Here is a 144,179-nt window from a genome sequence, read left to right on the forward strand (position 1 = left end):
ACACAAGCGCCGCAATAAGCTCCGGCATGCAAATTAGTACCATGTCTTCCCCCGTCCATTCTGCAGCCACGGTGTGCACCGTTATCATAAGCACGACAGTGAAGGTCCTGTGAAGCGCTTGTTGTGCCTGCGCTACACCTGGGCTGGTTCCGATCGGGAGTGTGGCCATCATCGATGCCAGAGCGCCAAGCGCAGAACTGAAGAAGAGGAGAAAGTGAGAGATAACAAAATTGTCGTTTTGTTGTCCCTTGGTCAGCTCAGCACGATGTGCCAAGACGAGCTGCATTAGCTGCAGACAGTACGATAGTAGTACCATTAGTAGCAGACCCTGATGTTTCTCGCTGCCACTGCCCAAGTTAGCCATTTCATTGGTGCTATGCCGCAACCTTCCTTTGACACAGAATTTGCCCCACAAGGCACCAATGAAAACAAGTATGATAGCCGGGATCACAACTATTTTGATATACCTTGTACTGATCATAAGCAACAGCACATAAGCTGCCATTACTACAAAACTAGTTCCAATGTAGATCTCAAGACCTTGTTTGGGGGGCAACAGCTGTAAACCAAACAAATTTAGAGTGAAATGAAAATGTGGGTCATAGTAATAGTGGTGACTACTAGGACTCTAGCTGGTTTGGTACTTTATTAACTGTGAAATTGCTTGGGGAATTTCAACTAGGTTGCTATATTTGGAGATAAACGCAACTCTAATTCAGTATCTAATTATCTACAAAGTAAAACTCATAATTACCATATATGCACAATTGGTTCCAGCGATGTATGCCAGTTGCCATTTTGGATTCTGCATCAATCATTTTTATTCATATGATTCATTTGTATTAGGTTTTGGCAGATATTGTTAACTTGACTTCATGGCTGTGCTCTATCCTGTGTTGCGCCTGTGCTCGTTGCTACTGATGCACTTCATGGCTGCTACTGTGTACAGTAGGAAGTGGAGTTAAGAACAATATTGGTCAGCTGTCCTAGTAAGTAAGATAAATTTTGCAGACTGGATCTGCCAAACACTCCATCCTTAATTCAGATCGGCAACAACCCCAGCCAAAGAAAACCTTATTGTGTTTTCTTAGGATTTCAGACGAATCTTGATGCATAATAGCTACCTAACGGATCAAATAGTAAAACACACCGAACCTGGTTAGGAAGCTCTCTGCAGGCAAACTATTAGTGCATGAACTTAGAACTACACATATGCTAGTGGAATTAAGAACACTGTCGATTAGCTGTCTAGTACAATCTTTTGCTTATTTGCCTCGGATGAAAAAGAACGCATTTACTGATGCAGATCGGCAAACCAACATCTGTGAGAGAATAAGCAATTTTCTCTTTTATTTTTACCTTGATAAGAGTTGTAGCTTCAGTGCATGTGCAAGCATGTGCTGGTTTCGTCTGTGGCTCTTGGTTGGCTCAGTCATTAGTTGCTCTTTTGTTTATGGCTGTTGGTATGTACACTAGGTAATGGAATTAAGAACATTGTTGATCCAGTAAGTAGGACAAAGTTTGCAGACTGGATCTGCCAAACACTGCATCTTTAATTCAGGTCGACAACAACCCCAGTCAAAGAAAAACCGTCCCTGACAACCTTGTGTTTTCTTAGGACTAAAAACGAATCTTGATGCACAATAGCTACGCTAACTACGGATCGCCTATAAGAATAACTGCAAACTGGATAGACATGTTATAATAATTCAGCTGAGCATATAGGAGCATGTAAGTTAACTTTGTTTCAGCTTCACACAAGTTACAATTCGCTAAAAAAAGCCAGCTAGAATAGCCAAATTACAATTTGGTCCCAAACACAGCAAGGTCCTATTTTACTTTCAACATGACCTGACAACATGACCTGACAATAGTTCAGTTTACAGCTGAGGACATTGATTTATTATGAAGTTGCTTGGGTTTATTATGAAGTACTTTGATCATGTCTCTTTATTTGTACTGCTGCTAATATACTTTATATGATGATGAAGTGCTACTGAGTTGTGTGCAAATTTCGTTAAATCAGTGATGTGTATGTGTGCTGTCAGTTATGTGTATGTGCTTATTTTAATCCAGTGAAATATGGCACTGAACTGTAGCTAGCTAAACGGTAGTTTTGCTTAAATTGGTGAAATTTGGCACTGAAATGTAGCTAGCAATGCAAATATCTCAATGAATTCAGCTCTGTTTTCTGTGTGAAACTGTTGTTGTTAAATGAAGCCACATTCCAGTCCACATGCCAATGTATTTTCCATGTTGTGATGGAGGCCTTTTTTGCCTTGTCCACCCGAGAGGCCCTTGAGTTTGCTGGAATGTCGATTAACTTCCGTTCCAGCAAATTCGGGTACTCCATATGTCCTATTTTCAGCAAAGGTCATGCTGAAATTTTCTGTGAATTTTAGCATGACTTTGCTAAAAATAGGACATATGGGGTACTTGTGACTAATGCATGGGCCGGGGTATCTTAGTAGTTAATTAAGTAGGATCAAGTGCCCCGGCGTACTTGTGACTAATGCATGGCTTTTAGGGTGCCTCGGTGTCGATAAAAACCGAAATGATGAAAAGTTAGGCTTTTAGGGTGCCTTGGCGTCGAAAAACCCTCAATGATAAAAGCTTAGATTTTAGGATGCCTCGGTGTCAACAAACCCTAAATGATGAGACCATGATTTTGTTCCTTGACAATAACCAACTTTTTGACCAAACTTTGTTTCTATTTAGAGAGAAACATGGCCCACAACGATGAGGCCAGGGGTTCGGGCGGCAAGGCATTCTGGGAGCTGTCCCAGGAGATGGAGGAACAACCTCACTTGTATGAGGCCGCCGCCTTCCCCACCGATCCTGAGACCACGGATGGTGCCGCCGAGGATGACCACACTGATGCCACCACTGATGGTGCCGCCGAGGATGCCACCACTGATGATGGCGGCGCACGCACAGATAGCAGCCAGCCGAAGAGGCAACGGAAGGACCGGCGCCCGATCATGCTCCGCACCCTCAAGGAGGAAGTTACTGAAGTGGACTCCAACGGGAATCCAACGGCGCCCGAACGAATAGTCAAGGGGTACTCGCTTCAGCTCGGGTGCATTGTCCGGAGCACCGTCTCGATCAACACCGAGAACCTGAGGCATCCTGACCGGGGGAATTTGTGCCACCTCCTCTTCACGAAGCTGCACGAACGATACAAGTTCCCCGCTGAATTCGAAAACACAAGCCTCAAAGGGAATAAAGTGAACAATGCTGCCCTCACGAAGATGAGCAAGGCCCTGTCTACTTGGAAAAGCAATGTGAAGAGAATGATCGAGAAAGGTGAGAGTTATGAGAAGATCAAGGAGAAAAATCCTTCGATCACCGAAGATGACTACAACGACTTCAAGATCAATTGCTCGAGCACCGCAAGCTCCCAATCAAGTGAGTGGGGGAAACAAATGCGGGAGCTGAACATAGGGGAACACACACTCGGTCCCGGCGGTTACAGAGTGGCGGAGCCTATATGGGACAAGGAGGAGGCGGACCGTGCCGAGCAAGGCCTACCGCCCCTCTTCGATAAATACGGTGACAAGTAGACCAGGAACTTTGTCAGGGCCCGGTACAAGAAGGACCCAAAAACAAAGGAGCTTACCACGGATCCGAAGACCAGGCAGCTTGAGCTTGTTCTGGTAAGGAATACACCCCCGCGTAATTAGCTCCATATGGTTGCATTCTAATTAATGAAGCCGAATTTCTAAATGGTTCACATTCCTTCCGCAGGCGACTGAAAGCAGTAGCGCGGGGTCGACTCAGAGCAACCCTTGGGACACCACTCTAAATAGGGGGTTGAATATAATGAAGAACAAGGATAAGCTCAGTAAGCCGACGTCAGCTGGTCGTGTGGCCGGCAAAGGCTTGTCGACAAAATGGGGGTCATACTATACCGCTGGTGTGCGGAAGGAGAAAAAGACCAGCTCAGAAAGCCAGGCGCGAGAGGTTCAAGAACTCAAGGCACAGGTGGCGCGGATTCCGGAGATTGTCCAAGAGCAAGTGGAACAACGACTCGGAGCGACGATCACCGCCCTTGTGCCTACCTTGATCTCGGGGTTGAGTGCGTGGATTGCGGGCGGCCAACAGGGGCCGCCCCCGATTCCTAGCTTCACGGCCAGCAACTCGCATAATGCGATGGCGGGGCCATTGGTGCCTCCGGCGAAGGCGGCATTGGTGTCTCCGACGCCGGCACGGGAGCTTAATGCACCCGGGTGTACGCCGGCCGGCACCTCTTCAGCAAGCGGCCGCTCCGTCAACTGCACGCCCGCCGTTGGCGGTGCCTCGACATTAGCCGAGCTCGACGCCATCATCACGGTAACTAATTAAGCCTCTCTCGGCCGAGGACTTCATCTCCTTGCCTTTGACTGGGCATCCCTGACGCCCTACATGTTTTCGCAGGGCGCCGCCGACGTTCCGTGCACTCTCCTCCACTTCGTGAACAACGAGTTGGTCGATGTCGCCAAGGGCAAAATCGTTCAACCGGGCAACCCCTTGTTCCACGGTACCCAGATGCCACCCAACTTGTTTAGGGTTCAACTGGTTCGGGTGCTGCCAGGCTGCGACGACTTGTTACCTCCGATTCGACACGTCGGGGCCGACGATGATGACGTGATGACCCTCAGCGCCTGCCTGAGCTGGCCCCTGCTTTGGCCGAAGAGCCAGATTCGTTTGGGGGCGGGGGACACCACCCCAAAGACAACACCGCCAGTCGTGCCGGCGCCAAGTCGGCCCCATGGCAAGACCGCCGTAACGGTGCCGGACATCCCTATGCCACTGGATCCAAACATGCATATGGCACAGGATCAGAACGACGACGACGACGACGATGATACATTTGGCAACGTCGATCAGTACTTTGCCGAGCATGGGTACGATGGCGACTTCATGGGGCCTCCTTCTCAAGAACCAAACCCAACAAAAGACGTGTGCGATCTAGCTCGTACCGCGGAGAAGCCAAGTTGCAACAGGCGCCGTCTGGCGTTTAGCTCTCAGGAGACGCCTCCAGCTGCCGACTTCACCGAGCCTCAGATAGGCGAGGTGCGAAATATTATCAGCCCCAACACACTCAAGAAGGCGGTCTGTGAGCAGAACTCGGTCCCATTACAGGAGAAGAAGAAGGCACGCAAAATAAAGACTAAGAAGGGTGCGAGCCAGCCGGCACCGAGTACGATCCGTGCTCAGGACGGGCCACCTTCACCGCAGGATATCTCGAGGAGGGTGCATGTGGCGGGTAGGGCGATGCTACCACCAAATATGCTCAATGCTGCAACTGGTGCTATGCGGAGTCTGCACGACAGTGTTCTTTCTTTGGAGAAGCGACGTCTCAGAGAGAAGGATGTGGCATGCCCGGTTTTCGTGGCCAAGGTGCCAGAGGGCAAGGGCTTTGTGGATGGCGACATCGGGGGTACGATCGTCCTGCGGTTTGATGACATCTTTGCTATGTTTAACCTTCATCCGCTGCACTACACCTTCGTTCGGCTATTTTCGCTGAGTATGGAGATGCGGATCATTCGCGACAAGACCCCGGACATCGTGATAGTCGACCCCTTCTACATGCGTGCCAAGATCTTGGGCAGCGCTGGGGACCGGCAAGTCGCGAGTTCTTACCTCGAAGGCATCATTCTGGCAAACCAAGATAAGGATAACTTCCTCGTGCCTTACTTTCCCGAGTAAGTCCTCCCCTCAACTGGCCCGTAACATATGAATTCTTACTTTTCGATCGTTTTTCTTTTAACATTCCGTGTTTTCTGCAGTGACACACGTTGCACGCTCATCCTCCTAAGCCCCAAATATTCCATGGCCACGTATTTCGACCCGGACCGTCAGTCGAACGTAGACTACACAAATGTCAAGAAGGTTCTTGATGATGTTCTCCCCGGCTATGCCCAATCTGGAGGCACCTTCACCAGGCCTATTCGTAAGTACGGCAAGCACGTGTTCTCCCACAATACGACGTTCTGCTGCGTCAAGCAGCCGCCTGGCGGTCAGAAGGGTGCCTACTACGCCATCCATCACATGCGGGCGATCGTACGGGACCATCATCAACTTCTGCTACCGAGTAAACTCCAAGATTGGGCCGCGAGCGTGTCGGCAATCCAGGACGCGGACCTCCGACAAGAATTCTTTCGCATCCAGTCGGAGTTTGCGGAAATCATCCATCAAGATGTCCTTCGTACCTCGGGGCAGTTCTACCTCAGAAATCAACCGTCCAACAGTGACATCGACACAATGCTACAAATGCAGGATGACAACGCCCGTTCTTTCATGACTCCCACGATAGACGGCGGCTTCATCCACGCTCTGGTCCCTTGAGTCGAGTTGTCTAGTTCTGAAACATCGATTGGCTCATGTTGTAATTAAACTTTAATGAACTTGTAGTATGTCTCTTTGGTTTTGAGAGTCGTTCAACTTAGATGTAATCGATGCTATTAATGTCTTGCTTTTCTCTTCCGATCGTTCTGTTGCATAATTATATATTGCTTATGTATTGTCTGTGAATTGGTACTAACGTTTCGTTTGGCTAGTGCATAGTGATGCCGACGTATGTCGTGTACAAGGGTAAGGTTCCCGAAGTCTACGATGACTGGGAGGAGTGTCGGAGACAGGTTCACCGATTCAGCGGTAACAGTTACAAAGGGTACACCACTAGGGCCGAGGCCGAATCTAGATACGCCCGCTATCTAGCGGGAGAGGGGAGGGAGCGTTGGAGGAACCGGATGAATACGAGTTTCATCGTGATGATGCTCATCGTGATGACCGCATCTCTCTTCTATGTGATGGTAGTTTAGATGATCGATATCGACTTGTAATGCGAAGACAAACTCGCTACTCGCGGTCTCGAGACTTGTAATATAATGTTCTATCTTTGTTCGGTCTTTTTAATTCGGAGACTAATATGATGAATTGTATTCGGAGACTAATATGATGAATTGTATTCAAAGACTAATCTTCTATTGTATTTGATGAATCTATTGTTGATGTGTGCTGTCTATATTTTGTCAAATTATACATTTTGTAACCTGTGCAAAAAACAGAAAATAAAAAAATAAAAAAAACCTAATATTCATACTAATGGCGCATCACACGACAGTGCGCCATTAGTATGACAGTGCATACTAATGGCGCATCACCGGGTAGTGCGCCATTAGTATGCTGCGGTTACTAATGGCGCATCCAGAGGTGGTGCGCCATTAGTATGCCAAAGCACCTGGGTGTACATGCCAACTGGGAGGCATACTAATGGTGCACCCTCGCATATACTAATGGCGCACCAGGTGGTGCGCCATTAGTATACAAGATACTAATGGCGCACCAGCTGGTGCGCCATTAGTAAAAATTACTAATGGCGTGCTGTCAGTGGCGCACCAGTGATGCGCCATTAATGGCCATATTAGGTGCGCCATTAGTAGTGGTATTTCTAGTAGTGATGGCTGGATTTTATCATGGTTATTAATAACCGGTATTAGTGAGGTTTATAAAGTCGCTTTAGCACAATGGCTATCATATTATCAATAGATATGATTTTTTATACAATTGAAGGAATAGTCCCGACTTGCTGCAGGCTTACGACCCGGCACTTGGGGGCTACATTATTTAAAGTTGCAATTACATCAAATATGCAAGTCTCATGTCGCTGCAAGCAGGCACCATGACACTTGGGGGCTCATGCAAAGTAATTTTTTGCTCATATTATTGAAGACCCGACTCATCACATTATAATGAGTCGACCCTTGGGGGCTACCAATTGCTCCTGTCAACAATTGAAGTATTTATATTGAAACAAGTCTTAAGCCATCACTTTGTTCTACTCAAGACTTGGGGGCTACGGGTATTATATTATTATGGAAGAACTATTTTCAAATTCTCTGTTTTGAGCAAACCGGATTGACCCGGCGTCACCAACCATTACAACCTTGTGTCTGCAACCCGGCGTCATCAATAAACATGAACTGGCGTTGGCAACAATCATGACACGGAATTATCAGTTTTTATAACCCGGCAATTTTGGTAATATTAAACCGGCAAGTTTTACATCTTCAGACCGGCTGAACATCAGTTGAATATTTGAAGACCAATATTTTTGTCAAGTCAGAGCATTCAAGGCCGATTCAAGAGGATTCTTTATTTACAAAATATTTTCTACAAGCAAATTGGTTATGAAACTGGTCTATTGACTCGGATTTTTTAGAAGGAAGAAATGACAAGGATTTAAGGATGATCAGGTGCCGGTTTACAAGAATTTTTAACCCAGAGTACAACCTGTCAAAGTTGTTCTGGTGTTTATTTTGCAGGATCAGTTTAACATGGATAAATCCAAATTAAACTGGGGGCTAATGTCGGGGATATACCCCGTGGTATGACCCGGCCGGAGTTATGACCCGGCCGGACTTGGCGATTCACCAGAAGACCCGGCTGGAGCATGGTGACTCACTGGTGATCCGCCTGGAGCTTGGCGATTCACAGATAACCCGCCCAATATTGCCGACTCATTAGTAACCCGGCGGGCGGGTCAGATGGACAACAAGACCCAAAGCCCAGAAGGTCGGCTCACGTTATGATGGGCCGGCTTAAGAGGAAAGGGATGACAAATATTTCCTTTATGAGGAAGCAAGACCCGGACTTGTATTTAACTTGTAAGAGAAGATAGACTAGTCCTAGTCCTACTAGGACTCCACATGTAACCCGCCCCTCTAACTTATATAAGGAGGGGCAGGGCTCCCCAAGGAGGGAACAATAAACAATACCTAGAGCTAGACACAAAGGGGGAGCCGGCTTATGCAGCGACTCTCGATGAGCATAATGAGACCTAGCCTCAAACAACATGTAGGGCTATTCCGGATGATGTTTCCCGGGGCCCGAAGTGTGGGGGAACGTTGCAGAAAATTAAAAATTTTCGTACGGTTTCACCAAGATCCATCTATGAGTTCATCTAAGGAACGAGTCAAGGGAGTGAGTTTGCATCTACATACCACTTGTAGATCGCGTGCGGAAGCGTTCGAGGGAACGGCGATGATGGAGTCGTACTCGACGTGATTCAGATTACCGATGACCAAGTGCCGAACGGACAGCACCTCCGCGTTCAACACACGTACGGAACGGACGACGTCTCCTCCATCTTGATCCAGCAAGGAGGAAAGAGAGGTTGAGGAAGACAGCTCCAACGGCAGCACGACGGCGTGGTGTTGGTGGAGAAGCAGTACTCCGGCAGGGCTTCGCCAAGCTCGTGACGGAGGAGAGGTGTTGGGGAGGGGAGGGGCTGCACCTTGGTTGTGTGTTGCAGCCCTCCCCTCACCCCTCTATATATAGGGGAAGGGGCAAGGGGGGCCGGCCCCTCTAGATGGGATCTAGAGGGGGGGCGGCGGCCAGGGAGGGGGACTTGCCCCCCAAGCAAAGGGGGTGCGCCCCCCTTAGGGTTCCCCCCAAACCCTAGGTGCATGGGCCCAAAGGGGGGGGGGGCGCCCAGCCCTCCAGGGGCTGGTGCCCTGCCCCACGCGGCCCATGCAGCCCACCAAGAGTGGTGGCCCCTCCCGGTGAACCCCCGGAACCCCTCCGGTGGCCCCGGTACAATACCGATATGCCCCCGACACTTTCCGGTGTCCGCATGACAACTTCCCATATATAAATCTTTACCTCCGGACCCTTCCGGAACTCCTCGTGACGTCCGGGATCTCATCCCGGATTCCGAACAACATTCGGTAATCACATACAAGTCTTCCTAATAACCCTAGCGTCACCGAACCTTAAGTGTGTAGACCCTATGGGTTCGGGAGACACGCAGACATGACCGAGACGGCTCTCAGGTCAATAACCAACAGCGGGATCTGGATACCCATGTTGGCTCCCACATGCTCCTCGATGATGTCATCGTATGAACCACGAGGTCGAGGATTCAAGCAACCCCGTATACTATTCCCTTTGTCAATCGGTACGTTACAAGCCCGAGACTCGATCGTCGGTATCCCAATACCTCGTTCAGTCTCGTTACCGGCAAGTCACTTTACTCATACCGTAATGCATGATCCCGTGACCAAACACTAAGTCACTTTGAGCTCATTATGATGATGCATTACTGAGTGGGCCCAGAGATACCTCTCCGTCATACGGAGTGACAAATCCCAGTCTCGATCCGTGTCAACCCAACAGACACTTTCGGAGATACCTGTAGTGCACCTTTATAGTCACCCAGTTACGTTGTGACGTTTGGTACACCCAAAGCACTCCTACGGTATCCGGGAGTTACACGATCTCATGGTCCAAGGAAGAGATACTTGACATTGAAAAAGCTCTAGCAAAACGAACTACACGATCTTGTGCTATGCTTAGGATTGGGTCTTGTCCATCACATCATTCTCCTAATGATGTGATCCCGTTGTCAACGACATCTAATGTCCATAGTCAGGAAACCATGACTATCTATTGACCAACGAGCTAGTCAACTAGAGGCTTACTAGGGACGTATTGTGGTCTATGTATTCACACGTGTATTACGATTTCCGGATAATACAATTATAGCATGAATAAAAGACAATTATCATGAACAAGGAAATATAATAATAATGCTTTTATTATTGCCTCTAGGGCATATTTCCAACAGTCTCCCACTTGCACTAGAGTCAATAATCTAGTTACATTGTGATGAATCGAACACCCATAGAGTTCTGGTGTTGATCATGTTTTGCTCATGAGAGAGGTTTAGTCAACGGATCTGCGACATTCAGATCCGTATGTACTTTGCAAATATCTATGTCTCCATCTTGAACATTTTCATGGATGGAGTTGAAATGACGCTTGATGTGCCTGGTCTTCTTGTGAAACCTGGGCTCCTTGGCAAGGGCAATAGCTCCAGTGTTGTCACAGAAGAGTTTGATCAGCCCCGACGCATTGGGTATGACTCCTAGGTCGGTGATGAACTCCTTCACCCAAATTGCTTCATGCGCTGCCTCCGAGGCTGCCATGTACTCCGCTTCACATGTAGATCCCACCACGACGCTCTGCTTGCAGCAGCACCAGCTTACTGCTCCACCATTCAACATATACACGTATCCGGTTTGTGACTTAGAGTCATCCAGATCTGTGTCGAAGCTAGCGTCGATGTAACCCTTTACGATGAGCTCTTCGTCACCTCCATAAACGAGAAACATGTCCTTCGTTCTTTTCAGGTACTTTAGGATATTCTTGACCGCTGTCCAGTGTTCCTTGCCGGGATTACTTTGGTACCTTCCTACCAAACTTACGGCAAGGTTTACATCAGGTCTGGTACACATCATGGCATACATAATAGATCCTATGGCTGAAGCATAGGGGATGACACTCATCTCTTCTTTATCTTTTGCCGTGGTCGGGCATTGAGCCGAGCTCAATCTCACACCTTGCAATACAGGCAAGAACCCCTTCTTGGACTGATCCATTTTGAACTTCTTCAAAATCTTATCAAGGTATGTGCTTTGTGAAAGACCTATGAGGCGTCTCGATCTATCTCTATAGATCTTGATGCCTAGTATATAAGCAGCTTCTCCAAGGTCCTTCATTGAAAAACACTTATTCAAGTAGGCCTTAATGCTGTCCAAAAGTTCTATATCATTTCCCATCAAAAGTATGTCATCTACATATAATATGAGAAATGCTACAGAGCTCCCACTCACGTTCTTGTAAATGCATGCTTCTCCATAAGTCTGCATAAACCCAAACGCTTTGATCATCTCATCAAAGCGAATGTTCCAACTCCGAGATGCTTGCACCAGCCCATAAATGGATCGCTGGAGCTTGCATACTTTGTTAGCATTCTTAGGATCGACAAAACCCTCCGGCTGCATCATATACAGTTCTTCCTGAAGATGCCCGTTAAGGAATGCCGTTTTGACGTCCATCTGCCATATCTCATAATCATAGTATGCGGCAATTGCTAACATGATTCGGACGGACTTAAGCTTTGCTACGGGAGAGAAAGTCTCATCGTAGTCAATCCCTTGAACTTGCCGATAACCCTTAGCGACAAGTCGAGCTTTATAGATGGTGACATTTCCATCCGCGTCCGTCTTCTTCTTAAAGATCCATTTGTTTTCTATCGCTCGCCGATCATCGGGCAAGTCAGTCAAAGTCCATACTTTGTTTTTATACATGGATTCTATCTCCGATTTCATGGCTTCTAGCCATTTGTTGGAATCTGGGCCCACCATTGCTTCTTCATAGTTCGAAGGTTCACTGTTTTCCAACAACATGATTTCCAGGACAGGGTTGTCGTACCACTCTGGTGCGGAACGTGTCCTTGTGGACCTACGAAGTTCAGTAGCAACTTGATACGAAGTACCTTGATCATCATCATTATTTTCCTCTTCAGTTGGTGTAGGCATCACAGGAACATTTTCCTGAGGTGCACTACTATCCCGTTCAAGAGGTAGTACTTCATCGAGTTCTACTTTCCTCCCACTTACTTCTTTCGAGAAAAACTCTTTTTCCAGAAAGGATCCGTTCTTGGCAACAAAGATCTTGCCCTCGGATCTTAAGTAGAAGGTATACCCAATGGTTTCTTTAGGGTATCCTATGAAGACGCATTTTTCCGACTTGGGTTCGAGCTTTTCAGGTTGAAGTTTCTTGACATAAGCATCGCATCCCCAAACTTTTAGAAACGACAGGTTAGGTTTCTTCCCAAACCATAATTCATACGGTGTCGTCTCAACGGATTTAGACGGTGGCCTATTTAAATTGAATGTAGCTGTCTATAGAGCGTATCCCCAAAATGATAGCGGTAATCGGTAAGAGACAACATAGATCGCACCATATCCAATAGAGTACGATTACGACGTACGGACACACCGTTACGCTGAGGTGTTCCAGGCGGCGTGAGTTGTGAAACGATTCCACATTTTCTTAAGTGTGTACCAAATTCGTGAGTTAAATATTCTCCTCCATGATCCGATCGTAAGAATTTTATCTTTCGGTTACGTTGATTCTCTACTTCATTATGAAATTCCTTGAACTTTTCAAAGGTCTCAGACTTGTGTTTCATCAAGTAGACATACCCGTATCTACTCAAGTCATCAGTGAGAGTGAGAACATAACGATATCCTCCGCGAGCCTCAATGCTCATTGGACCGCACACATCAGTATGTATGATTTCCAACAAGTTGGTTGCTCGCTCCATTGTTCCGGAGAACGGGGTCTTGGTCATTTTGCCCATGAGGCATAGTTCGCATGTGTCAAATGATTCATAATCGAGAGACTCTAAAAGTCCATCAGCATGGAGCTTCTTCATGCGCTTGACACCAATGTGACCAAGGCGGCAATGCCACAAGTATGTGGGACTATCGTTATCAACTTTACATCTTTTGGTATTCACACTATGAATATGCGTAACATTACGTTCGAGATTCATTAAGAATAAACCATTGACCATCGGGGCATGACCATAAAACATATCTCTCATATAAATAGAACAACCATTATTCTCGGTTTTAAATGAGTAGCCATCTCGTATTAAACGAGATCCAGATACAATGTTCATGCTCAAACTTGGCACTAAATAACAATTATTGAGGTTTAAAACTAATCCCGTAGGTAAATGTAGAGGTAGCGTGCCGACGGCGATCACATCGACCTTGGAACCATTCCCGACGCGCATCGTGACCTCGTCCTTCGCCAGTCTCCGCTTATTCCACAGCTCCTGCTGTGAGTTACAAATGTGAGCAACGGCACCGGTATCAAATACCCAGGAGTTACTACGAGTACTGGTAAGGTACACATCAATTACATGTATATCAAATATACCTTTAGTGTTGCCGGCCTTCTTGTCTGCTAAGTATTTGGGGCAGTTCCGCTTCCAGTGACCCTTCCCCTTGCAATAAAAGCACTCAGTTTCAGGCTTGGGTCCATTCTTTGACTTCTTCCCGGCAACTGGCTTACCGGGCGCGGCAACATCTTTGTCGTCCTTCTTGAAGTTCTTCTTACCCTTGCCCTTCTTGAACTTAGTGGTCTTATTGACCATCAACACTTGATGTTCTTTCTTGATTTCAACCTCTGCTGACTTCAGCATTGAAAATACTTCAGGAATGGTCTTCACCATCCCCTGCATATTGTAGTTCATCACAAAGCTCTTGTAGCTTGGTGGGAGCGACTGAAGGATTCTGTCAATGACCGCCTCATCCGGGAGGTTAATGTCCAGCTGGGACAGGCGGTTGTGCAACCCAGACATTTTGAGTATATGCTCACTGACAGAACTATTTTCCTCCATCTTACAGCTATAGAACTTGTCGGAGACTTCATATCTCTCGACCCGGGCATGAGCTTGGAAAACTAGTTTCAGCTCCTCGAACATCTCATATGCTCCGTGTTGCTCAAAACAGTTTTGGAGCCCCGGTTCTAAGCTGTAAAGCATGCCGCACTGAGCGAGGGAGTAATCATCAGCACGAGATTGCCAAGCATTCATAATGTCTTGGTTCTCTGGGACGGGAGCGTCACCTAGCGGTCCTTCTAGGACATATTGTTTCCTGGCAGCTATGAGGATGATCCTCAGGTTCCGGACCCAGTCCGTATAGTTGTTGCCATCATCTTTCAGCTTGGTTTTCTCTAGGAACGCGTTGAAGTTCATGTTGACATGAGCATTGGCCATTTGATCTACAAGACATATTATGCAAAAAGTTTTAGACTAAGTTCATCTAATCAAATTATTTTAATGAACTCCCACTCAGATTAGACATCCCTCTAGTCATCTAAGTGTTACACGATCCGAGTCGATTAGGCCGTGTCCGATCATCACGTGAGACGGACTAGTCATTGTCGGTGAACATATCCATGTTGATCGTATCTTCCATACGACTCATGTTCGACCTTTCGGTCTCTTGTGTTCCGAGGCCATGTCTGTACATGCTAGGCTCGTCAAGTTAACCCTAAGTCTTCTGCATGTGTAAATCTGTCTTACACCCGTTGTATGTGAACGTAAGGATCTATCACACCCGATCATCACGTGGTGCTTCGAAACGACGAACTTTAGCAACAGTGCACAGTTAGGGGGAACACTTTCTTGAAATTATTATAAGGGATCATCTTATTTACTACCGTCATTCTAAGTAAACAAGATGCATAAACATAATAAACATCACATGCAATTATATAATAGTGACATGATATGGCCAATATCATATAGCTCCTTCGATCTCCATCTTCGGGGCTCCATGATCATCTTCGTCACCGGCATGACACCATGATCTCCATCATCATGATCTCCATCATCGTGTCTTCATGAACTTGTCACGCCAACGACTACTTCTACTTCTATGGCTAATGCATTTAGCAATAAAGTAAAGTAATTTACATGGCGTTCTTCAATGACACGCAGGTCATACAAAAAATAAAGACAACTCCTATGGCTCTTGCCGGTTGTCATACTCATCGACATGCAAGTCGTGATTCCTATTACAAGAACATGATCTCATACATCACAATATATCATTCATCATTCATCACAACTTCTGGCCATATCACATCACATGACAATTGCTGCAAAAACAAGTTAGACGTCCTCTAATTGTTGTTGCATCTTTTACGTGGCTGCAATTGGGTTCTAGCAAGAACGTTTTCTTACCTACGAATAACCACAACGTGATCTTGTCAACTTCTATTTACCCTTCATAAGGACCCTTTTCATCGAATCCGCTTCAACTAAAGTGGGAGAGACAGACACCCGCCAGCCACCTTATGCATCTAGTGCATGTCAGTTGGTGGAACCGGTCTCACGTAAGCGTACGTGTAAGGTTGGTCCGGGCCGCTTCATCCCACAATACCGCTGAAGCAAGATAAGACTAGTAGCGGCAAGCAAGTTGACAAGATCTACGCCCACAACAAAATTGTGTTCTACTCGTGCAATAGAGAACTACGCATAGACCTGGCTCATGATGCCACTGTTGGGGAACGTTGCAGAAAATTAAAAAATTTCCTATGGTTTCACCAAGATCCATCTATGAGTTCATCTAAGCAACGAGTCAAGGGAGTGAGTTTGCATCTACATACCACTTGTAGATCGCGTGCGGAAGCGTTCGAGGGAACGGTGATGATGGAGTCGTACTCGACATGATTCAGATCACCGATGACCAAGTGCCGAACGGACAGCACCTCCGCGTTCAACACACGTACGGAACGGACGACGTCTCCTCCGTCTTGATCCAGCAAGGAGGAAGGAGAGGTTGAGGAAGACAGCTCCAACGGCAGCACGACGGCGTGGTGTTGGTGGAGAAGCAGTACTCCGGCAGGGCTTCGCCAAGCTCGTGACGGAGGAGGAGAGGTGTTGGGGAGGGGAGGGGCTGCGCCTTGGTTGTGTGTTGCAGCCCTCCCCTCACCCCTCTATATATAGGGGAAGGGGCAAGGGGGGCCGGCCCCTCTAGATGGGATCTAGAGGGGGGGCGGCGGCTAGGGAGGGGGACTTGCCCCCCAAGCAAAGGGGGTGCGCCCCCCTTAGGGTTCCCCCCAAACCCTAGGCGCATGGGCCCAAAGGGGGGGGCGCCCAGCCCTCCAGGGGCTGGTGCCCTGCCCCACCCGGCCCATGTGGCCCACCAAGAGGGGTGGCCCCTCCCGGTGAACCCCCGGAACCCCTCCGGTGGCCCCGGTACAATACCGATATGCCCCCGACACTTTCCGGTGTCCGCATGACAACTTCCCATATATAAATCTTTACCTCCGGACCCTTCCGGAACTCCTTGTGATGTCCGGGATCTCATCCGGGACTCTGAACAACATTCGGTAATCACATACAAGTCTTCCTAATAACCCTAGCGTCACCGAACCTTAAGTGTGTAGACCCTATGGGTTCGGGAGACACGCAGACATGACCGAGACGGCTCTCAGGTCAATAACCAACAGCGGGATCTGGATACCCATGTTGGCTCCCACATGCTCCTCGATGATGTCATCGGATGAACCACGATGTCGAGGATTCAAGCAACCCCGTATACTATTCCCTTTGTCAATCGGTACGTTACAAGCCCGAGACTCGATCGTCGGTATCCCAATACCTCGTTCAGTCTCGTTACCGGCAAGTCACTTTACTCATACCGTAATGCATGATCCTGTGACCAAACACTTGGTCACTTTGAGCTCATTATGATGATGCATCACTGAGTGGGCCCAGAGATACCTCTCCGTCATACGGAGTGACAAATCCCAGTCTCGATCCGTGTCAACCCAACAGACACTTTCGGAGATACCTGTAGTGCACCTTTATAGTCACCCAGTTACGTTGTGACATTTGGTACACCCAAAGCACTCCTACGGTATCCGGGAGTTACACGATCTCATGGTCCAAGGAAGAGATACTTGACATTGAAAAAGCTCTAGCAAAACAAACTACACGATCTTGTGCTATGCTTAGGATTGGGTCTTGTCCATCACATCATTCTCCTAATGATGTGATCCCGTTGTCAACGACATCTAATGTCCATAGTCAGGAAACCATGACTATCAATTGACCAACGAGCTAGTCAACTAGAGGCTTACTAGGGACGTATTGTGGTCTATGTATTCACACGTGTATTACGATTTCCGGATAATACAATTATAGCATGAATAAAAGACAATTATCATGAACAAGGAAATATAATAATAATGCTTTTATTATTGCCTCTAGGGCATATTTCCAACAGTCTCCCACTTGCACTAGAGTCAATAATCTAGTTACATTGTGATGAATCGAACACCCATAGAGTTCTGGTGTTGATCATGTTTTGCTCATGAGAGAGGTTTAGTCAACGGATCTGCGACATTCAGATCCGTATGTACTTTGCAAATATCTATGTCTCCATCTTGAACATTTTCACGGATGGAGTTGAAACGACGCTTGATGTGCCTGGTCTTCTTGTGAAACCTGGGCTCCTTGGCAAGGGAAATAGCTCCAGTGTTGTCACAGAAGAGTTTGATCGGCCCCGACGCATTGGGTATGACTCCTAGGTCGGTGATGAACTCCTTCACCCAAATTGCTTCATGCGCTGCCTCCGAGGCTGCCATTTTCTCCGCTTCACATGTAGATCCCGCCATGATGCTCTGCTTGCAGCTGCACCAGCTTACTGCTCCACCATTCAACATATACACGTATCCGGTTTGTGACTTAGAGTCATCCAGATCTGTGTCGAAGCTAGCGTCGATGTAACCCTTTACGATGAGCTCTTCGTCACCTCCATAAACGAGAAACATGTCCTTCGTCCTTTTCAGGTACTTTAGGATATTCTTGACCGCTGTCCAGTGTTCCTTGCCGGGATTACTTTGGTACCTTCCTACCAAACTTACGGCAAGGTTTACATCAGGTCTGGTACACAGCATGGCATACATAATAGATCCTATGGCTGAAGCATAGGGGATGACACTCATCTCTTCTTTATCTTTTGCCATTGTCGGGCATTGAGCCGAGCTCAATCTCACACCTTGCAATACAGGCAAGAACCCCTTCTTGGATTGATCCATTTTGAACTTCTTCAAAATCTTTCACAAAGCACCAGAACTCTATAGATCTTGATGCCTAATATATAAGAAGCTTCTCCAAGGTCCTTCATTGAAAAACACTTATTCAAGTAGGCCTTAATGTTGTCCAAAAGTTCTATATCATTTCCCATCAAAAGTATGTCATCTACATATAATATCAGAAATGCTACAGAGCTCCCACTCACTTTCTTGTAAACGCAGGCTTCTCCATAAGTCTGCATAAACCCAAACGCTTTGATCATCTCATCAAAGCGAATGTTCCAACTCCGAGATGCTTGCACCAGCCCATAAATGGATCGCTAGAGCTTGCATACTTTGTTAGCATTCTTAGGATCGACAAAACCCTCTGGCTGCATCATATACAGTTCTTCCTTAAGATGCCCATTAAGGAATGCTGTTTTGACGTCCATCTGCCATATCTCATAATCATAGTATGCGGCAATTGCTAACATGATTCGGACGGACTTAAGCTTCGCTACGGGAGAGAAATTCTCATCATAGTCAATCCCTTGAACTTGCCGATAACCCTTAGCGACAAGTCGAGCTTTATAGATGGTGACATTTCCATCCGCGTCCGTCTTCTTCTTAAAGATCCATTTGTTTTCTATCGCTCCCCGATCATCGGGCAAGTCAGTCAAAGTCCATACTTTGTTTTCATACATGGATTCTATCTCCGATTTCATGGCTTCTAGCCATTTGTTGGAATCTGGGCCCGCCATTGCTTCTTCATAGTTTGAAGGTTCACCGTTGTCCAACAACATGATTTCCAGGACAGGGTTGCCATACCACTCTGGTGCGGAACGTGTCCTTGTGGACCTACGAAGTTCAGTAGCAACTTGATCCGAAGTACCTTGATCATCATCATTATTTTCCTCTTCAGTTGGTGTAGGCATCACAGGAACATTTTCCTGAGGTGCACTACTATCCCGTTCAAGAGGTTGTACTTCATCGAGTTCTACTTTCCTCCCACTTACTTCTTTCGAGAGAAACTCTTTTCCCCGAAAGGATCCGTTCTTGGCAACAAAGATCTTGCCCTCGGATCTTAAGTAGAAGGTATACCCAATGGTTTCTTTAGGGTATCCTATGAAGACGCATTTTTCCGACTTGGGTTCGAGTTTTTCAGGTTGAAGTTTCTTGACATAAGCATCGCATCCCCAAACTTTTAGAAACGACAGCTTAGGTTTCTTCCCAAACCATAATTCATACGGTGTCGTCTCAACGGATTTAGACGGTGCCCTATTTAAAGTGAATGTAGCTGTCTCTAGAGCGTATCCCCAAAATGATAGCGGTAAATCGGTAAGAGACATCATAGATCGCACCATATCCAATAGAGTGCGATTACAACGTATGTACACACCATTACGCTGAGGTGTTCCAGGCGGCGTGAGTTGTGAAACGATTCCACATTTTCTTAAGTGTGTACCAAATTCATTACTTAAATATTCTCCTCCACGATTCGATCGTAAGAATTTTATCTTTCGGTTACGTTGATTCTCTACTTCATTCTGAAATTCCTTGAACTTTTCAAAGGTCTCAGACTTGTGTTTCATCAAGTAGACATACCCATATCTACTCAAGTCATCAGTGAGAGTGAGAACATAACGATATCCTCCGCGAGCCTCAATGCTCATTGGACCGCACACATCAATATGTATGATTTCCAACAAGTTGGTTGCTCGCTCCATTGTTCCGGAGAACGGGGTCTTGGTCATTTTGCCCATGAGGTATGGTTCGCATGTGTCAAATGATTCATAATCGAGAGACTCTAAAAGTCCATCACCATGGAGCTTCTTCATGCGCTTGACACCAATGTGACCAAGGAGGCAATGCCACAAGTATGTGGGACTATCGTTATCAACTTTACATCTTTTGGTATTCACGCTATGAATATGTGTAACATTACGTTCGAGATTCATTAAGAATAAACCATTGACCATCGGGGCATGACCATAAAACATATCTCTCATATAAATAGAACAACCATTATTCTCGGATTTAAATGAGTAGCCATCTCATATTAAACGAGATCCAGATACAATGTTCATGCTCAAACTTGGAACTAAATAACAATTATTGAGGTTTAAAACTAATCCCGTAGGTAAATGTAGAGGTAGCGTGCCGACGGCGATCACATCGACCTTGGAACCATTCCCGACGCGCATCGTCACCTCGTCCTTCGCCAGTCTCCGCTTATTCCGCAGCTCCTGCTGTGAGTTACAAATGTGAGCAACGGCACTGGTATCAAATACCCAGGAGTTACTACGAGTACTGGTAAGGTACACATCAATTACATGTATATCAAATATACCTTTAGTGTTGCCGGCCTTCTTGTCTGCTAAGTATTTGGGGCAGTTCCGCTTCCAGTGACCCTTCCCCTTGCAATAAAAGCACTCAGTTTCAGGCTTGGGTCCATTCTTTGACTTCTTCCCGGCAACTGGCTTACCGGGCGCGGCAACATCTTTGCCGTCCTTCTTGAAGTTCTTCTTACCCTTGCCCTTCTTGAACTTAGTGGTCTTATTGACCATCAACACTTGATGTTCTTTCTTGATTTCAACCTCTGCTGACTTCAGCATTGAAAATACTTCAGGAATGGTCTTCACCATCCCCTGCATATTGTAGTTCATCACAAAGCTCTTGTATCTTGGTGGGAGCGACTGAAGGATTCTGTCAATGACCGCCTCATCCGGGAGGTTAATGTCCAGCTGGGACAGGCGGTTGTGCAACCCAGACATTTTGAGTATATGCTCACTGACAGAACTATTTTCCTCCATCTTACAACTATAGAACTTGTCGGAGACTTCATATCTCTCGACCCGGGCATGAGCTTGGAAAACTAGTTTCAGCTCCTCGAACATCTCATATGCTCCGTGTTGCTCAAAACGGTTTTGGAGCCCCGGTTCTAAGCTGTAAAGCATGCCGCACTAAACGAGGGAGTAATCATCAGCACGAGACTGCCAAGCATTCATAATGTCTTGGTTCTCTGGGACGGGAGCGTCACCTAGCGGTCCTTCTAGGACATATTGTTTCCTGGCAGCTATGAGGATGATCCTCAGGTTCCGGACCCAGTCCGTATAGTTGCTGCCATCATCTTTCAGCTTGGTTTTCTCTAGGAACGCGTTGAAGTTCATGTTGACATGAGCGTTGGCCATTTGATCTACAAGACATATTATGCAAAAAGTTTTAGACTAAGTTCATCTAATCAAATTATTTTAATGAACTCCCACTCAGATTAGACATCCCTCTAGTCATCTAAGTGTTACACGATCCGAGTCGATTAGGCCGTGTCCGATCATCACGTGAGACGGACTAGTCATCGTCGGTGAACATCTCCATGTTGATCGTATCTTCCATACGACTCATGTTCGACCTTTCGGTCTCTTGTGTTCCGAGGCCATGTCTGTACATGCTAGGCTCGTCAAGTTAACCCTAAGTGTTCTGCATGTGTAAATCTGTCTTACACCCGTTGTATGTGAACGTAAGTATCTATCACACCCGATCATCACGTGGTGCTTCGAAACGACGAACTTTAGCAACGGTGCACAGTTAGAGGGAACACTTTCTTGAAATTATTATAAGGGATCATCTTATTTACTACCGTCGTTCTAAGTAAACAAGATGCATAAACATAATAAACATCACATGCAATTATATAATAGTGACATGATATGGCCAATATCATATAGCTCCTTCGATCTCCATATTCGGGGCTCCATGATCATCTTCATCACCGGCATGACACCATGATCTCCATCATCATGATCTCCATCATCGTGTCTTCATGAAGTTGTCACGCCAACGACTACTTCTACTTCTATGGCTAACGCATTTAGCAATAAAGTAAAGTAATTTACATGGCGTTCTTCAATGACACGCAGGTCATACAAAAAATAAAGACAACTCCTATGGCTCCTGCCGGTTGTCATACTCATCGACATGCAAGTCGTGATTCCTATCACAAGAACATGATCTCATACATCACAATATATCATTCATCATCCATCACAACTTCTGGCCATATCACATCACATGACAATTGCTGCAAAAACAAGTTAGACGTCCTCTAATTGTTGTTGCATCTTTTACGTGGCTGCAATTGGGTTCTAGCAAGAACGTTTTCTTACCTACGAATAACCACAACGTGATCTTGTCAACTTCTATTTACCCTTCATAAGGACCCTTTTCATCGAATCCGCTTCAACTAAAGTGGGAGAGACAGACACCCGCCAGCCACCTTATGCATCTAGTGCATGTCAGTTGGTGGAACCGGTCTCACGTAAGCATACGTGTAAGGTTGGTCCGGGCCGCTTCATCCCACAATACCGCTGAAGCAAGATAAGACTAGTAGCGGCAAGCAAGTTGACAAGATCTACGCCCACAACAAAATTGTGTTCTACTCGTGCAATAGAGAACTACGCATAGACCTGGCTCATGATGCCACTGTTGGGGAACGTTGCAGAAAATTAAAAAATTTCCTACGGTTTCACCAAGATCCATCTATGAGTTCATCTAAGCAACGAGTCAAGGGAGTGAGTTTGCATCTACATACCACTTGTAGATCACGTGCGGAAGCGTTCGAGGGAACGGTGATGATGGAGTCGTACTCGACGTGATTCAGATCACCGATGACCAAGTGCCGAACGGACAGCACCTCCGCGTTCAACACACGGACGGAACGGACGACGTCTCCTCTGTCTTGATCCAGCAAGGAGGAAGGAGAGGTTGAGGAAGACAGCTCCGACGGCAGCACGACGGTGTGGTGTTGGTGGAGAAGCAGTACTTCGGCAGGGCTTCGCCAAGCTCGTGACAGATAAGGAGAGGTGTTGGGGAGGGGAGGGGCTGCACCTTGGTTGTGTGTTGCAGCCCTCCCCTCACCCCTCTATATATAGGGGAAGGGGCAAGGGGGGCCGGCCCCTCTAGATGGGATCTAGAGAGGGGGCGGCGGCCAGGGAGGGGGACTTGCCCCCCAAGCAAAGGGGGTGCGCCCCCCTTAGGGTTCCCCCCAAACCCTAGGCGCATGGGCCCAAAGGGGGGGGGGCGCCCAGCCCTCCAGGGGCTGGTGCCCTGCCCCACGCGGCCCATGTGGCTCACCAAGAGGGGTGGCCCCTCCCGGTGGACCCCTGGAACCCCTCCGGTGGCCCCGGTACAATACCGATATGCCCCCGAAACTTTCCGGTGTCCGCATGACAACTTCCCATATATAAATCTTTACCTCCAGACCCTTCCCGAACTCCTCGTGACGTCTGGGATCTCATCCGGGACTCCGAACAACATTCGGTAATCACATACAAGTCTTCCTGATAACCCTAGCGTCACCGAACCTTAAGTGTGTAGACCCTACGGGTTCGGGAGACACGCAGACATGACCGAGACAGCTCTCAGGTCAATAACCAACAGCGGGATCTGGATACCCATGTTGGCTCCCACATGCTCCTCGATGATGTCATCGGATGAACCACGATGTCGAGGATTCAAGCAACCCCGTATACTATTCCCTTTGTCAATCGGTAAGTTACAAGCCCGAGACTCAATCGTCGGTATCCCAATACCTCGTTCAGTCTCGTTACCGGCAAGTCACTTTACTCGTACCGTAATGCATGATCCCGTGACCAAACACTTGGTCACTTTGAGCTCATTATGATGATGCATTACTGAGTGGGCCCAGAGATACCTCTCCGTCATACGGAGTGACAAATCCCAGTCTCGATCCGTGTCAACCCAACAGACACTTTCGGACATACCTGTAGTGCACCTTTATAGTCACCCAGTTACGTTGTGACGTTTGATACACCCAAAGCACTCCTACGGTATCCGGGAGTTAGACGATCTCATGGTCCAAGGAAGAGATACTTGACATTGAAAAAGCTCTAGCAAAACAAACTACACGATCTTGTGCTATGCTTAGGATTGGGTCTTGTCCATCACATCATTCTCCTAATGATGTGATCTCGTTGTCAACAACATCTAATGTCCATAGACAGGAAACCATGACTATCTATTGACCAACGAGCTAGTCAGCTAGAGGCTTACTAGGGACGTATTGTGGTCTATGTATTCACACGTGTATTACGATTTCCGGATAATACAATTATAGCATGAATAAAAGACAATTATCATGAACAAGGAAATATAATAATAATGCTTTTATTATTGCCTCTAGGGCATATTTCCAACACAAAGCTGTCTAAATCCTTGTCTTGTCTGTTGCGTCTCTCGTCCCGATCAACCCCTCTCAAGCTACCGCATAGATGCATTGGCCTCGCGACTAAGTCCTGACACTAAGGACATCTGCCGTGACAATTCTACGACAGTACATCTTCCCTGGCTACAGTTACATGAGCAGCATGGTGAGCAGTGATTGCCAATCTGCAAGAAGCAGACCTTGCACATATCGTATATGATGCATGCCTTCCCAAGCTGTAAGACTGGAGCGTCACTGGCCCATGGCATCTAGCAAAGACGAACTGGCATATACCTCTGGTAAGTCCTCATTGCATGTTTGAATTTTCGATTACTAGTACGTGGCTTGAACACCATGTACGTTGGACGGGCGAGGAGAGGCATTTACCGTTCACCATCCAAATAACTGCTAAAAGGATTGTAAAAGGTCTACCAGAGGTAGCAAAAGCTCTATCATCGACTCCATATATACCATAGGATTATGAATGATGTAAACATCTGGGAAGCATGAGCATCCCATCTGCATGCATCCATGTTAGGAAATTTATTATGGAGATGCAAGTCTGATCTCTGCACAATGTACAGTCATATACTCCCTCCGTTCGAAAATACTTGTGATCAAAATGGATAAAAAAGGATGTATCTGAAACTAATATACGTCTAAATATATCCCCTTTTGTTCATTTTGATGACAAGTATTTTCGGACGGAGGGAGTACGACATATATATATCTCCTTTGACAAACAAGCGTAACAAGACAATAAAAAATAGCAGAATACTTCCTATCAACAAATTTACTAATTCTGAGTCACCTGAGAGTCCCTTATTTCTCAGTCGGTGAGAGTTCTCAATCCAAGATTTACATTCATGTGAGATTCGACACTTTTGTAACTATGAGAAATTTATCTACAAACTATTTTTTCACTAAATGACTAATTTTTTTCGGGGAATTAAATGAATGGACGCATGCAAACATACTTTTAGATATGTATGAACAAATTTGTAAAGTCAACAAAGAATAATATTTTCTCAGCCAACCAACAATAGTCAGATCTTTCTACTTTGTCTGCAATATATATGAATATTCTTTTGATCGGGATGAACAAACTTAAAAGTCAAATTGAAAATAAAGATTTTTCCATCTACCGAGCCCAGACGGACCCTTATGTTATAATCATTAAATGTTACTAGGATATATTTATAGAGTATATAATTATAATACGAATAACTTTGACAAAGAGATGTTTATTTTGCAAAGGATATACCATCGTATCAAGTTTTACTTATGTAACATCCAACTTTATTAAGAAATTATATGTAAAGTTAAAATTGAAAATTATATGCCAATGTGTATCAGTCATAATTTCGGTTCCAAGCTTTAATTCCACGTAATCTTTGATTTTAAGTGATCTATGTTACTCAAATACATCTTCCGTCAGTTGAGTCACATCTTATTTATCCTGCCAAAACCAAATTAAACATTCAGAAAAAGAAAAGGTAAATCTGAAGACAACAAATACACAATTCAGATCTCCATTGAATATTATAGGTTCGATATTATTAATAGTCTGTCTTTTTTGCTTTTTGTTTCTGGAGTAGTCAACCGAGTTTTAGAATAAATTGTGTGTATTGACGTCGGCAGCGCAGCAAGTAGTCGCTTAATTGCCCTGCATAGAAACTGTATTGCTATTCTCATGTAGGTTCCCGCAATGGTAAAGGCTTGGAGATCACCGTTTCCATAGTCATTGGTGCATGCCTAGAAGGAGGAGTAGTATTCTTGCAAGATCAAGAATAGGAGGAGAATATGATGGTTGGTGAATTCTATACCAAAGTATTCCGTCTTCTGGTCTCTATATAGTTTCCAAATAAAAATTTGGGACATGGTAAACGTATCTTGTATCAATGTTGTTGAAAAAAAATAATTTTCTAATGATTTTCAGTTGACGACGCTCAATTTGAAAGCATTAGTTCTATGAGTCTTTGGGAAAATATCCATGGTCGACAAATTCTTTTCACCTATGATGACAATCACACTTTTGTACCATTTATAGGAAAGTTTATTTTTAACATGGAATTGCAGACACATAGTAAAATCAATGTGATTAATATGCCAAAATTATGCATCCTATGTTTTCACAACGACTACATTGAAGAGGGGGCTTGGGGTATTAAGTATTAAATGAAATAAAACATATAGATATAATACTTCTTTCATTTTCAAAATAGATGATGTTCTAGAAACTTATGTTCAAGTGGATCATACAGAGAAGCTAGAGAACTATCAGCTCACTTATGTTCTAAATTTGATTTCTATCCAGCGATCCAATATCAGACATAGATACATATGGTCAATAAAATAGTAATTATATGACATAATTGATAAGTTCATCTTGAAAATTATAATATTATTATTTGTGGTTGTACAATTGTATTATTTCCTACCCATATATAATAAGAACATTTACAAAATCACAATTCGTTTTCCAATAAATTCGTAGTTCAAACAAATAAAGGACGCCGCCCTTTCATTTGCGACGGTCAAGTGACACGTCAGGATGTGAGATGTTTGATACTTGGTAAAGAATAAAGTTTATATATGATTCATCTCATGGAGTTCTAAGTTAATGCTCAACACACACTAACAGATTGCATGTTATTCAGTGCCTCCTTAATTACTCCACCATTATATTTCATTTATTGTGGCGTCGGAGATAGACTAAATTATAAGTTCACTGACAATACATATGTACAATGCCATCTCTTACATGGAAATTATTCGGACGTGAAGTTATGGACCGCATTATGGAAGAGGTTTATGGTGATGTTACATTATTTAAGCATATCAAGAGATGTATCGTTCGACAGAACATGGAAAAAGAATGGTTGCAAACTAGAAAAATTGAGATAGAAGTGACACAAGAGAGGAGGCGTGCACACTAAACTTGAGGAACCGAGAGAAAACAGAGAAAACAACAATATGAAGACATGAATTTTTTGGATTCTACATTTCGAGGTAGCCATGGAATCTGCAATAGTTGTCATACAACAGGAACTTGTTATATAAAAATGTGTTTATATGTTTATATTTCATATCTATGTTTTTTGGTATGACTTATGTTTTCGGTAAAATGAATACATGCGAAGAAGGAATTAGTGTATTTTAAATCTCGAAAAAAGGATATCATATTATATATCATGTAAAGCACAATAGCTTTTCACAACGTCTATTCATTACATCGTATAATATGAAATATCTAATTGGGATTATACTATTAGATTTTTTCGAGAATAGATAAAGATGATTCCAAAACTATGTTTGTAAAAGGCTCATATTTGTCAATGTCCTCACATTTGTTTGCAATTTTTCTATAGATAAATCAAATAATGTCTACTAATGGAAATATTTATAAAATTCTAGCCCGCACATCGGGCAGGCCACTCTGCTAGTTACTCTAAAGGCATTATTTATACAATAAAACAACATAAATAACAGTAGGAAAACATGATGCAAAATGGGCATATCAACGGCCACCCGGAGCTGTTGCAGCCCTCGACATGGGCCTCAACAGGGCCGCTTCGCGGGACTTCTTCTAGTCGTGCCGTGTCGGCCGGAGTGGGGGATATCCCTACAACTACGTCTGCATGCCGTTTGGCATGCTAAACATGGGCGCCTCGTACCAACGCTTCACGCAGCGTGCTATGGCGTCTCACAAGGTCAGATGTCGGGCAGTCATGTCTGAGGAGGCCTCAGATCCATGCGAGCTCCCCAAACCTCAGGAGCCATCTAGCTCGTGAGGAGCAACTTCCGCACCATGCATCTCCAGCTACCCCGATGCTTCTACAACAATGGTGCCAGGTGACTTTTTGGTTTGTTCAATTGAGGGCGCACCCCGGGTTGCATTATCATCAAGCCGTCAGGGTCCGCCCCTGCGGTTCCACTGTTTCGATTCATGTAATTTGGACCAGTTATGCTTTCATAAACCATTGCGGCTGTTAACCTCATGACTGACGGTTTATTGCCTCTAGAGTTGCCTCTGTGGTCTCTGCACGTTGCTCACTCTCCCCTTGAACGTCCCATGAGAGGGGGCTACTGGCATGGTGCTTCTGCTCTGGTCCGCCCCTGCAGCGCCGATAAATATAAGAGACTCAGCTCTGGCTCACGGGCCGGCCCTGTGCACGTCACCTCACCAAGCCCTTAGTGCCTTCATCTTCTCACGGAACGGTTACGGGTAGATCAGCAAGCGCGGCCACCCCCTTGTATTTCGCAACTAACTAATATGCAGGAACCTCCGTAGACAGGACCACGAGCGGCCTTGCCAACACCTCAACGCACCCTTTCCCACGAGCAACCGGTGGATATCGCTACCTCTACGTCGCCATTGACAAGTTCACCAAGAGGGTGGAGGTGGAGCCCATACGCACCATCCCCCTGGCTCAGTCGTCAAGTTCATCAAAGGCCTCCTGAGCCGTTTCAGTGTCCCCAACCATATCATTACTAACAATGGCTCCTAGTTCACAAGCAACCTCTTCAGGATGTATTGTGATAACCTTGGAACCCAGATATGCTACGCTTTGGTGGTGCATCCACGGAGCAACGGCCAGGCCGAGCGCGCCAACGCGGAGGTCCTGAGGGGCCTCAAGGCGAGGAGCTTCAAGAAGAAGCTTGAGGCATGTGGCGGGTGTTGGATCGGTGAGCTTCAGTCCGTGTTGTGGTCCATACGCACCACTGCGACTAAGCCCACCAGTGAGACCCCGTTCTTCCTCATCTACGGGGCCGAGGTGGTCCTCCCGCACGAGGTCAGGCATTGCTCCACGCGGGTCCTGGCATTCGACGAGGCGCGTCAAGATGCCTCACGTGGAATAGATCTCGTGCTCGGGGAGGGAGCCCATCACCAAGACTCGCTCCGCACAGCGAGGTACTAGCAGGCGCTGCGGCGTTACCACTGCCGCACCGTCCACTCCCGAATCCTCGAGGTGGGAGACCTCATCCTGAGGCGGGTCATTTCCAAGGAGGGCCTTCACAAGCTCTGGCCCATGTGGGAGGGCCCGTTCAGGATCGCCTACATTTCTAGGCCTGGCACCGTATGCCTGGAGACGCAGGACGGGGTCCCCATCCAGAATGCTTGGAACATCCAGCACCTCCGGAAGTTCTACCCGTGACACTCTCACCTAATAATGAGTGGGGCTGTACACTCCCAGAGTCTCCTGAGCACCGTCCCTAGGCTTCATGGGGACTCCCACCCATGCCCAAGTGGAAGCCTGATGTCTATTACGCAACCTTCTTGTAGACTCGTGTTGGGCCTCCAAGTGCAGAGTTCTGTAGGGTAGTAGAAAATTTCGCTCAAGTGGATGACCTAAGGTTTATCAATTCATGGGAGGCGTAGGATGAATATGGTTTTTCTCAAACAACCCTGCAACCAAATAACAAAGAGTCTCTTGTGTCCCCAACATACCCAATACAATGGTAAATTGTATAGGTGCACTAGTTTGGCGAAGAGATGGTGATACAAGTGTAATATGGATGGTAGATATAGGTTTTTGTAGTCTAAAAATATAAAAAATAGAAAGGTACCAAGCGATAAAAGTGAGCACAAACGGTATTGCAATGCTTGAAAACAAGGCCTAGGGTTCATACTTTCACTAGTGCAAGTTCTCTCAACAGTGATAACATAAATAAAGCATATTGCAATCCCTCAGCATGCGACACAAGTCAATCCAAAGTTCCTATCGCGGAGAACATAAGATGAAATTGCTTGTAGGGTACGAAACCACCTCAAGTTATTCTTTCCGATCAATCCATTGGGCTATTCCTATAAGTGTCACAAGCAGCCCTAGAGTTCGTAGTAAAATGACACCATATGATACACATCAATCAACCCTGATGTCACCTAGATACTCCAATGTCACCACAAGTATCCGTGGGTCAATTATACGATATGCATCAAACAACTTCAGATTCATAATATTCAGTCGAACACAAAGAACCTCAAAGAGTGCCTCAAGATTCCTACTGGAGAAACAAGGACGAAAATGCACATCAACTCCTATGCATAGATTACCCCAATGTCACCTTGGGAATCCGCGAGTTGAGTTCCAAAACATACATCAAGTGAATCAATACAACACCCCATTGTCACCACGGGTATCCCACGCAAGACATCCATCAAGTGTTCTCAAATCCATAATAGTATTCAATCTGATAATAATGAAACCTCAAAGTTAAAACTAAATTCATCACAAGAAGGTAGAGGGGGGAGGGACATCATATGATCCAACTATAGTAACAAAGCTCACGGTACATCAAGATCGTGTCATACCAAGAACATGAGAGAGAGAGAGAGAGAGATCAAACACATAGCTACTGATACATACCCTCAGCCCCGAGGGTGAACCAGTCCCTCCTTGTCATGGAGATCGTCGAGATGATGAAGATAGCCTCCGGTGATGGTTTCTCCCTCCGGTAGGGTGCCGGAATGGGCTCCCGATTAGCTTTTTTGAGGCTACAGAGACTTGCGGCAGCTGAACTTCCGATCTAGGTTTCTTTCTGGGGTTTCAGGATTTATAGGAATTTTTGGCGTCGGTCTAACATCAGGGGGATGCTCGAGGGGCCAACAAGGGGCGCGCCCTAGGGGGTGCGCCCTAGGCTAGTGGACTCCTCGTCCACCTCTTGGCCTGGCTCCGATGCTCCGGGGTTCTCTTTTGGTCCATAAAAATCACTGTAAATTTTCAACCCATTTCCAGAACTTTTATTTTTGCACAAAAAATGACACCACGGTAGTTCTGTTGAAAACATCATCAGTCCGGGTTAGTTTTCTAATAAAATTATACCAAAACCATATAATTTTTTTGCAAACATGGCATGAATACTTCATAAATTATATATACGTTGGAGACGTATCAAAGCCCCATGCTCCGCGCCAGCGGACGACACAGTCAATCAACGACTATGCCCACGCCTAGTGGAGGCCTCATGCTCCACGCTGGCAGGAAGACTAGAAGACTAGCGTAGGTGCCGGACGTGGCTGTTCTTTGCTTTCTCTTGTAGCCAAAATTTGCTATTTCTTGAAAAAGAACTTGAAATTCCTGCATCTTTATTCGAATGGGGGGTCAAAATTTGGTGCTTCTTGTGGTGTTTTCCCTTTTCAAATCTTGTTTCGGAGGTAAAAGTTTCTTGTTGCTCACTCCCTCGCACCTTGCAAGCGGGGGCTAGGCACGGTGCTGCACTTGGGGCAAACCCGGCAACGCCACAACGGCTGCGGGCCCGCCCACACTCGCGCCTCGCCAAGACTTTGGTGTCGCGTCCTCGCTCGATGCTCCGGAGCGAGCCAACAGGCAAATATGGTCCTTGGCCCCAGGCCTCGGGAAGTTTCATCTCATGGCTACATCGGGCACCATGACCCGGCACACCAGCAACGATCGAATCTCGCTCGGGAGCTCGGACGCAGGATGGGCATCAGGACGGGTGTCTCCGGAGGCCTCAGAACAACATAAGCTCCCCCCCCCTTGAGACCACTCGAGGATTCCCGAGGTCAAGATCCTGGAGGAGCATGCCCTCGCGATGCAGGGAGCCATCAAGGGTCGCAAGTACACTGAGCTAAGTTATCCTAATCACACCAGGCGGGAACCTTTTAATTAACAGTTTTGCTATTTTTCACATCTAGATGTGAAATAGCTATCTCACATCTAAGTGCTTGACCGTTGGATCTCCGTTGTCTTTAGAAATCGTGCAAGTTGATCGTGACGCTCGCGCGCTCGTTCGCTTCGCGTTTGTCGCACGCTTCGGCCCGTGTCGGACGGTCATGTGAGATGTTTTGCGGCTGTTGTTGGCTTTTTGTTCGCGAGGTCAGGCTGGTGGCCCGTTTTGTTTGTCTCGGTAGTGGGCTTTGCTCAGTTGCCTCGCCTCCTCATCATAGCGCCATTACATTTTTCTCTCGTGAAGGAGGGGGCCGCTCATGTTCATTTCCACCAGTCCAGTCGTTTTCCTCTCTACCAGGCAGTGCTCCAGCCTCCAGGCGGCGGCGAGTTTGAGAGTGAGAAGGGAGGAGAGAGGCCCCAACGAAGTGAGTTTTCTTTCCTGCTGCTTTTTTCCCTTCTTGTTTGATTCTTTCTAGCGTGTCCTTTGTTTGTATCAATCCATCTAGGGTTTGCCCCCAATCTACAGATCTTGTGTAATTGTGAGGGGATTTCTTAGGGTTTAAAACAGAGATGGGGCGGGTAGACTTTGTGTCTAGAGTTTCAGTGGGATGGCAGGATTCTGTAGTTGTTTTTTGATCAATTGTGCTGTTAAATGATAGTAGTTGCCCCCGTCTTCCTGTGCTTTTTGTGCAGACTTAATCCTTGTGGAGTTCATGTTTGTTTTGCGATTGCCATCAGTTTCTAGGGCAGGGGGGTTGATTTTTTTGCAGGTCTTCAATTTTTGTTATGGATGTGCATTGCATAGCACATCCTATACAGGGGGTCACCAAATAGAGATACATAATCTGGTTTTCCTAAACAATAAAGTTCAGTTAGTCCGGGCTGATCTCCACAATACATATGTATTTTGCTTTTCTTTGGATGAAGATGGTGTGTAGAATAGGATCCCAATAGGTTTTTTTGTTTGAACATATGTATTCAAGCATCTCAAAGGTAGAAGTAGTAATCAGTGCTATCTCACCCCTGTGTCTGAATTTTCTTTGTCCTGTGTGTTGAACATGAATTGAATGGATTCTGTAGTTCAGATCTGGTGAGATTGTATTTCTGAACTAGTATTTTTTTTCTTTTTCCTTTTTTTCTTTAAGTACTTTTTGACTGATAGAATGTAGTTCTGTACTGTAGTGAACACTTCTTTTTGTTTTTCTGAGCTGGCTAGGAAATGGTGTGTTTTTTTAGTACAAATGGTGCACTTTCTGAACATTAATCAGTTTGTGTCAGCATGTTTTTAGAAGTAATGTGGGCCATACATTGTTGTTCTCTTTTTTTTTGGCAGGGATGGTGTTCATTATATTCCCTTTGCTTCACAAATATATCGAAATATGTGGTATCATGTTATGAATTTTGCTGGGGTAGTTTTGTGAGTCTATGATTTTGTCGTTTTTACGGTACTGCTATAATTCAAATTTTTCGTGGGTTTCTGCGTGCAAACTGAATGTGGGAAAATGTCCCAAGGTCATTTTTTTTCTTTTTACCATGCAGGATGGTGTGCCCACTCTACCATTCATATTGCGAGAATAACGACCAGCAGAGCTTTGGCATATTCATCCACGGCAGCTCTGAAGATTTAGCGGTATTTTTGTTTTTTTCCTGTAACTTTTTTGTCGCAATGTTTTTCTTCCCTTTTTTCAATATAAAGCATTCTTACTAATTGTTTGACGTTTTTCTTTTTGTTTTGGTGTCAGCAGAACATCCCATGCAACTCGAGGGGTTTGACTTGGTGTTAGTAGACCATCCCATGCAACGACCCCGGGCTCAACTCGAGGACGGGGGGTAGTTGCAAGTTAACCCTCGACTTGCAACTGCTGCCTTTTTTTCCTTTTAATACGAGTCTAAATCGTTGTGAAGATAGTGGTAAGCTGTTTTTGAATGTTTTTTTGTGGATGCATGCCTAGGTAGGCTGACAACGGTAGTAGGCACATGTTGGTGATTTCTCATATAATCCACAAAAAGTATCAGTTTGTTAGATTTGAATCTTCCCTATTTTCTAATGGTGCATTTTCTGATGTACTAGAGTGATGTGTTTTGTGCAACTTTGCGTGCCTAGAATACAAAACTGCCTGCTATTCAAGTGTCTCTAGATCTGGTACAGCCAAAACAAGCAAGTGCTGAACTTTCTGTGCCTAGAATATAAACGTGTCCGGACTATTTTTTCTAGTTACTAGTTATATTGTATCTACTAATGGCCTCAAGTACAGTAGAGGGGTTAGTATTCCTGGTGGTAGTCAGAGTCAGCCAGGGGGAAACAGGATAAGCAGAGTACAGTAAGTCAGGCAAGGGAGGCCACTTAGGTTTAGTGTAGTGTTGAAGTAGGCGAGTATATGTATGCGTTGCCGTAGGTTGAGTGTACTGTGTTGTCTGTAGTTCATGAAGTTTTCAGTGTTGTTGTTTGATGTAGTTCTAGAAGGCTTTTCAGTGGCGTGGTTTTTTTGTACAAAAATATGCTTGTAGTTCATGCCATGAGACTAGCCAGTATTTTTGCATCTGTCTTTTGTGTGTGAGCTGCTTGCTTGCTGTAATATTTCTTCCATACTAGAGGTCTACAATTTTGATTATCTGAGAGGATCAACTTCAGTTTTGAAATTAAGCAATTCGTTTTGCCGACAGTTCTGCCATAGTCTTTTTTTAGTGTTCAACCAGCAGATTTACATGTTGTTTTGATGTATGTTCTTGATTTTTCTGCCGCTCATGCTTCATTTATAAATGGTTCTATTTTTTCATTTTTTGGGTCTTTTTTCTGACTGTTTTGAAATAGGATAAGTGGAGTTGTTTATATAGTTCTAGCAGATTTTTTGCTGATACTATAGTTTTTTATTAAAAAAAATCAGTGTAGTAATCTGCACACAAGCATGTTGTATTTCTTTTATAGTTGTTGGTCGAATTCACTTTTTAATTGTAGTGTTTTGATGGTAAGGGATGGTAGCATCCCCCCAGGAGTATAATTTTATTTTTTATGTTTAATTGGGACAATTGTATTATGACACCATAGTTTTTTTCTTTTTTTGCTTGACCAGGAACCTTAGCCCGGTTTGCTTTTCGCATTGTCAGAGTGACAATGGTCGGAGCTTCGACATGTATGTTCGCGATGCTGACGAAACCTTCATAGTAAAGTTTCTGCCATGTTTTTTGTCCTTTTGCCCCTAGTGTTATAATCATTTTTTGGTTTGTTTTTTAATTTTCTTTTACATGTCTTCGCTATTGCTTTTTTTTTCTAGATGTTAAAGATGGTATGCACAATTGAATACTAGTTGTGTAATACACTCCTAGCTTCTGCTTATATTTTTTGTACCCTGTTTGTTTGTTACTAATCTCTAGTTTCTAGTTTCTAGTTGCTAGTTTTCGACAGTTTTGCCATAAGTACTTTTGACAGTTTTCCATAGTTACTAGTTACTGGTTTCAACAGTATCATTAGTGTAAGCATCCGTATGAGCACCATCAGTTACAGTCTTGCTCTATGTTGATCTTTTTTTTGCTATGATTCACGATGGTGTGCCCAGTTAGTTTTGCTCATTGCCAGGTGGACAATGGTGAGAGGTTTGGCATGTTTTTTCGTGATGCTGACGAAACCTTTGCGGTAAACTTTTTGTTTGATGCCACTTGCAAATTGACCCTCGATGCAACTGGGTCTTTTTGTTTGATGCCACTTGCAAGTCGACCTCGACTTTGCAACTGGGTCTTTTTGTCTTATGCCACTTGCAAGTCGACCCTCAACTTGCAACTGGGTTTCTTTGTTTTTCATGCGACTTGCAAGTGGACCCTCGACTTGCAACTAGGTCCTTTTTGTTTGATGTCCCATGCAAGTTGACCCTCGACTTGCATCTGGGCCTTCTGTTTTCGTGCCACATGCAAGTCAGCCTCGACTTGCAACTGGATCTTTTTGTTTGATGCCACTTGCAAGTCGAGCCTCGACTTGCAACTGGGGTCTTTTGTTTGATGCCACTTGCAAGTCGACCCTCGACTTGCAACTGGGTCTTTTTGTTTGATGCCAGTTGCAAGTCGACCCCTCGACTTGTAACCGAGTCTTCTATTCTTTTATGCTAGTTTGCAAGTCGACCCTCGACTTGTAACAGGTTCCTTGTTTCATTCCACTTGCAAGTGGACCCTCGACGTGCAACTGGGTCTTTTGTTTGATGCCTCTTACAAGTCGCCCCTCGACATACAGGTAGGACTTCTCCTTTCATACCACTTGCAAGTGGACCCTTGACTTGCAACTAGGTCTTCTGTTTTCATACCACATGCAAATGGACCCTTGACTTCCAACTGTGCCTTCTTTTTTTGATGCCACTTGCAAGTGGACCCTCGACTTGCAACTAGGTCTTTTTGTTCAATGCCACTTGCAAGTGGACCCTCGACTTGCAACTGCATCTTTTTTTATGCCTGCTTGCAAGTTGAGCCTCGACTTGAAACTGGGTCTTTTGTTTTTCGTGCCACTTGCAAGTGGACACTCGACTTGCATCTGGGTCTTTTTTGTTTGATGCCGCTTGCAAGTCGACCCTCAACTTGCAACTGGGTCTTCTTGTTTGATGCCACTTGCAAGTCGACCACTCAAATTTGCAACTGGGTCTTTTATGTTTGATGCCACTTGCAAGTCGACCACTCGACTTTGCAACCGGGTTCCTTGTTTCATGCCAATTGCAAGTGGACCCTCGAATTGCAACTGGGTCTTCTGTTTTCATACCACTTGCAAGTGGAGACTTGACTTGCAACTGTGTCTTTTTGTTTGATGCCACTTGCAAGTGGATCCTCGACTTGCAACTCTGTCTTCTATTTTTTTTGACGACACTTGTAAGTGGACTCTCGACTTGCAACCGGGTTCCTTTGTTTTTCATGCCACTTGCAAGTGGACCCTCGACTTGCAACTGTGTCTTCTATTTTTTTATGCCACTTGCAAGTGGACCCTCGACTTGCAACCGGGTTCCTTTGTTTTTCATGCCACTTGCATGTGGACCCTCGACTTGCAATGAGGTCTTATTCTTTTGATGACACTTGCAAGTGGCCCCTCGACTTGCAACCGGGTTCCTTTGTTTTTCATGCCACTTGCAAGTGGACCCTCGACTTGCAATTGAGTCTTCTGTTTTCGTACCACTTGCAAGTGGACCCTCGACTTGCAACTGGGTCTTTTTGTTTGATGCCACTTGCAAGTGGACCCTCGACTTGCAATCGGGTTCCTTTGTTTTTGTCATCATGCATTTCGCCCATTCTGATAAATTCCCCTCTCAACAATGCAAAAGACAGTCATTTTTCAGACTTTATTGCCTGACCAGTTTATGAAACTAAATCAAATTTCCCTACACTATAATACACTGACTTGTACTTATTAATTGGCATAGCACCGAAATTGTGTTTGTCTGCTCTTACACATATACTCTGTCTTTAGCCTTGTTTTTTTGATTGAGAAAACAAGACAATAGATCCTGGATTGATGCCAGCCAACTGATGTGCGTTTTTCCTACACACCAGTCTCTGTTTGTTTCTCCAATAAAGAGATGGAAAAAGAGAGAGAGGTCAAAAGTATCTATAAGGTTGTACAAGACCAGCTTCTGTTTGTTTCTCGTTTGGAGCAGAATTTAAGATTGTACACTGTGATTCTTTGTCAATACACTGTGATTCCCTCTGTTTGTAAAGTACGAACAAAACCTGCATAAACCCTGTCTAGTTTTTATTTTCCCTGCCACCAAAACTCATTCTACACGCAAGTAAGTGTTTTCTGCGGACAAGCAAAGCTAGTCCTTTACATCTGTCAAACAAAAAAAAAGGAAAAAAAAGTCCAACAAACGAAGCCCAGGAGGCGGGGTAATTGGGCTGGGTGGGAGGGACAAAACTATACAAGCCAAAACATACAAACAAGTCCACGTGGAGGGAGGGAGGGTGGGATGGGAGGGATCGGGAGCAAACAGTTTGTTTTGTTTGTCAACGAGGGCAGTTTCTAGAGGTGACGTCACATTTAGATATGAGATATTATCTCACATCTAGATGTGACATAGACAGGCCCATTAATTAATGACCAGGAAGACACTAGAATATGAACGAGAAACAATGATAAAAAGGCGCAGCGCGCCATAGTTCTCTACACGCCCGGAGAGGTCCTTCACGATTTTGGATGTAGGAAGCAGGAAACAAACAAAAGGAGCGACCTCCAGAGGGCCGCTGTTCTCAAGGTTCGGCTCAGGCGCTACCTGCGATCAGTCGGAATCCTCCTCCTCCTTGTCGGGGGTGTGGCGGCATGGCACCTCATCCTCCTCCTTGGTCCCGGCATGGCGGCGTGGTGGCTCATCGTAATTGTCATCGCCCACGCTCTCCCCGGGGGAGGCGCCATCGCTGCCGGAGGTGTCGGGGCCGTCGCGAAGGGCAATTTCACCGCTGAGGGAGCCGCCGTCGTGATTGTCGTCGCCATAGGAAAGGCAGTCACAGTCGTTGCCATCGTCCTCTGGGTAGCACCCCAAGAGTCGGTCGTCCTCCCTAAAGACCTTGACAAAGAGTGTTGCCGCTCTGTTGTACTTGAAGTGGAGAGTGCGCCTCCCCTGCAGGCCGTGGGCGTGGGCGAATGTCTGCCAACCGCAGTTCAGGTACACGTTGCCCTCAGGGCTGACCTCGACCTACACCCATCAGGCCCTGCTGTAGCAGCAGTCAGCTTGCAGCCATAGACCGTCAAGCCCTTCGGCCGGTAGCTCCTCCACGAAGAAGTGTGGGAGGTGGATCCAGAAGCCCTCCGACCTCTCCACCCACACCATGAACTCTCGGGCCGCATCGATGGGGTGGCCGTCGCCTGTCTTCCTCCACGACCACGGTTGTTCTGACTTCCACTACCACCCCTGCGGGAGGGACACTAGCCGCGGCCATCGGAGGCGATCCGGACCCCTGCAGGGGTTTGCTCACGCCCCTCGGGAACCACCGCCGGCGTCACGGTGATCTTGCGGGGACGGCCTCGCCCTCTCTTCGGCGAAGGTGATGCTGCCCTCTTCATTGGAGCTTTCCCCTTCTCGGCTGCGAAAAACCTCCTCACCGGGGCCATGGATGTTGCTATGAGAGTGAGGAGCAAGAAGTGAAGATGGGCTAGGGGGCTCCGCCCTCCTCCCCCCTTTTTGTATAGGCGGAAGAAGACTAACCAGCGCCCCTCCATGTTCTGAGTGATGTGGACCTATTGCATGCACCAGGCTACTGTCAACTCGGAGCGGTTGCCGTGGCGATGTTGGGAAGCAGAGGCGCCTGCATCCTGTCAACCGCCATGCGTCAAGCCTGGCCCGCAGGCGATTGGGGCCCGCGGTGCTTCTTCCTTCCCTCTTTGGCTTCGTCTCGAAGCCAGCCTGAGCACGCCTTGGGCCCGGGGGCTACTGTCGGTGTCGGTGTCAAAACCGATAGACCTCGGGGTAGGGGGTTCCCAAAAGGTCACCCATCCTCACACTACTCCAGCCCAAGCACACTTAACTTCAGAGTTCTATCCAACCCCAACACCAACTCACTTCACAGGCACTTGTTGATATATCTAGCATATCAATCCTATTAAACCTTGTTGATGTTTAGGACTTTGTTCATGTTCATGAGTGTGATGAAATTTTGAAAAATTATTTCAAACTTCCGTTCATATTACGTATCATATTTTGAAAAAAAAATCCCGAAAAAAATTTCGAAACTAATTTTTTTTCTGTTACTAGTGGCGCACCTAGCAAACGGTGCGCCACTAGTAAGTTTGATTTTTTTTGATTTTTTTCCTCCAGATCTTAAAAGCCCTGTCCCTTTTTTTCGGTAAGTTTTTAATGATTTTGAAAATGTTTAACAGGGTTCCCCCGGTTAAATTTGGTTGTAACTTTTCGAGTAGATGATTTTTCATATAAAAAACTTTTTCATCCGAGTTAGTATGCAAAAGTTATGCCCATTTTACAAATTCTCGAGAGATTTTGCAAATAAAGTAAAAATTCATATTTGCAAATTTTCCCAACAACTAGACCACATATCACATGGGAAACTTATTTTCTTTTATTTTTTTGACATTTCCATCATTTTCTTTTATTTTATTTTAAACTGAAAAGGCGGTCCACAGGGGGGTGCATTCGGGGGAATTTTGGGTCAAAACTAGTAATGGCGCACCGTGGGTGTGGTTTGCCATTACTAGTTTAACAAGTAATGGCGCACCACACCACTGTGCATCATTACTAACTTTGGAAAAAATTAAAGAAAATAAAAAAAATCAAAAAAAAAGTTTGTTAGTAATGGCGCACCGTGGGTGTGGTGCGCCATTACTAACTTTGAAAAAAAAGTTTGAAATTTTTTTTTGAATTTTTTTTACTAGTGGCGCACGGTGGATGTGGTGCGCCATTACTAGTTTAACTAGTAATGGCGCACTATCCCCTGGTGCGCCATTACTAGTTTTGAAAAAAAAATAAAAAAAATATTTGTTACTAATGGCGCACCGTGGATATGGTGCGCCATTAGTATTTGGATACTAATGGTGCACCAACACATGGTGCGCCATTAGTATATACTAATGGCGCATCACATGTCTGGTGCGCCATTAGTGTCCATATCATCTATAGCCCTTTTCCTGGTAGTGACACCACGGCTTCATAGATATCCCAGCGTTATGCGGCTTCACCAGTCCGGTCCATATTCAATGGGCCGATGCCCTGAGAACCCCTTAGTCCATGACTCCGCCAGTAGCCCCCGAACTTGCCTCCAACGCCAAAGCTTTTGTCCAGCATCTGCTAACCTAACAGTATTCGTCTTGCGAGGCAAGTTCTTTGATTCACTTTGTTACGTTCGGAGCCAAGGGATGTCCGGAATCTAAAAGGACAGTTTTCCTTACAAATGAAGGCAAAAATAAAAAACAATTCAAGTGTAAACAATGCCTTTGCATAACAACTTTTCCTCTTTCAACAAAGAGTCGCATCTGGTCACAACACCGAGTGGTTAGTGTTTCTCGAAGCATAACTCAAGGCCAACGCCACGCCCAGAATGTCTCATCAAGGCGGAGATCGTGCCACGCCTTTTGAGGGAGATGATCAATGATTTCGATTCCTCTCCCTGCACATAATGTTGCGAGCGTATCGGGAAGTGGATAAGCCAATGGCATGGAAAAAGGAACCCCTGGCTTGTAAACAACTTATAAAGGGGGAGCTACAATAGTTAGCATCCACGCCTTCTTCCACCTTTCGCTCACGCAGGAGAGAGCTCCAACGCCCCTTCTCTCTAACTCCATAGCAAATCCCACCCCGTCTCCTTCAGCCATGGCTGGATCCGACGCCAATGGGAAGTGGTAGGCCTCCATAGTCATCGATGGCGACATCTTGAGGTTGAAGCAGGCCGGCTACTTGTCGGCCGACATTGCCCATCAGGCCCCCGAAGAGGGCCAGATCATCCCTACGCCCGAGCCGAGCGAAAGGGTCTTATTCCTCCCTCATTTCCTTAGGGGGCTTGGATTTCCCCTGCACCCCTTTGTGCGGGGGTTAATGTTCTTCTACGGGCTATATTTTCACAATCTAGACCCCAACTCCCTTCTCCACATCTCGTCCTTTATCATTTTCTGTGAGGCCTTCCTCCGAGTCCATCCACACTTCGGCTTCTGGCTAAAGGTGTTCAACGTCAAGCCCAAGGTAGTTGGCGGAGAACATGCGCACTATGGCGGGGCCATGATTAGCAAACTAACGCGGTTCCAGTGGCCGAAGGGCCACTTTGTCGACACCATCAAAATGTGGCAAAAGGAATGGTTCTATATCACCGAGCCATGGTGTTGGGGATATAACTATTGGGTATGACCCGCGTAGGAGGGGCTGGGTCATACCACTGGCGGTTCATAACAAGAAGGCCCATGAAGATGTTGAAGATGGCGGTTCACGAAGCAAGCTTACTGAAGGTCCAAGACCCGGAGGAGACTTGAGGCCCATGGTCGTAAACCGCCATATGTTAACTTGTATGTTAAGGAAAGTGTAGTTCTGTCACCGAGAGGACACGTTGTGTATCAGCCGGTCGGGACTCTGTAAGCCACCGGGCATCAGCTTGTGTATATAAAGGGGTCACCCGGCGTAAGGAACAAATAGTTGAGAACTAGGTCAAGTGTATTTTCTTCCTGGTAATCGAAGCCCAAGCAATACAAGCCTAAACTGGAGTAGGCCTTTACCTCCACCGCGAGGGGCCGAACCAGTATAAACTCTTTGTGTCCCTGGTCCCATTTAACCCCTTCAAGCTAACTACGTTGCGATGGCTCCACACCTAAGTCCTCATGCTAGGGCATCTTCCATGAAAATTCCATGATAGTTGGCGCCCACCGTGGGGCCAGCGCACGGTGGTTTTGAGTTCTTGAAGGGCAGCTTCGCAGGGCTAAAGGGGTACGCTATGGGCCGGATGACTAAGAGTCAGCGCGGCAAGCTCTACATCGATGACGAAGGCTGGGACCCCGACGCCGGCTCAATCGAGTACGGGTACCGGGTCCCCTTCGCCAGAATCCATGTCTTCATTGGCAAGATTGGTGAGTCAGAAGCTGAGCCGGACATCTGCACCGACATCATCGAAATGGCTCGGCGCATGCGACCCACCAAGGTTCAAGCCGCCCCGAAGCATGTCTTTGTTGGTTTCGTTCATGGAGCGGAGCTGGAAGGAGAATCTGAATTTGATGGTGAGACGGTTGTCTACTCAGGCGACGAGTCCTCAACTCGTGAGACCAACTCCATCTATCAGGTTTAGGATGGTGGGCTTGGGGGCTGTTCCGACGGTGACAGTATTTCGGACCCCTACGAGCCACCACACCGGGTTGCAATCTTCATGGCCGGTACACAGCCAGGGCATGATTCTTCCACTGTGGCAGCAATGATCTCCGGGTCAGCAACGGTGATGGCTGCCGGGGCAGGAGGCCCTGTGCACCCGCCGGCTCAAGTTTTGTCTGATCTATTGGATGCCCTGGCAACGTTGTTGACGGCGGAGGTTAACGCGACGAATCAAACTCAGCATAACGCGGATGTTCCAAAATTACGAGATGAGATAACCCAAGCCAAGGAGGAGCTAAACACAGAGAACACCTAGATGGAAACGGAGCGAGCCGGCTTGTAGAGGGAGACGGAACGGCTTCAGGCACAGAGATTCCGCTTAAGCCTGGACCGGGATGCATCAAACGTTGTCTTTAACAGAAGGCATGTGAGTCGATTACCCCCAGCTTACGATGCGAGGAATCTTTTTCACATGCCTGGGGCAGGAACCAGTAACCCGCCTGGTGTGGATCGGGCCGTTGAGGCACCGGCGGCTGGAGAACCGGTTCAACCACATGCTACAGACCCCTCGCGTTTGAACTTGACCCCTCAGCACGTTCCGACGCCCCCGGGGCATTTTTCTAACCCGGAGTTGGCTGGATGACGGCTCCCATATCCAGATCTGGACCCCCTACCAGGCTGGCCTCATGGATCAACAAGAGCCCGGACTGGGGGTCCACTTACGATTGAAGGCGTGATACGTCTCCAATGTATCTACTTTTCCTAACGCTTTCCCTCTTGTTTTGGACTCTAATTTACGTGATTTGAATGGAACTAACCCCGGATTGATGCTATTTTCAGTAGAACTACCATGGTGTTGTTTTTGTGCAGAAATAAAAGATCTCAGAATGGAACAACACTTTCCGAGGGTTTTTTATATAAAATAAGATAATTTCTGGAGCCAGGAGGTACCTAAGGGGGGCACCTAGGTGGTAACAACCCACTAGGGTGCGCCAGCCCCCCAGGCACGCCCTGGTGGGTGCTGGCCACCTGGTGGCCGCGCTAACCCTCAAACCAACGATATAAAATCCCATATTTCTAGAAAAAATCAAGGAGAAAGAATTATCGCTTTTCACGAGACAGAGCCACCGCCGTCTCCTGTTCTTCATCGGGAGGCCAGATCTGGAGTCCATTTGCGGCTCCGTAGAGGGGGATCTTTGATCTTCGTCATCACCAACATATCTCCATTGCCAATTCCATGATTCTCCCCACCGGGAGTGAGTAATTCCTTCGTCGGCTCGCTGGTTGGTGAGGATTTGGATGAGATTCATCATGTAATCGAGTTAGTTTTATTAGGGCTTGATCCCTAGTATCCACTATGTTCTGAGATTGACGTTGCTACGACTTTACCATGCTTTTGCTTGTCACTTTGGGCCTGGGTGCCATGATTTTAGATCTGAACTGTTTATGTCATCACCATTATATCCATGTTCTAGATCCGATCTTGCAAGTTATATTCACCTACTACATATTATGATCCGGCAACCCCGGAGTGCCAATAGCGGGACCACTCCCGGTGATGATCGTAGTTTGAGGAGTTCATGTATTCACTGTGTGTTAATGCTTTGTTCCGGTTCTCTATTAAAAGGAGGCCTTAATATCCCTTAGTTTCCAATAGGACCACGCTGCTACGGGAGGGTAGGACAAAAGATGTCATGCAAGTTCTTTCCATAAGCACGTATGACTATTTATGGAATACATGCGTACATTATATTTATGAACTAGAGCTAGTGCCGTATCGCCCTAGGTTATAACTGTCTCATGCTGAATATCATCCAACGAGTCACTGACCCAATGCCTACGAATTTATCATATATTGTTCTTGCTAAGTTACTACTATTTCTACTGCTATTGTTGCTGTTACAATATCACTGCTATCACTGTTACTGTTACCATTACTACTGCTGCTATCATCAAAACTATCATACTATTGTGCTACTAATCACTTTGCTACAGATAATTAATCTCCAGGTGTGGTTGAATTGACAACTCAGTTGCTAATACCTTCAAATATTCTTTGGCTCCCCTTGTGTCGAATCTATAAATTTGGGTGAATACTCTACCCTCGAAAATTGTTGCGATCCCCTATACTTGTGGGTTATCAAGACCTTTTTCTGGCGCCGTTGTCGGGGAGCATAGCTATATTTGTTGAGTCACTTGGGATTATTATCATATTATCACTATGAAGAATCTGAAGGATGCTAAGACTAAGATTTTTCCCTCAAGGACGAGGGGAGGTAAGGAACTGCCATCCAGTTCGTCTTTAGATTCACCTTCTTTTATAAGCAAACTTGCAACTCCACAACATGCTATTAATTCTGATATGTCACAAGTTATTGATAACGCTACTTCTTCTATGAATACTACTCATGATGATGCTAGTACCTTGCTTGATGATGATGTGCCACTAGGTGAATTTCTTGATGAACAAATTGCTAGAGTAAGACAACATGATATTGTTGAATCTGACAATGAACTGGAAATCTTGAAACACCTACTAGAACTACTCCTCCTAGATATGAATTGCCAAAGGTACCAGAAGGTTACACTATGAGTGAGGAGGCTACTAGAGATATTCTTGCTTGTAAGGATAGAGATGATCTAGAGAAATTATTATGCAAGTATAAAGACAGATCCCAGAATGCTAAAATGAAATGTGATCCTGAGTTTGCTACTTCACCTATTGTTATTGCTGATAAGGATTACGAATTCTCTGTCGACCCAGAGTTAATCACTTTGGTTGAATCTGATCCTTTCCATGGTTATGAAACTAAAACTGTTGTGGCACATCGTACTAAGTTGAATCATATAGCTACCCTTTTTGCTCATGATGAGAAGATTCGCTATTACTATATTCTCAAGTTATTTCCATTCTCATTAAAGGGTTATGCTAAATCTTGGTACAATACTCTTGCTCCTGGTTCTGTGTGTAGTCCCCGGGATATGATCTATTACTTCTTTGAAAAATATTTACCTGCTCATAAGAAACAAGTTGCCTTGCAGGAAATATTTAACTTTGTGCAAATTGAAGAAGAGAGTCTCCCACAAGCTTGGGGGAGGCTTCTCCAATTGCTTAATGCTTTGAATGATCATCCTCTTAAGAAAAATAAAATGATTGATATCTTCTATAATTGACTATCCGGTGATTATAGGGACTTCCTAGATAGTTGTGTTGGTTGTGTTTTCAGGGACCGAACTATTGGGCAAGCTGAGCAATTATTGAATAACATATTTGTCGTGGAATTGTCACGTCAGATGTCCTAGTGGAAGGACTTAGTCGTGGAGCCATCGCAACTAGGAAGCCTGAAGGGGTTAATCGGGACAAGAGACACGAGAAGGTTTATACTAGTTCGGCCCCTTAAGATGAAGGTAAAAGCCTACGTCTAGTTGTGATTGGGATTATGTATGTCTCAATAACCAGGAAGCTGAATCGCTTGACCTAGCTCTCGAGAAGTTATTTCGTACCCTGAACCGCCGCCGGGTCGTCCCCTTATATACTGAGGTCGACGCCCAGCAGCTCTACAGAGTCCCGGCCGGCTTATAGATTGTATCCGGCTCAATCTCTTTAATCTTTCTTTCCTTACAATACAAGTTACATGGTCAAGGCGGTTTAACACAATGGGCCTTAAGTCACCTCTGGGCCGTTGGGCCTTTACTAAGCCGCCATCTTCAAGCTTGAGCTTCTGCCTTCAGGAATACTTGTAAGTATAACCCGGATCCTCTTGACCGGTCATATCAGCAGTTATATCCCCAAAATTAGGCCCCAGGCTGATTTGAACTAGTTCATGTTAGTCTTCAATATTTAAGAAAATTCTCCACCTCATATTTAAGAAGATTCATGTAACCCTCCATGATGTCATCCTTCGGATTTGCGGTAACCCGCCATGACGTCACCTATCATAAATGTATGTTTTGTCCAACACATCTCAACGGATCTTTGTTTTAATGACCATCCGAAAATTGAGGCGCCTTTGCAGTTGGATAATTATATTTTTCAGTCGCCTCATTTTTCGCGCCCACTTCACAGGTTTCCCCTTATAAATAGGCCCGACCAGGTCTCCTCCCATTCTCTGTTTTCACATCTTCTTCCTCTCGCCCCCATCTGCCACCGGAGCTCCGCCGCCATCGCCACTGCACCCCTCGTCTTCGTCGAGCTTGGCCGCTGCATCAACCTGATCTCAACCAGAAAACGGCAGCGCTCCTCTTCCACAGATCCCTCGCAGTAAGTTCTTCTCCTTTCTGCGCCGTAGATCTGCGTTAGGGATAGTGCGTTCTTCCACACAGTTCACAGTTCATCTTAGTTCTTCATGTCTCTTTGGTTGTGGCCTCTTCTGATCCAACGGTAGCATAGATCTCATGCGGTAACTGTTGCGCATCCATTTTAGGTGCTAGCAGATCCTCTTTTCTTGCAAAGAATCCTCATTAGAACGCATGAACTCCTCTGCACCATGTTTCTAGGTCTAGAATTTTTTCTTTTCTCAACCTTTGCTTGATCCAAAATAATTACTGCAAACTGTGAAACTTGTTTGTCCGACACTTAGGAAAAATCGATACGTTGTTAAACTTGCTAGTCATGGCGGCTCTGACTACCGGCTTATGAAAATGCTAATCTGAACTTCTATTTAATTGAAATAGCACTGATGGCTCTAAAACACTTATGGAGGCTTACGTAACCCGGACAGTAATATCCTTATACCATTAGGCCCCTTCATAAGTCGCCATAGTTCATTTCAGCAATGTTTTGCCTGCCCGACTTAAATTTGAACCGGCCTTATTTACCTTGCATTTAGGCTTGAAAACATAATGGCACCCAAGGCACCTACCACATGCAATTGGGTGAAATCCATTGTCACTGATAGCACCTTAGCTGATTTCGTCAAGACCGGCTATCTGCCCAAGAAAGAAGTCATGCCTTACCGTGCTCCTCACCCGGACGAAGAAGTCCCTTAGCCCAAAGACGGAGAGGTGGTTGTCTTTACTGATTATATGAACCGGGGTTTTACTCCTCCTGGTTCAAAAATTTTCAGGGACGTGTTGAAGTTCTTTGACCTTCGCACACAAGATATTGGACCCAATTCCGTGTCAAACATCTGCAACTTCCAAGTGTTCAGCGAAGTTTATCTTGGTGAGGAACCGAGCTTGCTGCTTTTCAGAGAGCTGTTCTATTTGAACCGCCAGACAGAATGTGCCAGTGGTCAGAGCTTGGAACTTGGCGGGATTTCAATTCAGCGCTGCAGAGATGCACTTTTCCCCTATGCCAACCCACCAAGCCATCCAAAAGATTGGAACATGACGTGGTTCTATTGAAAGGACACCTCCCCGGCTGACGAGAGTCCTCTGCCCGGCTTACGTGCCCTACGGCTTGATACCAATCATCCTCTGCCTGACAAGATCACCACCGCAGAACGCAGATCCCTCTCTCCTACCATAGCCAAGATTAAATCTCTATTGGGGAATGAGTTGATGGGTATTGACCTAGTTCGAGTCTGGCTCGCCTGGCGGGTTATCCCATTAAGCCGTCGCACAGTCTTAATGTGTGAATACACTGGCGCCAAGAATGACCCCCTGCGCCATAGTCATGTCGACTTACCGGCTCACATTGTTGATGACATGACCAAATCTCTTCTCAACGAGAGTTTGGCAGATTGTGGCAGAGTGGGTCTAGCCCCGTTCTGCAAAGATAACCCGGCTCCAAAGGTACCCATATAAAAATGCTTACCTTATTTTCTTAATGCTTCATCCATATTCACAATATGCTTAATTCTTGCAGGCTAGTGGCAAATTTTGGAAAGTTAAGTACGATCATGAAGCGGCTAAGAAAGCCAGGAAGGAAAAGAGAGCCGCCGGGAAAGAAGCTTCCCAAAGGAAGGGCAAGAAAGCTACTGCTTCCGATTTGCTTCGGCTGTCAGACTCTTCCGAGTCAGAGGTAGCCCTTGACTCCCTTGGCTTATTCTTTAATCATCTTATTGACACTGATCATCAGCAGGAGGACACTGGGACGAGCCGGAGCAAGGCTGACGAGGTAACTATTATTTCATCTGACTCCGAGCTTTTGCCAAGATAGAGAATCCGCAGAGTAACCCAGAAAGTAAGATTTTCTCATCCTCTAGCTCATCACGATCCTCAATTTCTTTTGAAGCGGCAAATTTATGAGAGTCGGAGGCAGACACGGACCAGCAAGGACGCATAGCTCTCCTCCGGCTTACCAAATACTCCGAAGAAATGCCGAAATGAGGTTACCTTTGTTTTAACTAAGTTTTATCACTTAGCGGGTCTCTTTCGGCTTACCAAATATTATCAGGATGCCTCCCCTCCTTCTGGCGAGTCATTGCAGTCCAATCTGCCGACTTTCAAGAATGTACTAGGGTATGACAAAACCACTTGTCTTTGCAATTATTGCCATCTTCTTACTTCTGTATTAATCTTTTGATTTGAATGCAGTGGTCAAGCTAAACCCAGAAAGAGAGTTAAGAAGAATAAGCGGCTGATGAGAGAGGCGCCACTGATGAGCCGGCTCTAGAAACTACTGTACCGGAGCCACACACTCATGAACTGCCATCTGAACCAGCACAAGATGTACCACCTCCTGCTGACCTGCCTACTGACCAAGGTGCTTCCGGTTCAGAAAATCCTCAACCTCCAAGCACAATCCGGACGGCTGATCCTTCCAATGTAGACGTTGAAATTACGGGAACTGGCCATGTTGACCCGGGAAGGCCAACCGTACTGGCCAAATGCTCCGCCAAGGAAGAACTTCTGGACCAGCATCGAGTCAAGATGGACGTCACCAATTGCACTCATATGAGTGTTGGAGATATCTTCTCTGGTTATATGAGCCAAGTACACAACAGCCGGACCCTCGAGATTGACATGGTGAAGCAAATGCATCATAAATTCGAGGTATAACTTGTTTTGCCTTGTTCCTTATCCTTCAGTGTATTAGTCCCCAAGTCTGCTACTTAAGATACTTATGTTGTAGATTTAGAAATAAATTGGTCAATATAAACAAGGATAAACTTCCGGCTTATCATGTAGTCCCCAAGAGACGGCTTAACCAATATGGTTGAGTGGGCTCTTTATAGAGAAATTCTTATGGGTATTTTAAACAGCAATATGCATTAGCCCCCAAGTGCCAAGTGTTATTGTTTACAAACTGCTTGGGACTTACTCATATGAATCACCATATAATGAACCGTCAGAAAAAACTCTGCAAGACATTAGCCCCCAAGTGCCAAGTATGTTGCTAGCAAAATGCTTGGGACTTTAAATAACTTACTTGATTTCATACTTGCACAGGCTACCACGAGTCAACTTGAATCAGAGGTGACCAATTTAAAGAGCCGCCTTGAATTCCAAGAATCAGAACTTGAGAAGGCCAACAAAAAGTTTGAATTCAGTGTGTCTAAACAAGATAAATAAAGAAAAACTTTGATGCTGAAAAGAAAAACTGGGCGGATGAGAAGACCGCTTTGATAAGTCGGGCTGAGAAAGCAGAAACGGCTCTCGAAGAAGTCACCAGAGAATTATCCGGGTTAAAGCGCCATATTTCACAAATGGTCGCTGCTATCTTTGGTAAGTCGCCTTGCTATTGTATTCATATTGTAAACCATGTAATAGAATGTACCGACATTTTTAACCTTTCTGAGTATGTTTTGTACAGGCCCCAGAAGCACAAATTTGAACCACAACATGCTGACGAAGTTAAAGGTTGTGTATACCTTGGTGGAACAATTGTACACCGGGTCACAACGCACCCTTGCTTTGGTGGCCTTATCCAATGAAGTGCCAACCCTCCTACCACGGGTCTTAAGTAAGCTGTCAGTTCTTCCGCAATGGATCAATGAGTTAAGAAGGTCAGCTGCAAGAGCCAGAGCAGTAAATGCTCTAAGCCGGGCTAAGGCCTGGCTACCTGAACTAGACCCGGAAGATATCGCCATTGGTTATCCAAGTCTCAAGGAAGATGTCACGTCATTTGAAGAGGCGGATTTCCTTGCCTGTGTCAAAGAGGTACGCCCCGTGGCAAATCTGATAGCCTTTGAAGTGGATTATACCGAGTACCAGGCGGGTTATGATGAACAAAATCGAAGGATTCCAACACCTGAATATGACGTGACCAGTCTGATTCCTCCAATTCGTAAGCATACCTTTGCTCCTGAAGTTGACCCGGCTGGTCTTATTGATGATGAAGCAGAATTTGAAGCTTTAAAGAACATTGACTGGTCATCATCAACCTTCCAGGAAAGAGAGGACACAAGCACGGAGAGGGCTAACCCGGACGCTTCCGGCCAATCTTGAATGTGAAGCTGTCATGGCGACTTAGCACCTGGTTTAAAAAACAATACAAACCGTTTGGACTTGATAAGTCCTGTAATAGGATAGAGATAACTCTGTTGTGGCCATGCCATCGTGCATGTTTTTGATGCGTAATACCTTTAAGCCGCCTTGTGATATTCATGTACACAGTTGATCATTTCTCTGTCCCCATCGGTTCATATGACCCGGCTGGGAAAGATGAAGACCGATATTTTGGATACCCGAAAAATATTGCAATGCTTATGGGCTGGCGGCTCAGTAGTTGATATTGAACCGAGTTACAAACATTATATTTGTAACTGTAAGCCTCAGAAAAAGCCTTAGGTCAAAAGATGGGGCTTCCAAAGCTAACTTTAATCAAGAAAAAAGGAATAACAATGGAAAGGCTACTGATTCGAATACGATCAGTGAACCGTTCCAGAGGGGTTTAAGCTAGGATTCGAATACGATCATGTAGCCCCCAATGGCTTTGGCATTGCGCCGATCAAGAGGGTACCGACAACTGTGTTCTCTTTGGTTCGAATACGACCTATGTTTGAACAGGAAGCCCCCTATTGACCTTGAGAGTTTTTTTAACGACTCTGATTCGAATACGATCAAAGTCGGTTCCCAAATGGGGTTAAGCTATGATTTGAATAAGATCAAGAAGCCCCCAAGTGAGCTCGGCAGTGTGCCAATCAAAAGGGTATCGACAGCTATGTTCCCTTTGGTTCGAATACGACCTATGTTTGAATAGGAAGCCCCCTAGTGACCATAATTTTGAACAGCTAGATTCGAATAGAATCGTAAGCTGGATTATAACAGGCTTAGCCGGATCAAATATGACCCGCCCCCGAACAATCATGTAATAAAAAGATGACAATAATAAATGACAAATTTACCTTGTGAAAAGGGAAAAAAGGACAGAGGTCCTGCTTTATTATTTATCATAATATATACATCGGAAAAGTATGTACATCAGCGGAGCCTATGGCTCAAGTGTAGTAGGGCCGGAGATGAGCAATATTCCACGGCCGCCGGGTCTCTTCCCCCGACCTACGTGAGTCTTTGTGCTCTCGAACGTCAATAAGGTAATATGACCCATTGTGCAAGTTCTTGCTGACCACAAATGGCCCTTCCCAAGGTGGAGATAACTTGTGAGCATTAGTTTGATCCTGGATGAGCCGGAGCACTAAATCACCTTCCTGAAAAGATCTGGTCTTAACTCGGCGGCTGTGGTAATGGCACAAGTCCTGTTGATAAATCGCCGAGCGAGCTGCTGCCAAGTCCCAATGTTCATCTAACAGATCAAGAGCATCCTGGCGTGCTTGTTCGTTGTCTTTCTCCACATAAGCCGCCACACGAGGTGAATCATGACGAATGTCACTAGGGAGAACCGCCCCAACTCCGTAGACCATGAAGAAAGGCGTATAACCCGTAGATCAGTTAGGAGTAGTATTGATGCTCCATAACACGGAAGGTAACTCCTCAACCCAACAACCCGGCGTCTGTTGCAAAGGGAGAAAGAGCCGGGGTTTAATGCCTTTCAGGATCTCTTGATTGGCTCTCTCGGCTTGACCATTGGACTGAGGGTGAGCCACTGATGAAACATCAAGCCGGATATGCTCACATTGACAGAACTCCTCCATGGAGCCTTTAGACAGATTAGTGCCATTGTCAGTTATAATGTTGTGTGGAAAACCAAAGCGAAATATCACCTTCTTCATGAATTGAACTGCCGTAGCTGCATCACACTTAAGAGGTGAGTCTTTTTATCTTTGGATCGCTTGAAAGGTCCCACCATGTCAAGCCCCCAGACTGCAAATGGCCAAGTTATTGGAATCATCCTCAACTATTGATCCGGCACATGAGCCCGTCATGAGAACTTCTGACAACCATCACATTTACTGACCAGGTCCTCCGCGTCTGCATGAGCCGTCAGCCAATAAAAACCATGACGAAAGGCCTTAGCCACAAGAGATTTTGACCCGGCGTGATGACCGCAATCCCCTTCATGAATCTCACGTATAATTTCTTGTCCTTCTTCAGGAGAGATGCAACGCTGAAAAGCCTCTGTAACACTGCAATGGTGTAACTCGCCATTGATAATCGTCATGGACTTAGACCGCCGGGTTATCTGCCTGGCCAAGGTTTCATCTTCAGGCAACTCGCCCCGTGTCATATAAGCCAGATACAGCACCGTCCAATCTGGGATGATATGAAGAGCCGCCACCAACTGTGCCTCAGGGTCAGGAATAGCCAAATCTTCCTCTGTAGGTAACTTGACAGAAGGGTTATACAAAACATCCAAGAAATTATTTGGCGGCACCGGCTTACACTGAGATCCCAGCCGGCTTAAGGCGTCAGCCGCCTCGTTATTTCTACGGTCAATGTGCTCCAACTGATAACCCTTGAAGTGCCCCGCAATTGCATCAACCTCCCGGCGATAAGCCGCCATGAGAGGGTCCTTTGAGTCCCACTTGCCTGACACTTGCTGAGCCACGAGATCTGAGTCGCCGAAGCACCTGACCCGGCTTAAATTCATATCTTTAGCTATCCGGAGACCATGCAGTAGGGCTTCATACTCAGCTGCGTTGTTAGTACAAGGAAACATCAACCAGAGTACATAATATAACTTATCACCTTGAGGGGAAGCCAGGATAACTCCAGCCCACGAGCCTTCCAATTGCCTAGACCCATCAAAATGAATTGTCCAATAGGTATTGTCCGGCTTTTCCTCAGGCATCTGCAATTCTTTCCAGTCATTGATGAAATCCACCAATGCTTGAGATTTAATAGCTATGCATGGCACATATTTTAAACCATGAGGCCCAAGCTCAGTGGCCCATTTGGCAGCTCTCCCTGTGGCCTCTCTGTTTTGAATAATATCCCCCAAAGGGGCAGAACTAACCACAGTGATGGGATGGCCCAAGAAATATTGCTTAAGCTTCCGGCTTGCCATAAACACCCCATAGACAAGTTTCTGCCAATGCGGATATCGCTGCTTGGACTCAATCAACACCTCACTGATGTAGTAAACCGGTCGCTGAACCGGGTACTCCTTGCCAGCCTCCTTGCGTTCCACCACAATAGCCACACTAACAGCACATGTATTATCAGCTACATACAGGAGCAAGGGCTCCTTATCAATGGGAGCAGCAAGAACCGGTGGCTCAGCCAACTGCCTCTTCAAATCTTCAAAGGCAGTATTGGCAGCGTCATTCCAAGTAAAGTTATCCGTCTTTTTCATCATCTGATATAGTGACATAGCTTTCTCCCCTAACCGGCTTATGAACCGGCTTAAGGCAGCGATACAACCCGCCAAACGCTGGACATCATAGATGCACACCGTCTTAGCCAGGGAGGTGATGGCTTTGATCTTCTCCGGGTTAGCTTCGATACCTCTATTAGAAACCAGAAAACCCAAAAGCTTGCCTGCAGGCACACTAAAGACACACTTGGTCGGGTTAAGCATCATCTTGTAGACCCGAAGATTATCAAATGTTTCCTTGAGATCATCGATCAGGGTCTCTTTCTCTCTTGACTTAACCACTATGTCGTCCACGTAGGCATGAACATTGCGTCCAATCTGATCATGGAGACAATTCTGTACACATCGTTGGTAAGTCGCCTGGGCACTCTTAAGCCCAAAAGGCATTGAAACATAGCAGAAGGCTCCAAACAAAGTGATGAACGCTGTCGTCTCCTGGTCCTTAACAGCCATCTTGATCTGATGATAACCAGAGTAAGCATCCAGAAAGCTCAAATGCTCACAACCCGCCATAGCATCGATGATCAATACGAGGGAGAGCAAAAGGATCAGCAGGACAGGCCTTGTTTAAATCCGTGTAATCCACACACATACGCCAAGTGTCATTTTTCTTAAGAACAAGCACTGGGTTAGCTAGCCACTCTGGATGAAACACCTCAATGATAAACCCAGCCGCCAAGAGCCGGGCCACTTCCTCATCGATAGCCTTCCTTCGCTCCTCATTAAACCGCCGAAGAAATTGCTTGACTAGTTTAAACTTCGGATCAATATTAAGAGGGTGCTCAGCGAGTTCTCTCGGTACACCCAGCATGTCAGATGGCTTCCATGCAAAAATGTCCCGATTCTCACGGATGAACTCGATGAGCGTGCCTTCCTATTTGGGATCCAGATTGGCACTGATACTGAATTGCTTAGACGAGTCGCCTGGGACAAAATCGACAAGCTTGGTTTCCTCCGCCGACTGGAATTTCATGACCGGCTCATGCTCTGTAGTTGGCTTCTTCAAAGATGTCATATCTGCCGGGTCAACGTTGTCCCTGTAAAACTTTAATTCTTCCGTCGCGCAGGCCGACTCAGCATAAGCCACGTCACCTTCTTCGCATTCCAGAGCTACCTTGCGGCTCCCGTGCACTGTAATGGTTCCCTTATAACCTGGCATCTTGAGTTGTAAGTACACATAACACGGCCGTGCCATGAACTTGGCATAAGTCGGCCGCCCAAACAGAGCATGATACGGGATCTTGATCTGAACTACTTCAAATGTTAATTTCTCAGCTCTGGAATCGTATTCATCCCCAAATGCCACCTCCAGTTCTATCTTGCCGACCGGATACGTCGACTTACCAGGTACAACTCCATGGAAAACAGTGTTGGACTTCTTAAGGCTCTTGTCCGTCTGCCCCATGTGACAGAAGGTCTCATAATAAAGTATATTGATGCTGCTGCCTCCATCCATCAGCACCTTAGTGAACTTGTATCCACCCACTTGAGGGGCTACGACCAAGGCTATGTGACCCGGATGGTCAACCTAGGGAGGGTGATCCTCTCTACTCCATACGATAGGCTGCTCAGACCATCTCAAGTAACGAGGTGTTGCCGGCTCAACCGTGTTCACGGCCCTCTTATGAAGCTTCTGGTCCCGTTTACACAAGCTGGTGGTAAACACATGATATTGCCCATCGTTCAGCTGCTTTGGATTGCTCTGATATCCACCTTGCTGCTGACTGCCCTGGCCAGCCTATTGGTTATATCCACCCTGGTTCCCCTGGTAATTCTAAAAATTGGGATTTGACCTGCCACCCGGGCCATGAAAACCGCCACCACCTGAGCTGCTCGAGCCATTGTTACCATCAAACATGTTGGAATTCTTGAACGCCTTCATAATCGTGCAGTCCTTCCACAAATGTGTAGCCGGCTTCTCCTTAGAACCGTGTCTCAGACAAGGCTCATTTAGTAACTTCTCAAGTGTGGGTCCTGACCCGTCGGATCGAGGAGGTGGCCTTCCCTTGCGCCGTTGGTTATGACCCGGCGCATTGGTATTAGCCACAAAATCCAGACTACCATCGACCTTACATTTGTTACCTCCTTGATTTGTCGGGTTGTGCTGAGAGCCTTTGCCGTTGCCGTTCTTCTTTCCCTTCCCTGCCTTCTCATCATCAGACTCGGGATCCTTGGTACTATCAGAATCAGCATACTTGACTAGAGCCGCCCTGAGCGTGCCCATATCATTGCAATCACGTTTGAGGCGCCCCAGCTTTTATTTCAAAGGTAAGAAACGACAATTCTTCTCCAACATTAAGACTGCGGAGCCGGCATCCATCTTATTATATGAATGTATTATGGCTTTAACCCGGCGTACCCAATGGGTTGTAGACTCACCCTCTTCTTGCTTACAATTCGTCAGGTCCACAATTGACATGGGGTGTGGGTGAGTAGAGGGATGGCCTGGACAGCGGTGGGAGTAGTAGGGGGCGGTGAGGCCTCTGCGGCATCACAGCCGGCCACGGAAGGCAGGAGCACGTGGCACGACTGGCGCTGGTTTGGGCGGCTGGAGCAAGAAGACCAGAGGTTGAAGAAGCACTACGGTCGTTGGATGAACATCGTACGGTAACAGGAGCTAGAATCATTCATATTGACTAAGTTGACAAAGCCCTCCGTCCCCGTCAACTTGGTAGGCCCACAAGTCAGCCTCCCACTATGTTGGGTTCTAGCTGGCAGGGGGAGTATTCATCTTTTTGCGTAATAAGGAGGCACTTCCTTGCGTGCGAAGATAGATGGTGGGTCTGACATGTCAGCTGGGGGCACGTTTTTTTGCAAAATACAGAGGCCCTTCCGGTGGGTCCCAGATGTCAGGTGGAGGAATAATTATTGTGCGCATAATAATGAGGCACTTCCTTGCTGCGGCCGTGGACCCAGCTGTCAGCCTCTCCATGTATAGTCCACGTCCGATGGAAGCCATTCCTTGACCATGTTGACCACGCCGCGCCGAGAGCACTAGGGCGGTGGATGACGGCGAGGCTTAGGAAGGGAACGACATGGAGGCAGGGAAGACTCGGCAGTTCTTTCCCACGCAGAGGGGAGTACGACTGTACGAGGGTTTACTGGTTCGTCTACCCTCGCTGGAGAATAACAGCAGGTGTGGCCATGTGGGTGAGTAGAGGGATGGCTAGGCCAGCGATGGGAGTACAGTGGGGCGGTGAGACCTGCGCGGTAGCACAGCCGGCCGCGGGGAGGAGGCAGCAGGCAGTCTCGCCGGCGCTTGTTTGAGCGGCTGGAGCAGGAAGAGCAGAGATTGAAGAAGCACGACGGCCGTTGGATGGACATCGTACGGTCAATGGAGCTACAATCGTTCATATTGACTAAGTTGACAAAGCCCTCTGTCCCCATCAACTTAGTAGGCCCACAAGTCAGCCTCCCACCATGGTGGGTCCCAGCTAGCAGGGGGTATTCATTTTTATGTGCGTAATAAGGAGGCACTTCCGGTGGGTCCGAGCTGACAGAGGGGGAACTTTTTTTCGCGAAATACGGTGGTCTGTCCGGTGGGTCCCAGCAGTCAGGGGCAAACGTTTTTTCACAAAATATGGTGGCCCGTCCGGTGGGTCACAGTAGTCACGGGGGAAACATTTTTTCTGTGAAATACTGGTGGCCCGTCCGGTGGGTCCCTGCTATCAGGTGGAGGAATGATTATTTTGCACGTAATAAGGAGGCACTTCCTTGCGGCTGTCGTGGACCCAGTTGTCAGCCTCTCCACGTACAGTCTTCCCATGGAAGTCGGTCGTTGACCACATTGACCACGCTGTGCCGAGAGCACCAGGGCGGTCGACGACGGCGAGGCCTACGAAGGGAATGACAGGGAGTCGGCGAAGACACGACAGTGGCTGCCCACGCGGTGGAGAGTATGAGGGTTGACTGGTTCGGCTGCCGTCGCCGGAAAATAACAGGAGGTGTGGGTGAGTAGAGGGATAGATAGGCCAGGGATGCGAGTATGATGGGGCCGTGAGGCCTGCCCGGCAGCACTGCCGGCCACGGGAGGCGGGAGCAGGCGGTTCCGACGGCGCTAGTTTGGGTGGCTGGGGCAGGAAGATCAGAGACTGAAGAAGCACGATTGCTGTTAGATTGACATCTAACGGTCTGACGCTGGTAGAGTCGATTGTTGACTAAGTTTCTTTTTTAAGAAACCTTGTGTACGCATGAACTTAGTAGGCCCACAAGTCAGCCTCCAAATCTGTGGCAGACAACATAAAGCCCATTTGCTATTTTTTACAATTTGCAGCCCATTTGCTATTTTTTTATAATTTGCAGCCCATTTGCTAATTCTTAAGTAATTTATTACAGCCCATTTTCTGCCGAGGACCACGGTCAAAAAGTTCAACCTTATTTTGCATATTTCTGTGGAGTCCAAACTGTTGTAATCCCGAAATGATAAACATTTTTTAAGAACTTATTGATTTGCCAAAAAATCGTTTTGTTTTTGTAAGCAAATAAGACGTGGGACAATTGAGTTGGTTTAAGGGAAAACCAGTGGTAAAAAAATCAGCGCTGGGTGGGAAAAAACAACAAAAATAAGGATGTAAATATGAAAAGGGAATTTTATGTGTTTTCAATATAATGATACATCTATATGAACTAGTAAAACTATAGGTAGAGATTAGAAAACGGATGTAGGACATGCGTTTCAAGAGGAAAATAGAACTGGGTTGTGTGTTTGATTCAGTAGCAAAACTGCCTGTGGATGTTGTAAGATAAAATATAACTAATGCTAGCGGGCTAGAGGCCAGTAGATACCTGATGGATCTTTGTGCCCCGTTGTCGTCATGGGCTGGGCCTGTTAAAAACAAAACCAATCCTGGTCAGTCTATAGCCCAGTTGAAACTTTCTCGACCTAAAAAAACAATATACGTGCTCAATAAACGAGAGAGTTTTGCAGCACAGACTGATAACTGGGACGCAGCATGGATATTGTTTTTTTTATCGTGATAATAAGTGCATGCACTTATTTCAAAAAAAACTGCAGAACTGGGAATTCAAACGGCGGGTGCTTATGCTACCCATCAAATAAAAATCAGGTGCCTGAGAATTCGTTTCGAAAAAATGATTCAGCTTTATATCCACATTGACCCTCGGCATGATGGTTGGAAGCAAATGCAAGTTCATACCAAAAGATCATTAACAACAATACCAACTTGCGGACGACAAGGTAGTACAACTACCAATACCAAACTACTCCTGGCCCTAGTGTTCGTCTGGTAGAAATCTTGTAGAGGACCAGCTCCTGCTCCTTCTCTTGCTCCAGGTCCCCGATGTGGTACTGGTGCATCACCCAGTTGGTCCTCTGCTGGTCGAAGTTCTTGTTGGTGTGCATCACCAGAACCTTTTTTGCTGCCCGTCTGCCGGCCGTTGACCATCACAGGAAAGGTATTGCCGGTCTTGTGCCACATCGCGTGCGTGCCGCACTCCGACTGTATCTTGCGACGCTTCCACGTGCCCCTTCTGAACGCCCTGGAATTGCGCTGGAAGAAATGCTTCCTTAGGCCACTCCGTGTGATACCTGCAGTATTGTGGAATACAGGTTTTAGTGTACCTAGTTGGCATTTTCATAACATCTTTGGCATGTTGCAGTCAGTTGTTTCACTTTTTATTAACTGTCAAATTGTAATTGTTTCACCAGGTCTGCGTCTAAAAATAAAAATAGAGCTATAAACAAAGGAATATGTTTGTGCAAGTAGACGGCCGATCGGTGTCTTAACTGGAAGTTTCTCAGGTTGGGTGTAGCATATGTCGTGCTCGCTGTCGATGGTTGGTATGAACAAATCGATGAGAGACTGAAATCTCGCGCTGTCAACACTCACTTTGGCCTCAAGGTGCTCGATCAGCTCCTGATCCGTGGGATCGAACTTGACGCCAGCTGGTAGCATCGGCTAATCCTTCTTCGACTTGCATCGGTAATTCCAGTTATATGGTACTCAATGTATGACCAATCGACTGTTTTAAGTGAATGATGAAAGATTTCGACAGAGTAAAAACTCATGTTTCTTCGACAGTTGTACGAGAGTAATTGCCATGCCGTTTTGCAAGGGAGCTTGCAAAAACTCTAAACTCTATTCTCCTCTTATTTACTGGATGAGGCAAATCTTTTGCCTCCGTTTTGAAAAAAAAAGATTTCGACAGATAAGTGGTACTCCAAATCTGAAGTCCGGAATACCCGAACACGCTGCCGGGATTCTTGTGTCACCTCACGTGCAGCGTGTTGTCACGTCAATTCAATGTGTGGACATGATGAATAATTTGACTGACGTATACTAGGACTGCTACTGTACTACTTACTAGTCGTATTTAGTGTCACAATTTATACATAGGTTTAACTAACAAGTACGCACTTGAAGCCTAACTGATATATATGTATATATATGGCTTCTGCACAGCATCTCCATCATCATTATCAGTACATCCTACGCAGGTGAGTTAGGATGCACTTGATCCCAGGAAGGTATCTATCCTTCAAACCAGAGGAGTGCTTCAAACTAACAACAGTACATAATATCCAACAAAAGAGGGTCGTGCTACAACAGCAGAATGCATGGCTCGGTCTAGATATCAGCATGAATCAAGTTGTGCATATTTGCTGTTGGCATGAACCACATCGCCGCATGTCGGGTTTGCAAAAGCCATCCATCGCATGGAAGCTTGATGCCTTTCACACACTGAAGATTACCTGGCAACAAGCTGTGTCGACGAATCTCTGGATATGGTGACATGAAACCCATGGTATGATGTGTAAACACAGCCCCCCCTCACGAATGGAAGTTGCATAACACAATAATCATCACCGGTGATATGATCGATGATTGGTTGGATGATCGGATAATTGAGCCCGAGGAACAAGGTGTGGTGGCCGAGGTTGTAAACCCGCCTCCAATTGAATACGCCTGCCCCAACGGAGCTGGGATCTTTCTCGAACACGAAGCAGGCTACCAACATCACGAATGCCCCACGCATTATACTGCATGTGGTTTGATGTAATGGTTTGGTCAATTTGGTATGTGTAAATGAGCATCAAATGACCGCCGTCAGCTGAACGAGCGATAAACCAGCACCCATCGGCTGGTATGATTCCAGGTCCTGGAATCATGAAGGTCAGTGCATTTGCGTCTGCTGCAACAATTCAAATTGGAGACCAAAAGGACAAAAATAAACAATCATGTTTAGAGTATGTGTGGAATTAAGATTATTATAACAGTGACACATATCATAGATAGAGAATTGCAATGTCGTGGTCATAATCATTCCCCAAGTTAAAAAAATAAGCCAATGGCTTTCATATTCTAGCAACATGTCATGGTTCAAACATCATGTAACAATGAGAGGAAAATAGCTATGACAGCGCCTACTCATATTCTACCATAGCACTTACTACTACTATTCTCATATCAACTCTAAGCAATAACATGCGTTGTTATAAAAATCTAGTAAACGAGAGTAACAAATAGCAATCATGATGTTATGCTCATAATATGTATTCTGACAATCATTAGATGCCAATTGTTCTCATATCAACTCTAACAATAACATGTGTGGTCATAAAAATCTAGGAAATGAGAGGAACATATAGCAATGATGTTGTTATAGACATGCTATGCATTCTAAATTTGTAACAAATGAACAGGCAGTCGTATTCATAAGGTAAAGATGAGATGAGATAGAACAATTACACGACGATAGATTCAACCAGTATAGGCAGCCAATATGTGCGTCGACCGCGTAAACGATGCCATCATGCACTATAGCATCAGACAGAAATGTTGCCTCAACAGGATTGATGATGAGCCATAACCATGTATGGCGAACGGATTCGAGATAGACTAATCCCATGTTGAACAAGGCAATGAGCTTGTAATCCATGTAGTCTTCTGATGGTGTGGGCACTTCACAGATTACAACTTTCTGCAAACAGAGGTCAAGCCAAAAGCTTGACGCGTCTCATGCGTAGTAGGCAGGAGTGTCCGGCGGGCCGCGAGGCTCGATGTCAGCAGTATCCAATGATAGAAGGGTGATCTCTCGCTGGGTGTAGATATCCACGAAACGCCACGGACTACCGGTGTGGTGGATGAGGATGATCCAGTTGGCCTTCATGCCCGCCCAGTAGTGGCCGCGCATGAAGGACAGGTGGACGGGTAGTGGTAGCATGTCGAGGGGCACCACGGCAACCTCCGTAGGATCGTCAAGTCGGTGTCTGGGCCACCTACGAGGATCGGGCATCAGCAAGCAGGGTGTCTTGAAAAGAGCCGGCCGGTTGCAGACGAGTAGACCGTACAAAGACACCGAGCATGCGGCGAGACGGATGGTGCTGAGTAGGTCCATACGACTACAGATCTGCTCCAAGAGAACATCAGGGACAGAATTCCAATCACGGCTCTGCGTGTCAGTCGGTTCTGCCATTGGGGTTTTCGGTGCCTGCGAGCCAGCGGGGAAGTGGATTCGGGCGGGCGAGCAAAGAAGCTTCTCCTCGTGTGGCCGAGCAGTGAGCGGGGGGATATGGTACATGCGAGCTACCAAGGAAGATGGCGCGGGCGAGCGAGCAGTGAGCGGGGGTAAATGGTGTGCGGCTGACGATGGGGAAGAGAGGAGGAAGAAGAAGAGAGGAGGAAGAAGAGTGGAAGATGGGGAAGAAAGTGCATTAAATCTCAATTCTACTAGTACTACTACCAGGATATAGGCACCGTCCTCCGGAGTGTAAATAGTTACACCGATGACATGTGGGTCTACCACAAGAAGGCCCATATGTCAATTAATGGAGGACACATATGCATAGGCGTATTTGCGGAAGCGTGCTCTACTGGCAAACATGATGGCAGTACTGGGTAAGGCTGATTTAGTAACACCAACATGCTGGTTCAGCTTATTAATTACGTGTCCCATCTGTTGCAGCGTGTATTGTCGCTTCACTGCAAAGACTAGTTGAATAGTTCTCTCTGACCGAGATGGGGAATGATGGATCGCGAGGATTACCTTTCTACAGTATCCCTATGCCTCTACGCTCACTTCACTCATTTTGCTCCGTACCTAGTCACTTGTTGAAATCTTTAGAAAGACAAATACTCCATATTTGGGAACAGAGGGAGGCTTTTACTCTGTACTGGAGTATTTGGGAACAGAGGGAGTATCACCATATGGAGGGAACAGAGGAAGTTTGAAATATGAACATGTCAATGGGAGGGAGTAAGCCCCATGCATGCATGCATGCATGCATGCATGCAACATGCAACACTCACACGCACTCCACATGGACGCACGTAACACTCACGCACCCATGCGGCACACAGCACACGACGCAGCACACAAGCTCACGCTCAAGTGCTCAACCTACTCCCTACATCCATGAAAGACTGTACATTTAGAGATTTACACATTGACCAGGGTATAATTAACGCCCAAAAGTAGCGGACTTATGTGCATGCGACCATTGAGATAAGAAGATTAAATGAAGGTCGTTGCATGCTATAATTAAGGATAGATATGTAGCCTATACCTACAGCACAAGTTGGTGCATTAGTCAATCAATATCGATTTAGATTAAAGCCTAAATGCATTGGAAGTGTAGATGTACATCTTGTACTACTACACTCTTTGTTTTATAGCCGATGTACACTCTTTGTTGGAAGGCCGAGGGAGGACACGTGCATGCACTCACACACACAGCCAGGGCGGTTCGGGCGCAAGGGTTGGATTCGTGTTGCGCCTGTGTAAAGTTTTGTTTAACTGATTTCTTTGCTCCGCCAACTGATAGGTGGGACCCAGAAACCAGGTGACAATTTAACCAGTCAACAAAGTGCCACGTCGACTATGCGGCCGGTCAATAGGGTGCAATACGGTGCTCTACGATGAGCTAGTGATCGTATAATCGACGCAAAACTATATGTAGTGACCGTAAAGAGCATATTGTTACATACGTTGACCGCCAGTGTATTTTTCTCATTTCAAATTAAGCCATATTAATCAGAAAGGACGCAGTATGGACTACTACTAGTACTAGTACTGCTTTGATGTGTCCCGTCAACTCGCCAAACGAGGAGAAGCTTTCTTACTACGCCTCTCCCTCGCCCACGCGCGCGGTGGTTCGCAGGACGAGGAGAGGGTTTTGACTACAACGCCCTCTCCCTCTTCCTCTCCCTCGTCCTCGCCCTCGCGGTGGGCGTGCAGTAGTTCAATCGGTGTCAGATTTCCAGACGCATATTGTACTGTAGTATCATCATTGTTGGACCTTCCGAAGAGGCGAAGAGGCAAGTGCAAGGTTCACACGGGTACGAACTGTTGAACCTCCCGAAGAGGCAAAGAGCCAAGCGCAAGGTTTTATAGGAGTTGTCGTCCTAGTAGGAGTGTACTACAACTATAGCGAACGATGCTACTGTATGATGCCGCCACATCACGTATATCCAAAGTTGTGCCACCTTTTTTTCTCAAAGTGCGTGTTGGAGCCCGTGCAACAACCACACAAGTTGCACGTACACATAACACATTTACTAGTAATAAATTCTAAAGTACAAATGCCAGTATGCCACACAAGTTCATCTCCAATTCATGTGATAAATTTGTGCATAACTAGTCTACATATATTCACAGCGCTACCGTTCACAATTACCGTACTCCACTTACACGTTATAGATGGGCTACATGCACGTCCTCCTCCAGGTTCCAGTCCCAGGTGTTCTTCATGGATGGCACAATCCATAGCGGTGGGTAATGGGAATCATTGTCGCAGCTTTCTAGTCCGGTTCCACACGATGGAGACTCATCCAAGCTGAAGCGGCATAAATCAGGGATAGCGTGTGTCAACATGTCGTTCATCTGGCGGTGCGCAATGAAGACACAACCATGCTTCATGAACGGCAGGCCTTCCGTGTCATGCACAGAAGGTGGCATCCGCTTCACAATGGGGTAGCTTTCCCCGATGAAAAGCGAGTACTCTCCAGGAGTGTTCCTCGGCACCCACGTAGCATCACGGGGGTCGAACTCGGCACCGTTCATCTGGTACACGCGGCATCCCAGATCTGGACACATGGTGACGTACATAGTCAAGGTCCATGCATAATAATGTTGTGCTCAAATATGGCGGTCTGTAATGCTGTGCAGCAAATAGTACTACTCCGGTATAGAGGAAGTAAAATAATCGGCTTATTATATATAGCCACTCTTGGCTACATGGATGAGATAGTAAGACATGGATAAACAAAAATGGTGGCAGCTAGTGGGTTCAAGTCTTCAAGGGCCCAGCTAGCTATATGCGTCCTCCAAGGTAAAAAGTACTCCTACTAGTAGTACTAAGTATACTACTAGTACAACAATGAAAGAGAAGGCGAGAGGGTTAAAAAATGGAATACCTGGGTAGATGGTGATGGTCCGATCGTGGTAGATTGTGTGACCATGTTGCACATCAGTGGTACCATGGGTAACGACTGCTAAGATAGTTGATCCCAATATGCCAAAGTCAGCTACAAGGTTCCAGGTTAGACCGAATCACGGATGCAAATGCACATCCAGGATCGGCGATCTTATTTTGATCGGGGGATGACTGGTCCCTGCAAAATAATGGAGTACCGTTGGGGATGCAAATGATGGTTTATGCATTCCATTTGTAATCTCCCGTACCATAGGATGGCAACCAGATGAAACAAGTCCCCTGGCTTGTCACCACGAAGATGCAGCCTAGATGGCGCACGGCGTCTTCGAACGTGTAGGGGTACAAATCTGCCGCCGCCAACATGCGCCAGCCTCTGCTGTTACTGCGTCTTGCATTGATGGCAATCCTTATGTCGAACACCGCGATGAGATAGTAATCGTGGTAGCTGCGTCGCTTCGTCAGTGGGTCCGCAATTGCTATCTTCTTCAATCTCATGTAGGCATCATCATACGTATTCAAGCCCAGCTAGTCCGGAAGGCCGATCCCAATGGTGGAGAAGGGGTTTACCGGAATGGCCGAACTGCTGTGGATGTTGTGCAAAATGATGGTGGTATCCGGCCGGAGGTATGCAAGCCAATCTTTGTTGGCACCGACCCAGACCTATATATAAGACAGTGGGCAGCGGAGAAATTATGGGATGGAAATGGAATAACTAAGTACTACATGATCAAACTCCATTACTGACATGCTCATCGGACAAAATCCGACTACCTCTCAACGTCGGCAACTCTATCGGAGTCAACGTGCAACCATGTCCAGGGAGCAGTGGACTGTTCGAAGGATTGTCCCATAGAAGAAACTTCTCCTCGAGGACGCATGGAAGACCAACAAGCATGGCCTTTTCCCAAACCTGTTTAAGTAGCGTCTTGAAAAAGTTGGTGCAGGAAGCACCGAGTCTTGCGGCGGTGAGGACATCGGAGCGGCGTGCGATTTCTCCCAGAGGATCGTCATCCAAGGTCTCCCAGCCCCGACGCGGAGGAGAACCGCCTGGCGAATCCATGGGAGCAGCGACGAACTGCCTTCTCTTCGGGGGGAGGGGAACTGGCGAGGAAGAGATAAGAGCATAGTAACCACAGGGCCTCGTCCCTTCCAACTGTAGATCATTCCTCAGCGAAGGGGTGAGGCTATTATTTACTACTAGTACTAGCATTATGGAACGTTATGGGATTGCATTATACTGTAAATAATAGCACTAGTAAGAAATTTTTGGCACTAGGTAGTAGTTTTTGGCGTGGATTAACAAATTTTGGGTATGTTTTTGCCATTTTTTATACACACCAACTAGTGTCAAAAAACGTCTTACATTATGTGACGGAGGAGTACGTACTCGTACTATAGCAGTACCAGTACTACTTTTCTCAACTACGAGTATTATTGTGTTGTACTGTACTTCTAGTCTAGTCTAGTCTAGTATAGTGCACCAGTTTTGAACTCTTGAATCTCAGGGCCAAGGAGCTACAGTTGGAAGTGGAGGGTACTACTGTTCTGTAGAACCATCGTTGTACTATCAATGCAGGGGAAGTACACCTGCGTAGTGGCCTAGTGGGTACTCTCGGTGCTATATTTAGCCGCTCCTCTCACGTAGGAGTAGCTGGCCTACTCAGCCGCTCCTCTCACGCACACACTAGCAGCCTGTTTATCAGCGACGGTTACTGCGGTCTGCGGGGGCAGAACATTTGAGTTATTTGATAAGCGAGACTAGGCTTTTCACTTCCATTTGTGGAGGTGTAATGGATCTTGTCGAACTTTGTTAGTAGTTCCTTCTTTATGAATGAGATGAAGCAAAGCTTTTGCCTCCGTTTAAAAAAAACACGTCAAGAGGAATTTCTTTTATAGTAGAGCCGATAATGGAGTGAAGTCCATGCGTGCAACACCACAAGCTACAGAGTACTAGTAGTACATCACTTTACATAGAGTACAGAGCCATATTGGATAGTTCCCAATGCTCCGCCAGGCTTTTCCGGCTCCTCGGGCTTAATTGGGAGGCGCTAGTTTAAATATGCTACTACTAGCTGATGAGGAAGCTGCGAGCGAGGTGCGGCTAGGGCGAGCACGCGAGCCACGGGATGCTGGGAAGGAAAACCCGTTCACGTGGCTAGGCTGTCCAGTGAACCCAGATTGTGGGGCCGCACGTCTGTTTGACTTCAAAACTCAAACTACCCTTGTAAAATATTGGCTCGCAGCAAAGTGTAGTACTAGTACTATTTTTTTAAAGGCCGTCGTGCGTTCGACCGGGATCGAACCCAAAAAACGAGGTATACACTCCCGCGACCACTAGTAGTACTCGTTGGAGTACAACGCAACCTAGAATGGCCTTTTGTCGCTAGTAGTACGTACATTGTTCCTTACAAGAAACCCCTAATAATGCAAGAAACCACTAAAATGCCAAGAAACTACTACCACTTGCATACGTGGCAGACTTAAGATAAGACTACCTTATCAACCATTGTACATGCTCTTACCAACCAAAATCCTCGAGTGACCTCCTACCTCCGGCCCGTCCACCTAGTCATCCTCGGCCATGGGACGCAGCTACCGCCGCCGGCAGAAGGCGAGGTCAAAACCGTCGGTGGTGTGCAGCCCATGTTGTGGCAGCCCGGATGCCAGCTCCATCTGGCGCTCGCGGCCGCTAGCTAGCCAAGATAGCTCCGTCCAGCTGCTTGTCTGCAAGGTTTGCTAGCTAGATTGGCACGGCAGTGCGGCGGCTTGCTCGAGCGCGCCGCGCTCAGGCCAGCCATCTGGCTCGAGCGAAGGCCAGCGCGGCGGCTTGCTTGCTCGTGAGTCACGCTCAGGCCAGCCTACCAACCCGTGCGGAGGCCAGCGCGGCGTCCGGCCCGTCCGGCGGAGCTGCGGCCAACTCGCTCATCACCAGCGCCACCGATGAACACGCATCAGTACTGTTTGAAGTAATGTTCAGGAAAAATAATGATTTGAGGGGGAGTAACAGGATAGAAGGTCAGATGTTGGTCCCTCGTGTCAACGGTCAAACAAAATGTGTTGGTTTAAGCTGCCTCGTCAGCACGGACGTGTGGGCCAACCCAGTCATAAATGGGTTTAAACGAACCTAATCGGTAGGAGTACTAGGTAGTACTAGAAGTTTTTGGCGTGGATTAAGAAATTTTGGGTATGTTTTTGCTATATTTTGTACAATAGATTCTTCCTAGGTCTGGTTGAAAGTGGTAGTTTTTTGTTAAATACTCTACATATTGTAAGTAGGAGTGAAAGTTAAGCTTTGGAAGCCAATAATCAAGGCTAGTTACATAGTGCATATGTGTACATGATTGAAAGTAAATATCAACCATGAGTGACTAATATCTTGATGGAAAACTCGAAACTATGGAATACTAGAAAAAAATACATGGTTGGAAATACTAGCAATGTTCATGTCCGTTGCAATGAATCATAATTAGAATAATACTTATTCACAAACTTGGTACAAAACACCCTAATTTTGATATACATATGTATATTATGTTTCAGTTATAATATATTTCTTGGGCTGTTTTGGTAAGGTCAGGGAGGGATGTGGTTGGTTTTAAGATACTAATTATGGGTTTTTCTGCAAATTGGTAGACAAGTGGGATGTTGGTGAGCAAAGGCAACAACTTACCTCACAATCTTTAGATGTAGATCTAATGATCAGAAACGACGGATGGCAGACACACCAGCATCACCAACTTAGTCTTGTGTAGGAGTACTAGCAAGATCCGTGCATTAACGGAACATCAAGATGCATTTTTTTATAAAAACACTTGTTGTGATTGACCCTTGCGGGAGTAATCCCATGTGTAAAAACTAATGATTTCTCGAGAAATATGAGATAAGGTGAAGAGGAGTTGGGTGTGGTGGTGGTTGGTGGTCGGACTGAGCGGAGGCATGGGGATTGATGACACCGACAGCGGCCACTAGGGCAGTTTGTTCCAGAGGCTTCCTTTCTTAGTTGCTCAACAATGAGGTTTGTTGGAGATAAGGATGAACGAGGGAAGGCCTTGTCTGCAAATGTGGAGAGGGGTGCGGGTATCTTTTAGTTTAATTTCCATCCGTCAGATATAGATCAGACGGTCTATATTGCAAGATGGCACACGTACCATCATCACCAACTCGGTTTTTTATAAAAGAAGAAATATAAGTATGGAGATACAAACGTATTATCGATACTTGCTTCCGTAAACTAGCATCTACATTCTATTCAACGCCTCGGCATGTGGGGCCTTAGCACAATGACTTCTCGACTGTGTAAAACAAAGATTTTCCCATCACCGACAAGGAGGGGGTGACGGCGGCGCGCTTTTTGGCTTGCTCTAGTCCTACTAGGTGGTCTAAGCACGTGTAGATTTATTCTTTTTCAAGTCTCGTGTTCGCCATACTGCCACGACTGTTGATGAGATGGTAAGTTATTCACGGGGAAATCCTTGTTGAGCGTGTTTGCGAGAGAGAGAGAGAGAGAGAGAGAGAGAGACAGATAGTGTGCGTGTGCGATATGTTAGAGACTGAGGCAATGATAACAGATTCTTTGTGTCTATGTGTGTAGAGGATAGAGAGAGACATGTACATGGGGCTTTGTGTTGTGTAACATGGAGACACATATACATAATTAGAGAGTGAGTGTGTGAGATACCCATGCGGACATGGGGAGAGATGAGGATCCAGATAAATGGGTGTTTGTGCGTGTCTGTGTGTGTTTGTGCACGCGTTTGTGTGTGACAGGGAGAGAGTGTATGTGGAGTAGAGAGACCACTGATGATGTAAACCTAGTATAAGGCAAGGGGGAATGGTGTGACATGTGTAGTAGCGAGATAGCACGGGTGCGGGTGGGGGGAGCAGACTATTTGGAAGATACATCGAGTGTGTGTGTGGGAGAGGGGTGTGAGAGCGAGAGAAAGAGAGAGCTAGCAACGACAGAGAGAGAGAGATAGAGAGACGGAGAGACAGAGAGATAGAGGAAGAGAGGGGGCGAGAGGGGTCATTTGTGTCCATAAATGGCGTATAGATAGGGAGACAATGTTGATGTTGTCCGAAATTGGCCTATGAACGGTGATGCAAGGGAAGCGAGTCATCGTGTGTGTGATAGGGACTTCATGAGAGATATAGAATAGATGGTGTAGAGAACAATGTGCGAAATTGAGAACAATTATACATTAGGGAGCTATGCAAAGAGTCACGACATATATGTATACAGGGAAGGAGCTGGGGCGGGTCCGCATGTGGGAGAGATAGAAAGAGGAGAGTGGTGCACAAGGAGACAAAGTGTGCTTGTTTGAAGTGGGGGTGGTGTGTGAGGTCAGTGCGCGAGAACCACATAACTAGGGAGATAGACGTTTGGGCGGCGTTTTGTGTGTATGGTAAATATACACTCTACATAGTGCGTGTGCTTGGGTAAGAGAGATAGCGGGAGACCTAGAGAGTGAGGGAAGAGATGTGTGCATGCTCGGGAGACAAAGTGATAGAGACCTTGGGGTCCGGACTTTACAAGAGAGAGAGGTGTTAGTGTGCTCGTGTGTTGGTGTCTGGGGGAGAGAACGACTTCTCTATGTGTGTGTGTGTGTGTGTGTGTGTGTGTGTGTGTGTGTGTGTGGTGGGGGGTGACTTCAGATAAAGAGTGAGGTGTCTATATTTGAGGGACTTTAGTGTAATTGAGATATTGTGCACTCATGGTTGATCAATTTGTTTCACAGTTTGTACTATGAGATAACGATACTTTTGAACATGCGTGATATACCTTGATGTACCAGAATTACAAACCTAAGATTGTAATTTTGGAATTCGACTCCATCATTAGCTTTTGTAATTCATTTAAACGCAGGCACATTTTTTAAGACGGAATTTTGTGATTTCAAATTCATATATCAAACCTAGAGATATACACATACAGGCATGTTAAAACTTTATAATCATTCACTTTATTCATACACATACACATTTTTGCTTTTGTCATCATATTTAGGATAAACACATTTGGAATTTCATTTGAATTGGACCGTATGATGGTATTTTCTTGTGGTAGCTCAATGATCCATATTTGAATTGAATGGACAATCTAAGTTTCGAGTTGGAGACATTGATTTTCAAAACATGCACTTTTTTTGCGTGCAAAACAAACAAATTGTTGGCCATGATATCATAGTCGGCCGTACGAGAGAAGAATACTTATAATTTTAGGCGCCAAAAGCTTTCAAACTTCCCGCTCACATCGAAATATCACGCGCCCGAAAGTTTAGCCCTGCGATATTCCTGTTTTACCCCTGCCACATGAACGAAAAAGGGCTGCTTTGGTAACTCCATTGTTTTCCCCTCTTTGCCCCCAACATTCTTACCCAGAGCCCCTCCCCTTCCCCTCCCCGACCCCCCAACCACGGCAAGCCGCCGAATCTAGTCCTCCGCCGCAGCGGTGGACCTCACACCCCGCTGGATCTACCTTCCACACCTTGGAACCCCCAACTGCCAACTCACCACTTCACCGGAGCCGCTTCAGCGACTGGCTTGTCCACCGCTCCAGATCTCCTTGACCGCCATCATGGTCCACCGCACCGGATCTTCTTAACCGGCGCCCTCGTCCACCACAGCGTAGGCCCTTCACTGACTCCCTCGTCCCCCCCTTCGCTGGCCCTTCATACAAGCCCTCGTCCTCGGCAATAGATCCGCCTCACCGAAAGCACTGTACAATGCACCCGCCGAAGCCTTCGTCCACTGCACTGGACCCGCTCCACGGACGCCATATTCAACTCCACCGGCCCTGCTTTACCGACGCCGCAGCCTCATCAGGTTATTTTGATTTGTACTCCTTCGGTTTTTCTCTTTATCGTGCAACTGTTCACTTACCACAGATGAGCTTTCTTGTAAGTCGACAGGCGCCGCAACCGTAGGACCGGAGCCGCTTCAGCGACGGCGACAGCCGGCCCAAACTCAACCGCAACACGAGCACCATCGATGATCCTTAGCTATCAAGTATGACAACGATACCCATACGCCGCTGAGAATCAGGTACTATCATCCAACGGCCGGCGCCTACGTTCACTTTCCTAGCATAAGCACCGCACCTTCGAATTTCTTCAGGGCATCATTCAGTTTTTCATGAGACGCGTTATTCTGCTTGCACCTGTAGGGCCATACTTCACGCAGTGAACATGTTACATGTGCTAAATTACATACTAGTGCACATCTATATCTATATCTGTACTACTATATAGTGTACCAGTTTTGAGATGGATCCAAAGCATCAATCATAACCGTTGGTATCCAAAATCCAAGGGCTAAGATCAGCCGGATTTTCCATGAACAGTAGACTATTGTTGCCTCTGCTGTGTTCTAGAATATTCACGTGGCCCTTGCAGGAAAAAAAAGGCCCATATGCAATGCCTCATGGGCTATATTACTGCTTGAGCGCATGACGACTTGAGCCCAGATAAGAAGGTTTGGGAGGAGAATGGGAAGAAAAAATAATAGAGTAACATACAGTTTTTTAAAGAACCTCTAGTATTTTAGATGTGAATGTACAATTTTTTGTGTGAATATTAAAAACAATTGTGGGTGGAATTCCATTTATCAAAATCACTCCATTATACTTTTTTCGAGTCACACTCCAAAATCACTCCATTCTTTTAAGACGTGCATTGCACATGCATACATACTAGTATAGTTAATATGCTTTAGTTTTGTTCTGATGCCACCTGTTGGTTCCCTCAGACTGGTTAATGTTCTCTATGCTTAATTACACATCAGCAAACTAGCATGTGGTTCTGCTGCTTTTTGTTCGTTTTACCCTACATTTTCTGATGCTAGCTATTACATCACTGCTCCGAGCCTCTGTTCATTACTTGATTGTGTGTTCTTGATCTTCCCAAGTTGCATGAGTAATTTGATGCTTCTATTAATTATGGAGCTGCCAACCCCATCAAGCAAAATATTTGTTCTTTTGGGGTCGGCACCTCGAACAAGCATAAAAATAGAGGAAAGCAGATATATTGTTGTGTATGCACACACCCTTCTTTCATTAGTTTAGATGAACCATTGATGATCAATTCGGACCAGTGCATGCGATTAAAATTAATTTTACCTAAATAGATGGTGCAGAATAAACTACAACAACTAGATTTGCAACCACGGGATGCTGACGATATTTTCAAAGAACATTGCAACAGCAGCTAGGCTTCACAGCAACATATGGTAAGCCAATGTGTTTTAGTACATGTGAAATGTAATGCGAGTGGACTGCTTTCTTGGCTTGTGCCCTCAACGTGTAATCCTACCGAATTACAAATAGTTCAGTTGTCTGCTTTGCTGTATTGCTTGATTCGAATGCTTGTTTGTTGTTATGCTATACCTGAGTTGGCCAATATGTAAGCAGTTCCTGCTGCACTATCGTAAAGAAATGCATGCCTATTTCATTTGAGTCCTTAACTTTTCCTCTCAACTTCATCACAAGACTGTCTTTGTAGTTTATATGAGGCCACACTGTTAAGTGCTTTCTCAGATTATTTCAACTGCTTAGATGCCTTGGCAACTTAAATATAGCGGTTGTGCACTCCCTTTCAACTAGGGATGTCAACTGGGTCCCGTTTAATCCCGATTAAAGTCCACTAGTGGTATGATAGTTCAGAAGAGTTTTTGTTTTTTGAGGAAAATGAACTAGGGAGGTAGCAAAAACTAACTAGATGGGACTGGCGGATGTCGTTTATTTGCCACTTACATCCCTAGTTTCATCTTACCATTTTAATTTCTTTTCGACTTATGCTGCTTCAAACCATTCAAATATAGTTTGCCATGCTCGGCAATAATTCGTCCGTCGTTTACCATGTAAGCTTACTGCCTAGATCATACGATAACTATCTCTTACTTATGTCCAGTGGAAACCTTTCAGGATGCCGTTCACTCTAGGACACAATGTACAACCCCAGAATCTATTTGTGGAAGCAGTGCGCCATCCATGTTACCAGATGGTAGCAGTTCAGAGGCAACACCGCCGGAGAACAGTCTGAGCACAGATATTATAGTGCTTGAAGCTCTACTAGAGGCAGAAAGAGATGGTGTGGCTGCCATGAATGAGGTAATCTTTATCTTGAGGCTGGAAATTACGGAATTAGCGGCACCCATTATGCAAGCAACCCAAGAATTGGAGGAAGTAAGAATGTTGCATTTGAAGACGGAGGAGGTCCTGCTGTTTCTGCTATCTGAAGCCCAAGGTAATCCCTGTTCTTCTTTAGATACTAGTTGAAATTGTCATTAGATTATTGTACTTGCATGTTGTGTCATGTCTCTGAATGGATTATGTTGCAAGACCCCCTATGTTGTCCGGAATTCCATGTTGTCCATGTGTTGTAATGATCCGAATTTTTTAGGCAAGGTAATCCTCAGTACTTGTATGATTGACATAAGTTGAACTGTTTTTCGTGTGAGCATATTGTATTGGATGAAATAACTGTTTGAATTAAAGTGTATCCAACCTACTGAATTCGAAGATCACGGCATTTCTAAATCATAATCATATATCAAGGTGGAATAAATCTTTGTTGTGGTGTTGAAGAAATAGATAACAAAACGTATAATTATCTGTGGATATTCGTAAACGAATACAAATTGGATTTGAATTTAGTTTGCAAGGTCCCAGGGCAAATGTGAATGCTAATTCTCCCAAGTTTTGAATGAAGCGGCTAAACACCCACTATAATTTGTGGGCTGCCCGAAGCAAGTGTTTGCGAGATGGAAATTACTGTCTACCCCTGACACTGAGTACATCCTTATCCACCGGATTTACACTTCTGTCGATAGGGGTAGACTAGTAACTTCAATCAGACGTGACACGACGGCCTCTGAGCCCATTCAGACACGGTGGGCACCAAACGTGGGCGGCAAAACACATTTGATTCAAGCTCGTCCGAAAGACATGTGTCTCTTCCTCCATTTCCCCATTCATACACGGTGGGCGGCAAAACAAACTCTCCTCGTCCAAAATTGATGTAGGCTAATATTTTAAATAGGGGCAGTTGTGTAACTTCCATCAGACGTGACACAACCGCCCTACCTGTCAGCCCCATTCATACACCATGGGCGCCAACCGTGGGCGGCAAAACACCCTCTCCTCGCCTGAAATAGTTACCGGCAAATATTTGGGAGATGCGAGATTATCGTCCTATCCCCAACCGACGCGATGTCCGAAATTTTAAACGGGGGATAAGTTCATAACTTTCCCCCATTTCAGAAAAGCGCGTCCCAAAGTTTGAGATCCCCCCCTCCCCTCCATTTCCCCATTCATACACCATCAACGGCATGACAACCTCCGCACTGCGGCCAGCCTCCTCCGTCCGCCACCCCATCCTCCACCTTGCCGGAGCCGCTACCCCTACCCCATCGTCCACTGCAAGAGATGGACGTCTCTCATCCACGGCGCTGGACCAGGATCCTTTCATCGCCTCCTCTCGCTTCATCGGCGCCGTCGTCCACCTTGCCTTTGCCGCTCCTACGACCGCCTCATCCACGGCAACAGGATATATCCCCCGACTCGGCCGTCTGCCATCTAAAGTCTTCTTCCCTGCCGCCGACAGCCATCACACCCGCAGCACCCTCAACGTATCAGCATAGGCCTACACGATGCCGCAAGAGAGGTGGTACTCTTCCATATGTGCTTAAGTTATTGATCTCACCCGGAAAATAGATCGTAATTTGTTTACTGTACTTTTCTTGTTAGTACCAGATCGTAGTGGCTAGTTGAAAGCAAACATTGGTTGTGAAGTAGCTTTGTCCGGTTTTCACCTTCAGATCCGCCATGGCACGGGCACTATACTCGTAAAGCTTATTGTTTCCTCCCCCTTTATATTCACTACCATCATCGTAGGTGCTTCGTGTCATGCTAGCACTGCTCCTCAAGACCTCAACCCAAAGCTTACGTGTTGAAATACGAATCTGATATGATGCTCATATCACTAAAACAGAGAACGTTTAATTGGTCACCTAATGTTCCTATATTCTTTTCCAAAAGCATGTGCGCCACCCACTGGTCCAGCTAGTTTCACTTTCCTGATTTTTCTCTTGATGCTTAGGGTTTTCCCCTTTTATCTACTCTACTATGATCTGCGTAGGTGCTTTCTGTCGTACTGGCATTACTCCACCCTTCAAGCTAAACAACACAACACTCAGCATTCGAAAGCTTAGTTGTTCAAATATGATTGTGATATGATCCTGATATTAGTTAACCGACACATTTAATTGGTTAGCTAAAGGTCCCACTTGAGTTTCCAAATGCATGTTGCGACATATAGAGAGACAGTATAATTGCATTTCTTTGTCACTTGTTGACCGTACTTTCTTGTCCATACCGAATCTTAATTGTTATTTAAAAGCAAACATCGGTTGCTAACTACCCTTTGCACGGTTCGCAGCTTCAGATCTGCCATCCCACTGCCACGGTCAACACTGTACTCATCATGCTTATGTTTTCCCCATTTTATGATGACCACAATAAGCCTACGTGGTTCGTGTCGTAATAGCATTGCTCCGCCCATCGAGCTAAACAAGCTTAGTTGTACAAATTCATATATGATATTATTGCTGATATTAGTAAAACTGAGAGATGTTTAATTGGTGAGCTAAATGTTCCTACTTTAGTTTTGAAATGCATGTGAGCCACATATGGAGAGACCGGAAAGAATAGTATTTCTATGTGCGCTCTGGTTCATCATGGGTGGCCAATTGACATTGTATTGAAAGACTTGTAATATCTTCAATCTGCTTGCTCTTCTACTCTTCTTTAAGATGATACTCTTCTCTTGCGGTCGACTGGTCAGGTCGACTTGTTCTCCCTTAGTATATTTTGAATCTGTCAAGTCAGGTCGACTTGTTCTTCTTTACTATATGTTGAAGCTATCATCTGTGAAGTGTCATCACTTCTGGAGCTCTCATATTTTGAGTAGTAGGCCACATTATATTAATGCACACAACAAATTACAGCATGCATGGCATCTTTTAAAAGAATTACAGAGATAGCACAAAGGGGTTTATAGGGAGGCAGAATTGGATTAGAATCACTTCTGCATTACAAGAAAATCTCACTTGTTTTTATGTTTTCATGCATGTCAGATATTGAACATTATCAAAATGAATATGAGAATGGGCGCACGAGAGTAATATTGCGGAACGATCCACTGGCTAACAAACTTGGCATGGTGGAGGATGGCATATCTTATTCACCCATCAAGGTGCTTGCTCTAGCTTTGCAAAGTTGTATTGGTCGCACATATTTTGCATCTGACCTCTTACATTACTTCTACTTTGTTACACCATCTGCTTAGTTTAAGCATCATATATGATTATATGCCATACCTATCCATTTTCTGTACCTATTCCATGTGTCGTCACACTATGTTTTTCCAGTCAAATGTTGTTCTTTCGTAATAGATGTCCAAAAGGAAGAGGGTGAGTGCAGATCCTCAAGGAGTGCAAACTATGTATTTGGAAAAGGTAGTGATACCTGTTAAATCAGATAGATCAGCAGCCACAGAAAACACAGGCCCAATTGTACCACACTTTACCCCTACTCCAGTGGCCAAACCCCTATTAGAACTGCTGGGAGCCCAGCGTCAGGTACTGTCTATGATATCAATTCAAATTTTTGAACTCCTAAATTTCTGCTTGTGCCTTACCTTCTCTCTTGTATGAAAAGTAATTTCAGATGAATCTCCTTGCTCAAAGGATCATACGATCTCAAAACAATAATGGGCTCTGCATTGCTCTCGTCAGTACCTCTCTCCCTTTTGCCTTGTAACGTTGTACTTAATTAATTGCTATTTGATTATGTATCATCAGTCTGCACCTGAGCTTCATTATCCTCTGTTTCTTCCAATATTATTTGATCTATATTTACTCTTTGCAAAATGTAGAATAATGGCAACGCTTATAATGAATTTTCTTTGGGGAATTTATTGAATTATCCTTCCATCAACATGGAGAAGGGCTTTGTCCAGCCCGTGTTAACATGTAATGTAAGTTCATCCTTCTCAAGCCTTCAAACTTTGTTCTAGTATAGATTTGGATAGGCATCATTTCCTCCACTGCTGTTTGCTTTGCTGTTTACATCTGATTGGATGTTTGCAACAACTACCAGTTTCAAATTGTAGTTGTAAAAACATGTTCCTTATGCAGAACAGATCCATTTATTTGCTTATATAATTGTGAAACCTGTTACGTGTCTCCTTGTTTCTCTTTTAGAGTCGTATCCCTCACGCCAGGCAGAACTTTAGGGAAGATAGTGAGCCAAACCATCTTGTGGACAACAAGATGACCCCAAGGTCCTGTCTTGATGAAGACAGTGAGTTGAAGCTACTCACCAGCAGGTGTGAGACAACCTCTGTGCAGTCGCTGCCTCAATCAGTTCAACTTCTTCAGTCTCAACTTAAAGTGAAAAGGCTTGCTTCAGCTCAGCTCCGACTTGAAGTCAAAGATGCAATGAAGATGTCAGAGGACTGCCGTGCGCACCATCAAGCCTTAAATCTAGTGTTGATGCATCTATCGTTGACACAACTGAGGTCTACTCAGCTTCTTCAGCTGTTTGGGGGGCCCTTCCTGGCCAGGCCTATTGCCTTCTGAAGTGCTCTCAGTTTTGTATATTCTTTTATCGGCGCGTTTATTTGCACTGGTGGAGAACTTTGATGCCCAGTGGATGTAATATGTGATAGCCGTGATAGCCTAGCGTAAGTTGCTTGCTTATTTATTTCCTTGTTTGTCTTGTTTATTTGTTTGCTTGTAGTCATTGCAGTTCTTTTTCCGCGGTTTGCTAGTGGCTGCAATAACCTATTTTTTAAAACTAGGCTACAATAACCATGGGCTAATATTTACTGTAGTGACACTGGGCCTCCTACGGGCCATAGAAACAGTGGGCCTTCTACGGGTTGTAGAAACAATGGGCCTTCTAAGGGCCGTAGAAACAATGGGCTTTCTACGGGCTATATCAACAATGGGCCTTATACGGGCAGTATGATAACATGGGCCAATAACAGGCCGCATTATGGCCGTAAACGGGCTAGAGTTGGAATCGTCCGTTCATGGGCCAACCATAACGGGCCATCAACAGGCCGTATTTCATGACGCTATGAAAACGGCCCAACGTATTAACGGACCACAAATGGGCCGACTGTAACCACGGACTGAATTTGGCCCACAAGCAGAAAATGACAGTAACGGGCCGTAAGTAAACGAATGCTGGAAATGAGCGCAAAAATAAATGGGCTCCGAGAAGGCCGAAAGATAACATGGGCTGGAAACGGCCCAACGGAATAACGGGTCGTTAATGGATATAAAGTGATACATGTTCATTACGGGCCAGTTTCACCACGGGCCGTTAATGGGTGTAAAGTGATACACTGTTCATTACGGGCCAGTTTCACCATGGGACGTTAATGGGTGTAAAGTGATACACTGTTCATTATGGGCCAGTTTCACCACGGGCCGTTAATAGGCCAAGAGTTACATAGGGCCTCATATGGGCCGAAAGACGTCATGGGCCATACATGGGCCAGAAGTGAAAACGGGCTGGAATCATATTGGGTGGCCCAGATGATGCTACTGGGCCTAATTCGGATAGGGCATAACGGGCCTTTGGTTAGCGGGCTGTAAATGGGCTATATGCGAACATGCCGTTAACAATCTTTCCATGGGCTGGCCCGCCACATTTTGACCAAGTCAAACGGGCTGGCCTTTTCATAGGAATGGGCCTTTGTTGGGTCGTGCCATGTGTCGACGTATCATAGGCGCCTTCTGTCCAATGAGTGGATGACATCTGTCCCAACAGTGAGCCGACACGTGTTTCCTCTAGCCAACGATGATTTTACACGTGGAAAATCCCCATTGGTCGGGGCTGTTAACGGGTTATCGGATCCAAAACCCGACCCGATAGCTTAACGGCATTCCGTTACGGTGGATGCCACGTGTCGGTCACCCTTGACGAAAGCACTTCTGTGACGCATGATTTATCGTCATGGAAGTGGACACCTCCGTCATGATAATTTTGGTAATGTCATCGAACACTTCTATGACAGCACAGGTATGACTATCTCGATTCTGTCATAAATTTGTCATGGATGTACATGCATGACAAAAAACGCGACTTACTGTGACAAACACGTATCATCACGGAAGTGTATTTTTTTGTAGTGTTCACCACCTCCGAGGACATAATACATGGGTATGGGCACTCCCCTTGGAAACTGCCAAGCTCGGGGGAGATGCCCCGGTATCGTATCACCATCACACTCCTATCTTTACCGCTTTATTTAGTTCGATCCTTTTAGTAGTGTCTTGATTTAGTAGTTAGTAGTTTTGATATCAAGTAGTTTTGAGTTTTGCATTGTGATCTCTTTATGTAATCGAGTCCGTGTGCTATCTATAAGAAAGTTTATTGTTGAGTCAAGGGCTTTGCTATGTGCTATGATCTTGAGAAAGTAGAAAGAATAAAAGAGTTCATATTGATCTTATGGATAGTGATAACTTCACACATAGAAAGTATGAGGCATAAAAATTGTTGAGAGTTGATGAACGTAGCCTTGGTCATCGTTGCAATTAATAGGAAGTGATAAGGAAAGAGGGGTTCACATATAAATATATTATCTTGGACACCTTTTATGATTGTGAAGCACTTATTATGTATGACATGCTAAAAGAGTTGATGTTGGATAAGGAAGACAACATAATGGTTTATGTTTTCTGACATCTCAGTTAAAGTATATTGTCATTGACCTTCCAAACATGTTGAGCTTGCCTTTCCCCCTCATGCTAGCCAAATACCCTGCACCAAGTAGAAATACCACTTGTGCTTCCAAATATCCTTAAACCCAGTTTTGCCATGAGAGTCCACCATACCTACCTATGGATTGAGTAAGATCCTTCAAGTAAGTTGTCATCGATGCAAGCAATAAAAATTGCTCTCTAAATATGTATGACTTATTAGTGCAGAGAAAATAAGCTTTGTACGAACTTGTTGTGGAAGTAATAAAAGCAATGGACTGCATAATAAAGTTCCACATACAAGGGGCAATATAAAGTGACGTTCTTTTGCATTAAGATTTTATGCATCAACCCTAAACGCGCATGACAACCTTTGCTTCCCTCTGCGAAGGGCCTACACTTTACTTTATGTTTTTACTTTATGCTTGAGTCAAGGTGATCCTCACCTTTCCCTTTTTACTTTATCCTTTGGCAAGCTCCTCGTGTTTGAAAGATCATGATATATATATCCAATTGGATGTAAGTTTTCAAGGGCTATTATTGTTGACATCACCTAAAGGTGAATACATTGGGAGGCAACACAATAAGCCCCTATCTTTCTCAGTGTCCAGCTGAAATTCTATAACCACAAGTACTACGTGAGTGTTAGCAATTGTAGGAGACTACGAGATAGTTGAGTATGTGAGCTTGCTGAAAAGCTCTATTATTGACTCTTTCTGACGTTACGATAAAATGGAATTGCTTCAGTGACTGAGATTATAGTTTGTTAGTTCCCAATGAAGTTTTTGAACCATACTTGACATTGTGAATTGCTTGTTACTTGAGCATAGGAAATCATATGACATAATCTATATATGTTGTTGTTATTAGAATGATAATGATGCCCTCATGTCCGTATTTTATTTTTATCGACACCTCTATCTCTAAACATGCGGACATATTTTTCGATTTCGGCTTCCTCTTGAGGACAAGCGAGGTCTAAGCTTGGGGGAGTTGATACGTCCATTTTGCATCATGCTTTTATATCAATATTTATTGCATTACGGGATATTATTACACATTATATCTCAATACTTATGGCTATTCTCTCTTATTTTACAAGGTTTACCATGAAGAGGGGGGATACCGGCAGCTGGAATTCTGGCTGGAAAAGGAGCAAACGTTGGAAACCTATTTTGCACAGCTCGAAAAGTCCTGAAACTCCACGAAAAAACTTTTTGGAATTAATAAGAATTTCTGAGCGAAAGAAATAAGCCAGGGGGGCCACACCCTGTCCAGGAGACAGGGGGGCGCCCCCCCCCTATAGGGCGCGCCCCCTATCTCCTGGGCCCCCTGGTGGGCCTCTGGCGTCCATCTTCTGCTATATCACCACTTTTACCCTAGAAAAATTGTGGGTGAGCTTATGGGACGAAGCTCCGTCAGCGGAACCTTGGCGGAATCAATCTAGGGCTCTGACGGAGCTGTTCTGCCAGGGACACTTCCCTCCGGGAGGGGGAAATCATCACCAACGTCATCACCAACAATCCTCTCATTGGGAGGGGGTCAATCTCCATCAACATCTTCACCAGCACCATCTCCTCTCAAAACCCTAGTTCATCTCTTGTATCCAATCTTGTATCAAAACCACAAATTGGTACCTGTGGGTTGCTAGTAGTGTTGATTACTCCTTGTAGTTGATACTAATTGGTTTACTTGGTGGAAGATCATATGTTCAGATCCTTTATGCATATTATTACTCCTCTGGTTATGAACATGAATATGCTTTGTGAGTAGTTATGTTTGTTCCTGAGGACATGGGAGAAGTCTTGCTATTAGTAGTCATGTGAATTTGGTATTCGTTCGATATTTTGATGAGATGTATGTTGTCTTTTCCTCTAGTGGTGTTATGTGAACGACGACTACATGACACTTCACCATTATTTGGGCCTAGAGGAAGGCATGGGGAAGTGATAAGTAGATGATGGGTTGCTAGAGTTACAGAAGCTTAAACCCTAGTTTATGTGTTGCTTCGTTAGGGGTTGATATGGATCCATATGTTTAATGTTGTGGTTAGGTTTACCTTAATACTTCTTTTGTAGTTGCGGATGCTTGCAATAGGGGTTAATCATAAGTGGGATGCTTGTCCAAGTTAGGGAAGTACCCAAGTACCGGTCCACCCACATATCAAATTATCAAAGTACTGAATGTGAATCATTTGAGCGTGATGAAAACTAGCTTGACGATAATTCCCAATGTGTCCTCGGGAGCTCCTTTCTCATTATTAGAAATTGTCTAGGCTTATCCTTTGCTACATAAAGGATTGGGCCACCTTGCTGCACTTTATTTACTTTATTTACTTGTTTCTCATTACTATTTATCTTATCACAAAACTATCTATTACCTACAATTTCAGTGCTTGTAGAGAAAACCTTACTAAAAACCACTTATTATTTCCTTCTTCTCCTCGTTGGGTTCGACACTCTTACTTATCGAAAGGACTATGATAGATCCCCTACACTTGTGGGTCATCACCTACCGGGGCATCCCCAAGCTTAGATGATTGAGACTTCTTGAAATATTATCTTTGGGTGCCTTGGGCATCCCCAATCTTGAGCTTTTATGTCTCCTTAATTCCTCTCATATCATGGTTTCTCTTCTTTTTATCAAAAGCTTCATCCACAACAAACTCAACAAGAACTCGTGAGATAGGTTAGTATAAACCAATGCAAAACCTTATCATTTTCTACTGTAACAAATTACTAAAATTATTATTCAACATTGCATACTAAATGCCTCTGCATATTTAATACTCCTATCCTCCAATAGAATCATTAAACAAGCAAACATATGCAAACAATGTAAACATAACAGCAATCTTCCAAAACAGTATAGTCTGTAAAGAATGCAAGATTCATCATACTTCCCTAACTCCAAAAATTATAAGAAAAATATTGTGCTGTAGAATATTTATCATAGCTCATTATGCAAAAATATTCAACATTATACCATTCTCTGACTTTTCTAGGGAATTTTTGCAACAGCGGTAAACTTTCTGTTTTCAAACAGCAATATGTATACTAGCAAAATAAGCATGGTAAAGGCTATACTTGACATTTTTATTGAAAATAAAGATGCAAAACATTATCCTAAATAACAGAAAGAAAATACTAACACAAGAGAATGATGCTCCAAGCAAAACACATATCATGTGGCGAATAAAAATATAGCTCCAAGTAAAGTTACCGATGAACAAAGACGAAAGAGGGGATGCCTTCCGGGGCATTCCCAAGCTTAGGCTCTTGGTTGTCCTTGATTATTACCTTGGGGTGCCTTGGGCATCCACAAGCTTAGGATCTTTCCACTCCTAATTCCCTAGTCCATCGAATCTTTACCCAAAACTTGAAAACTTCAACCACACAAAACTCAAAACAAAACTCGTAAGCTCCGTTAGTATAAGAAAATAAAACCACCACTTAGGTACTGTAATAAACTCATTCTAAATTCATATTGGTGTAATATATACTGTATTCCAACTTCTCTATGGTTCATACCTTCCGATACTACTCATAGATTCATAAAAATAAGCAAACAACATATAGAAAACAGAATCTGTCAAAAACAGAACAGTCTGTAGTAATCTATATCAAACGTATACTTTTGGAACTCAAAAAATTCTGAAATAAATTGTTGGACCTGAGGAATTTTTCTATTAATCATCTTCAAAAATAATCAACCTAAAAGCACTCTCCGGTAAATAATGGCAGCTATTCTCGTGAGCGCTAAAGTTTCTGTTTTTTACAGCAAGATCATAAAGACTTCGCCCAAGTATTCCCAAAGGTCCTACTTGGCACAAACACTAATTAAAACATGAAACCACATATAACCAGAGGCTAGATGAATTGTTTATTACTAAACAGGAACAAAAATCAAGGAATAAAAATAAATTGGGTTGCCTCCCAACAAGCGCTATCGTTTAAAGCCCCTAGCTAGGCATGATGATTTCAATGATGCTCACATAAACGATAAGAATTGAAACATAAATAGAGCATCATGAAGAATATGACTAGCAGATTTAAGCCTAACCCACTTCCTATGCATAGGGATTTTGTGAGCAAACAACTTATGGGAACAATAATCAACTAGCATAGGAAGGTAAAGCAAGCATAACTTCAAGATTTTCAACACATAGAGAGGAAACTTGATATTATTGCAAATCCTACAAGCATAAGTTCCTCCCTCATAATAATTTTCAGTAGCATAATGAATGAATTCAACAATATAACCAGCACCTAAAGCATTATTTTCATGATCTACAAGCATAGAAAATTTACTACTCTCCACATAAGTAAATTTCTTCTCATGAATAGTTGTGGGAGCAAACTCAACAAAATAATTATCATGTGAGGCATAATCCAATTGAAAACTAAAATCATGATGACAAGTTTCATGGTTATCATTATTCCTAATAGCATACAAGTCATCACAATAATCATCATAGATAGCAACTTTGTTCTCATAATGAATTGGAACCTCTTCTGAAATAGTGGAATCATCACTAAATAAAGTTGACACTATTCCAAATCCACTTTCATGTTCATCACAATAAGATTCAACATCCTCCAAAATAGTGGGATCACTACTTCCTAAAGTTGACACTCTTCCAAACCCACTTTCATCAATATAATCATCATAAATAGGAGGCATGCTTTCATCATAATAAATTTGCTCATCAAAAAATGGGGGACAAAAAAATATCATCTTCATCAAACATAGCCTCCCCAAGCTTGTGGCGTTGCATATCATTAGCATCATGGATATTCACGGAATTCATACTAACAACATTGCAATCATGCTCATCATTCAAACATTTAGTGTCAAACATTCTATAGATTTCTTCTTCTAGCACTTGAGCACAATTTTCCTTTTCATCATACTCACGAAAGATATTAAAAAGACGAAGCGTGTGAGACAAACTTAACTCCATTTTTTTTGTAGTTTTCTTTTATAAACTAAACTAGTGATAAAACAAGAAACAAAAAGATTCGATTGCAAGATCTAAAGATATACCTTCAAGCACTCACCTCCCCGGCAACGGCACCAGAAAAGAGCTTGATGTCTACTACATAACCTTCTTCTTGTAGACATTGTTGGGCCTCCAAGTGAAGAGGTTTGTAGGACAGTAGCAAATTTCCCTCCAGTGGATGACCTAAGGTTTATCAATCTGTAGGAGGCGTAGGATGAAGATGGTCTCTCTCAAACAACCCTGCAACCAAATAACAAAGAGTCTCTTGTGTCCCCAACACACCCGATAAAATGGTAAATTTTATAGGTGCGCTAGTTCGGCGAAGAGATGGTGATACAAGTGCAATATGGATGGTAGATATAGGTTTTTGTAATCTGAAAATATAAAAACAGCAAGGTAACTAATGATAAAAGTGAGCGTAAACGGTATTGCAATGGTAGCAAACAAGGCCTAGGGTTCATACTTTCACTAGTGCAAGTTCTCTCAACAATAATAATATAACTGGACTATCCCTCAACATGCAACAAAGAGTCACTCCAAAGCAACTAATACGAAGAACAAATGAAGAGATTATGGTAGGGTACGAAACCACCTCAAAGTTATCCTTTTTGATCTATCTATAAAAGAGTTCATAGTAAAATAACATGAAGCTATTCATCCCGCTCAATCTATCACAGAGTTCATACTAGAATAACACCTTAAGACACAAATCAACCAAAACCCTAATGTCACCTAGATACTCCATTGTCACCTCAAGTATCCGTGGGCACGATTATACGATATGCATCACACAATCTCAGATTCATCTATTCAACCCACACAAAGTACTTCAAAGAGTGCCCCAAAGTTTCTATCGGAGAGTCAAGAAGAAAACGTGTGCCAACCCCTATGCATAGGTTCATGGGCGAAACCCGCAAGTTGATCACCAAAACATACATCAAGTGGCACATGATATCCCATTGTCACCACTGATAAACACGGCAAGACATACATCAAGTGTTCTCAAATCATTAAAAACTCAATCTGATAAGATAACTTCAAGAGGAAAACGCAATTCATCACAAGAGAGTAGAGGGGGAGAAACATCATAAGATCCAACTATAATAGCAAAGCTCGCGATACATCAAGATCGTGCCATAGAGAGAACACGAGAGAGAGAGAGAGAGAGAGAGAGATCAAACACATAGCTACTGGTACATACCCTCAGCCCCGAGGGTGAACTACTCCCTCCTCGTCATGGATAGCGCTTGGGATGATGAAGATGGCCACCGGTGAGGGATCCCCCCTCTGGCAGGGTGCCGGAACGGGCTCCCGATAGGTTTTTGGTGGCTACAGAGGCTTGCGGTAGCGGAACTCCCGATCTATCTTCGTATTTGATGTTTTTAGGGTACATGGACTTATATAGGCGAAAGAAGTCGGTCGGGGGAGCCTCAAGGGTCCCAGGAGACAGGGGCGCAACCAGGGGGTGGGCGTGCCCTCCTATCTCCTGGCCTCCTCGAAGCTTCCCTGGCTTATACTCCAAGTCTCCCGGATCATGTTCGTTCCAAAAATCACGCCCCCGAAGGTTTCACTCCATTTGGACTCGGTTTAATATTCCTTTTCTTTGAAATACTGAAACAGGCAATATAACAACAATATGGGTTGGGCCTCCGGTTAGTAGGTTAGTCCCAAAAGTAATATATAAGTGTATAATAAAGCCCGTAATCATTCAAAAGAGATAATAAAATAGCATGAATGCTTCATAAATTATAGATACGTTGGAGACGTATCAACAGCCCGGACAATACAGCGGTAAACGCCGGATTCAGAGGCTCTAGAGCCGGTCAATGGAAAAAGCCATTTAAAGGCAACAGAGATGGTCCGCCAGCCTAAATAAAATTCTAGATAGGTCCTGTCAGATTCATGGCACCCCCGAGAAACCTGCAAATCACACCAACAGAGAATGTTGGGTCTTCAAGAAGGCCGGCAAGCTAAACGCCGAACACAAAGGGAAGGAGCCGCCAAGTGAAGATGAGGACGAATCTCGCTAGCCAAACACTGGGGGATAGAAAAAAATTCCACCGGAGGTCAAAACAGTGAACATGATTTATGTCACCCACATCCCAAAGAGGTAGCGCAAATGCGCACTCCGAGACATATACGCTGCAGAGCCCGTCGCCCCCAAATTCAACCCATGGTCAGCCTGCCTGATCACTTTCGATCGCAGGGATCATCCGACTAGTATCCGTCATGGGTGTTCGTCCGCCTTGGTGCTCGACCTAATAATCGATGGATACCATCTCACCCAAGTCCTCATGGACGGCGGCAGTAGTCTCAATCTGATATATCAGGACACTGTCCGCAAGATGGGGATAGACCCGTCGAGAATCAACCAAAGTAGTACTACCTTTAAATGAGTAATACCAGGGGTAGAGGCCCACTGCACGGGCTCTTTAATGTTGGAGGTTGTATTCGGTTCTCCTGATAACTTTCGAAGCGAAGAACTAATCTTCGACATTGCTCCATTCTGAAGCGGCTATCACGCACTACTCAGAAGAACGGCCTTCACTTGTTTCAATGCAGTCCTGCATTACGCTTATCTCAAACTCAAGATGCCTGGTCCATGTGGCGTTATCACAATCAGCGGAAACTCAGAGCATTCTCTTCGTATGGAAGAATATGTGGCGGCTCTAGCAGCCGAGTCACGGAATGGCCTTTCCAACCCGAGCAACTCATCGGTCTCCGAGACCACGGACATAGCTAGACTTGTTCGACGCACACCTAGTTGTAGCAACTCAGATAAATCTAAGCTTGATTAGCGGCTATGCCCCCATAACAACAGCCAATATGAAGAATATATGGGTATCCATATACATATATAAATATACAATCAACATCCCCTGTGTAGCGCGGGGGGCTGCCCGGATGCACAAAGGTCCATAGTTCGCCTTGACCCTATTTGCACTCAAGAGATTGCATTCTCACGGTTCATTAAGATAAACCAACTTTACGCACGAGCACACCCGATTCTTTCACCTAGGTTTTTCTTTTTTTTACAGATGACCATGTTATACCCTTCAAGGATATAGCACAACGGAGACAAAGGCGCAGACGTGTAGCAGGGCCTCGTTCCAAGGTTTCTTTTTAGATTAAGACCCTGTGTAAACCTTTTTATTGTCTCTTGTTGTCTCACACCCTCCTGGCACTTAAAATGACCAAGAGGGATACCGGCGTTATGGGCGAGCTTATGATTCGGCGTACTAACATAGACGTTATAGAGGCAGCAACCAATGTGTTTTGGAGATCTATGCTCTCACCACAGGCGCTCTTTCGTCACACCGGATTGACGCACGTACCTTGAAATTCAGGGCTCATTATCGAGGGTTGTATTCAGCCCATTATATGTTGTAAAGTCTGAACACCTTCGGGAGTGTTCGACGTCGCAAGTTTGGCCTTATATGCATCAACTCCGAATCATGTATTTGGTCAATAGTTGGGTTTGCCCGGCTCCCATGTTTTGCTACCTTACATTCCGCTCTATCGGCTAAGGTGGCACTGGGAGAACTACTGCAATTGTGCCCTGGTTCATCCAGATGAGCACCTCAGTAGAGAAAGCCAAAAACTGACTGTCATGATAAAGCGAGAGACTGGTCAACCACTCGATGACGCAGCGGAATCTTCGCGATTCCTCTGCATTAACGAAGGACCGGTTTTTCGGTCACGTAAGTAAACACACCGTATTAGGATAAACGCGGACATACCAGGGGCTATATAGTAGCCCCACTGTCAAACTCATATGGCTAAGTGAAAGTGTTAAAGCTATATAGTCCGATTGCCTTGTTCACCGTACTACCACCTCCTTAACAGACCAATACGTTGGATCAAGTGTGATTGCGTGCTTTACCGAACACCTCCGCATTATACGCGAGGGGGCTGAAGCCGACGACTGCAAACTTTCAGGTTATATACATATATACATAAACGTCCACACAGGAGGCACTACAATACTTCATAGGCAACGGTATAAATATAGCCTTTATTATCAAAAGCATTGTTTTTACAGAAAAGATACATGTCATTCAAACATGATATTCTTTGAGCACTGAGCCTCTATTAAATGGGCACCTTCTAAGACTTCTTCAAAATAGTGCTCTGGCGAGTCCTGGCCCTCGGCTGGACCCCTGGTTGCCATATCGGTGGCCTCCATCCTCGCCCAGTATGTCTTAACACGGGCAAGGGCCATCTGCGCACCCTCTATGCACATTGACCGCTTGACAACGTTGATATGCGGCACAGCACGAATAAATCGTTGCACCAAACCAAAATAACTACCCGGACTTGGTTCCTCCGGCCACAGACGATCCACGGCATCCTTCATGGCAAGCCCTGATAACCTATGGAGCTCGGCCCATTCGGCCATTTGCTCGTTCAACAGCAGAGGACGCCTTGGAGTACTGAACTTTGACCAGAACAGTCTTTCCATTGATGATCTTCTGGGTCTCTGAAATATTGTGTCGCATCGGCAGCACTCTTTGACAAGTCCAAGTATGCGTCTGGAGAACTCTACAGTTGATCAAGAGGGGCATACTTCGGATCGCCCAATTTAGTTTGTAACAAAAAAGGGCTTCCCAGCCACAATCTCACCGGCTTGTCGGAGCTCCTCCCGAGCCGCTCTAATCTCAGAGCGAGCTTCCTTTGCTGCCTGTAAGGTCTTTTCTAGGTCATTCATTTTCGCTTGGTTTTCCCTTTCGAGAAGCTCATATCGGCTAGTGGCATCCTATAGCTCAAGATCCATGTTGGCCATTCTATCCTCACTTTGGCGATGAGCAGCTTGTTCGGCTTTCAATTCACCAGCTGCCTTCTCGGCAGCCGCATTACTTATCCAGGCTTGCTCCTTGGCACGGGAAAGCTCACCCTGAAGGGTCTCCATGGCGGCAGCACCATCTGCAGTCATGGCATATTATAAATCCCGGCATCATGCTCTTATTAATATTCGCTGACCACCTAAATATACATACCTTATGCCTCGTCAAGCCGCTTGTTCATAAGTGTGATGTCTTCATCCGCCACATCAAGTTGCTGCTTCAGTTCGGCAAATTCGGCGGCCTGGGTAATTCCTGGGGCTGCAGCCGCCTGTGTACAAAATTGGCAAAATTATTACCTAAGATTATTCCTATTTTTGATCCTTCGGTTGCCCTGTTCGGAGGGTAATCAGAGTCTCAGCGGCTACATTACACAGTGCACCTTACTTTTACGATCAAAAATATCACATTGTGTACCTCAAAGCCTCTTAGCATGCTCATAAAAGCTTCATTCAACCCGCTTTTGGCGAACGAAATCTTCTCAACCACCATACCCATTAAGGTACGATGTGCCTCTGAGATAGGTGCTTGCCACAGAAGACCCATCAATGTATTCGGCTGTATATCGGACAGTCCGGGGCTTTTTTTGTCGGTCTCTCTAGGAGCCGAACACCCCGGACTTCGGGCGGCCGAAGAGTCACCTTCTGGATTTTGCGGATCAGGAGAGATCCTTCGGGATGACACCTTGTCAGGACCGGATTTTCGGGATGTTAATTTCCCAGAAAATGGCCCTTGTGCTCACCAGCCCCAGGATTACTGTTAGCTGATGAGGCACCAACTTGATACAGAAATTCCAGGCAAATACAAAATATGTAGTACAAGACCATTCTGGCCTATGCGCACAACAAATGGTTTCTAGTGGCTGATGGCAGAAGCGGTTTGTGGTCTTTCAGCGTCTATGGGACTCCATTTCCCACGGGAACAGCTGACCTGGATAACTCCTATCTTCGCGAGGCTGCTATCACCATTGCTTAGGTTCCGGGGCTGTCATCGCAATGCTCCTCTCCAAGCAAGAAATCTGGCCAAGACAATAGCCAGGGACAAGCCAGTGAGTACTTTGAATGTACTCGCAAACATTATGAACACGGGTATAATATAACAAATTATAATCATGCTCTGAATTATTCCGAGATCACAACGTCAGTCACAAAATAAAAATCTATGATGCACGCAAGCAGGTTGTTTATATAAAACATGAATATGCAATCAGAGAGTAGAAATAGAATGCACCGATCGGGTGTTTGAAGCGACGCCTCGAAAGGATAATGATATAAAGCATGCCTCAGTCGGGCGTCTGAGCGACACCACATAAAGGGCTTATAAGTGAAATAAGTAACAAACATGCCACAGTCGGGCGTCTATGCGACACCACATAAAGGGCTTATAAAGTAAATAAATAACAGACATGCCACAGTCGGGTGTCTGTGCGACACCACATAAAGGGCTTATAAATAATTTAAATGACAAGCATGCCGCAGTCAGGCGTCTGTGCGACGCCACATAAAGGGCTTATAAAAGACATAATCATAGTGAATATCCAGGAGGTATAACCGTCCCATGGATACTCAATAATTCAAATGATATAAAGGGTTAGTCCATAATAATAATAATCATGATCATCATAAGTCACAAGTCATGATCCATGTTCTGGTTTAGTAGTTTCTCCTCCGAAGACTGACACTAAGACCGACACTTGACCCATCCCAGACTGTAGTCCTTAACCATGGACACGGCTATTCGAATAGATATAATCTCTGCAGAGGGAGTACTCTTTACCCACGAGTAACGGATTCCTTTAGTCCATCGGTACAAATTCCATTTATGGTCTTTCAATTGAAAACACACCTGACCCGCACACACCAGCTTAACTTACCGGTGTCTCGAATCACCCACGACACATGTCAAGCAAAACTCTAAGTGGGGAGGCTACAACCTCGATTAGCATGGGATCAAATTTATACCGTGCGCTACTAATGGTTGCCCCTCTCTCGGTCCCAACCGGAAACACCCATGCCCCCGGACCAAGTGGCATGCCTACCAGATGCAGCCGGTATCTTCCCCCATGGCCTCTCTGTATGGTGTGTGCCAAGAAAGGGGTTGACAACTTACTGAACTGTACCCTACTTGCGGCAGGGACAAGTGGTAGTACGGAACAAGCATGGGGGTTACTGGAACAAGACTCGATCTATGGTCAACTCAGGAGGTTTAAGTATTCCCTGCATGATAAACATAACAAATATATTTCCAACCAACAGACAGAATCACCACTCATCATACCTCATCATGCCATACCAGATACAAAGTCTCGACGAGGAACTAGAGACAAGCTCGTGTCTACCCAAGACAGAGACTTTCCCGGCTTCCTCCCGGTAGGCATGAAAGGCATGCGAGGATGGTTACTATCACAAGCATATCCATTTCCAACAGCAAAGAATCTTCATTATGCACTCATGCGTATGATCGAATCATCACATAAGATAACGAATGCTCCATGTCAAGGAGGTGTTGTAATTGTATCAAACAACACACAAAAATATTATGCGAGGGTTCAGAATGCTTGCCTTCAAGAGCATGCAAGTGGGTGCATTTTTTGAAGTTGCCTTCTTCTTCAAAATCCTATTTTTTGAAAATATTCAAATTAAAACAAACTTTAAAAACAGTACAAAAAGTTTGCCTAATTATTTTTGAAATAAATCTTAAAATAAACTAGGTGAAATCTGAGAGAGGTAGGAAAAAGAATCAACTCATTTGGAGTTTTATTTTAAAAGATATGTTCAGTCAAAGTTCGGTTTTAAAAATAAAACAGAAAAAGAAAAAAAACGTTTTGAATATAAACACGTAGGAGACGTACTCTTGGTTTACGCCTCCACTTACGCCAGCATGGCTCGGCTCGGGGTCACTGACAGTGGGTCCCTTGGGCCCACTTGTCAGGTTTGACCAGTCGCCCGCCTCCTTCCTCCCCTGTCCGAGCAAAGGCGGGGGCTCCGGCGATCAACGCCGGTGAACGGCGGCTCCTCGCGGGGTTCTGAGGGCGGGTGTCTGTGTCAAAACCGGCGGATCTCGGGTAGGGGGTCCTGAACTGTGCGTCTAGGCGGATGGTAACAGGAGACAAGGGACACGATGTTTTTACCCAGGTTCGGGCCCTCTCGATGGAGGTAAAACCCTACTCCTGCTTGATTAATATTGATGATATGGGTAGTACAAGAGTTGATCTACCACGAGATCAGAGAGGCTAAACCCTAGAAGCTACCCTATGGTATGATTGTTGTTCGTCCTACGGACTAAAACTCTCCGGTTTATATAGACACCGGAGAGGGCTAGGGTTACACAGAGTCGGTTACAATGGGAGGAGATCTTCATATCATATCGCCAAGCTTGCCTTCCACGCCAAGGAAAGTCCTATCCGGACACGGGACAAAGTCTTCAATCTTGTATCTTCATAGTCCGGGAGTCCGGCCAAAGGTCATAGTCCGGCCATCCGGACACCCCCTAATCCTTGACTCCCTCAGTAGCCCCTGAACCAGGCTTCAATGACAACGAGTCCGGCGCGCAAATTGTCTTCGGCATTGCAAGGCGGGTTCCTCCTCCGAATACTTCATAGAAGATGTTGAACACAAGGATAGTGTCCGGCTCTGCAAAATAAGTTCCACATACCACCATAGAGAGAATAATATTTGCACAAATCTAATCTGCTGACGTATTCCGCAGCGTGACATCACGCCACGGCCAAGCCTTTATTCGAATCATTTTACTGTTCCACCTTAGCGTGTTTAGCAAGGCGGTTGCCTTGGCACGTCTTGTCAAAGCAGAGATCGTGTCCCCTTATTCCGGGATTCTCATCAATACGGGCGTGGGTAACCCAACCGCGCCATTAACCGCGACGCTTGGGAGATAGGCGCTTTATTAGGCTGGTGGGGCTTTGTAGCTTCGGCCGCCCATATAAGGGGATAAGGATCTACCCTTTCCATTTACGCCTTCTTCCTCCTTTGCTTATCCATCCCTGCGCACTCGAGCTCCAACACCCAAGTCCGCACTTCCTACCTCAACCTCCTCCAATCATGTCCGGAGCGGGAGGTAGATGGATGGCCTCCTCCGTAACGAAGGGACAAATAAAAAAGTTGAGGAAGGCCGGATACTTGTCTGACGACATCGCGCATCGGCTTCCAGATGAGGGGCAACTCATCCCCACCCCTAGGCCCCATGAGAGGGTTGTATTTCTCCTCCATTTCCTCCACGGACTGGGCTTTCCTCTTCACCCGTTCGTCCGGGGGCTCATATTCTACTATGGCCTGGACTTCCACGACCTGGCCCCGAACTTCATCCTCAACATCTCGGCGTTCATCGTCGTGTGCGAGGCCTTCCTCTGCATCCAGCCCCACTTCGGCTTATGGCTGAAGACTTTTAATGTCAAACCGAAGGTAGTGGGCGGCCGCCAAGCGGAGTGCGGAGGTGCCATGGTGGGCCGGATGGCCAACATCCTATGGCTCGAGGGCTCCTTTGCAGAGACAATAAAGGGGTGGCAATCGGGGTGGTTCTACATCACCGAGCCGCGCGACCCCAAATGGGCGGCGGCCCCCGAATTCCGATCTGGCTTCCCCACATGGCTCACTTCCTGGAAAGAGACGGGCCTAACATGGGGAGATTCGGAAGAGCTGACCGGACTTCAAACCTGCGTCCAAAAGATGGTGAACAAGAATCTCAAGCTTGTCAACATAGTCCAGGCGATGCTCATCCGCCGGATCCTCCCATGCCAACAACGGGCCTTCAAATTGTGGGAGTTTGATCCGGCATAACACCAAACCTTGAGCAAGCTCTTCGACACTACGTACGAAGATGCCTGGAAGGTGCTGTTTAAGGGCGCTGAGGCCCCCACATCCACTACCGAAGATCGCGGATTCAGCTCGCAGCGTCAGGCCAGCGAGGTAAGCTATTCTACCCTTTACGGGACTCTTGTCTTTCATAGTCTGACTCTATGCGGGATCTGAACTCCCTTACCTTTGACAGAACTAGCTGAAGAAATCCGGGAAGGTTAACTGTCCTGCTCCCTTACCAGAAGACCCAGCGGACGCCCGATTGACAGGGCTGCTGGTTCCGGCACCTCACGTGGTGCCGGAGAAGAAGGCCAAGAAGAAGGCCACGGGGACTCGAAAGAGTTCCCGGTGCCTGGTGGTGTCGGATTCATCGCCTGACAACCCCGAAGCACCCTCCGCCTTTGAGCACGAGGAGGAGGGAGAAGAAGAAGCCTCTCCCCCTCCAACGGGGGGAGGAAAGAAAAGGAAGGCCGCCCCAACTGGGGAGGCCGGAGGGTCCAAGAAGGGGAGAACCCTCCTGCCGTACTACACCTCCGATGCCGAAGACGGCAGGGAGGAGTGGCCATCCAGGGTCAAGCCCCTGGCAAAATCGTAAGCATCCGGATATCTGAATAACTTATGGCGCTCCTCTATTATTCGGTATATTCTGACGCCGAATTTGATCATGCAGTCCGCCCAAGGCTCAGCTCGGCGATTCGACGAGCGGCTCCTTCGATTCGTCGGATGTGAATAGCTCTTCACTTCCGACGGCCTCCTCCCCTCTCCCTACGGACGACGCCGAGGTGGAGTCCCGAAAAGGAGTAAACCAGGAGGAGGTGGTCCTGGAGGCGCCGCAAGGCAACCTCCCGGACTCCAGGCCCAAAGGGGGAAAGCCCCGGAGGGATCTAAGTCCGGCCCTGGGCCGGACACTGCTCCGGAACCATCAATGGTTCCAGAGACCGGTAGGCAGCGCCTTCGCAAGAAGGGAACGCCTACTACGCCGGTGGCCTCCGTCCAACCGGAGGCACCGGATGATTTGCTGGAGGCGCTTAACGGCGCCTCCATCGACGAGGAGCACCACACTGTTATGAGTGCGGTGATTCAAAAGGTTCAGTCCGCCAAGGGCGGGCTGACCGAAGCTTGTACGAGCCTTCTAACAGGCTTTGAGGTAAGTATTCCAAACATATAAAAATGTTACCGCATAGACAGTAGCCCCTGATGCTCAGTTTGGTGTTCGGAAAGAAAAGCCGAGCTCAGGATCTAAAAAGATATACGCAGGAGTCTAACATAAATATGTTAATATGGGAATGCAGGTTGCGCTGCTGACCTCTGCCGCATTGACTGCGGAGGTCAATGCATTGAAGGAGAGCCTCGAGCGGTCCGAGAACGAGCTCGGCCGTGCCAAGAAGCAGCTCGAGGACAAGGAGGGTATGTAATACCATATGTAAATGTATATATAAATACCTGGTTGCAAATAATGACAGGACCAACGTGAATGTTGCAAGGGCCACGACCGAGGTGGCGACCCTGAAGGAAGCAGTGTCCAAGGCCGAAAACAGTGCGGCCTTGGAGCGCACCGAGCGAGAGAAGCAGGAGGCGCGGGTGGCGGAGGTGCGGCAAGAGCTCCAGGCTCTCGTGGAGCAACACGAGAGTTTGGAGCGTGACTCGAAGACTCGAGAGTCCGAGCTCTCCTTGGCTCTTAAGAGTGCCAAAACTGCTAAGGCCGAAGCCCAGAAGGCCCTCCAGGAGGTCGAGGCGATGAAGAAGATAGCGGCGGGTAAGGCATACTTTATGCAAAGCAAGAATATAAAAGTAAATTATCTGTTGCTTACACGAATCCGGAGCTCTCCAGGAGCGTTCGCCGATCTGCCCCGTAGTGTGTCTGATGCTGCCGCATTCTACCGGGCCGACGAGGGGAGCTCGACGGAAAAGGTGTTCTGGTCTCAATATGCTGAGGCCGGATATCCGGTGCCCCTGAGCGACCAGCTGAAGCAGCTGGTCGAGCTCCACAAGGTGGCCGAACAGGCCATGAAGGGCCCCATAGTTCGGTTGTGGCCTAGAGAAGCCATGCCTGGGAGTTACTTCGGTCTGGTGCGGCGGCTGGTGGACGCTTGTCCATGGATTGAAGTCATCAAGCGCTCCGTCTGTATTGAAGGTGCCCGTCGGGCCCTTGCCCGTGCTAAAGTGCACTGGGGCAAGCTGGATGCTGAGAAGCTATTGACGGACACACCACCGCCGGGCAAGGAGTATCGCACACCCGAGATGTATTATAAGGGCGTCCTGAAGGGTGCCCGTCTTATAGCGGGTGAATGCTCCAAAGATGTAATTTTTGAGTAGACTCGCATCTGTTATCCTGTACGCTGAAAACTTTGTTCATATGCACTAAGCAACGCTTGTTTAATTTAAAATATTACCTTCTGTGCGGCCGTTTATCAAATCTGAGAGATGCAAGTCGTCGGCTTCTAACCCCATGCCACGAGTGCTGGGGTGTTTGGATAAACCTGAGCGCTCTTGTTCCCATCCTTGGGTCCATCTAGGGAGGCGCTCAGCACAACGAACCAGGCCATCGGACTTATAATGCTTTATCTCACTTAGCCATAGAATTCTATAATTTTCAATTTCGGCAAAGCCCCTAGTATTCGGAAGACCGAGTTCGGGGTGCTATCCACGCCTAGGCCAGATAAATCCGGCTCCTCGCTCGAAGCGGCATAAGTGTTTAGGGACTCGAAAAACCTCGTGAACAGCGACCGGTCTCTCGCACTATCATGACGATCAGTTTTAGCTTTCTCTACTGAGGTGTTAACCCAGATCAACTGGGACACAATCGCAGTAGTTCTCCCAGCGCTACCTTAGCCAACATTGCGGAACGTAAGGTACCAAAACATGGGAGCTGGTCAAACCCAACTATTGACCCAAGACATGATTTGGAGCCCATGCATATAGTGCTATAAGTTCGGGGTGCCGCACTCGTGGGAGTGTTCGGTCTTCTCACACCATGTTATGGGGTGCTTAAGCCCCTGGTGTATTAGCCATACCAAAGTGTACGGTTGCATAATGTCATGACTGAACATATTTGTATAAAAAATAGATGAATACAATAATAGATAAGAGCTATGTATTGTTTATTAAAAAGGGCTGCTATGAAAGCAGAACGATACAAATAGTGCGATAAGCAAGAGATGGGATTGTTTGACATGTCCCCCTCCAAGGGCAAGCTGTGGTACTTTAAGTAAAACAGGTATTTAGCTCGTTATAGAGACCACCTGGATATTTGACGCGGCTTGTTCTCTCCCTGGCTGTTGCATCGTGTGTTCGGCGAGTGTATTACCGGATAGGCCTTCCGAATAGTTGGGTCCTGAAAGTATATAAAAAAGAAACGGCAGAATAGGGAGCCCCTAAGTGCGGTTGAGCCGCATTCTGGGCGTGCCGTGGTTGTGCCCCTCCCCTTATGCCCATGGTATTTCAAAAGCGTAACTATGTACGCGTTGTACCAATATCGCCATCTGGTGACGGCTGGGGTTGGGGCTGCACTGCTATGCTTGTAGGTTACTTCGGGCGCGCTTGACGTTGTCCGGACGTTTAACACCCGGATTGGAGAATTGCCTTGAGAGGCTACTCTGTATTTCTGCCGCCAGGGCCGCCGTGTGCTCCTCCGTTCAGAGAGAGCGTTCGGTGTTTCCATTTACCGTAATGACTCCGCGAGGGCCTGGCATCTTGAGCTTGAGATATGCGTAGTGCGGCACCACATTGAATTTTGCGAATGCGGTTCGTCCGAGCAGGGCGTGATAGACACTGCGGAATGGGACTATGTCGAAGGTTAACTCTTCGCTTCAGAAATTATCCAGGGATCTGAAGACCACTTCGAGTGTAACTGAGCCTGTACAGCTGGCTTCTACACCTGGTATGACGCCTTTAAAGGTTGTCTTTGTGGGTTTAATCCTTGACGGATCTATGCCCATTTTTCGCACTGTATCCTAATAAAGCAGGTTCAGGCTGCTGGCGCCGTCCATGAGGACTCTAGTGAGGTGAAATCCGTCAATGATTGGGTCTAGGACCAACGCGGTGAATCCGCCGTGACGAATGCTAGTGGGGTGGTCCCTTCGATCAAAAGTGATCGGGCGGGAGGACCATGGGTTGAACTTTGGGGCGACTGGCTCCAACGCATAGACATCCTTGAGAGCACGCTTCCGCTCCATTTTGGGGATATGGATTGCGTATATCATGTTCACCGTCCGCACTTGCGGGGGGAAGCCCTTCTGTCCTTTGTGGTTCGGCGGCCGGGGCTCCTCCTCGTCATCGCTATGCAGCCCCTTGTCTCTGGTTTCGGCACTTAACTTGTCTGCCTGCTTGAACACCCAACAATCCCTGTTGGTGTGGTTGGCTGGTTGTTCGGGGGTGCCATGTATCTGGCACGAGCGATCGAGTATCCGGTCTAAACTGGATGGGCCCAGAGGGTTTCTTTTGAATGGCTTCTTCCGCTGACCGGGTTTAGAGCCTCTGAATCCGGCATTGACTGCCGTATCCTCAGTATTATCGCCGTTAATGCGGCGCTTGTGCTTGTTGCAACGTGACCTACCATTGTTGTCCTTGGCATCCGAATTGCCAAGGCTCTTGGTTATGTTATTGCTACGAGCTAGCCAGCTGTCTTCTCCCGCGCAAAAGCGGGTCATGAGTGTCGTGAAGGCTGCCATAGATTTCGGCTTTTCCTGTCCTAGGTGCCGGGCAAGCCATTCGTCTCGGATGTTGTGCCTGAAGGCTGCAAGGGCCTCGGCGTCCGGACAGTCGACTATTTGATTTTTCTTGGTTAGGAACCGTGTCCAGAATTGTCTGGCCGATTCCTATGGTTGCTGGATTATGTGGCTTAGGTCATCTTGTCTGGTGGTCGCACATAAGTGCCCTGGAAGTTGTCAAGGAATGCGGATTCCAGGTCCTCGCAGCAACTAATTGACTCTGCTGGCAGGCTGTTAAGCCAATGCCGAGCTGGTCCTTTAAGCTTGAGCGGGAGGTATTTGATGGCGTGTAGATCATCACCATGGGCCATGTGGATATGAAGGAGATAATCCTCGATCCACACCGCGGGATCTGTTGTGCCATCGTATGATTCGATGTTTACGGGTTTAAAACCCTCGGGGATTTGATGATTCATTACTTCGTCTGTGAAGCATAGTGGGTGTGCGGCGCCCCTACACTGGGCTATATCACGACGTAGCTCGGATGAGCTTTGTCTATTGTATTCGGTCTGGCCGTATTTATCATATCCGGCGTGACGGTTATCATCAAATGACGTAGTGCACCCACGCAATCCATAGATCGATCTTGTTTGCCTTGCCTTATCCTCCAATATATCTCGCAGGTCTGTTGCGTTTCCCCGTGCTCTGGTATACTTGGAGCGGCGCTGGGGTGCGGCTTGGGTTGAGGGCCAAAATGCCTCTCTGTCGCGGCCACGGGGTGGCCGGTCGGGCGCATCGTACGCTGGTGATGTAGGTTTAGTTGCTTCCTCCTCTAGTTGGGGTAGCAGCCTGCGCTTTGGGTAACTCTTGGAGGGGCATTCGAGTTTATACTCTTCGGCCGCCAGGACTTCAGTCCATCTGTCGGCTAGCAAGTCTTGGTCAGCTCTAAGTTGCTGCTGTTTTTTCTTGAGGCTGCTCATCGTGGCCATAAGCCTGCGTTTGAAACTCTCTTATTCGACGAGATCCTCTGGCATGACAAATTCGTCGTCATCGAGGCTTACCTCGTCTTCGGAGGGAGGCATATAATTGTCGTCCTCGACCTCCCTGTCTGCCGCTCTCTCATGAGGGCTGGCTCCTTCGTCCTCCTGCGCTGAATCCTGCTGGAGGGGGTTGTCTTCTGCACTGTCCGGGGTGTTGATGTCTCCGGTGCCGGACTCGCCGTTTTTGCTTTGGCGGGATTTAGAGCGGCGCTGCTGACGTCGGCGCTTGGGTTGCTTCTTGGAGGGGTCGTCCTTCGTTTTTTCATCGCCATCCCCTGCTTTGGGGGTGTCCACCATGTATATGTCATATGACGAGGTGGCTTTCCAGTGCCCTATAGGTGCTGGTTCTTGGTCGTCTCCTTCATCAGCGTCCATACCATCGATGTCTTCGGAGTCGAAGTCGAGCATGTCGGTTAAATCATCGACAATTGCTACAAAGTGGGAGGTGGGTGGGTTTTGAATTTCTTCGTCATCCGCATCCCAACCCTGCTGACCATAGTCCGGCCAGGGCTCTCCTGACAAAGAGAGATACTTTAGTGAATTCAGGATATCGCCGAAGGGCGAGTGCTGAAAGACGTCTGCGGCGGTGAACTCCATGATCGGATCCCAATCAGGTTCGATCGGAAGGGGTGCGGAAGATTCAGAGTCCGGGAAGGAGTCCGACACCTTGGAGTCACAGGCCTCGCGAAGGATTAGACCGGTATTCGGCTCTATCACCGTAGAGATTGTGGCCCCTGGGGCGGCGTCCAACTGACCGTCCCCGACTGGCGCAGTTGTCTCCGAGCTAATGGTCGGAGCGGACACCAGAGCGGTGCTCCGGGCGCTGTCCGGCGGCAGAGCTAGATCATGCCCATCGTGACAGTGCGGCGCACTCAGCTGTGGCTCGAATCCGTCGAAGATCAAGTCCTCGCGGATGTCGGCCGTGTAGTTTAAGCTTCCAAACCTGACCTGATTGCCAGGGGCGTAGCTTTCAATCTACTCCAGATGGCCAAGCGAATTGGCCCGCAGTGCGAAGCCGCCGAATACAAAGATCTGTCCGGGGAGAAAAGTCTCACCCTGGACCGCGTCGTGGTTGACAATCGAAGAAGCCATCGGGCCTAAGGGTGACGACACAGACGAACTCTCAATGAAAGCACCAATGTCGGTGTCAAAACCGGTGGATCTCGGGTAGGGGGTCCCGAACTGTGCGTCTAGGCGGATGGTAACAGGAGACAAGGGACATGATGTTTTTACCCAGGTTCAGGCCCTCTCGATGGAGGTAAAACCCTACTCCTGCTTGATTAATATTGATGATATGGGTAGTACATGAGTTGATCTACCACAAGATCAGAGAGGCTAGACCCTAGAAGCTAGCCTATGGTATGATTGTTGTTAGTCCTACGGACTAAAATTCTCCAGTTTATATAGACACCGGAGAGGGCTAGGGTTACACAGAGTCAGTTACAATGTGAGGAGATCTTCATATCATATCGCCAAGCTTGCCTTCCACGCCAAGGAAATTCCTATCCGGACACGGGACGAAGTCTTCAATCTTGTATCTTCATAGTCTGGGAGTCCGGCCAAAGGTCATAGTCCGGCCATCCGGACACCCCCTAATACAGGACTCCCTCAGCAGGGATTGATCCGCGGGTCCAGGGCGGTCCTCCCGGTGGTCGCAAGGCTGGCGGGGGTGAAGGGAGTCGCTGGCGGCGAGCTCTGCGGTGGACGGTGGTTTCGGGAGATTTGGGGGTTTGGGCTATGGTGGTTCCCGATCACGTTTGAGGGGCTGGGCAGCTCCGCACGGTCGAGGGGAGTCGAAGGGTGGCACTGGATGGACCGGGGGGGCTCTACTTGCGACAAATGGGGCTGGAGGGCGGCGGCGGCCGAACTAATCAGAGACGAGGAAGAAGGCTTCCTGCCGTTGATGGCTGGCCGTGGGGGCTCTGGAGGAGTGGCTTGAGATTGCCTGAGGGCTTGGTTGAGCTCGGGGGTCCTTTTATAGGCGGCCAAGGTCGGTTCCACGGCGGCCGAGGATAAGCTCGACGGCGAGCCGCCATTCTGTTGCTGCAGGGCAACATGGCGGCGACGAGCGCTTGCAGACGAGCTTGCGGATGAGCTCGAGCTGTTCCAGCGGCAGCTGGCGCGCTAGAGTGGCTCGGGCGGTGCTGCCCATGGCAGAGGCTGCTGCGGCCGCCCGCTTGCTGACATGGCCGACCTGACGGCGGCGCTGTAGGGCACCAAGAGGGGGCCAGGGCGGCTCTGCAGCAAGGGAGGTTGGGGCGCGTTGGCTGCGAGCGGGAAGGGACCAGAACGAGCGCAGGGAGGCGGCAGTGGGACGCGGTGACTCGGTGCACGCGTGTGCAAAACGTGTGCTCTGGGCGCGCCCAGAGCACGCGCGCTAGGTTCTCGACGCAATGCCAGCGTGTGCTAGAGGGCTTGGATGAGGCTGGGGATTAACAGGCCTAGGGTAGGGTTAGCTAGGAGCTTAGTGGACATGGTGGTTTGGTCAGGGGGTCAAGTCCACATTGCAAACTAAAAATCATGCCAACTCTATTCATGCACTCAAGGTGTTTGACAGAATGCCAAGGGCATCTAGGCAACTCTTGGCGTGGCCAAAAACTCCAGGTCCTAGTCTCTTTGGATGGTAAAGAGAGTGACAAGGTTAGTTGGGCAAAACTAGAAACTTGTTAGTGCAAGTTTTTGAGAAAACCAATTCTGGACAGAAAGTAAAGGGCATCATTGCAAGGACCAAAAATACTACAATGGGTCCACTCTCCTGGACTTAAGGGTTTTGTAGGGTGGTCTATAAGTAGAAGAAAGATCATGGGCACTAGAGCAAGATAAAATAGGGTTGCAGAACAAAACACCAAACTGGACCAGAGAGCAAAATAGGATGATTTGCTCAATCTGTTCAAAGAACACTCATGGGTTTTTGCATAAAAATGAATTATATGCATCTACTGACATCTCCAAATTTTTATGTAATTTTTTAAAGAAATATTTAAATAGGTTGTAGTGCAAACCACAAACTGATCCAGATTTGAAAACTTGAGGTAGGGCTCAAAATCCCCAAATGATTAAGAGAGGTTTTTGCATAAAAGTGATTTAGGGGCCTCACATGTCATCCCCAAGTTTTGGTGGAATTTTTAATGAATATATGAAAGGGTTGTAGTGCAAAAGAGGCTCTAAAGGTTACAAAAATCATTTTAAAAGAAATAGAGCTCAGGGAAGATAATCATATAAATAACTCCACTGATAAAAGAAATGTTTTTCTTGAGAGGGTATATAAGTCCAAAAATATTTTTGTAAAGTTTTCACTTTGGAGGAAAACTCCACAATTCAGAAGAAAAGAGTTGTTCTGAAATCAAAAGATAAATCCAGAGAATAAAAATTTAATTTCCTAGCAAAATTTTAATAAACAAAATCATGGTTAAATTTTTGGGGTGTTACACACCTCGGGATCATCCGCCTTATGAGGTGGGGAATTAGGAGGAGGTGTTTCGCTTTCCATCATCTCCGGAAGAAGATCCCCCGAGGACGAAGATTGTTGAGGGAGGCTATAGGCCGAACTACAAAACATGAGTCTCAGTTATCATTCCCAGAAAAGAACGGGGTATGCATACGAAGCACCTTTGTTCACTTACGGCTCGGTTAACGGCTGGCCCCCTTGTGGGCGTTGTGCAGCAATATTGCCCTCCGGGGAAGCGCCCCCTCATAAGGGTTTCTTCCCTCGTTTGGAGACCTCTGCTTTCAAGTCTTCGGGGCGGACCTTTTTCTTCCCGTGGGGGGAGGGGATACTAGGTTCTCCTCCCTGTTTATCCTCTAACACGGGAGTTCCAAATTCCCCGGATACGGTGCATAATGTACCTCCAGTGTGAAGTCCACTTTTGGCCTCCGCACACCTCTCCTTGTCTTTCCCCGAGGGCACTTGATAAGGTGCACGAGCCAGCATCCTGGTTAATACAGGATCCACCGGATCTTCGAAAGGGGGGCCAAACACCTGATCCTCTCCGCCTTTTTTATCTAGCCCTGGCCGAGGATGGTTTTTTAGAATAATGTTGTGACGAATATAACGACAGCATGTTCGGTTGTGGAATTACTTACCGGGGTATCTGGATGGTTGCAATTGAGGCCTGCATCCTCCGTTGTATTCGGACACTTTATTCATGAACCGAAGAATAATTGATACATCCCTTCGAGCGTCATGCCGAAGAAGTGCTGAATAGTTCACGGTCCTTCTGGGTTGAACTCCCACATACGGAGAGGTCGATGTTGGCATGGCAGGACCCGACGAACTAGCATTACTTGGATTACTTTGACAAGACTGATGTCCTTCTTGATGAGATCTTGAATGCGGCTTTGCAATGTCCGCACATCATCAACCAATCCGCAGTCCAGCCCCTTGTTGACCCATGATGCAAGCTGTGGTGGAGGAGCAGAGCGAAAGGCAGGGGCAGCCGCCCACTTTCTACCTCTGGGTGTTGTGATATAAAACCACTCCCATTGCCGTAGGTCAGAAGCTTCCAGTAAGGAACCCTTTGGCCATAAAACATCAGCACCTTTTCTTATTAGAGCGCCTCCGCACTTCGTGTGTCGCCCGTCAATTATCTTCGGCTTCACATTGAAGGTCTTGAGCCATAAGCCGAAGTGTGGGTAATGCGGAGGAAGGCCTCACACACAACGACGAACGTTGAGATGTGAAGGAAGGAATCTGGAGCTAGATCATGATAATCTAGCCCATAGTAGAACATGAGCCCTCTAACAAAGGGATTAAGACCGAAGCCTAGCCCTCACAAGAAGTGGGAGATGAATACGACACTTTCATTCGGTTTGGGAGTGGGGATAACCTACCCTTGAGCAGGAAGCCTGTGAAGGATTTCGACGGTCAAGTACCTCCTCTGTGACAGAAGAGGCCATCCTCCGGCCTTGAAGGCTGGATCCGGAAATGGTTGGAGGTCCTAAGCACTTGGCCTGAGCCTTGGGTATTGGAACTCGAGGTGGGGGAAGGGAAGGATCAAGCGTGGAAAGTAAAGGACGGGTCTTGACCTCTTTATAAAGGGGATGAATTTCAAGCGTCCTCTGCGCGGCCGTTTGGAACTTGCCTAATCCAAGGAGTCATAAAAATGAAGCGGTTGGGTTACCCACGCCAATATTGATGAGAATCTCGTGATAAGGGGACACGATCTCTGCTTTGACAAGATGTGCCAATGAAACCGCCTCGCGAAACGCATAGTGGCAGGTTGGAAAAATGGTTTGAATAATAACCGGGCCGCGGTGTGATGTCACGCTATGGAAAAGTTGTCAGCAGATTAGATTCGTGGAATATTATACTCTCTACGGTGGTATGTGGAATTTGTTTTGCAGAGCCGGACACGATTTCTTGTGTTCAAGATCTACTTTGGAGTATTCGGAGAAGGAACCCGCCTTGCAATGCCAAAGACAATCTGCGCGTCGGACTCATCGTCATTGAAGCCGGGTTCAGGGGCTACTGAGGGAGTCCTGGATTAGGAGGTCCTCGGACAGCCGGACTATATGCTTATGTCGGACTGATGGACTATGAAGATATAAGATTGAATACTTCGTCCCGTGTCCGGTTGGGACTCTCCTTTGCATGGAAGGCAAGCTTGGCAATTCGGATATGTAGATTCCCTTCTCTATAACCGACTCTGTGTAACCCTAGTCCCCTCTGGTGTCTATATAAACCGGAGGGTTTTAGTCCGTAGGACAACGACAATCATAACCATAGGCTAGCTTCTAGGGTCTAGCCTCTATGATCTCGTGGTAGATCAACTCTTGTAATACTCATATCATCAAGATCAATCAAGCAAGAAGTAGGGTATTACCTCCATAGAGAGGGCCCGAACCTGGGTAAACATCATGTCCCCCGCCTCCTATTACCATTAGCCTTATACGCATACTTAGGGACCCCCTACCCGAGATCCGTCGGTTTTGACACCGACAATGACCCCAAAGATCTAGCCATCGTGCAACACCTCTTCGGCATGACCCGCAAGAAAGTGTGGGGTCTGCTATTCAAGCCGTAGAAGGACTGGCCAATCGAAGGGGAGGACATCAGCCTCGACGCTGCGAACCCTCCGAAGAAGGTGAGCGACACTTGTTTTAACATGAGTTCGAATATTTGCATCATATGATTTGATCCTGAACCTTTTAATGTGGATTTTGCAGGGCAGGCTCGCCAAGGCCGAGATGATCAGGGGCCCGACACTGCTGCTAGAGGGGCCCCGATTCGAATATCTAGAGAAGTTGTTGGTCGTGGTGCTTTACAAGGTGCCTGACAAGAAGGGAAAGAAAAAGAAGGTACTGGAGGCTAGGTAGGGCCTCCGTCGCACGGCTCGTCCGGTCGACTGATCCGGGGACGCTGCAGCCACATCCGTAAAGGATCGGGATGAGGATGGGGACGAGGAGGAGAGTGCCTCTTTGCACTCTAAGAAGAGGGTGGCGTCTGAGGACGTCGAAGAGGTTCAACCCCCTAAAGTTCTGAAGAGGCAGTGCCGGCCCAAGGTGGTCCTGTTTGACAGCTCAGACAAGGTGTCCGAAGCATCCAAGGAGATCCCAAAGAAAGGACCCAGGGTCAAGCCCACCGACCAGTAGGTATGGAGCTGGTATTTTCAGCTACCTCATTTTTCAGTAATTCATTCTGGTTGGAGGCTAACTCTTGAAAATTGTAGTCCTCCACGCGACCTCCCTGCCAAGAAGACCTCGGAGGGGACGTCCTCGCCCGCCGATCTAGCGGACAGTGGGTCTATGTCACGCTCTGCACCTCCCCAGATTCTTGAAGAGATCGAGGAGGTTCAGCCCCGAAGGACTCCTCCTCCTCCTCCAAACACAGAGGGGGAGGTTGACACCGTAATGGACGAGGCTAACACCTCGGTCACCGAAGACCAAGAGGGCGCGTCCTCCTGGCCGATGCGGGAAGGGAGTCCGGACCATCCAGACCCCATCAGTCATCCGCTCCCAAGCCCCCAAGACCCTCAATAGCACAGGTTCCTTGTTCCAGTGGAGAAGGGGTCGGGGAGCCAACGCCAGCATCGAACACCTCCAAACGGGTGGCGGCTAGCTGGCCGGATGCGCTGGAGGAGTTGGTGAACAACTCAATCATCGTTGATGGGCACCACACTCTCATGAGTGTGGTCATGCAAGGTGTTCGGTCCGTCCAATCCGGACTGAAGACGCTATCCAATGCCTTCTGAAGGCTTTGAGGTGAGTCAAGTAATACTCTATTCTCATTTATTAGGTTTAGTCCTTAGTTTATGTATGCCATGTAAGTAGTAGCCCCCAAGACTCTGCGAGGTTTGCAAAGAAAACCTGTGGAGGAACTCGTTCTGCAGGTCATTATTTGAAGTGGTGTGAATTTTTAATGTCACGTGCATCTTCTCTGGTCGCAACTGCTAATGTTGCGGTGCTAGAGGAGATGGATCGGAAGCTCAAGCATTCCGATAAAGAGCTGGACCTTGTCAACAAACGGCTAGGCGAGGCGCAAGGTAAACCCTTTGATAAGATGTGTAGTTGCTTGATGCCAGATATTATTGATCCGGACTGTATGCTGATCTTCCATTGTGATGATCTTGCAGCTGCCGCCTCCGAAGTCGAGGGCTTCAGGGAGGCCTTGAAGAAAGATGAGGTAGAGGCTACCACAAATAAAACGGCTCCTGACAAGGCGGTGGCCGAGCTTGAGAAGGCCAAGCTCGCTGGTGAGCAGCACGAGGCTCGAGTAACCGAAGTGGAAGTGGAGCTCTAGGATGTCACCAAGAAGCTGGGGTCCTTGAGAAGGAGCAAGAGGAGCAATCCTCCCAGCTGTCCAAGGCGGAGAAAGATCTCTAGGAGGCAAGGACCGAAGCTCGAGGTGTTCGGGAAGACCTCCACCAAGTTGAGCAAATTGCAAATGGTAAGAAATACTTAGTGCAGAGTGTGTTCAGAGGCAACAGGTTCGCCCTACTGACACGGGTCGGGTGCTCCGCATGCGTCTTCGTCGAACTTTCAAAGAATGTGGCAGCCGCAGTGAAGCACTATGCTACTCACGAGGAGGACTCCATGCAGCGGCTCTTCTGGTCACAGTTTCTGGATTCCGAGCATCCTCCCCTCCTCATCAATCAAATGAAGCAGTTGATGGAGATGCATCAGATGTCCGAGTTGGCCGTGAAGGACCTCTGTGTCAGTCTGTGGCCCGCCGAGTCCATTATGGACACCTACTTCGGCCTTGGGCAGAAGTTGTAGGAGGCGCCGCTCTGGATTGACGCCATGAAGCGCTCAACGTGCCTTGAGGGTGTGAAGCTTGCGTTTGCGAAGACCATGGTGCATTGGCCGAAGATTAATCCAGTGGACATGGCCATTGGTCCTCCGTCCAAGGGAAAAGAGCATCGCCGCCCTGAGCAATACTTTGCACAGGTGATAAATGGCGCGTGGGTGATAGAGGGCCAGTGTTCAAAAGATGTAATGCTTGAATGACTGTATTAGGTTTGTACCAATCAGACCTTATGCTTTATGATGTGTCCGCCTAACTTATTTTATGTTGTCATGATTTTAATTTTGACTCCTATTCGGTTGTACGTTTACTCTGAAAGCTACCAGTCGTCGGCTTCAGCCCCCAGGTGAATGTCACGAGGGGTGTTTTGTCTTCGCGATGTTACCCTTACCAACATATTGGTGCCTGGAGGCGGTAGCGCATGAGCAAAACTAGGCAATAAGACTATTCAGTTTTACTACTTTCACTTAGCCTTAGGAGCTTGACGGTGGGGGCTAAGGACTAGCCCCCTATGTTTTGTAATGTACTTGGGGCCTAATGCATGCACTTTCCGATCACGTGGTTTGTGTTAAGACGAACCCTTCGTATGACACGGCAAAATCGCCAACGATTTTTAGAGTCAAACCTCGTCATCGGATCGTTGATCAGTTAACGCTTACTATGACGGTCAGTTTTTGTCTTTCTGCTCCTGAGGTACTTGACCGGGCGAGCCAGAAGTACAATCGTAGGGGTTCTCCCTTTGCCCTCTTAGCCAAACATGTGGAACATAAGGGGCAAGCATAGGAGCCGGGCAACCCAATTATTGACCTAAGACATAGTTCAGAACTTGATGCATATAGTGCAATATCCGAGACACCGAACACTCAGTGGAAAGCGGTGTCGGACTTGGGGTGCCGAGCTGATAGGGAAATCGAGCTTCAGGTTAATTAACCAATCATGTTTTCATGTCAGGCTATTCGAAGAGCGAGGGAGAATAAGAAAGGAAATAGATAATCACCATATGCGGATATCTGAACACCATAAAGGGTGTTTTATTATTTCTCGTAGGCTCAAGACGTCTAACCGTACAATTCAAACTGCGAAGGCATTATTTGTAAAAAAGGAAAAGGTTTTATAGAGGAAAGGTTTACGCAGGGCCTCGATGCGTGAGTCGAAGCCTCCACTCTGCCCTGTTGCATGTCCGTGCCTTTGCTTCTAAGAGCTGGGGGTTGGGACCTTCAATGAAACCTTGAGGGGCGAGGATCCTGCTGATGAAGCTTTATGCTTGGGGGTGGAATTGGCCCTCGGGTCGTCCGAAGACAAGGTAACTCTAAAGTTCGGGCTAGCCGAACACATGCTTCGGATTTATTGATATATGCCTCATGGCTGCCCATGGTATTTTGAGTGCGAAATTGTGCCGACGAGGCACGTGGAGCGCGAAGAATGTGGATGTGCCATGGGGCATGCATCCCTCTTTGCGGAGAACACATGCAGGTTCCCATGACGGGAAACAGGTTCAAACCTGCTTATTGTTGTCGCCGGCCTGTACGTCGGGGCGGCAACTGGACCTGTATGGGCCGGTTTGGTCTTCAACCGCTAGGGCTGCAGTGTGCTCTTCGGTCTGAAGTGAGCATTCTGTGTTGCCGTTTATAGTTATGACGCCCGAAGGACCAGGCATCTTCAACTTGAGGTACGCGTAATGCGGAACGGCATTGAACTTGGTGAACGCCGTTCGGCCGAGGAGGGCGTGATAGCCGTTGTGTAAAGGTGCAATGTCAAAGATCAAGTCCTCACTTCAGAAGTTGTCCGGACAGCCGAACACTACTTCAAGCATCATAGTGCCTGTGCAGCGGGCCTCCACTCCTGGAATGACCCCCTTGAAGGTGGTATTACTTGGTTTGATCCTTGACGGATCGATCGCCATCTTTCTCACTGTGTCTTTGTATATCAGATTGAGACTACTACCTCCGTCCATTAGGACTCTAGTGAGGTTGAATCCGTCGATGATGGGGTCAAGTACTAAGGCTGCGGACCCTCCATGGCATATGCTGGTCGGGTGGTCCTTACGATTGAAAGTGATCGGGAAGGCTAACCATGGGTAGAACTTTGGCGCTATGGGCTCGACGGCATATAAGTCTCGTAGGGCTCGCCCCGTCTCATTCTTTGGTATGTCGGTTGCGTAGATCATATTTACCGTCTTGACCTCGGAAGGAAAGGGTTTCTGGCCTCCACTATTCGGCCTGTGGGGCTCATCATCGTCCTTGCTTCGTGGGCTTTTGCCTGAGTCTTCGGCTATAAGCTTCTGGTCTGCTTTATATCCCAATAGTTACGGTTGGAGTGGTTGGCGGGCTTCTCTGGAGTGTCGTGGGTCTGACAAGTCCTGTCTAGGATTGTATCTAGTCTGGATGGGTCGTCGCCGTTGCCTTTAGGGGATTTATTCATGGTCCGGACTTCTGATTTCAGAATCCGGCATTTACTGTCATATCCTCGCCCTCGCCGTCATTGTGGTGATGTTTACTCTTGTTGCATCGGGGCTTTCCATTTCTGTCCTGAACTTCGGAGGTACCGTGTGTGTCGGGGTTGGCATTTTTTCGAGCGAGCCAACTGTCTTCGCCCGCACAGAAGCGGGTCATGAGAGAAGTAAGGGCTTCCATAGTTCTTGGTTTGTCCTGGCCGAGCTTTCTTACAAGCCATTCATCCTTGACACTATGCTTGAAAGCGGACAAAGTTTCAGCATCCGGACAGTCAACGATCTAGTTTTTCTTGGTCAGGAATCGGTTCCAAAACTGTCGGGCAGATTCTCTGAGTTGTTGTGTGATGCGATTTAGGTCGTCAGCGTCCGGAGGCCGGATGTAGGTTCCTTGAAAGTTCACTTGAAAAGCGTCCTCAAGCTCTTCCCAACAGCCTATAGAGTCTTTGGGAAGGCTATTCAACTAGTGTCGAGCCAAACCTTTAAGCTTTAGTGGCAGATATTTGATGGCGTGGAGGTTATCTACTCACGCCATGTGAATGTGGAGGAGGAAATCCTCTATCCATACGACCGAGTCTGTGGTTCCGTCGTATGGTTCGATGTTCACGGGCTTGAAGCCTTCTGGGAATTGGTGTTGCATTACCCTCTTTATGAAGCACAGGGGGTATGTGGCGCCGTGAACTCGGGCTACATCACGTCCGAGGTCTTCGGCCATCCGAGTCCGATGCTTCTCCCTGACTCTATCGTTTCTGTTCGTCCCGTTGTAATATTCCTCCCGGTGAGCAAGCGGGTATTCCCTGGGTCCGTAGATGGACCTGCTACAGCCTCCTCGAGCGTCTAGATCGTGACGAAGGTTGTACTTGTAGGCGGGCTGCACTTGATCCTTGCCGTAACGGCGAGGTGGGGCGGTGGGTTATTCGGCCTTGTTAGCTTCTCTGTCCCGCCCTCTAGGGGGGCGGTCCGGCTATTCGGCGCATGTATATGTCGGACATGTTGGCTCTACGGCCTCGTCATCGAATTGCGGCAGCAACCTACGCTTGGGATAACTTTTGATTGGTTGTTTGCGGCCGTACCCTTCTTTAGTGGCAAAGACTTTGGTCCATCGATCGTTGAGGGTGTCTTGTTCGGCCTTGATTCTTCACTTTTGTTTCTTCAGGCTGCGGGCGGTGGCTAGAAGCCTCCGTTTGAACCGTTCCTACTCCAGCGGATCTTCAGGGACTATGAAATCGTCATCTTCGAGACTAGCCTCTTCTTCGGAGAGTGGGAGGTAGTTATTGTCTTTGGAGTCATCCGGGTTTTCTTGGTTGAGCGAGTCCTCCTGCCCCAAGGGGTCATCCTCATGATGTTCATTGGCTGCGGCTCCGTCGAGTCATCCATATTATTCGCGGTGCCATTCTCCACAGAGTCCATGTTGCTTGCATGACTTCGACGTGGCTTTGATCGACGACGTTGTCTTTGGCGCTTGGGTGTCTCATCTCCGAGCTTGTCTTTTTTCCTGATTAGGGGTGCCATCGCCGTCCTTGGGGGTGTCCACTGATAATCTCCAAGTGCAAGGAATCATCATAGCAATTTCCAAAGGTGGAAGTGATAAGTATGGAGTGTCGAACTCACAAGGAGCTAAAGGTGAGATCAATATTCTCTCAAGTCCTATCTGCCACTGATACGACTCTACATACACCGAATGTTTGCTTCCATCTAGAAACAAGAAATAAAACTACGTTGTGGGTATGAAGAGGATAACTTTGCATGATAGCGGAGAACTAAAATATAAAAATAGGTGTTGTTAACATAAAGTTAGAATATGTTACTATATATTATAAATAGCAAGTGTGGAATAATGATGGATCGGTGTGCAGAATTATCCTAGGCAATTGTTAACACGATCGGTATTCACTATTGCAATTTTATATGAGGGAGAGCCATAAGCTAACATACTTTCTCTACTTGGATCATATGCACTTATGATTGGAACTGTAGCAAGCATCCGCAACTACTAAAGATCATTAAGGTAAAACCTAACCATAGCATTAAAGCATCAAGTCCCCTTTATCCCATACGCAACAACCCCCTTACTCGGGTTTAAGCTTCTGTCACTCTAGCAACCCACTATAAGTGAATCATGAACGTATTTCAACACCCTACAGCGGGAATCCTTCATGTGTGCGCAGCATGGCAAGCACCATAGGACAGCACCAAAGTAAAACATACAACTCAAACCAATCTAAATCATCAATCAACCCAAAATACAAAAGAAATATACTCAAAACATCGTAGGATGGCAACACACCATTGGATCATAATATGTGGCATAAAGTACCATGTTCAAGTAGGGGATTACAACGGGGTGCGGGAGAGTGGACCGCTTAAAAGAGATGAGGAAGGTGATGAAGATGGCGATGTTAATGAAGACGATCACTGCGGTGATGGTTCCCCCGGTAGCACTCCGGCGACAACGAGAGAGAGAGGAGGAGAGATTCTACCCTTTATGCTTCCTCCTCCATGGCCTCTCCCTAGATGGGGAGAGGTTCTCCCTATGGTCCTTGGCCTCCATGGTGATGATGGCCCCTTTCGGCTTCCTCCTCCATGGCCTCCGGCGATGATGGCCCCCTCCGACAGGATACCGGAGAGGGCCTAGATTGATTTTTCGTGGCTACAAAGGCTTGTGGCAGCGGAACTTCCGATCTAGGTTTCTTTCTGAGGGTTTCGGGATTTATAGGAATTTTTGGCATCGGTCTCACGTCAGGGGGACGCTCGAGGGGCCCACAAGCCAGGGGTGCACCCTAGGGGGTGCCCCTAGGCTTGTGGACTCCTTTTCCACCTCTTGGCCTGGCTCCAATGCTCCGGGGTTGTGACTCTCCAAAATTTTAATTTGGTTTTTATCAAAAACCTTGTGGTTTTTGAAAAGAGGCCATTTTTTTTTTCAGAAAAACCTTCCTCTTAAAAACTTCCTTTTCTTTGGCAAGGTTTTTATTTTTATTCAAGCTTTGGTGTTTGATCTTTTGAAACTTCTTCTCTGTTGGTTCCCTCTCAAATTATTTTGGGAGTTTAATTTGTTTTCTTTTAAAATGAAACTCTATGAAAATTTGGGATTTTCATATCTTGGAAACCACCCATGACTTGGCATTTTTGCCCATGTGGTAAGACCCCTCCAAAACCTCCCCTCCTCCTTGTAATCAACCTAAGTTCTCTGTCCCAACTAATCCAAGCAAGTTTTGGATTTTATTCTAATTATTTTTCCCCTCAAATCATTTCTGAAAATTATTTGGAGCCTGAGTGATTTTCAAAGCAAGTACCCTTTTGCATTTGAGTTTTGACCTCGAACCAACTCTCCTGGATAGTCCTTTGTACCCACAACCCAGAACCATCTTGATCCACTCCTCCTCTTTTCAATTTTTCAAAATTCAGTCTCTGCAAGTTTGGACCAGATTTGCCAAATTTGATGAAATTCATATCTACACTGCTCCAAAAATTCCACCAAAATTCAGGCAGCCTATTTGAGCAATGAGAAGCCACTCCACCAAAAATCAGCTCAAGGAAAAATCCCCAGAGGCCAAAAACATTCTATCGAACACCTGAGCTGCACGGTTCCTTTGCAAGTTCACAAAGTTCAGAGATTCAGTTTTTTTTTCCTTCGTCAGACTCGGTCACGCGGCCACAGTGCGCCCTGGCGCGTTGCACGCAGACTCTTCTCCCTGGCCAGCACCCCGCACGCACGCTTGGCCGATTCCTAGCGTCGGTAGCAACGAGCCTCGTCGGCGTTGGAAGCTTCTGCGGTGGCTGCGCCTTCCGTGGCGGCCAACAAGGGCCCGAGCCCTCTCGCCACGCCACCCGGCGCCGCCCAACACCCCCTGGCTCTCCGCGTGTCCCTGCGATGCCAACGCACGCCCGTGGCACCGTCGCCGTGGCCCGGCAAGCACGGAACGTGCTCCCTGCCGCCGACGGGCCGCGCCACCCCCGTTCCGTCGAGCTCGCCCATAGCACCAAATCCCAGCCCGTTTAGCACCTAAATGGAACCGGTGGACCTCAACGACGATGCCCAAGCCCCTAATCCCACTGCACATCCACAGCACCGCCGTAATCACTCGCCGGAGACCCCCGTTCACGGCAACCGCCTCGGGCCGCCTATAAAAAGGGCCCCCGAGCTCACCCTCGTGCACGCGTCATCACCACTCCTCACCAATGCCCCGCCAGGCCACTAGGAGGACCTCGAGAAGGTCTCCTCCCCCAACTCCGGCCGCCCCGATCCGCCTCGGCCTCCACCACGATTCGCTCCGGTGAGGCCATCTCGGACGCTCTAACCCCGTCAATTACTCCCTCTAGCTACCAGGAGCCTAACCCCCTCCTCAATTTGATCTCTGCAGCCCTCTCCGACGAGTCCCTCGACCACCCGAGCCGCCGTCCGCCGGAGCAAAGCTCGTCGTCGACGTGGTACTCGCCGGCGACCACCACCACCACCAACCGACGCGGAATGGCGCCCTGAACACGGAGGTACCCTCCGATCCCCCTGCCTCGCCGTGGATCGCCGCCGGCGACCACCGCGGCTCTCGGGCACCGACGAGCTTCGTCCCCCCCCCCCTTTTGAAAGTTCAAACCTGACAGGTGGGACCCCACCGTCAGCCTCTCTGCCCTCTCTATTGAATCGTTTTCTGGAAGCGCCTTCGAGCAAAATGCGTTTTCCCTTTGGGCTGGCGTAGTTTCTGCCGAAGCGTTTCTGTTTTTATAAGCTAGCCCCTGGAAATCTTCTGTTTCATTACAGATGAGTCCCTGGACAAAAACCCTTATAACTTTTAAACAGAAAAGTATTTTTGATTGATTCTTTTTCTGTTCTCTTTAAAAAATTTCCTAGTTTTTTATCAGATTTATTTGAAAAATATTTGGAATACTTTTTGTGCACCCCTTAGTATTTACGATAGTGCATATATTTTCTTTATACCGTAGATACCGAAGGAGGTGACGGAGCCGCGAACTTCACCGAGCTAGGCCCCGACTACTCTGAACCAGGCAAGCATGTTTGAACTTTTGATATGATGAGTGTCTTGGCATGTTTTGCATTTAGTTAGTTTCATGACATGTTGAGGAGCATATCGATGAACGTTATTTTATGCAATATTGAGGTAAGTGAGTTCGATGATCCATAAGTGGATGGATGTGAGTACGAATGGCCATGTGTTGGCATGAGGATGGGTAAGATGGCAGTGTCGTAGCATGCCAGTCTTATGCCAGACTATGTGACTTCAGTGTCAAACCGTATCGGTCTAGTTCCTCTCATTTCCTTCCCTGTACTACCACATGTTTTCCGCAAGGAATATGGTTTAGTAAGTTGCAAACCGCTTTCCTGGTACACACCAAAAAGGAGAGGCCGTGATGATGGTTCCATGGCCCTGGATTAAAGCCAGTCATCCGGTCAGGGGGCATGGGTGTTTCCGGTTGGGACCGAGAGGGGGGCACCCCTTAGAGCGCGCGTATATAAATTCGATCCCATGCTATTCGAGATTGTGATCTCCCCGTCTCAAAAGTTTTTCTTGGACGATGTCTAGGGTGATTCCTAGCATCGAGAGGTAGGATGGGTGTGTACTGGTTAGCTGTTTTCTTCCGAAATACCGTAAACGGAACTAGTCCTCCGTGACTACGGAAATCCGTTGGTTGTGGGAAAAATTTTGTACAAACTCTGCAGAGTCATATATTCCTCCAAATCATCTATTCCCTGTCCTAGATCGGTATTATCTTATCCTAATCAAATGTCAGTTTTCATGGCAGAGACTCCGGTGATTCCATGAGTGCTAATTCCGGTTAAATGATTATTCCTGTGGATGGACTAACCCATTTATTCTCATGAATTAAATGTTTATTATGTGTATTATTTACTTGTGAATAAAAGCCCTTTCTGCGATGTCGCTCAGACGTCCGACTGTGGCATTGTTGTATTTTACTTTCTTTTCAAGCCCTTTCTGTGATGTCGCCCCGACGTCCGACTGTGGCATTTCTTTCAGAACCCTTTCTGTGATGTCGCCCCGACGTCCGACTGTGGCATTTCTTTTAAAGCCCTTTCTGTGATGTCGCCCCGACATCCGACTGTGGCATTTCTTTTAAAGCCCTTTTTGTGATGTCGCCCCGACGTCCGACTGTGGCCTTTCTTTTAAAGCCCTTTCTGTGATGTCGCCCCGATGTCCGACTGTGGTATTTCTTTTAAAGCCCTTTATGTGGTGTCGCTAAGACGCCCGACTGTGGCATCATTTCCTTATATTTATTTATTCACCTTTCGAGGCGTCGCTTCAGACACCCGATCGGTAGTTATTTATGTTTTGTTGGGATTTCAGGCGGACTACCGCCGTTTCCCTTTTACTTACCTTGTTATGCTAATTTTTGAATGTACATTGGTGAATTATTCATGACGCATCCATGCATGCATTTGTTATATCTTACGTCCGAACTGTCTTGCGAGTACTTTCAAAGTACTCACTGGCTTGTTGATTTGGCCAGATGTTGACGAAGGCGATCTCATGGATGAAGAGTTTGATAGCGAGTCCGACACCTAGAGGAGTCCCAGTCAATCTCGTGCGACCCCGGTTTTGGTCACTGTTTTATATCCGCTTCCGCTACCAAATAAATTCATCGAGCCTCACCTCGACGCTCGATGAGATGACAGACTTAGAGTCTTGTATTTCTCTCCCCGCTGTGTTTCTCCACCACCGCCCTATCCTCGAGTCAGTAGTATGCCTCCACACCACTGTGTCATGTCCGCCATTATGTATAATTATTGGCGTGCTTGTAATAATTTGGTTGAGCAACCGTAGTTCGACCCTGTAATATATTTTATGCTACTGGCTTATTGTATCAAGAATTTGTCTACCAGTGAGGAGGATTTCTCTCATACTAGACTCAAAAGATTGGTTTCTCAATAAATATTTTTATTGGAAAACCGGTCGTGACAAGCTTGGTACCAGAGCCAGGCTGACTGTAGGAAGCCACTAGGTGCGATCGCTAATTGGTTATTAGCATGATTGAGCTAATTTATATATATATTTTTTGCAATTGTAGTCATTTTCTGTCAGTCAGCATAAATTTATGATCTGACCATATAGAATTTTTGCCTACTTTTGTAGATGGCCGACAACAGCTGCGAGTCTCAGACCTTCGCCAACGTGCCCGATGGGTTCATCAAGCTTCTTTCCTTCATCGTTCAGGTCGCGATGGGGCCATCTGTGCGCCCAGTCTTCACACTCTGCCAGCACCGAGTCAACGACAGTCTGACCATGCACCAGGCCGCGGTGCAGTTCAAGGGAGGGCGTGGTGAGTTACGCCGCTTCAGGTTCATGGGAAGAGCCATGCCTACGGAGAGGCATGCTATGCAGATGGCAGCCCGCGAGGCGATAGCTCGTCTTAGGGATGTCCTCCCCGTGATGAAGACTCGTCGTTACCGTTATCTTCCGTGCCATGTGCCTTACACCTGTCACTACGCATACTCCTGCCCCAGAGGAGAACGAGACGAGGCTTTTGAGATGCTCATTGAGTATCTCCGGGCCCTGGAGGCAGCCTTCGACAACCTGGTGGACGACTTCGTAGCTACCCGCATGGACTCAGTTCATGGCTGTGCTGCCAACAGGAGGGAGCTCCTACCCATCGCACCGCCACTGACTTTGGTCTCGTCCTCAGCATCTTATATGCCTACTCGTCGCCTGCCTTCTACCGAAGAAATCAACCAAGTCATTGCGCCCACCCCAGCGCGCACTGCACCACCCTTCGCGCCCACTCCTGTACGTGTAGCTCCGCCCCTGGCAACCGCTCCGTCCACTCTGCGCAACACTACACGTATGGAGCCCATTAGCGAGGAGGAAGTCGAGTCCCCAACCTCGCTACGCCTCGCCCTCGGCAGGGCAAAGGAGGTCGTCAACATCTCTGCCTGAGTACGCCTAGCTGCCATGTAATGTACCGCTTTGTAAGATATGTACATAGGTTGTGAGAAGTAGCCTGTTTGCGCATCATGTAGGATCTGGAGAAGTGCACTAGCCTAAATAACATGTCAGGATTATGTACGCATATCCTGAGTGATGTATTGTATAATTACCGCCCGCGTGTAAGATATGTAATAAGCAGTCCTTCTCCGTGCGCAAGTCGATTTGTTTTTCTTAAGTAAGCTTGGTTATTTAATTGTATTTGCCAGCTTTATGCATTTATGGATTTGTTTTTGCGACTCTTCCCGCTTTTCTTATGGGTTTTACAAATATATCCCCAGAGTGAAAAATGTCTCGTCCTTGGACTCGCTCCATGCCAACTCCACCAGAGGAAAATTATGATGCACAACCCAGCAACGAGTTCACTCAGGGACAGTCAAGCCAACAGGGCAGTGAATCGGCACTTTCACAAATGTGCCGCCTTTATGAGCAGAGTCAGCAACAACATCGTGAAATGATGAACCAAGTCATCAACATGGGAAATCACCATGGACAGTATCAGCAGCATTCCAAGTTATCTGAGCTACAGAAGACATGTCCTCAAACATTTTCTCACATTGACAAACCTCTTGAAGCCGAGGACTGGCTTCGAGATATGGAGAGGAAATTAATTATTGCAAAATGTTCAGACCCCGAGAAGGTATTGTATGATCCGCACTATCTCACAGGAGCAGCCGCATCGTGGTGGGAGAATTTTCTGCACATGCATCCCAACGAAAATGACATATCCTGGGATGATTTCAAGGAAAGTTTCCGTGGTGCACACATTCCTAAGAGTATTATGAAAATCAAGAAGAGAGAGTTCGATGACCTCAAACAAAGGAACATGACAGTGTCAGATTACAACAGTCAATTTACTCTATTGTCCCGCTACGCCAATGAAGAGCGTATGACTGAAATCAAGAAGATGGAGAAATTCCTTGACGGTCTGGCGCCCGCGCTTAAATGCCAACAAGTCGTGCACACTTTTCCTGATTTTAAAACACTGGTGGACAAAGCCATTACTCTGGAAAATGAGAGATGCAGTCTGGAAGACATCCGCAAGCGAAAAAGGGACCAGACTAACCATGCTCGCAATCACCGAAGCAGGACAGATTTTCAAAAGGGTGGGACACACAAATCCTCATCCAACGTCTCACGCCCAATCAAGAATTTTCATGCAAGGGACAAGGAATTCACCTATCGCCCCAGCGTTACTTGTTACGCTTGTGGAGAAGAAGGGCACTATGCCAAACAGTGCCCCAAGCCAAGGAACTCAACCCCAAAGCCGAACAACGGCGGCAACAATTCCGCGCCCAAGCGAAACAATTTCAATCCCAACAATAACCACAGGAAGGGTCATCTGAATCACGTAACCAAAGAGGAGGCACAAAATGCTCCGGATATCGTACTCGGTACGTTTCCTGTCAACACAATACCTGCAATGGTTTTGTTTGATTCAGGAGCTTCTCACTCTTTCATTTCGAAAAATTTTGCTTTGCAAAATAATTTTTCGATGCTTCCTTTGGAGAAATCCATGATCATCAAGTCCCCTGGGATTCAGCAAGTTACTCAGAATTACTGTCAGAATGTGGTCATTGAGTTCGAAGGATTGGAGTTTCACACAAATCTTATTGTGTTGGAAAATAAAGGACTGGATGTCATCCTAGGGATGGATTGGCTAACCACCAATAAGGGTTTTATCGACTGTTTCAACAGGACCGTAATTCTCACACACCACCAAGGGAAGACAATAAGAGTATCAGCCAAGGAAGGAAAAATACCCCGGCAACCGAGATTAAATAAGGTGGACGTTTCTGAGCTAAACAAGGTTCCAATAGTGTGTGAATTTCCAGATGTATTCCCTGAAGAGCTACCAGGCATGCCACCAGACCGAGAAATAGAATTCCGCATTGAGCTAGCACCAGGAACCACCCCCATATACAAGAAACCATACAGAATGGCACCATCCGAGTTGATCGAGTTGAAGAAACAAATAAAGGAATTACTGGACAAGGGATACATTCGAGCCAGCTCCTCACCTTGGGGATCACCAATTTTATTTGCCAAAAAGAAGGATGGAACGCTGAGATTGTGTATTAACTATCGAGCACTTAACATGGTCACAGTCAAAAACAAATACCCGATGCCAAGGATAAACGATTTGTTTGATCAACTCGCTCAGGCCAAGGTATTCTCAAAAATTGACTTAAGGTCAGGATACCATCAATTGAAGGTACGAACAGAAGATATCCCCAAAACAGCCTTCACCTCCAGATATGGACTGTACGAGTTCACAGTGATGCCATTTGGATTAACTAACGCCCCAGCATATTTTGTTCACCTCATGAACAAAGTATTTATGAAGTTTATGGACAAGTTCGTCGTGGTATTCATCGACGATATTCTGGTATACTCCAAGACACCAGAAGAGCACGCAGAACATCTCAGGATTGTGCTAGGAGAGCTAAGAAAACACCAATTGTATGCCAAGTTCAGCAAGTGTGAATTTTGGCTAAGACAAGTAGGCTTTCTAGGCCACGTACTGACCCAAGACGGTATCGCAGTGGACCCAGAGAAAGTCAAGGCCGTACTTGGCTGGAAGTCACCAGCCAGCGTAACGGACATACGGAGTTTCTTGGGAATGGTAGGATATTACCGCAGATTTATTGAAGGATTCTCCACCATAGCCAAGCCTATGACACAGTTGCTCAAGAAAGATAAGAAGTTTGAATGGACAGAAGCCTGCGAGAAAATTTTCCAAGAACTAAAGCGGAAGTTAACGACAGCACCGGTATTAATTGTACGCGACATACACAAGAATTTTGAAGTATATTGTGACGCGTCCAGAAAGGGTCTCGGATGCGTGTTGATGCAGGAAGGCAAGGTTGTCGCCTACGCTTCAAGGCAACTTCGCAAGCATGAGGAAAACTATCCCACTCATGACTTAGAAATGGCAGCAATTATTCATGCACTCAAGGAATGGAGGCATTTCTTACTTGGGAATCAATGTGAAATATATACGGATCACAAAAGTCTCAAATATATTTTCACACAGCCAGAACTAAACTTACGGCAACGGCGTTGGTTGGAGTTAGTAAAGGATTATGATGTTGGTATCCATTACCATCCAGGGACAGCAAATGTAGTGGCCGATGCCCTTAGTCGGAACCCCAGCTCCGACGAAAACAATCTGCACAGCTTGAGGCCCGAATTCCAACAAGAATTTGCCAAACTCAACTTGATAATGGTAGCAAAAGGCACCATATCAAACTTGGAAATACAACCCGACCTTGTGGAGAAAATCAAAGAAGCTCAGCCCGGTCACACCAGCATCGAAGGCATCAAAAGAAAGTTGAGTATGAGCAAGGCCTCGGAATTCGTCATAGACAATGAAGGAATATTATGGTACGGAGAAAGGCTCTGCGTGCCAAACATAGCAGACCTTAAACAGCAAATTTTAGCTGAAGCCCACACCGCCCCGTACTCGATCCACCCTGGAGGAACCAAAATGTATAAAGATATTCAGGAAAGATTTTGGTGGCACGGTATGAAGAGGGGCATAGCCACCTTCATTGCATGTTGCGACTCATGTCAACGCATAAAAGCTGAGCATCAGAGATCAGCCGGACTACTGCAACCTAACAAAATACCTGAGTGGAAATGGGATGAAATAGGGATGGATTTTATTGTCGGACTACCTCGGTCACGACACGGGAATGATGCCATATGGGTCATCGCCGATAGATTAACCAAGGTGGCACATTTCATTCCAGTGAAGACAACCTACAACACTCAGAAGCTTGCCAGGATTTATCTCTCCCGTATAGTATGTCTGCATGGAGTCCCGAAGACTATAATATCCAATAGAGGCACTCAGTTTGTCTCGAGATTTTGGGAACATTTACAACAGGCTCTGGGAACCCAACTAGCCTTCAGTACCGCATACCACCCACAAACTGATGGACAAACAGAACGCGTAAACCAGGTTTTAGAAGACATGCTGAGAGCATGTGTTCTCACATATGGAACCAGTTGGGAAGAAAGCCTACCATACGCCGAGTTCGCGTATAACAATAGCTACCAGGCCAGCCTACAAATGGCACCATTTGAGGCTTTATACGGACGAAGATGTCGTACCCCGTTAAATTGGTCAGAGACCGGAGACAGCCACATCTTCGGACCAGACATGCTCAGAGAAGCCGAGGAAAAGGTCAAGCTAATCAGAGACCGACTTAAGACCGCTCAAAGTCGACAGAAGAGTTATTATGATCAGAGACATCGTAGGGTCAGCTTCGAACCCGGTGAGTTCGTATACTTGAGAGTATCCCCTATGAGAGGACTGCAACGGTTTAAGATTAAAGGAAAGTTAGCACCAAGATTCATTGGACCATTCTGCATAGTGGCACGAAGAGGCACTGTAGCCTACCAGCTAGACTTACCTGAAGACTTGTCCGACATTCACGACGTGTTCCACGTCTCTCAATTAAGGAAGTGCGTAAGCAACCCAGAGAAACAGGTATCCCATGAAAACATTGACGTGCAGCCAGACCTCACATATCGGGAACGTCCCGTAAGAATATTAGAGGAGTCTGAAAGGAGGACCCGACAGAAGACCATCAAGTTTTTCAAAGTCCAATGGAGCAATCACAACGACAGTGAAGCAACTTGGGAAAGCGAGGATTTTCTTCGGGCAGAGCATCCACATTTATTTAAGGATCAGCTGAAATCTTGGGGATGAGATTTTTCCTAAGGGGGTAGGTGTTGTGACTCTCCAAAATTTTAATTTGGTTTTTATCAAAAACCTTGTGGTTTTTGAAAAGAGGCCATTTATTTTTTTTTCAGAAAAACCTTCCTCTTAAAAACTTCCTTTTCTTTGGCAAGGTTTTTATTTTTATTCTGGTGTTTGATCTTTTGAAACTTCTTCTCTGTTGGTTCCCTCTCAAATTATTTTGGGAGTTTAATTTGTTTTCTTTTAAAATGAAACTCTATGAAAATTTGGGATTTTCATATCTTGGAAACCACCCATGACTTGGCATTTTTTCCCATGTGGTAAAACCCCTCCAAAACCTCCCCTCCTCCTTGTAATCAACCTAAGTTCTCTGTCCCAACTAATCCAAGCAAGTTTTGGATTTTATTCTAATTATTTTTTCCCTCAAATCATTTCTGAAAATTATTTGGAGCCTGAGTGATTTTCAAAGCAAGTACCCTTTTGCATTTGAGTTTTGACCTCAAACCAACTCTCCTGGATAGTCCTTTGTACCCACAACCCAGAACCATCTTGATCCACTCCTCCTCTTTTCAAATTTTTCAAAATTCAGTCTCTGCAAGTTTGGACCAGATTTGCCAAATTTGATGAAATTCATATCTACACTGCTCCAAAAATTCCACCAAAATTCAGGCAGCCTATTTGAGCAATGAGAAGCCACTCCACCAAAAATCAGCTCAAGGAAAAATCCCCAGAGGCCAAAAACATTCTATCAAACACCTGAGCTGCACGGTTCCTTTGCAAGTTCACAAAGTTCAGAGATTCAGTTATTTTTTCCTTCGTCAGACTCGGTCACGCGGCCACAGTGCGCCCTGGCGCGTTGCACGCAGCCTCTTCTCCCTGGCCAGCACCCCGCACGCACGCTTGGCCGATTCCTGGCGTCGGTAGCAACGAGCCTCGCCGGCGTTGGAAGCTTCTGCGGTGGCTGCGCCTTCCGTGGCGGCCAACAAGGGCCCGAGCCCTCTCGCCACGCCACCCGGCGCCGCCCAACACCCCCTGGCTCTCCGCGTGTCCCTGCCATGCCAACGCACACCCGTGGCACCGTCGTCGTGGCCCGGCAAGCACGGAATGTGCTCCCTGCCGCCGACGGGCCGCGCCACCCCCGTTCCGTCGAGCTCGCCCATAGCACCAAATCCCAGCCCGTTTAGCACCTAAATGGAACCGGTGGACGTCAACGACGATGCCCAAGCCCCTAATCCCACTGCACATCCACAGCACCGCCGTAATCACTCGCCGGAGACCCCCGTTCACGGCAACCGCCTCGGGCCGCCTATAAAAAGGGCCCCCGAGCTCACCCTCGTGCACGCATCATCACCACTCCTCACCAACGCCCCGCCAGGCCACTAGGAGGACCTCGAGGAGGTCTCCTCCCCCAACTCCGGCCGCCCCGATCCGCCTCGGCCTCCACCACGATTCGCTCCGGTGAGGCCATCTCCGGCGCTCTAACCCCGTCAATTACTCCCTCTAGCTACCAGGAGCCTAACCCCCTCCTCAATTTGATCTCTGCAGCCCTCTCCGACGAGTCCCTCGACCACCCGAGCCGCCGTCCGCCGGAGCAAAGCTCGCCGTCGACGTGGTACTCGCCGGCGACCACCACCACCACCAACCGACGCGGAATGGCGCCCTGAACACGAAGGTACCCTCCGATCCCCTGCCTCGCCGTGGATCGCCGCCGGCGACCACCGCGGCTCTCGGGCGCCGACGAGCTTCGTCCCCCCCCCCCTTTTTGAAAGTTCAAACCTGAGATGTGGGACCCCACCGTCAGCCTCTCTGCCCTCTCTATTGAATCGTTTTCTGGAAGCGCCTTCGGGCAAAATGCGTTTTCCCTTTGGGCTGGCGTAGTTTCTGCCGAAGCGTTTCTGTTTTTATAAGCTAGCCCCTGGAAATCTTCTATTTCATTACAGATGAGTCCCTGGACAAAAACCCTTATAACTTTTAAACAGAAAAGTATTTTTGATTGATTCTTTTTCTGTTCTCTTTAAAATTTTGCCTAGTTTTTTATCAAATTTATTTGAAAAATATTTGGAATACTTTTTGTGCACCCCTTAGTATTTACGATAGTGCATATATTTTCTTTATACCGTAGATACCGAAGGAGGTGACGGAGCCGCGAACTTCACCGAGCTAGGCCCCGACTACTCTGAACCAGGCAAGCATGTTTGAACTTTTGATATGATGAGTGTCTTGGCATGTTTTGCATTTAGTTAGTTTCATGACATGTTGAGGAGCATATCGATGAACGTTATTTTATGCAATATTGAGGTAAGTGAGTTCGATGATCCATAAGTGGATGGATGTGAGTATGAATGGCCATGTGTTGGCATGAGGATGGGTAAGATGGCAGTGCCGTAGCATGCCAGTCTTATGCCAGACTATGTGACTTCAGTGTCAAACCGTATCGGTCCAGTTCCTCTCATTTCCTTCCCTGTACTACCACATGTTTTCCGCAAGGAATATGGTTTAGTAAGTTGCAAACCAATTTCCTGGTACACACCAAAAAGGAGAGGCCGTGATGATGGTTCCATGGCCCTGGATTAAAGCCAATCATCCGGTCAGGGGGCATGGGTGTTTCCGGTTGGGACCGAGAGGGGGGCACCCCTTAGAGCGCGCGTATATAAATTTGATCCCATGCTATTCGAGATTGTGATCTCCCCGTCTCAAAAAATTTTCTTGGACGATGTCTAGGGTGATTCCTAGCATCGAGAGGTAGGATGGGTGTGTACTGGTTAGCTGTGTTTTCTTCCGAAATACCGTAAACGAAACTAGTCCTTCGTGACTACGGAAATCCGTTGGCTGTGGGAAAATTTTTGTACAAACTCTGCAGAGTCATATATTCCTCCAAATCATCTATTCCCTGTCCTAGATCGATATTATCTTATCCTAATCAAATGTCAGTTTTGATGGCAGAGACTCCGGTGATTCCATGAGTGCTAATTCCGGTTAAATGATTATTCTTGTGGATGGACTAACCCATTTATTCTCATGAATTAAATGTTTATTATGTGTATTATTTACTTGTGAATAAAAGCCCTTTCTGCGATGTCGCTCAGACGTCCGACTGTGGCATTGTTGTATTTTACTTTCTTTTCAAGCCCTTTCTGTGATGTCACCCCGACGTCCGACTGTGGCATTTCTTTCAGAGCCCTTTCTGTGATGTCGCCCCGACGTCCGACTGTGGCATTTCTTTTAAAGCCCTTTCTGTGATGTCGCCCCGACGTCCGACTGTGGCATTTCTTTTAAAGCCCTTTCTGTGATGTCGCCCCGACGTCCGACTGTGGCCTTTCTTTTAAAGCCCTTTCTGTGATGTCGCCCCGACGTCCGACTGTGGTATTTCTTTTAAAGCCCTTTATGTGGTGTCGCTAAGACACCTGACTGTGGCATCATTTCCTTATATTTATTTATTCACCTTTCGAGGCGTCGCTTCAGACACCCGATCGGTAGTTATTTATGTTTTGTTGGGATTTCAGGCGGACTACCGCCGTTTCCCTTTTACTTACCTTGTTATGCTAATTTTTGAATGTACATTGGTGAATTATTCATGACGCATCCATGCATGCATTTGTTATATCTTACGTCCGAACTGTCTTGCGAGTACTTTCAAAGTACTCACTGGCTTGTTGATTTGGCCAGATGCTGACGAAGGCGATCTCATGGATGAAGAGTTTGATAGCGAGTCCGACACCTAGAGGAGTCCCAGTCAGTCTCGTGCGACCCTGGTTTTGGTCACTATTTTATATCAGCTTCCGCTACCAAATAAATTCATCGAGCCTCACCTCGACGCTCGATGAGATGACAGACTTAGAGTCTTGTATTTCTCTCCCCGCTGTGTTTCTCCACCACCGCCCTATCCTCGAGTCAGTAGTATGCCTCCACACCACTGTGTCATGTCCGCCATTATGTATAATTATTGGTGTGCTTGTAATAATTTGGTTGAGCAACCGTAGTTCGACCCTGTAATATATTTTATGCTACTGGCTTATTGTATCAAGAATTTGTCTACCAGTGAGGAGGATTTCTCTCATACTGGACTCAAAAGATTGGTTTCTCAATAAATATTTTTATTGGAAAACCGGTCGTGACAGGGGTTCTCTTTTGGTCCATAAAAAATCACCGTAAATTTTCAGCCCATTCGGAGAACTTTTATTTCTGCGCAAAAAACGACACAATGGTAGTTCTGCTAAAAATAGCGTTAGTCCGGGTTCTAATCAAATCATACCAAAACCATATAAAATTATTGTAAACATGGTATGTATGCTTCATAAATTATAGATACATCGGAGACGTATCAGCATCCCCAAGCTTAATTCATGCTCATCCTCGAGTAGGTAAATGATGAAAGAAATTATTTATGAAGTGTGAATGCTAGCATAGTGCAAGCATAGTGCATAAGTTTGATCAATGATGATTTCAATCACTTTTTCTAGCATCATTGTTTATCATAAACAGTAGCTCATCTCATAAAACTTCTCATGTTCAAGTAGCAAGCTATTCACATGTTAAAGTATAGACCATAAACATTCTTGAAAACTAACAAACTATGTTTTCAGTCACCAAACAATTGTAGTTCTTCTTATTTTCATGAAGGGTCTATGTAAGAGCTTTGATTTAGCAAATTCCACATACTCAACTATCATATAGTCTTCCATGATTTCTTACACTCAAAGCATATTTTTAGAACAAATAGCATCCACCAAACATAGAGAAAGATAGGGGCTTAATGTTTCGCCTCCCAACTTTTTTATCATATAGATAATTTTCAACAATAATAATTCATGATTAAATATATTTTAATGTCCATATATGCTTGGATCTTTCCCCGCTACATGATGCTTGCCAAATAAAGAATAATTGAGGTTGAAATAAGAAGGAATATTGTTGACTCTTGCATAAAAGTAAATACATGAAAGTAAAAGATAGGCCCTTCGCAGAGGGAAGCAGAGGTTGTCATGCGCTTTTTAATTTTGGATGTGCAAACCCTTAATGCAAAGGAACATTATGTTGGATTGCCCTTTGAGATAGCAACCTTTATTATGCAGTCCGTCGCTTTTATTTCTTTGCCATCATAAGTTCGTACAACGCTTATTTTTCTTTACAATAAAATATCATACATATTTATAGGAGCAATTTTTATTGCTTTCTGCACCAATTGCAACTTACTTGAAGGATCGTATTCAATCCATAGGTAGATATGGTGGACAATCATGGCATGAAACAGGGTTTAAGGGTTTTTGGATGCACAAGTAGTATCTCTACGTAGTACAAATTTTTGGCTAGTAAAATATCCTAAGCAAGCACCACATGTTGGAGGATTCATAGTAATATAACTTCTATACAAATATACCCAAACATAACTACGTTGTCTTCCTTGTCCAACTTCAACTAATTTTCTCAAGTTTGAAAATAATTAATGGGGATCACAATCATAGAAGATGTCCAAGATAGTATATTCATATGTGAAATCTCTCTTCCCTCAATATTCTTTCATGAATTGTTCAAGTGACCAGTGTTGTGTTTGCTAACTTTTAATAAATTTTACCACCTATACTTCTTATATGTGAAGTCATTATTCCCCATGGGATAAGCATGTGAAACATATATAATTTCAGATTTATCATAATCAATTCATTCAACCATTTACTCATAGAATATAAGTGAAACACGAGAGTAAATGACAAACTACTTTGAAAGGATATAAGTGAAGAACAATGAGTAGCCAAGTAGTTGAATAGCCATGTGAGGACTCTCTCTCTCTCATTAAAGATTTCAGATCCAATGATTTTACTCAAACAACAAGTAAAATGAAAATACGCTCCAAGCAAAACTCATATCATGTGACGAATAAAAATATAGCTCCGAGTAAGGTATACCGATAGTTTTGAAGACGAAAGAGGGGATGCCTTCCGGGGCATCCCCAAGCTTGGCACTTGAGTCTTCCTTGAATCTTACATTGGGGTTCCTTTGGAAACCCCAAGCTTAGAGTCTTTCCACTCCTTATTCTCCTCATATCGATATCTCACCCAAAACTTGAAAACTTCAATCACACAAAACTTAACAAAACTTTGTGAGATGGGTTAGTATGATAAAGAGCAAATCATTCACTTTGGTACTATCAAGATAAGATTCATAATTGTTATCACACAATGCCTATTGTACCATATCATTTCTACAATTTATATTGAGCAATATAAGCCATAGAAACTAGAAAACAAGCAAACTATGCATTGAAAACAGAATCTGTCAGAAACAGAACAGTTTGTAATGATATGAATAACAACCATACTTCTATTACTCCAAAAATTCTGAAAATTTAGGAAAACCTAGGCAATTTGTCTATAAATCTTGTGTAAAAAATTTAGATCAAAAGCACGCTACTGTGATTTTTTACAATTCTGGCAATGAGCGCAAAAGTTTCTGTTTTTTAGCAAGATCAAATCAACTATCACCATAGATCATCCCAAAGGTCTTACTTGGCACTTCATTGAAACAAAATCTACAAAACATGATTAGTACAGTAGCATAATCATGACAACACACAAAAACAGTAAGGATAAATATTGGGTTGTCTCCCAACAAGCACTTTTCTTTAATGCCTTTTTAGCTAGGCATGATATTTTAATGATACTCTTCCAAGCCCAATTTTGCATCATCGAAATTCTTAGACCAATTCTTTCGGGACTTATTGACAGTTTTTTGTAAAATTAATTGTATTTCTCTATTGCTAAATTCAACTTGGCCACTATACAGAGGATGATAGGGTGATGCAATTCTATGGTTAACATCATACTTAGCAAGCATTTTACGGAAGCACCATGAATAAGTGTGAACCTCCGTCGGTCATTAAATATTTTGGGACTCCAAACCTTGGGAAAATAACTTCCATAAGAATTTTAATAGAGATGTTGTGATCAGCACTAGTAGTTGGAATAGCTTCTACCCACTTAGTAACATAATTAACAGCAATCAAAATATGAGTATACCCATTAGAGGAAGGAAAATGTCCCATATAATCAAAACCGCAAACATCAAATGGTTCAACAGCAAGAGAATAGTTTATAGGCATTTCTAGACGCTTACCAATATTACCAATTCTTTGGCATTCATCACAAGATAAAACATACTTACGAGAATCCTTGAAGAGAGTAGGCCAATAAAAACCAGATTGCAATACCTTGTGAGCAGGTCTATCTCCCGCATGATGTCCCCCATAAGCTTCAGAGTGACATTTTCGTAGGTTTTGTTCATGTTCATGCTCAGGTACACAACGTCTAATAATATCATCTACCCCTTCTTTATAGAGGTAAGGGGCATCCCAAAAGTAATGTCTTAAATCATAGAAGAATTTTTCTTTTGTTGGTAAGTGAAACTAGGTGGTATGTATTTAGCAACAATATAATTAGCATAGTCAGCATACCAAGGAGTGTTATGAGAGACATTTATTGCAGCTAGTTGTTCATCAGGAAAACTATCATCAATAGGTAATGGGTCATCAAGAATATTTTCTAACCAAGACAAGTTATCTGCTCTGGGGTTCTCAGCTCCTTTTCTATCAGTGATATGTACATCAAATTCTTGTAGCAAGAGAACCCACCTAATAAGTCTAGGTTTAGCATCTTTCTTTTCCATAAGATATTTTATAGCAGCATGATCAGTGTGAACAATGACTTTAGAGTCAACAATATAAGATCTGAATTTATCATAAGCAAACACAACTTCTAAAAATTCTTTTTCAGTAGTAGCATAATTTCGCTGAGCGTTGTCTAGAGTTTTACTAGCATAATGGATAACATTTAATTTTTTTATCAACTCTTTGTCCTAGAACAACACCAACGGGATAATCACTAGCATCACACATGATTTCAAAAGGCAAGTTCCAATCAGGTGGTTGAACAATAGGTGCAGTAGTTAAGGCTTTCTTAAGTGTTTCAAAGGCTCCTACACAATCATCATCAAAAACAAATGGAACATCCTTTTGTAAAATATTTGTAAGAGGCCTAGAAATTTTAGAGAAGTCTTTAATAAACCTCCTATAGAACCCAGCATGACCAAGGAAACTATGAATACCCTTAATATCTTTAGGACATGGCATTTTCTCAATTGCATCAAGTTTAGCTTTATCCACATCAATACCTCATTTAGAAATTTTATGTCCCAACACAATACCTTCATTAACCATAAAGTGGCACTTTTCCCAATTCAAGAGAAGATTAGTTTGCTCACATCTCTACAAAACTCAATCTAGGTTGCTTAAGCAATCATCAAAAGAAGTTCCATAAACAGAAAAATCATCCATGAAAACCTCAACAATCGTTTCACAAAAATCAGAGAATATAGCAGTCATACATCTTTGAAAGGTAGCAGATGCATTGCATAAACCAAAGGCATACATCTATAAGAATAAGTTCAAGAAGAGCAAGTAAAGGTGGTTTTCACTTCATCGGGTTGTGAAACAGGTATTTGAGAAAAAACCAGAATATCCATCAAGGAAGCAAACGTGTGTGTGCTTAGATAGTCTTTCTAGCATCTGATCAATAAAAGGCAAAGGGTAATGATCTTTTCTAGTTGCTTTATTTAATTTTCTAAAATCAATAACCATTCTATAGCCAGTAACAATTCTTTGTGGAATGAGCTCATTTTTATCATTAGGAATAACGGTAATACCTCCCTTCTTAGGGACACAATGAACAGGACTTAGCCATCTACTATCAGCTATGGGATAGATTATACCTGCTTCAAGAAGCTTTAATATTTTTGTTCTTACCACTTCTTTCATCTTAGGATTCAAACGTCGTTGGTGATCAACAACGGTTTTAGCTTCAGGTTCCATATTAATCTTGTGCTGACATAGAGTGGGACTAATGCCCTTAAGATCGTCAAGAGTATATCCAATAGCAGCTCGGTGCTTATTTAGAATTTTCAATAATATTTCTTCTTCATGTTCTGAAAGGTTGGCACTAATAATAATAGGATATATCTTTTTCTCATCAAGATAAGCATATTTCAAAGTGTCTGGTAATTTTTTTAATTCAAACACAGGATCACCCTTAGGTGGAGGCGGACCTCCTAGAGTTTCAATAAGAAAATTGTGTTTCAGCAGAGGTCATTGTTCAAAGAAATTTTTATCTATTTCATTTCTTTCATACATATGCATATCATTTTCGTGGTCTAGCAAATATTGTTCTAGTGGATCAGTAGGAGGCACGGAAATAGAAGCAAGACCAATTATTTCATCCTTACTAGGTAATTCTTTCTTATGATGTTTTCTACTAAACTTAGAAAAATTGAACTCATAAGACTCATCACCCAAATTAACACCGATAGTTTGTTTCTCACAATCTATTTTAGCATTCATGATGTTCAAGAAAGGTCTACCAAAAATAATGGGACAAAAGTCATCTTGTGGGGAACTAAGGACTAGAAAATCAGTAGGGTATTTTACTTTCCTACACAAGACTTCAACATCTCTAACAATCCCAAGTGGTGTGATGGTGTCTCTATTAGCACATTTAATAGTAACATCTATGACTTCTATTTCAGCGGGTTCTATATCATCCATAATTTCTTGATATAAGATAAAAGGAATAGCACTCATGCTAGCACCTATGTCACATAAACCATGGTAACAATGATCTCCTATTTTGACTGAGACAACATGCATGCCAACAACAGGTCTATGTTTATCTTTTTCATCGGGTTTGGCAATTCTAGCAGCTTCATCACAGAAATAAATAACATGCCCATCGATATTTTCTGCTAAGAGATCTTTAACCATAGCAACACTAGGTTCTACTTTGATATGTTCTGAAGGTCTAGGTGCTTTGATATTACTTTTGCGAACAACAGTTGAAACTTTAGCATGTTCCTTCATCCTAACAGGGAAAGGTGGTTTTTTAATATATGCAGTAGGAACAACTGGATCAACATTGTAAATGATAGTTTCTTCTTTAGCTACTACTGTTTCTTTAATTTCTTCTTTGATAGGTGGATGATATTTAAACCACTTCTCCTTAGGGATGTAAACATGAGTAGCAAATGATTCACAAAAAGAGGCTACTATCTCAGAGTCAAGTCCATATTTAGAGCTAAATTTCTGAAAAGCATCAGTATTCATAAAAGATTTAAGACAATCATATTAAAGCTTAATGACTGAATCTTTACCTTCGTCTAGTTCCCAATCTTCAGAGTTGCGTTTAATTCTTTCTCAAAGATCTCACCTGAATTCAATAGTCTTATTCATAAAAGAATGAGTACAAGAAGTATCGAGCATGGATTATTGATCATCACGAGAAAGCCGAGCATAAAAATTCTGAATGAAAATTTCTCTTGAGAGCTCATGATTAGGGCATGAATGTAACATTGACTTAAGCCTCCCCCAAGCTAGAGCAATAATTTATCCTTCACGAGGCCAAAAATTATATATATAATTACGATCACGATGAACTAGATGCATATGATAAAAAAATTGGTCAAATTCCAATTTCAATCGATTCCAGTTCCAGGATCCAATATCATCGCATAGCCTATACCATGCCAATGCTTTTCCCTTCAAATATAAAGGGAAAACCTTCTTCTTAGCTTCATCTCCGGGTAAACCTGCAAGCTTAAATAATCCGCAAATTTCATCCACATATGTTAAGTGCATATCAGGATGTTTGGTTCCATCTCCTGCATAAGGATTAGCTAGCAATTGTTCTATCATACCTGAAGGAATTTCATAACCAATATTTTCAGTAGGTGCAGTAGGTTGAGGCGAAACTAATTATGGTTCCGGTCGAGGTGAAGATACCCCGAACAAACCCCTCAAAGGATTGTTCTCCATAGTAACAAATGACAATAAATTTCAGCATGTAGTAATAATTTTTCCTTACCAATTTCCACTTACCAAGAGCGCTTCACTCCCCAACAACGGTGCCAGAAAAGAGCTTTGATGACCCACAAATATAGGGGATCATTTGTAGTCCTTTCAATAAGTAAGAGTGTCGAACCCAACAAGGAGCAGAAGGAAATGACACAAGTGGTTTTTAGCAAGGTAATTTTCTGCAAGCACTGAAATTGTCGGTAACAGATAGTTTGATAGAAAGATATTTTGTAACGAGCAAGTAACAGTAACGGTAAAAAAAAGTGCAGCAAGGTAGCCCAATCCTTTTGTGGCAAAGGACATGCCAAAGCGGTTTCTTATAATAGGCAAAGTGTTCTTGAGGGTACACGGGAATTTCATTTAGTCACTTTCATCATGTTGGTTCGATTTCTGTTCGCTACTTTGATAATTTGATATGTGGGTGGACCGGTGCTTATGTGTTTTTATTACTTGAACAAACCTCCTACTTATGATTAACCCCCTCGCAAGCATCCACGAGTATGAGAAAAGTATTAAGATAAAATCGGCCCCTTACGGGATAGCGCATAAACTATGGTTTAAGCTTTTGTCACTCTAGCAACCCATCATGTAATAGCTACTCCATAATGCATTCCCTTAGGCCCAAATATATGGTGATGTGTCATGTAGTCGACGGTCACCACTAAGGGAATCACAACATACACATCATCAAAATATCGAGCACATATCAGGTTCACATGATTACTTGCAACAAGATTTCTCCTGTGACCTCAAGAACAAAAGTAACTACTCACAAATAATAATCATGCTCAAGATCAGAGGGGAATTAAATAGCATAATGGTTCTGAACATATAATATTTGACCAAATAAACCATATAGTGATCAACTACAAGATGCAATCAACACTACTAGTCACCCACAAGTACCAATCTAAGGTTCCGGTACAAAGATAGAACACAAGAGATGAACTAGGGTATGAGAGGAGATGGTGATGTTGAAGATGTCGATGGAGATAGACCTCCCAAAGATGGGAGAGTTGTTGGTGATGACGATGACGATGATTTCCCCCTCCAGGAGGGAAGTTTCCCTGGCGGAATCGCTCCGCCGGAGGGCAAAAGTGCTCTACCCATGTTCCGCCTCAAGACGGTGTCACTTCGTCCCGAAAGTCCTCTCCTTATTTTTTTGTAAATCAAAATGACTTATATACCAGAAGAGGGGCACCGGAGGTGGGCCGAGGAGGGCACAACCCACCAGGGCGTGCCTGGGGGCCTGGCGCGCCCAAGTGGGTTCTGCCCACCTGGTGGGCCTCCTCCGCTAGTTATTTGCTCCAGTATTTTTATTTTATTACAAAAATTCTCCGTAAAGTTTCAACTTATTTGGAGATGTGCAGAATAGGTAACTCTGATGTAGCTTTTTCAAGTCTAAAATTCCAACTGCCAACATTCTCCCTCTTTGTATAAACATTGCATATTATGAGAGAAAAGACATTAGAATTACCCCCAAAAGCATTGTTATGCATAAAAACATAGTAAATAACAATAGGTAAACATGATGCAAAATGGACGTATCACGCCACTTGTCGCAACCTGGGCAAGTGGGAGTAATCTTTGCAAGGAGTACTCCTCAATTAGCGATTTCGCCTGTTCGGCGCCTTAAGCGCCCGAACACCTAGCTGCCCAGAAGCGTTAACTACTACAACATGCTCGATTTGTTGATTACTAATGGAAACATATCTCATTTGACCATTCACTAGTATTATATACAAAAATTAAACATATACTACTATTATATACTCACCATAGTTATATTTGAATAAAGAAAACATAAATTTGAAAAAACATTAACAAAAAACACAAATTGAAAGAAATGAAACAATCAAAAAGGTTTGTACCAATTGAAAAAAAATCGCAAAAATTGGAAATTCATGAATTTAAAAAAATCGATTTTTTTCAAAAAACAAAATTTCAGAATACTTCATAAATTTTAAAAAAGTTCATCAAATTTTAAAAAAGGTTCATCGATTCTGAAAAAACTTCATTGATTTTGCAAATAAAATTCATCTATTTTGAAAAAAATCAGCAATAATGAAAAAAAAAGCACATCAATTTTGAAAAAAGTTTAACGATTTGGAAAAATAATGAATTAGAAAATTAGTTCATTGATTTAAAAAAAATTAATCAATATTGAAAACAGTTCATCGAATTTACAATAATGCTCATAAAATATGAAGAAACATTCATCGATTTTTTAAAAAATGTTGACTGATTGGTAAAAAAGTTCATTGATTTCGAAATAACGTTCATCGATCTTGCAGAAATGTTCATTAATTTTAAAATAATTCATGATATTAAATAAATAGTTCACGCATTTAGAAAAGGAAAAAATAATGAGGAACTAAAGCTGAACAAAACAGTTCCCAGAAAAAAAAGATAAAGAGGAAAAAAGAATAAGAATAAAGTTCAACGAGCTGTAGAGGGTAAATGAAAAAAAAAACAATGTCAGTGTGCACAATTAAACGAGATGGCCTAGTTGTTACTATGCTTTGCTCTGAATGAAAAGGTTTCTATTTCGAACCCCTGCAATCGCACCTTTTTTTGAATTTAAAACCGAATAGAAAGAAAGTAGTTAAACGGGCTGGCCCAGTCAAGGGAGGGGGTAATGGGCGCCTGCAGCGCTGTAATGGGCGCCTGCAGCCCTAAATAGGGAATGTCCACCGCGATGTCTGAACTGTAGCGAGATCTAGCATGCACACACACATCAGGCGCCTCCTTAAATGGTCCGGCCAAGTGCGGGTGAGGCCACAGACCACCCTCTCATTTTTCTTCTGTTTTCTGTTTCATTTCTGCCTTTTGTTTATACTTACAAATATGCTAAATATATATAATACAAAAAGAATTTACATAAAATATTTGCATAAAAGTTAACCAAGCATTTCAAAAATATTAGATGACACAGCGAAATGTTTCTCATGTATACGAAAAATATACAATGCGTACGAAAAAAGTAAATCATATATTTTAGAATATGAAATAACCATTTGAAAATTTTTAATCACGTATTTAGAATATGTTAATCAAGCATTTGAAACTTTAAAAATATAAAAAATACAATGTTTATGAAAAAATGTGATCATGTATATTAAAATATTTATACGTGTATAAAAAGATGTCCGTAGTGTATACAGAAAATGCAAAATTATAATTATATGAATTAGACATCAAAACATGTATTTTTTAAATTTTAATTATGTTTTCAAAATGTTCTTGATGTATCCCAAAAATGTACATTGTGTGTGAAAAAATGGTCCTGATATATACCAAAAATGCACATTGTGTGTGAAAACATGTTTGTTCCCATTAAAAAATGTTCAACATATATTGAAAAATATTGACCAAGTATTCTATTATGTTTTTCTTGTATTTGAAAAATGTTAAACCTGTATTAAAATTTCAAATTGTGTATGGATAAAGGTACACATAAAAAAAATATATGTTTTCAATATAATTTTAATCATGTATTGCTAAAATGCTAAACATGTATATAAATATGTTTCTGCTATATACAGAAAATGTTGAATTTATACTGGAAAAAGTTGCATGTGTTGGAAAAAAGAAACGGATGAATATCTGTAAATAAAAAAAGACAAAGTAAGAAACCCTATGCAGACCATGAAATAAAAACCAAAAAGGAAAAGGGAAATGAAAACCAAAGAAAACCTATGCAAAAGAACTAAAACAATGAAAAGCAAGAGAGAAAACAACAAAACCGATAAAAACCAAGAAAGAAACAAGGAAAAGGTAAAGAAAAACAAAGAAAACCAATGAAAAAAGAAAAACTGAAAGAGAAAATCAATGAAACGAAAATAAAAAGAAAAGACCAGAAGAAGGTAGCGAGTGAACCTATCATAAGCAAAGAAAAAAAAGTTGGCAATGGGCCAACCCAGTAGCAACAGATGGAGGAAACTTTTCAGGCCAGCTTATATGTCGCCATAAGCGAGATTTATAGCGTGATATAGTCCCCATGTGTCACTTGTGGGTGCGTCAACTATGCTCACCATGTATTGTTTCGCCAAGAAGTCGGTAACGTGAGCCTTCTCACTCGTCGCGAATAGGGATTATTATTTTCAGAAAAAACTGTTCAACGCCAATAGTGACTAAGCTTGAAACACCATAGGAACTGTTCATACATTAACAATTGCCAATAACTTTGTTGTTTTGTTGTTGTATGTGTATGCCAATGATCTTCAATAAAATGTTTTCAAATATATGATCACCAGTTTCTAGATGAACTGTGAACTTACTTAAAATAGTACATGGTAAAATGTTTATTAAAGAACATAATCAGTTTTAAAAATAAAATAAAATTTATGAAATACATGATGAACATTGTTAATGTACACTATAATCGTATTTTAAGCATACAGAACATTTTCTAAATACATGATGAACATTTCTTGAAATACAAGCCGAACAAATATATAGGACGAATCTTCTCAATACACGACTAACAGTATTTGAAAATATCTGAACAATTTCAAACTGCGTGATTACCAATATCTGAAATAGGCTAAACTGTTATTAAATAAATTCTAAACATTTTTCTAAATACACGATGAACATTTTGCATAATACATGGTAAACAAAATTTGAGATTTGATGAACTTTTTTAAAATACAAGATGAATATTTTTTTGAAATCAAGATGATCTTTTTACAAAAAAAACACTAGGAACAATTTTTTGAATACACGCTAAATATTTTTAATTAAATACAAGATTTAAAAAGATCCTAAAAGAATTGAAAGTAATAAAAATAAAAATGAAAAGTAACAAAAGTGAGAATATAAACATGAAAATAATAAAGGTGGGCCAGGCTAAGGAGCAACTCCCGCATGAAAAAGACCAAGGGTACCATTCGAGAGCGTGCGGGTGAAAACCGAAGAAACCCTATTGGTTGGCTTAGGCCCATATGCAGGAGCATGTAGGCACGGGGTAATACAAATTCACAATTATTTGTTCTTTTAGATTTAAACTCGCAATAGTTGAGATATATATTTCTCGGGAAAGTCTATGTCTTGCTTAAGGCAATTTCTAAAGGGCGCCTGAAGCGCCCGTTCCTTCTATTTCCGCAATCGGGCGTACACCCTCTTCTTCATGCTGAGCCGGCCCATCTTCATTTTCTTCTATTTTAAAATGCAAAAACCTGTTTGCCAGGGGCGTTCTTCGAACCGCCGATCTTGCTTCTATATACGCGTGATACGTCTCCAATGTATCTATTATTTTTGCTTGTTCCATGTTGTTATATCATCATTCTTGGATGTTTTACAATCATTCTATAGCAACTTTATATCATTTTTTAGAATTAAAATATTGACATAGTGCCCAGTGCCAATTGATGTTTTTTGCTTGTTTTCTACTTCGCAGAATATCAGTACCAAACGGAGGCTGAATGCAACAAAACTTTTTGGAGCTTTTCTCTGAACCAGAAGACACCAAGTGGGCCAAAGAAGTACCAGAGGGGAGGCCTGGGGTGAGCACAAGACACCTGGGCGCGCCAGGAGGCCCAGGCGCGCCCAGATGGGTTGTGCCCACCTCAGAGACCTCCCGCACCGCCTCTTCGCCCTATAAATTCCTAAATATTCCAAAAACCCTAGGGGAGTGGAGAAACACAATTCCAGCCGCCGCAAGTTCAGAACCATGAGATCCAATCTAGACACCATCACAAAGGAGTTCATCATCCTTATTGATACCTCTTCGATGATGCGTGACTAGTTCACCATAGACCTACGAGTCCGTAGGCAGTAGCTAGATGGCTTGATCTCTCTCTTTTGATTCCCAATACAATGATCTATTGGAGATCTATTTGATATAACTCTTTTTGTGGTGTGTTTGTTCGGGTCCGATGAACTTTGAGTTTATGATCAGATATATATCCATGAATATTATTTGAGTCTTCTTTTGATCTCGTATATGCATGATTATTTATAGCCTCGTATTTCTTCTTCGAATCTTTGGTTTAGTTAGGCCAACTAGATCATTTTTTCTTGCCATGGGAAGAGGTGCTTTGTGATGGGTTCTCGGTGATAGAAGGGGCAGCAAGATACGCGTGTATGGTTGCTATTAAGGATAACAAGATGGGGGCTATTCTTACATGAATAGATCTCGTCTACATCATGTCATCGTTCTTATTGCATCACTCCGTTTTTTCATGAGCTTAATACACTAGATGCATGCTGGATAGCGGTCAATGTGTGAAGTAATAGTAGTAGATGCAGGTAGGAGTCAGTCTACTTATCTTGAACGTGGTGCCTATATATTGATCATTGCCTTTGATATCGTCATAATTATTCAATCTTCTATTAATTGCCCAACAGTAATTTGTTTACCCATCGTATGCTAATTTCTTGAGAGAAGCCACTAGTGAAATCTATGGCCCCCGGGTCTACTCTTTATCATATTTTTTTGAGATCTATTTTTATTCGCTTTTACTTTTAGATATATTATCCCAAAAACCCAAAAATACCTTGCTGCATTTTTTTATTACTTATTTTATTTCACGTTTTATCAAAAGCTATTTATCCAATGTACCATAAATTTATCTATGTTTTTACCATGAAGGGATTGACAACCACTCTTACAAGTCGGATTGCAAGTATTTGTTCTTTGTGTGCAAGTACCGTTTACATAGTGTTGCTTGGTTCTCCTACTGGATTGATACCTTGGTTTCATAACTGAGGGAAATACCTACCGGAGCTGTGTTGCATCATCCATTCCTCTTTGGGAAAATACCGACATAGTTCAAGCTACATCAAAAGGAATTTCTGACGCCGTTGCCGGGGGGACATCATCAACAACTATCAGGTTCCTAATCACAAATCTCATCTCCTTGCAATTTATATCATTTGCCATTTGCCTCTCATTTTCATCTCCCCCACTTCACAAAAATTTGCCGTTTTATTCGCCCCCTTTTTCGTTTGCCATTTTCTTATAAAATCTACCTTTTTGTTTGTGTAGTCACGATGTCTCAAGAAAATACCAAGTTGTCTGGTTTTTCCAATAACAAAAACAATGATTTTATTGGCACCCCGATTGCTCCTCCCGCCACTAGTGTGAAATCTTATGATATTAATGCCGCTTTGTTGAATCTTGTTATGAAAGATCAATTTTTTGGTACTCCTAATGAGGATGCCGCGTCCCATCTAAACATATTCGTAGAATTGTGTGATATGCAAAAGAAAAAAGATGTGGACAATGATATTATGAAGCTAAAATTATTCCCTTTCTCTTTGAGCGATCGTGCAAAAATGTAGTTTTCTTCTTTGCCTCACAATAGTATCGATTCTTGGGATAAGTGCAAAGATGTTTTTATTACTAAGTATTTTTCGTCCGCGAATTTTTTTTCCCTTAGAAATCAAATCATGAATTTTAAGCAACTTGAGGATGAACATGTTGCACAATCTTTGGAAAGAATGAAGTTGATGCTAAGAAATTGTCCTACTCATGGTTTAAATTTTTGGATGATAATACAAAAAAATTATGCGGGGTTGAATTTTGTTTCTAGAAATCTTTTAGATTCCGCCGCGGGCGATACTTTTATGTAAATTACTTTGGGTGATGCTACTAAATTGCTAGATAATATCATGACAAATTATTCACAATGTCATACCGAAAGAGCACCTACTAGTAAAGAAGTTAATTCGGTTGAAGAAATTAGTACGTTGAGTGAAAAAGTTGATGCTCTTATGAAATTGGTTGCTAATAAAAGTGCTCCTATTGATCTTAATGATGTGCCTTTGTCTACTTTGATTG

This window comes from Triticum dicoccoides, chromosome 3B (assembly GCF_002162155.2).
Source record: "Triticum dicoccoides isolate Atlit2015 ecotype Zavitan chromosome 3B, WEW_v2.0, whole genome shotgun sequence".
NCBI lineage: Eukaryota > Viridiplantae > Streptophyta > Magnoliopsida > Poales > Poaceae > Triticum > Triticum dicoccoides.